Genomic DNA, 144179 nt, shown 5'->3' with positions numbered 1-144179 from the left:
TCGCTCTCTGTTGGGTCATGAGGCAGATTCTCATATTGATATGTCTTTCATTTCATTCACATATAACAAAGTGAATGTTTCACCAGCTTTACACAGAAAAACACATTCAGGGGTCTGTTCTGTCCGCTTTGGCCTCGGATTCGAAACACATTTAGACACTAGTGTGCCACGATCAGTCTGCTCCTGTTTTGTAATTCTAGTTTTACATTTGAAAAGCAATATTTTCAGGTCTCATATCTTGACAAATGTTGCACGTGGTTACGTTTTTAAAATAAAGGTGTGATGCTTTAAAAGTAGTAACATATGAGCTAAAATGCCACTCTTGTTTTACTGTTAATACAAAAATCAACGTGTATAAATAAAAATGAATAGTCTTTTGTGTTATTTTCTAATAAATCAACCATATGGAAAGACCGAAACAAGAAATTGGGGTTTTTAATTTACCCGCCGCACCGCTGGAGCCTCTTAAAATAACGCTAATAATAATAATGTCTTCTTGAAAAACTTCTTTTAGTTCAAGATAAAAATTACCCTCAAATGCAGAAATATTCAAATGCACGTAATATTTCAAATACAATTGTTTATTTCATATAGCAGTTCTCAATAATGTCTGTTTGTCACACAACTTGAGAAATCGTGATTTTTTTTTTCTTTTTCATTTTGGACAGGTAATTTACTTTACGTTAAATTCTATAATACTGGGGATTTTCTTTCGGTGAAAATGTGTCCGAAGCCGAAATTGCCGCAGTTAAAACCCACTGTGGAAAACTTTTACCGCAGATCTAAGACTAAACACGAAACGTTCCGTCTTCCAAATTCTTATCATTTTTTTCGAACATTTTAACTATTTTAAAAAACTTAACACACCCCTCAGTCAGCATTTTACTTAATATCTGATTTTCCTAATTACACCTGCCAATGGATTACATCTTCCGATCCAGTATCACAGTTTTTTTCTTCATATTTCATAATCACGCTTTTTTGTTAACAAGATCTGTATCGATATATTCTTTTTGGCCCGCAGACCCGAACCCTTTTCCAATTTCCAGTCATTACAGTGCAAAAAAAAAAAAAAAAAAAAAACCGAAAATGTTCCCACGCGGGTGCAGCGCTCGCACTTCTATATTTACTGTATGATCCGTCCATATGATGCGGAAAGCATCATTTAAAACACCTGCGCATGAAATATTTTCAGGCGTTGAATCTCACCTCAGTCACATCATCCTACCATCACCACTGTACAGATTGAAACGGAGTCAAAACTTCCAGCTCAGAAAGAACACGTATTGTAAACAGCAGAGTGAGTGGGTGACCCAACTTGTGAAAGAGTGAGTCACAAGTGCCTGCTGTGATGCGCCCGTGGGTATTCCCCCAAAAACTGCATCATTTCAGCGTGCAGCGTGCATGCATTTCACTTACCGACCCCACGAACACAATAAAAAACCAACAACAACCGTCAGAACCACAAGAGCCAAGGACTCACAAAGTGCACTTGCTGATGCTCAATTTCATTTATTACACTGAGGCGTCACAAACAGTATATTATAGTTATGCTGCCATGCCCGTCCACCGTTAGTACGTTTTTTTCTCTTTTTTTTTTTTTTTTTTTCTCTAAATACATTGTTTCCAGTATTTTAAACATTCACTGCGGACAACCATCACGTGCCAAATGAGCAATAAACTATTTACATTCTTATTTTTATTAGACTACAAACGCCAACACTTTGTGGAAGGAGACGAAAGGACGCTTACAAAAATATATCATTCTAAAAAAATCGATATTAATTCATTGAACATTATTTATTATACATTGCAACTGGCAAACGTCATTGGAAATACATATAAAACAGGCGACAACTGGCCAAAAAAGCCACGGGGGGGGGGACGGGGACGGACGGACTTCGACAAGCGTGTTAACACCGACATGTTTTACTTTTTAAATAACTTTGACAAACATTTTCTTTATGAATTATTGCAAGTCTACGGCGGTTACCCTTTTTCCAACAACAGTCCTTTGAAATGAGTGCAGATGTCGGATTCTCATCACAGTGCAAACTGTTTCAACATTATTATATACCAGTGTGGAAATATCATAAAATACCATCATGTTCTGCATCTTCGCTTCATCCTCAAAGAGCTGGAGTGAAATCCATGCCTTTTGGGTAAATTAAAATGACCACTGAGTCCATACAGACCTGGTAAAGGTTGGGGGGAGGGGGGGCACATGGGCATCTGGAAGTAAGACGTGCATGTGTCAACCAGAGGTCCCTATGATACAAGGTGATGCGGACTTGGCATAAGTGACAGAGCCTGATCGAGTCCTCGTGTAGCGTCGGCCCTCCGCAGTCGTCACTCAAGAGGACACACACACACGCGAACGCACACACACGCGCGCGCGCGCGCCCGTCTCGAACCTACACCCCCCTGGACGGACACTGCCCTAGCTGGGCCGAGCCCGAGGAGCACACCCCACTGGGCGTGTTTATGCCGCCGGCGGACCTCTCGGAGTTCGTGCTGGCAGAAGAAGGGGTGCTCGAGGACTTCCTCTCCTTCTGCCTCAGGTGGATTTTGGTGTGCCGCTTTCGCTCGTCGCTCCTCGCGAACTTTCTGCCGCAAAAGTCGCACGCGAACGGCTTCTCGCCCGTGTGCGTGCGGATGTGCGTGGTCAGGTGGTCGCTGCGGCTGAAGTTGCGCATGCAGATGCGGCACTGGAACGGCTTGTGGCCCGTGTGAATGCGGATGTGGCGCGTGAGCTCGTCGGAGCGCGAGAAGCGCCGGTCGCAGCCCTCCGCCGGGCACGGGTACGGCCGCTCGTGCACGGGCGTCTTGCTCGGCCTGTTCGGGTACTTCCTCGGCCGGAGAATGGGCCTCAGGGGTAAATTCTGGGGGCTGTACGCCGTGGGCAGCCGGGGTCCTTCTGACGCTGGTCCACCTAAGGTAAAGTTCCTGATAGTGTTGAGGGGAGTCAGGGGCGGAGGTACCCTGAAGGACTCCAGGGGGCAGGAGAAGGGCTTTCGGTCGGGTATGGTGGGCATGTCTCGTTGGCAAGGAGACTGGAAGAAGCCTGCGTAGTCGGGGATGATGGGGAACAGACCGCTCTCCGTTGAAGCTTTTGGCGATGAGTAGGATGGCGGAGGGTACGAGATGGGACAGGTGGACGTGGACAAGAAGGCGGACGAGTCTTGGTAGACCTCCCCGCAGCCCGAGTAAGGCGGGGGAGGGGAGTAGATGGGGTCCATGTCGGAGGGGTTCTGCGCCATGGTGCAGCTCACGGTGCTGGAGAAGTGGTTTGGAGACACTGAAGAAGCTGGCGAGGAGGACGCCGAAGAGGGCTGGGTCATGCCGAGGATGCCGGCGCTCACAATGTTGATGACGCCCTCGGGGTTCCAGTTACCTGGATACTGGGAGTCGATGGAGAACTTTCCCATGTAGGTGAAGGTCTGGTTGCGGGGAGCGGCGGGCTGCGAGAAGCTGCTGGGGTAAGAGAGGTCGAGAGACCGCTTCTCTATGCTCATGTCCCCATTGATGAGGCCATCTGCGAAGGCGAACACAACGAGAAGCGCGTTTATATCGACGGGCTCGCCGTGCCGTGTGCTGCGTCCCCGTGCGCGCGCGACACACATCTCCACTCGCAACTGACTGGCGCGCGAGTTTTAATTGGCGCGCCTCGTGAATCAGACGGGGATGCACCTGACCCCCGCTGTCTGGGTCGTTAATTGGTGCATTAAGTTCATCGTCATACAGGAGTTCACATTGCTAGACACGACAAGACATCAGTCTGCAGTAATACACTTTTGCAATGTAAATACACAGTAGCAATGGCATAGCCTACACACAATACAGAGTGGCAATGCAAAACAGTGACACGGAGCAATGAATTCGAACGCACATGCCGTCGTCAACATAATTAATGCTTACCTCCCGAAGTTCCGCTAATGTGGTCGTAATGCGCTCCTAAGTCGGCATTTGGGAAAATGGTGAGCGAAGATGGCAATGTCGTGGAGATCTCATCCACCGAATAGATGCTCTCAGAATGAGGGTGTAAAATACCGAGAGTTTTCTCTAGCGTTTTGGCTGTCATCATTTAAGCTAAAAAGAGTCTTTAGTGTGCGCGCACTTACAGATGAGCTGACTCTCTGTGATTGCACAAACTTACTCTTCTCTTAATAATTCCCTTCCTCAAAGAGTAACGCTAGCCCGCAGTAGCTGTCATCGAATCTGCAAGCAGCTCTCGCGCGCGTGTAGTGTATAAACACACCTTTCGGAGATCTATACGGCTGGTCTGTTTAGTCAATGACAGACCTCGGTGGCTCTCGCTGGCGGCACTATGTATTTATGAGGAGTCTTTGAATTCGCCGTTACGTCACTGACCATAAAAGGACTGTGTGGCGAAAAAGCACGCAGCGATTGGCTCCGTGTTTCGTTGCGTCACCGAGGAACACTTCTCAATGGAGAATCCTCAAGTGACAGCTGCCAGTAACACAGGTTGTAGTTATCAGTTTAAAACTACTCTAAAGTTCCGTACCGGTATCGGAAAAATTTTATACGCTTCGGACGAAAGACAAATGTCATTTATTAGTTTGCTGCCTTCTCAGGCATCGCGCGCGTTTATACAGGTTTACTACCTACAGCGTGTCGTTCGCCACGAGGAATTCCGGTGAATCTCTCACTCCATAAAAGGGCTTTTCCGGTGAGCAAAACCACGCCCATTCGACCAAATATGGCGCGCGTTCCGGAATATGAGCGTCGGAAACTATCGAGTCCTACCGACCATAGAAACGGCGCTGAAGTGCCATCAGAAAACCACAATCAAATTAAAAGGCACAATCACGGAATTTTCACCTTTTCTGTATTAGTGGCGGAAAGTGTGAAGGCTGATTTGAATATGTTTGTGGAAAGTAGGCTACGTGTGCTATTTATACAGTAGGAAGTGGAAATTATGTACTGCTCTCCGCAATGTGTTTTCTGAAGGTTTGGTTTGTCAAAACCAAGACGGGCATCACCGTTCACCTCTTACACAGACCACCTACACAGGCTACCCTTTAACCCCTGAAAAACCCACAGGTTCTGAACGAAGCGATGTACTTTATTTTGAAAAATAAAGTTGAAGTACAATAGGTTTTAAGATTATTAATGTAATTAGTGTTGTGCGTTTGTTTTATCATTTTATCATTAGTATTGCCAACGTACACATTATTATTATTATTATTATTATTATTATTATTATTATTATTATTATTATTATTATTATTTCCCGTGGACGCCATCCAGTGGTGGATAGCGGAACTGCCAGCGCAAAGTGTGGATTCACTGGGATACTTTTATAGGAAGTTTACGCGGATTTTCCTGAAGTTACTGTACCTCGGTGTGTACATACAGTATTGGAATATCATCAGTACTTTTTCTGTGAATCATTGCATCTTTCTTTCGACAGATAATCCTGAAACAAAGTGAGTATTTGCCGTTTTAATGTACACCTCTCTTTAAAGAGAACAATAATATTTTTCAAATTATAATTTTTTTCAAAAATTCTACCATCGCGCAGCTAAATTTAGTCAAACGTTTCCATTGCGAGAGGTGATAGAAACGGTGCCTAAAATAATGCTGTGCTGAGGGCTTGGGCAGTTATAAGTAAAATTCCCCCGTGGGATGAGAAACTTGAGTGTTAATAAAAGAGTTCGGGGGATGGGGGAGCCTGGAGGTGGGGGGGGGGATGATCATTTCCACACCACACTGAATAAATGGCCTAGAAGTATGACTAAATACTGATGCTGTACATCTATTTTCAAAAACAAATCTTCCTCTCATTTGTTGATTTATACGTAGGCCTGTAAAATCAACAAGATGAAACCAGAAAATAAGAAGCTTCGTCAAAGTGAAATCTGCGCAGTTAATGTAATAAAAAACGGTCCGCTGGAAAGTGACACTTGACCGCAATATATCAGAAGCAAATGCAGATGGCAGAAAACACCATTTAAAGTCAAAACAATAAATAATATTGCTGATGAAATAATATTGTTCTCGGAGCACCACATTTCACAGACTCAGCAAAGGGCTTTTTTTCTTATGAGGTAACTTTCAGTCTGTAAATGAATAATTTACTGCAGAAAGTGTGCAAAGGTTGACGAAGTACTTGTTTGTTATTAGTCACGAATAATAATAATAATAATAATAATAATAATTATTATTATTATTATTATTATTATTATTATTATTATTGCAGTGCCCAAAATTGAACACAGATTTGGTGAACTGTTCACAAACACCAACGCTTTTCCTTTCTTCTCCTGCGCATTCCGTCTCCTCGCGCGCACCGCTACTTCCTCGATTCTGCGAAAAGGAGCGCGAGACGCGCACTTGCGCGCTCCCCGGACAGCACGGAGAGAAACAGGGGACGGAAACAAGGTAACGCACAGAGGAGAGGAGCGAGGAAGCGCACAGAAGCATGTCCGTGCGCTCAGAAATTGACCAGGGCGCTGGAAAAGGCGCTGAGAGCGCGCAGGCGGCGCGCGGCACACACCGCTGCCATAAATCAGCCAGCAGTCATTGACCGCCGTCGGCGCGCGCGCCCCATTCATCCAGCGCGAGGCGAGGTGATGCACGTGTGTCCCGGGACCTGTCCGCTTGAAGTATATCTTTTGCCTTTTGGGACATGAGCGTGAATAAAATTAATTGCACCAGAACAGAGTTTATATATATATATATATATATAATCCATTATTTATAAATATATATCTGTGCTGTCCATCTCAGCACATACTCGAGCACATTTCACACACTAGTATACATGACATGCGTGTGTTTGGACTGTGGGAGGAACCCGGAGCACCCAGAGCAAACCCAAAAATGCATGTGCGGAACATGTGAACGCTCGCCAGCTGTGTCGATTTCGAACCTACATCCGACAGCCCTGGCACTGTGAGGGGCCAACGCAACGGCGGCCCACCAGTTAGCAAGGTGTCTCACAGCGCTTGGGCTGTGGCTTCTGACACGGGTGCGAATCCGGTTCCGTCTGCGCGGACTGTGCGTGTGTCGCCCGTGTTTGCGGGAGCGTCAGTATGTGTGACAGTGCGGCGTGTGGCTAGCCTCACATGGACTGGCCTGTGCTTCCAGGATAGGGTCCAGGCCACCATGAGCCAGGGACAAGCGGCTATATAGACAATGAATGAATACTCACGGGACAAACGTTTTCTTACAGAGCAAAGAGCTTAAGCAGGTTAGCTGGATTTGTGGCTAATAATAAACTATTAATGTCATACATAATAAGCCAGGCACAGAAGGCATTCTTTTTAGACGCACACACACAATGCAGAGCAATTTTTTTTACATTATTACTGCCTCGTTTCTTCGCTGACACATTTTTGACAATTTAAACCATTTAATCCATTTATACAGCAAGATATTCTTACTGTATTAATTCAGAGTAAATACTTTGATCAAGGATACAACAGCAGAAGCAAGAAGTGAGATGTGAACCAACAGCGTTCGGGTTATTTGTACCTCACCACTACCACTGCCTGTTGCTGTCTCATGTATTATGAACAATTTCATCTATACTAACTTCAGTTTGGTATTGCTGTGTGTAATGGTTTCATTTCAAGACATATGTCAGTGTTGTGCAATTTATTAGTAAATAAGGAAGTCATTTTTTATATACAGCAGACTACACAGGTACCCTGGAGCAGTCATTAAAATATTGCTAAACAAAGCAGACCTATAGACATAAAAGAAGCAACTGAAAAATTTGGCATAGGTCAATTTTAGGCCATGTATATACTGAGGTGGATCTGTGTGCAGCTGCTGAATCTGATAAGGACTAATTTTTTACAATAAAATGATCTCATAGGGCTGTAGGTGGCATAGTGGTTAGTGCGTCCACCTTGAAGTTGAGAGACCCTGGTTTGAAACGCACCTCCTGTGGCTTTATTCTTGATCAAAGTATCTACCATGACCTGCTCCTGTAAAAATGGCCCAACTGTCCGAATGGCTGAGGCATTGTTAGTAGCTTAGTGCACAAGCCTAACATTGTGAGCTGCTTTTGAGAAAAGCATCAGCTGAATGGTAAGAAAAATTTTTGAAGTTTCACCAAAGGTGTAAACGCTTCCAAGAAGGTCCTGGTTCAGAACCGCCTGGTCCACAGAGCTTCCTGATGTTCCGATTTCCACAAACCGATCGCAGCTCGTCACATTTTCCGCCGTAATTTACGCTTCATCTGAGTAATAATGCGGTAACTATTTAAGGTGTCGTGATGTGCGTGAAACACCATGAGATACGTGGCCCACCTTTTGATTTAGATTGAAGCACAGGAAGGACTATTTGTGGGGTGTAAACACGTAACCTGGAGAAAGTGCCCCCTTCCCACAAATAGGAGGTATTTGCTTGCGACAGTGGAGGTGGTGGACCTATCTCACACCATTCATAGTCATCCTCAGCACAGCTGAATCATAAGGGCCACTTTAGCACAGGTTCTGGGTTGCTGCCTTTCACTGCGACCAAGTTGGCTGTTTCAGGTCTTCTCAGGATCCTTTCTTTGGGTGGATTAGTTTGTTGTGGACTTCATCCTCTTAGTACCTTTATCAGAGAGGCTTCCTTCCATAATGTTACATAATAAATCCATCCTAAATTTTAGCACTAAGTAGGAAGGCTTTTTTTTCCCCATAAAATAAAGGAGGTACATATAACATGATTCATCATGACAAATGCTTGACTGATTACATCAGTATTGACAGAATAGCCTAATACGGGCAGCCCGGTGTCACAGCGAGTAGCACTGCTGTCTCACAGCACCGGGGTGGTGTGAGAGGATGTGGGTTTGATCCCCACTCAGTCTGTGTGGAGTTTGCATGTTCTCCCTGTATCCGTGTGGGTTTTCTCCGGGTGCTCTGGTTTCCTCCCACAGTCCAAACACATGCTGTTCAGGTTCACCCATACTGTGTGAGTGACAGAGAGGGTGTGTTCTACTGATGTATGGATGAGTGACCCATTGTAAGTAGTGTATCCAGCAGTGTAAGTCACCGCAGTGAATAAGGTGTGTGGGCTGATAACACTACACAGAGTTCATTGGAAGTTGCCTTGGAGAAAAGCATCTGCTAAATAAACAAATGTACTGCTCGAAACCATTCTGAAAACTTAATTGTGTAACATATTTCATACTCAGTATGAATGTAACTAAGCCCAACTACCTGAAATACATTTATTTATTTACATAATGTAATATCCTGTCTCAAGAAAATCCAGATATTGTATGTTGGAAGAATTCTCTAATACGTTTTATTTGGCAGTTTTTGTTTGCACCATATGTTTCTTCATAACAGTCGGTGACATCTCATCTGCTCATGTCATCATTTCCTATGGGATTATATACAGTGAGATGGGGAATCCCCTGAGAAAATGCAGTCGAGTGGATAATAAATTCAGAAATGTAGACATAATTATGCAGATGTGCATTAAGTTTTTAGCTGAATATTTTCGTGTTGAAGCAGGAGGGAGCAATTGGCAAAGCTTAAGACGAGAAATGGATGGAGCCATGTGGTTCTGCAGACAGATATAGGCAGATGTCATAACCGAACATGTTATGGATGTGTAAGAGCTGAACGTGTTTACTCTCTTTACCGCGATTAAGAAAGCAATAGGACTGAAGCTTTATGTACAACAGGAAGCCGGCTCTCGTAACTGGGTGCTTATGCTGCTTTAACTCTTTTTTAAAACATTGTGGTATAATGAGCTATTTGGCCTAGGTTTACATGCCCAGTGGTTTAATGTCATTGTCTCTCTGTGTGTGTGTGAGCGCGCGCACGAGCATATGAGTGAGTTTAGAATGCACGCCTACATTTGCTGTGCGAAGGTCTCTGTGAGCCTCTATTTTCCAAACTACAGCTATTAATACACAACATGGGCCTTTTGGTCCAGGCTGACAACAGACACTTGTTCATGTCATCGCTTTCACAATCACTTTGGTTCTTTCGCAGTATGAATGCTAGCCCCTGTACTGGGTAACTGGAAATTTCTCTTTCAGTGGCGCATTGCGCTAATGTTAACGGCGTGGCGAACTGGAAAGCACAAATATTAAAATCAGAAAGGTCTGCGTGAAAAAAGAAAAAAAAGAAAAAAACCATTCCAGGACGCCGGACGCGATTGAAATGAAGATAATATATCTATCGAAGTAAATGATGCTCTTCCTTTTATGAACGATCGAGCTGAAAGAGATGGGATTTGTGGCGCAGCGCTTCTTTAGGACGCCGAGGAGGGGGGATTAATATGAGCGCCCTGCCGATACATTTAATTATTAGTATTATTTTTGGGCAAGTGTACATATAATTACAGCTTTTGTAAAGAGGGACACCTGCAAATAACGGAGAACAAGGCAGCCAAGAGGAGGCGTGACTTTTTAGTTTTAACAAAGCTCGTTTCCTCTTTAGCACGTACGTTCGGTTAGCGGCTAAGCTGGCGCCGGGCCGTTTTCCAGGGGACGATGGAGGGGTTCTCTCTGCCGCAGAGCCGGTGGGAGGCTGCAAGCGCTAGTGTGAGCGGCAAGACCTTATATGACAGCGTTCGCTGGAAACTACACGGTTCTCCCCCACATCTCCCACCCTCTCTCCTCAAAAACGCCGAAGCATCTGGTGACCCAGACAGCACTTCCTGTGTCGTGCGACCACATCTATTTTCATCGCCACCTCTACTAACAGGGCTAACTTTCTCGTAGGTATCGTTGTCATCTTCACAGGCAGCGCTCGTGACCTTTTCGTCCGTGCATGCGTCTCACCGCAGCGTACCTTAAGGGACTTCACAGTCAGTGATGCTGTACATTCTGCACGATCGAGGCAGCGGTACAGAACATTCCAGAATCTATTATGGTTAATTTAGGCCCCGTTCAAACACGGTCTCTTCGATCGCTATGCCTGTAGAGTCCTGAGTGGAAAAACTCCGCTGCGGGTTGGAAAGCGACAGAAATTCGGTCATACCTCTGCTAACCACAGAAAGCCGTAACCAAAAAAGTTTAAACCGAATTGGAAACCAGTGATCTTAAGTGCCACGGGTCCAACTACAAAACCAAGCAGTGAGCCCTTCATTAGGGAATTGATCGTTACGTTACATTTATCAAATAACTGTGCCGCCACTTTGACAATTGGCCTGTATCTTGGGTCACTGTTTAACACTGTTTTCATTCATCACAGTGTCTCTCTTTCATAAATACACTCGTCTAGGTTATACACCTTTGTAGGCCTTTCCCAAGGGGGACAACAGCAGGACGTGTTCTCCGACTAAGTAAGACCAACCGTCATCAGCTTATAGGTCTGTGTTTGTTTGGAGAAATTGTTTTATAGAAGATCATGCATGGCAACATGCAATAATAACAACTGCACCGATTGGAGACGGGTCTTAGGAATTAGCCAGCTGACCAATTGGCCGTTATGGATTGAGAGGACGCCACCGTTCCGTCTCGCTGAGCCGTTTGTGGAAAGAACCTCCATGCCTGTCAATAACCCGAGCATTTTTTCGCCTGCAGTGGCGCAAGTGTGAATAAGCACAGCCAGTGTTTATGTGACAAGCCGGTGACAGAGCGATGTTAGCCATGTTGATTAGAGGGACGTGTCCCGGACCGGTAATGGGGAAAACCCTTTAAACGTCGTCTCGGAGCCTGAACGCCCATAATGAGGCCAAGGTAATGAACCCTGCCCAGTTACAAGCTGTATTAATTGTGCTCCTGTCTCACAAGACGCCCGCCACAGATAATTTGCCCATTCCGAAAGGCCATCTGATTATCTCAAAATTCCTTTTTTTAAAATCTAAATTGTCCTGCTCTATGAGGTATAGCAAACGTATTTCCCATTTGCCACCTCAGTAAATCAAAGTACATTTATTTTTGGCATTTTGCAGAAAAATCCGCATATGCATATGACAAATTTTTAGTTTTTATTAAATAAAATAAAAAAATCGTGCATACGGGCATATTCTTCCGATATAGAGCATGCGCAAGTAATTAAATATTGAGGCATCTTACTAAGATTTATGCTGAAGTACAAACAAATCTGTTGAGTATTTTTACATTTATATGTTTGGAAACGGCATTTACATCATGGATTTGTGTATTTGGTTAATGAGTAAGGTTAGTTAGGACAGTTACAGTTTCCATCTGGGTTCACCCGAAGACTGCGAAGACACCTTCGGAGACTATAGGTCATTTATGAGGCTGGGATTCACACCTCAGAAGCGCTTCGAAGGAGCCTTTACGTAAAGGCTGAATTATTTGTAAGTATCTTCTAATTGAGCAAGTTTGCACAGTTTCAGCTCCGGGGGTGCGAAAGCGCTGAGGTAAGTCCGTAACACTGCCGCTTATGTTGCACGGAACACCATGAAGGAATTGCATCGTCGAATGCTTCACATTTCACATTTCCAGAAATGTGTGCGTCCTCCCCTGCAAATGAAATAAGGAAGCCATTGGAAATCCTCTTGTCTTTTGTTGTACGCCCACGGGCCCAAAAATGTTTGCACGCTGCGCAAAAGCGGATCCCTTGGCAGATGGGCTCGCTTCGGCGAACGTCCATTGGCCGCGGCATGCCGGCTGTCCCCGCCGAGACCCGCCAGCCCCCCTTGCGTGCGCGCCCACGCGCGGGCAGCCGCTGAATCCAGGCACTTTTTGTCCGCGTGCGCTCGGTGTCACCCGGGGCCAAACAGTTCCTGCACATGACGATTAATCAAGCGACCTTTTCCCATATCGCTGCCCATTGTTTGCTTTTTGCACGGGGCTCCGGTTGCAGCTCGAGGAGCCCGATCTTCTGAGCAGACACTTAAAAACTATGTAACTGGACATTGCGCCCACCCTTCCCATCAAGATTCCGGTGGAAACTGATGTTGGAAATTAATGCATTTTCGTTCATTTTTTCACAGCTCGATACGTCCTCGGAAGATTTAATTATTTAGTCAACTTGATTGCAAATTAACATTACGGAAAGTAACATTTCACCGATTGTTATATTTTTTAAAATGTCAAACACTTCGGGGAAGCAGTTCCCAGAGCTGTCAGAGAGACAACCTTTTATTGTGATTTTCTTTTTTTTTTTTTAAGGTGCTGAACAATTCTGACGCGAACAAAAGGGAGAGAAATACAATGCTAATGGAACACTTGGCATATTCTTTCAATATCCTGCTCAGACCAATGGCACGGCCGCATAAAGCAAACCTGTCAAGTTCCGCCCACAAAATTCAGATGAGGATGCCACAGGGCCGCGGATGGACACCGACCTGCTCTTGGTGGGCGAGGTCACAAAAACAGCCAGTGGGAGGCTCTATACAGCTGGCCGAGCTTTGTCGTGGTTTTGTCTTCGGATGCTTGTTCGGTGACTTCAGAAAGTTAGGATGGATAAAGGCATGCGTTGCCCTGACATCTACGAGCAGTTAAAAAGCATACACATTAAAGGAATGTTTGATTTCAGCAGATTAATAAAAAGTTCTTAAATTCTGTATTTAATGCACTTTTGGGTGTCGGCTATAAATTTAATATCTGAATTGGAAAACTAAGCTTGCGGTCAATATGGTCAAATAAAAAAAAGGAAATGTCTCGAAATAATAATAACATCATAATTATGTGTTATTTAATTGTCGCTATTACTATCACACATTTTTTAAAATAAAGAAGGGAATGTTTGGGCATAGTTTATTTTAAAAGTATTAGTGGTTATTATGCATCAGCAAACAAAAAAGTGAATTCAGGATCATTTCTGTTGTATGACATTAAACTGAAATTGTATTTATACAGGGAAACAGATAACAGTATATTTTTTTTATTTAATACAGTAAAACTGTAGACTTATAAACTCCGAGGTTAATATTTTCTTTGTTAATCCACCTCTTTAAGATTTTTTTTTTTTTCCCTCCCCAGGAACTTTCTTGCAGCAGTAATATGTGACAGAAATATGTGTTAATTGTGTTTGCTTGGATGCTGATTGCAATTTTGCAGTTTAACAAAGTGCACATTTGACAGATTGCAGAGGACAGTATTTTGGCTTACTGAAATTACACTCAAGAGAACTGGATATAAAATAACTGCACACTGTAATCTGATACACTGTCACGATTCTGGAAAGAAGTTGCCCACAGTCCGGTAATATATTTCAATTATGACACATTAGGCTTCCCTTGAAGAGGCTCTCGGGGGGGGTGGGGGGGGGGGAGAGCGCGCGCCGCTCCGAGCAAAAAGCACTTCCAACACTGACCGGGAGTTTTGCATGACTAGATGTGCATGAAGAACCCAAAAGATGAAGGGTGCGAGACGCAGGCGCGCGTATGCGTGTGGTGTTACTCACGCTGAGGGAGCGGCGGAAGGGGCGCCTGGGTCCTGGTGGGTGGTGGGTTTCTGTGGTGCCAGCGAACTGCCGGGAAGCTCCTCCAGGGAAGGCCGACGCTGCCACATCTGATAGCCTCCCAGCACAGTGATAATCTACATTCTGGAGCTCCTCAAAGCTGGGCTATATGAGGATGTTTTCCCCCCCTGGAGGGGTGACTCGGAGAAAAACAACAACACGCTCCAAAACAATGGATCCACCTCACTCCACCCCCAAGGAAAAGCCCCAGCCCCTCACTCCAGGGGTAGTGCATCTTGACATTGAAATTGTCATGGTAATCGAGCAGATTGAGAGGCTGAGGAGCGCATGATATAAAGGAGCTCCTTACAAATGGAGGAGGGGGGCCGGCAGCGTAGGTGTCGGTGCTGGTCACCCCGAGTACAGACCCCTCCGCTCTGCCCTTCTGTTGGGGGTTGGGGGGGGGGAGGTATCACCAGGGTCCTGTTGCATAGAGGCCCACTTCATTCTCAGAGGGCATCTCATAAACTACAAAGGTGTCCTTACTTATGTCTCTCTTTTTTTAACGTAATCAATGTATTCCATAACCCATTTTATTGCACAGTAATTCTCGCTTCACCAAGAGCCAAATTACATCTCGCTAATTGTAACATTATTGTTACAGTTATTGCTCCGTCCTGCATAGAGGGTGGGATCGATGTGCAGCCTTGTGCGAGTGATTTATGAACGTTGCCCCCTCTAGCCGGCGCTGTCTCGGGTCTAGCTGTGGCCTCTTTAAATGACATGATCGGGGCTGTTAATTGTACTGACGGTTGAGGCACGGAGCGTCTACATTTCCACGGAAAGAACAAGAGACCCGCCTGCTTGTTCCCCTGACGAGCGACACGCTGCGCGTACGTGCTGTATGCCCGCGGAATAATTTACTGACTGCAGCCTTCTTACCAGAGTATACGTCTGTCGCCGCATGTCTGATTTTGCAGTTTTACTCTGACGGCTTCTGCGTCCATAATTAGTAGTGGCGGTACCTTTCTAGGACCTGCAGAAACATTGAAGACTTTGTATTCGATTCAAACTCATCCTAATGTGGAGAAGAATAACAGAGCAGGTGTTTATGATAATAAGAACATGAAATGACAAAGTGCAGAAGTCAATTTTGTTTGTTTATATTTAAATATCAATTACCGCCAATTCCTCTGTGTGCGTATTATCATCAAAAATATTTCGCATATTAGGTATTTTATGCATACCGCGGCGCCACTAATACCTCGAGGCTGAAAGCATTTTATTCCTCTCAGAATTCCAAAACCACTATCGCGGTTCCACATTTCCGCCGCGTCCCGGAGAAACCTCGACCTGCTCGGACGTCGCGTTGCAAGGCTGAATATTGAGATGGTAACATGCACGTGGACGTATAAAACGGGGTTACGCAGACCGCTCGTCAAGACTCGTACCGCCAGACTGGTCCGGGCCCCGAGGCCAACCGTAGAGGGCGTGGACAAGATGCCGCTGGAACGGCCGGTGTTGTGTCAAATTATCCGGCGGCGCTTCCCTCATCAGAGCGTGCCCAGTTCCACCATTGACATTTGGCTTCTCTATTACGATGGAAAAGCCATTAACGCTAATGTTGTGTTACACAATGAAGACACAAAACGTGATTCTTTCGTGTACTTGAGTAATAGTCAGCGTGTCATCAATAACCATTTAGCGGAAGTAATGCCTTTCTGGACGGCCACGGGCTTGGGCTGGGGAAGGGAAATGAAACCGCCGTGGCGTGAACTATCAGAAACAACCCGGCAGTTTTGGCTGCAGGTTATGGCTCTGAATTGCCGCTGATTTCGGTGACGACTGTTCACCGGCGCGACAGCGCTAAGGAGCAACCGCTCACTTCACCTTAGGTGACCACTGCCTTTCGTCGTTTTTGGGGAGCTTCAATCCCGATCAGTGTGCAATAAGGGATAATACGTAGATGAACGGCCCAATGGCGTCACCTTTCCACGCAAACATTGGATTAATGGGTTCGCTGTCTCTCATCAGACTTTCTTCATATACCATCTGGTCATGAGGCTTGAACCAAAACTTGCCAGAACTAACAGTTACGTGGAAGTGCCAAATGTGATCTGTATGAAAAAAGGCAGATATCATATATTCAAGAGTTCATTCATTCACTCCTTGATTCTTGATAAGCGTTGGTCCTAATCGGGGTCATGGTGGTCCAGAACCTATCCAGGAAGCAAGTAGATCCAGTGCTCAAGTTATAAACATCCTTCCACTGTCCTGTGTGAAAAGAGTAAATAACACACACATTCCATGTGACATTCTAGTAGTGATAGATACTGTTTCTGCAATCGTGTTAAACAAGGAAACTTCCTGAAAATGGAAGTGGAGAAGGTGGAAACCCTTCTGGAAGGCACAGCGGCAACAGTCCCTTAAGCATTATGTCACCGCCAGCCTCCATGTTTGGAGTTCTCGTTCGAAGCGCCGCATTTCGTTTCGACACTAACGTACGATTCTCTGCAATTCGATTATACCGGATCGTTTAAAATGCAACGGCTTCCGAGATGCGGGTGGGATCGTACAACGGGAGCCTAAGGGTAAGAGCAAATGTACCGCGTTAAATTTTTCTGTTGGAGTGCCCCTTTAAACGGAGAAAAATTAGACAACATGCATGTCATGTTCTTCGCAAACAAATTTATGCGCAAGAACATTAAGCAAATGGTATCATTAAAGTCTTTAATCTTCACCTGAAGAGAGATCAGAGTTATTGTGTATGAAAGCCTGGTGGGGCCTCAACAGAGAGTCTGCATGTCAAACCAGAGCAACAAATGACTGCTCTAAATTGTTCTTTAATTTAACGGTAGCCTTTTGGAAACATGGGACCTTGTTAAAGTCTTCGCCTTGCCCAGCCTAAGTCAAAGTTTATTCCTTAACTGCCAAATCAATCATCTTTGACATGGTCAGAAACAAATTGTGTGTGTCGAGGCCATTAGGTTTTATGAACCGAGAGCTTTTGAAAATTAAAAAAAAAAAAAAAAAAAAAAAGAAAGTTGTCATTAAGATGCCCTCTCCATCTTAATGTTTACTGTCTATTTAATGATGCCTGCTCAACGACTTAAAGTAACTGTATTTAAACAACATGTACTCACACACACGCACATTGACTGAAACCGCTTGTCCCACGTGGGGTCGCGGGGAGCCGGAGCCAAACCCGGCAACATAGGCGAAAGGCCGGAGGGGGAGGGGACGCACCCAGGACGGGACTCGAACCCCAGACCCACCGGAGAGCAGGACCCGGTCCGACCCGCTGTTATGTACAACTTGGAAGAGCGGAATAGCAGGAACTCGTCGTTCTGCGTTTAACCGCAGAAGGCGATGCTCAAATAGGAACGAAGAGCACGTTACGTTTTTCATTTTTAACGTTTTCGCTTTTCGTTCCACTTCTTTGCGTTCGCTGGGATTATCAGCGTCCCGCACACACATTCGTATATTCCTACGGCATCGGCCCAAGGAACCATTAGGTGCACCCGGAAGTAAACCGGTGATGCGTCAAAAAAAAAGATTTTTTGATGAATTTCTAAGAAAATTACTGGCAGTCACTATATGTAAACACCAAACACCAAAACTGACAGTCACATGAACTCTGCGGGGTGTCAGTTTGGACGCGCTGGGACTCTAGAGTCTTCCAGTGGATGGGCCGGAGAGGGGGGAGCGTGGAGAACTGACCCGTCCCACCCAACACCCCCCCCTGCACACACATCCTCAATCCACTGGGTCTTTACTCACCGTCTGGTTGCTGATCCCAACATCACCCCATCTCAAACACAAATCAATAACATTGACACAAACTGCAAATCAACAGAAACAGGTATCAATAAATTGACTCTGCATTTATTATTATAAGAACAGATGCATTACAGTGCATTCGTTCATCATCTAGGGTTATTTTTATTGGTTTTCTCATTTACATTTACCCTATTAACTCAGGGTAAGAGCCTTACTCAAGGGTGCTACGGGAGCAGGTTGGGTTCGAACCTGGGATCTTCCGATCACAAAGCCAGCATCTCTTGTCATGCCCTGTTACCGCAGCGTCTCCTGTATTTGTAAGTATAAGCACACCGTTTTTTTTTTTGGTGCTTTGGTGAAAATGTCATCTTTTACAGTAGCGTTACTCTACAATGAGGTATTTTTGGCTCCCAAGCTGCACCGTGTACGGTCCTACGGGTCGGCCGATCCTTACGGGGCCGTGGCCCAGGGCTCAGGGTCTGTGCTGCTCAAGGGGGGAGTGAACAAAGGCCCAGCTGCAGGCCACTTCTCCCCTGGTCTTAGAGGAGGCAGAGCCACCTGCCGGGAGCGATCTCTGGAGCCTCTTTCCAAATGATGATTAATCACCAGTGTGTGTGTGCGTGCGTGTGTGTGTGTGTGTGCGTGCGCGCGCAACGCAGGGATAATCAGTGCAGGGCACTGGGAGCAATGGGTGCATTCGCTCCAGCTCTCGTGGGTGGGTGTCCAAGGAAGATGGATGACCCCAGTGAGGGTCTGATGGTGTGGAGTCCTGTCATTAACAAGAGAAAAAGACAGCGAAAAGGAGGGAGGACGGCGCGGTGCTGCCGGTGCTGCCGGTGCTGCCGGTGCCGATGGCGACGGTAGGAGGGTGGCTGCGGAAGGGGGCTTTCCAGTGGGGGTGGAGCCAAAGCGACGCTACTTCCGACATACAACGACAGGGTTACTCTTTCCTCCGACACGCTAACTCTGAGCAGCAAGCGCGATGCGAAAGCAGACGCTGCCTAAGGAGCCCTGCTTCACACAGAGTCGACTCCTCCCAAGGCCCCGAGGGCTGCTTTTTTTTTATTTTTCATTTTTCCTCCCGTTTTCTCCCTCTACGGCAAGGAGAGAATGAACGGGGCGAATCTGACAGTTACAAATGAAGCCGCAATTTATTATTTTCCAGGGAATTCGATGGAGTTTACGGATTACGACAGAAATGAAACCCAGTGGTGTCTCGACTAATTTTGGAGGAGATGAATCACGGCGCCCAAACCAAGAGTCATAGCCAACAATTATATCAGACGCTCCCGTATCGAACGCTCCCGTTTTCCACGCGGAGGGGATCCGGTGCGTTCTGGGCAACAGGGCCCGAACTGAGCCCCATTAAAACAATTCTCAGATGAGCGGCTCATTAGCGGGGAAGAATATTCCTCCCGTTTTGTGTAATTTTATAAGATGTTATTGCTTTGACAATTGCGTTCTTTAATGGGGCCTAATAACACTCAAAGTTTATTGTTAAATGAGTAAGTTTCAGAGTTTTCCAGCTTGTGTTCTTTTTAATCCGGAGTACGGTTACCTAATTTCACAAACCTCTAATGACCCCAACCCTTTAATTAAACATGGGAGGGAAAAACTCATGTTTACGGAGCCTCCGTTTCCCCTGTTCACGAGCTGCGCGAAGCTTCGTGTTTCATACTGTACGTCCGCAGAGGTAAGGTTTCGCTGAGAATAATGATGACTTGCCACCGAAGAATCCCTCCTTGGCGCAAAGATGTATTATAATATGACTCACATTCCGCACGGAGGACGAATCCTGCCATTTCTGTAGCGCAATCTCATCTATTGGAGGTGATGCGGTACGAATGACGAGATTCATCTCTTGTATCGCTTGTTGTCACACAAGTTCACTCATTTCCCTTTCGAAATTTTGTTTAAAAGCACTTCTCTGCCTTGATGCTTCTGATGCGTCTTTTGTTGCGCCGTTTCAGCTGTTGCGTGCAGTTTGGTATGACTGGTACTATGGTAACTCGTCAGTCGTCACAGTCGTTCGCCATCATTAATCGCTATTCGTACATATGTACACGAAGGCGGGTTTTGTGTTGCAGAATAAAAAAAAAAATTAAATGTTTAACGTTTAGCGTAATTGGAATGAAATTGGGCTTTTATTCGGAAAATGTGTCTTCTGTTCTGCGGAGCATTTACACCGCGCTCCGAGGACTCGGGTTCAAATCCCCGTTCCTGCTCTCGTGTCCCTGGTCAAGGTACTAATCCAGACCAGATACATTAAGAATGTCCTGCTGCATGAATGAGTAGGTAATTTTATGAGCTACACACTGTAAATGATTCTGAATTTTGAACTTAAGAATAATAATAATAATAATAATAATAATAAACAAACGGCTGTCTTTAATGATAATTGTAATTATTTCGAAATGTTTGAAAACAACAATCCATCACTTCTAAGTCCACGTCCCTCTCAGCCCGTGTCTTTGCCACAGCAGTCAGCGGTCTATTTGCGGTCTCGGCCTTCGTGTCAGCGGACGCAGACCACCGGTGACCAACGTCGTCTTCCAAACAGCTCTAATCAGACGTTCCATTTGCACGTGTATCTCACGGGTGACGCTCGTCTCGTTTTTTTTTTCCTTCTCTCTGGGAGAGTTAATTAAAGCGGGGCATTGTGCACCGGGTTCGGGCGGAGGGGAATTAAACCTCCTTGTACTTTTGTGTTCATGTCGCCAAACATGGACCCCACCACTCAGAGGAGCATTAATGCAGCCATGAGTGTGTCATTTTGGATGGGGAGTCACTTAGCATATCGTAGCAACTCGGTGAACCGGCGAGCAGGCATTATCACACACATTATCTAATGCCATCAAGGAAATGAAGAGCACGGGAGAAACAGGTGGATCCGACTCCGAACGCAAGGCCTCGAATTACAGCGCTTCGGTGACCGGCGGAACCAGACAAAGTTCATATTGTCATAGCTTTTAGGTAATTTTGCGGCGGCCTGCTTTTATGTACCGATTTGACTGGAAGTGACACGAGCGGCGGGGGGTCGGGTCCTGGCTGGTCCCGGCGGGTATTCCTCCGATGGATCTTTAATCCTGGCCGTATTCCTCTGCTATCAATAAACTTCGGCCCGTATGGATAGCGTAGAAATTAAAAGACCCCTTCAGTTCGTGCACTTCTTGCCACCGAATTGGTTTAATCGCTGCAGCAGGACATGATTGTACTGCACCGCGTGACTGTGTGTCTCAATCTAGACTCTAGGATGTGTCATTATGTAAAACAGCTGAAGTCTGCGTCTCAGGCGCTGCTTCAGCAGTATGGGATAGATAATGATCGATTGATTGGATGATCAATTTGTTCATTTGTCTCCTGTCTCTACACTATCCCAGTATTTTTTATGTAGCCTCTACAATTCAATTTCTGGATGTAAAATAATTTTAAAGGAAAATAATAATGTGAAGTCATAATCACATTTCTACCTAATTAAAATATATGTACTTAAATAACATAATAACCGTAGCAGAACCTCAGACAAAGCTATAGAATTATGCCATGTGATCATAATGCGCACAGTTAAAACTTCCTGTGCACCACGGTACATAAAAGTATCGATTCTTCTAATCTTTTGAGCTAAAAAAAAAAAAAAAAAACAAAAAGTCAATATATGAAGTCTGCAGACTGTGTCGCTGATAAAGCGTCACGGAACTTTAATTGTCCCGAAAATCGTGGGTGATTCGAGCGCATTCTTGTCTCACTTCCTGGCACTTTCGCTTCCTCCCTCTTCTCGCTGTTCTTCAGAATAGCCTCTTGCAATGAGAAGTACAGACCGGGCAATTTTCTCTTGACGCCTTTGCCATCTCGCTGTGTTGGGCAAAACAAAGAGCTTGCAGATTGACGGCTGGGGAGCCACACGCTGGCCCGAGCCCCAAAGCGTCCGCTTCCTGTTCGGCCAGTCTCGGCGCTCCTGGCGGCGCGGCGACGGCCCCGCAGTGTCCGCGTGTTAATGTTCAACTTGCTTACAGTAGGGCACGGTGAACGGTTCCCCTGACCCACCTCCCCAATTCATCACCCGAGAGACAGCGCTCTACTTTGCCACGCATGTACTTAGCTTGTACTGCGTCTTGCCCAATTAGCTCCGCGGGTCTTCCGTCTTCCTCCCTGAGGCGGCGGCGCAGCAGGGGTTGGCGCTGTGCCGGCCCCGCTGACATGACGGAGGAGGCCTTGAGGGGACTAGAAAGAGTCCCGCAGGCCAGGCCCAGACCAGGGAGCGGCTAATAATCAACCCCGCGGCTGCTCGCGCCGTGTAAGCCTGGCCTGCCCCTCCGCGTCCCAGACAGGAAGTGTCAAACCGGGCCCCGGTGTCGAGACGCGCCTTCCCGTCGTCGTGCCATCATCGCGGAGTCGCGGGGCAGCGGGGAGGAAAGTTGCTGACAGAGATCGTTTCCTTATCCTGGAGGATTGCTGTGCTTTCTCAAAGGAAAGGGGCTGGGAAGTGTCCATTGAAAGGCACGGCTTTCACCCTATTGTTACTCGGTGCGAGGTTACGGAAACCAGGTAACGCTCACCCAAAAGAGTTCCCGCTGATATAGACGTTAAGCGAGTCAGACCGAATAATTGAACATCTTCAGCGCAGATATCCGAGTCCTCGCCCGCCACGATGAACGCCACGTGTCCATTTGACACGGAACATTTTAGGGCGATGAGCTGCACGCATTGAGATCTGCTCACAGGGCTGTTAAGTTTAATGCACTGCCTTGGAGCGAAATGTCTTTTACGTACAATAGGATCACGAGCGATGTTCCAGCGGCCAAAATGCACCGATAATGGTATCCACTGAAAGGCAAGAGGGGAAACCTGGCTTCGGAAATGGAATGCAAGTACCAACAAGTAGGCCGTAGAAAATAGCCCCTAATTTACCCGTCAGAGCCTGACATCTCTCTGCGACTCTCTGTGCTGAGATAACAACTTCGGCCCTCGTCCTGTTCCAATAGCGCATGGCAAGGAAAGCACTTTTGTTTTTTAAAATGTCACCTTTCCTGTCCAGCGGAGAGCTCGGCAATTAGCCTGCTCCAGAGCAGCCGGTTTGCATGTTGGCTCATTACCGCAAAGTGCCCAGTGAGGATGGATCAGACCTTTTTTCCTCACGATATGCCAACAGTCAGATTAATCCTGAAGTCCTTCCCGGTTTTAGCAGTCTGAAACGTTCGGTGGCAAACCACTTGTTAAGTGCTAAACAAGATGTATGCGGAGTGCAGATCTGAGTAGAGTCGAAGCGACCCGACCGCGGCCGCGGCGATGGGAGCCGTAGATAGCGTAGCATAGGCACCCCGTAGATGCAGCTCATCCGAGTGTGTTCGGAGTGGCAAACGGGCAAAGAAAAATGGTTGATCGGGTTATGACGGGGGTGACTAGGTGACTACTCATTACTAAGCGGGAGAAACAGCGAGCGGCGATGTGTCACGCGATCCTCGGTAGCGATATTGATTTTGTTTGCCCGGCACTGCCGCGGGAGGCAAGACAAAGGGTTCCCCCCGAAATCGACCAATCTTCCTGGCTGCTGGTTTCAAGACAGGGGAAAAACAGATTGAAGGACATAAGTCAGCCGGAAATTAATCGGGCAGGTTGCATGCGGGCGAAATCGTACATCACGAACGCGCTAAACGCAAAGTTTAGAACGTGTCGCTGGGTTAATGGCATCCGGTGTCGCACGGACCGAGACAAATTAGCCTGCGATCGGCGAGTTCGTTTGGCAGGGCGTATCGTATTGCAGTTCGCAGGCAACTTTTTCGCTATTTGTTTTGTTCGTGCGCTCGGTAAAGCTGCGCTGCTAATGACGCGTTGATCTCGCAGGAGAAGCGCAACACCTCCCGAAAGATAGGCCGGTGCAAATGATGTCTTTTGTATTTCTCTTGAGTTAAGACATTCTGGGGCCCATTTACACCGAGCATTTATTCATTTACATAAAGTTGCACGTTTATTTCCTCTACATCTCATCCACTATATGTAACCTATTTATTTACATTTATTTGTTTATTTTATTTTTTATAGAGCGCTCTTCTCACGCAGGGACACAGAGCGCTTTAACACAGACATAAGGGCAAGAAAAACAGATCCAAACGAAGAAGACGGTCAACTAATGGCTACCATAATGAAGAACTTATTATAGAGCTAGAAGTATACCTCCTGGCCTTTTTACCTGTGCTTTTAAAGGGTGTCATAATGCAATAATAAGCACATAACATTATTTATCTGACACTTTTCTCTAAAGCCGGGTACAATTATTTAACCATTTATACAGCCTGGTAATTTTACTGGAATTACTGTGCTGCAAGGTACTATAGCCAAAAGTGGGCATTGAACCGATGACCTGGGGAGCCAAAGGAAGGAACTCTAACCATTACAGTACCAACCCTCCCATAGCGGAGGACAATATAAAGTGTAGTATAATAAAGTAATAAGGAAGTTTTGCTGTGACTTTGCAGTAGCAGAGTAAGTTTAATTCTAATTTAATTGTGCATTTGTTCTATATACTGCATAGGTATTAAGTTTTGTGCAAAAGTTTTGTACCTTACCATGCGATCCAACGCACACGACACGAGTAGCTGCGTAAAGGTTTGTCCGTTATTCAACAGTTATGATCACAAAATTATTGAACAGAAACATTTAGACCTTTGTAATGCACTTCAGAGATCGGAGGAGAAGAGAGTCCGAAAGAGGTGAGTTTTAAAACCTTTCTTAAGAGCATTTCGGGCGCCAAGTCGAATTTTCCTAAAATTGCCGTTTCTTCCTACAGTTCCGCTGCACGAGTCTGTAGTTTATGCCTTTTTTGTGCCTTAACACCCAGTCAGGCCTGTTCTCTACAAAACGAGAGCAAGAAACAGCAGGAAAAGTGGCCCTGTAACCATTCGAAGACGACGCATCGCCGCGATATTTCAATACATCTCTCGATACACCTTTTTGCCACAGCTGGCGGCTGGAAAAGGAGAAGAGTGGCGAACGCGCTCGTATAATGGCATCCGAGAAATCGAACGCATTTAGTAAAGCCAAACCATTAGAAGAGGGAAATATTGTCAGTGTGGATTAATGCTGAACAGACATAATTGAATTGAGCTGAAATGAGATCACTATCTTCCCTGCTATTGCAACATCAATAAGGATTGTCATCCTCGGAAGTGGTGGAAAGTCCTTAAACTGCCAGCAACAAATATGAAAATATATGAGCGTCCACATGATACCCAGAATCATTACGTCAGATGAATAATCCAAGCCCGCTTCATTTCTGAAACACATTGATAATATCTTTCTTAGGCTGTTGCGAACGTATTTACTCTTTTTTGCCAGGCCGGTCGTCATCATCACAGCTCATAATGAAAAACTGTGGAAGGCGTCGTATCAATAAAGTTCACCCTGGGTAAGGTTTCCGACTTAGTGGAATTTCAAGTGCTCTTGAATAAAACGGATGAGAGATTCTGCCAGATAACTTGGCGTCCAGTTATCCACGGGGGTGGAACTAATATTACTTTGCGACTCCAAAGCATTTTGCTCCTTCTTTTCACAAATGAAAGCAGATAAAAGGGGCAGCGTCTGCCATTTATTCCAGCTCCAAGCCACCGAATGAGAGAAACACTTAAAATGCTCCTGAACTCTTATAAAGCTCAACTATCTGAAGTGCATAGCTGGCTAGAAACCCAATAGTTTCCCCAAATTCAACAAGGAAAACAAAAGAGTAACATGCGTAATCGAATAATAACCTCCCCCTTTGGTGGGATTTCATTCCATAATGATGTTTTACTTTTCCGCAATCCCATTTCTCACCAATTAAAACTAGCTGTGAAGAACACAGCCAACCGTATCGTGTTTCTTGTTATCTCCGCGCAAATAGTTTAAATCTCTTTCTCCTCTCCGATGACTGAACATGTAATAAATACCACGACTCCTCTCTCCTAATTGTTGGGGCGCAGGTGCAGGGTAATTTGCATATTTATTTATGACGCTGTGATTTGTTAAGGAAAAGGAGGTTAAGCAGTTTTATGGCTCCGGAAGACACAAAGAAGCAATGCCTTTGGGTACCTGTAAAATGCCCGTACATGCAATTAGAAATAAGTTTAATTCGGAGTCCGTTGAGAGACCTTCCTTCTTATGAACGTTTCCATCTAAAAGCTGAGGAAGAGCTAGACATAATTACCTAACATAAACTGTTGTTTCCCCACGAATATATTGATCGAATATGCTCGGACATATAATATTTTTTCAGACGTACCGGTAAACATAATTCGGTATTCATGGTATTGGCTTCTTTTCACTCGGTGCATAATACACGTTTTTAAACAATGAGGTTCTAAAAGGTTTCTTTCTCCTGGAAAGCAGTTTATTTCTAAGAAACGCAACGTTCTGCTTTTCGCGGAACCTCGAGGTGCCACACGTACTGTAGGTGTTGTAAATCTGTCCTCGAGAGACAGGCACCGGGCCTCTTCGACACCTCCACGCCGCGGATAGGCCGATTGTCTGAAAATTTGCCTTTCCTGCGCTGAGCTAACGTCTCAGGAAACCTCACGAGCCCTTTCGGAAGAAGAACATTTCCCATAATCCACCTCTCCAGTGCGTGCGCTGGCGTAGCGGATGGCAAGTCAAGTTACGTGGCGTGCACTCGATTCGTTTATTTTCATCGCCGGGAAGCGCAGTTTCGCGGGGCCTCCGAAGCGTCTCGCGTAAACGGCGGTGTTACAGAAACACGACGGAACGCTCGCTGAGCGCTCACCGCGGTACGCTGCTCTGTTCTACATAACAAACAGGGCAGCGGGTCGCAATGCAAATGCCAGGGATCGTGAGCGTTGAATTATAAATGGGCTGCGATCGACTATAACCGACCAAATCGACCGTAAATCGAATCATAACTCTCCCGTGAGGGCCGCGGACAGATAAAAGAGGTCTGGAGCGTCCTTTCAGTCGCTCGCAATCTCAGCCTCGCACACCGACCACAGTTTTGCGCCCCTGAAACACTCTTCCTCCCAGCACCCAGTTGTTAGCCAGCGCTCGACCAAGTGAATGGCATTCAATTAAACTGATATTAGCAGCCCAAGGTTGACTCTGTCTAATTTACTCCTACTCTGATGTAAAAACATTAGTGACTTTCTTTTTTTAATTGGACCTCGTAATGTCTTTTCCTCCCACTCATCTGCAACTAAATGAAAGACTTTGGTGGCTAAATTCCCCCTCATTTACTCCTACCCGTCTGTAACACCATTAGACGTACTTTAGGGCAGATATTGTTTCCAATCAATTTTATTCAGGAGAAATCTGAGCTCACAAGCATCATTATGAGGGAGATAATGAAATCATACAAGATATTTGTGTGCGCTTGTGCTGCGGATACAATAATCTGGGGTATTATTAAAAGTGAACTTGCTTTTATTCTCGACTGATCTTTTTTGGGAGGATCCTTCCGCTTATATTTTAAAACAAGTGTAATTGCGGGTCAAAAGGTCAGAATGTAATTGCCACGAAGCTGCGTGATTTCAGGGGTTTGTTACGAGCTCTACAGAATGTAAGGTGCGCGATCCGGAAAACTTGCACGTTTTTGCTGCCGCTAATTTAGCCGCCGAGTCTGTTGCTTGCGTGACTATCGTGTCGATGGTAAAATACTAAAATACACTTCCCCGGCCATTCAAAGCAAAAGCGCTCCTGAGAAACCCTTCTTAATGTGAATTCAAAGCCCTCGTTAACTTTAGTGTCAGTGGTAAAACTTTTCAAGCCTTCCTGGGCCCATAATTCCCATTTATCCCACAATATCGCCAGTCCAAAGACATGCTGTTCAGGTTCCCCCCCCTATCGTGTGTGTGTGAGTGACAGAGAGAGTGTGTTCCGCTGATGTATGGATGAGTGACCCAGTGTAAGTAGTGTGTCTAGCAGTGTAAGGCTTCCAGTGCTCTGGTTTCCTCCCACAGTCCAAAGACATGCTGTTCAGGTTCTCCTGTAAGGTGCAAGTGACAGAGAGAGTGTGTTCCACTGATGTATGGATGAGTGACCCAGTGTAAGTAGTGTATCTAGCAGTGTAGGTCTTTGGGTGCTCTGGTTTCCTCCCACACTCCAGAGATATGCTGGTCACCCATAGTGTGTGAGTGACAGTGTGTGTGTGTTCCACTGATGTATGGATGAGTGACTGAGTGTAAGTAGTGTGTCTAGCAGCGTAAGTCACCGCAGTGAATAAGGTGCGTGGGCTGATAACACTACATAGAGTTCACTGGAAGTCGCTTTGGAGAAAAGTGTCTGATAAATAAATAAATGTAAATGCAAATCACTTCAATAATTAATATTAGCAATCATGACACAACAGCCAGGCAGTTCCCCTTCACTAATTGCTCTGCAATATTGTATTACTGTCTCCCTGTACTCATTCGGCAGTTTCACAGCCACTACATAAGTAAAGTGTGGTTTTTCTCCAGATTTTACCCCACAGTCCAAAGACATCCATTTGAAGTGGACTGGTGATTCTAAGTTGCATCTGTGTGTGTGTGTGTGTGTGTGTGTGTGTGTGTGTTACATTGCTGTTCTGTAAAAGTGTGTGATTGCCTGTAAGTGGATAAAGGTGTCAGCTACATACTAGTTAATAATCACTGTAATTTACATTTATATTTACATTTATTCATTTATCAGACACTTTTCTCCAAAGCGACAAACATCTCGGAGAAAATACAATGTGTCCATTACATTAGGAGAAAGAGACATATTTGCAAACATGCGATTCTTAAATGCAGTTTGATTTTTTCCACCATATGAACCGATCGATGTTCATCACACGAGTAGCTGCATAAAACTTTACCAGAATATTGACAATTTCTTCTCACATTCCTGTTTTTTTCTTATTATTATTATTATTATTAAACATTTACATTACACGAGCAGCTGCGTGAAGGTTTATCCGTTATTCAACAGGTATGAATTACAGAGCGTGAACATTTACACGTTGCATGAACTTAAGACTCCACACGTGTGTGTGTGTGTGTGTGTGTGTGTGTGTGTGTGTGTGTGTGTGACTTCCATGTGAAGGACTAGGGCTCCATCCAGGGTTTACCAACACTGAAGAAAAAGAAGCTGAGAAAGAGGAGGCCGGACTTGGCGGGTGAAGCAGGAGAAGGAACGTGACGAGTTCGGGGAAGAGAGTAATTCAGGGTCACGCCAAGGTCCTTGCCGCCGAGCGAAGGCGAGAGGGCGTCGTTTTCAAGAGCAATATTCAAAGTAGCGTCTAAGGGGGGGAGGAACGGAAGACCGGCGATTTCTTTAAGAACGCGTACGCACACGTGTTGAGAGAGAGATAAGCGAAAAAGCGCCGTTCCCATCACGTAGCGCGCAAGGCTGCGCGCGCAACCGGATCGAGAGAAGAGCCCAAACGGCCGTGGGTGCGAGAGGAAAATCCCCTCTCTAGGCCCCGTTCCCGCTATGAGTGGTTTACTTGTTTGCCATTCACTCTAAGTGCTTTTCACAAATGGGATTTTTTTTTTTTTTTTATTTTAAAAACACACGTCGTGCGCAGCGAGGTTTCCAGCCAAGGGACGATTTTCCTTTCTTTGATGTTTAATACTCGTTTTATGGCCTTCGAGACACTTCCTCTTGTTGCCTTGCGTCCTCTTATGAAAAATACAAACGGGCTTTTATTTCTCACGCTGCAACGGGACGTCGTGTCTTTGTGATTTATTTCCGTGCAAAAAATACACTTATGCGAGAAGGACCTCCTTGTGCCTTTTGTATAACTAATAGAAGCAAAACCACAAATTAAAACTGAAAATGTTTCATAATACCTACGTTACTCATCAGCCTTCACCCAGGACAGGACGCCCGTCCATCACAAAGCGCCCCAAGCGGGACTCGAACCCCAGATCCATGAGAAAGCAGGACCGAGTCAAACCCGCTGCACCCCCCTCAGAATACCAAGGACAAATATTTAAATACGTGATTATTTAAGAATGAAGTAGAGCGCTGACTGGACTGAGTGCGGACGCGGTGGCAGAGTGAGACGGCACAGTGGCGCAGCGGGGAGCACTGAAGCTTTACGGCACTGGGATGGAGAGACCGGTCATGGACTCGCTCTCCGCGGAGTTTGCATGTTCTCCTCATTTCTTCTCGGTGCTCTCGTTCCCGCCCACACTCCGAAGAAGCAAGGTTCAAGTAAACCGGTGACTCTACATTGGCCACGTTTGCATTTCTGTGCCGTGTAAATGTGTTAGCGCGGTGCGTCTAACGCTGTCGGTCACCTCGGCTACAGGTGTCGGCTACATACCGCAGAGCAGCCTTTGGGACGCCCCTTTGGAGAAAAGTGTCTGCTACTTGAATAAATGTCAGGATGTTGCAAACAAAAGCTCTTTTTTCCTCTTTGAGCCCATTTTTGCTGCAGTTGCTTTTAAGTTTTAACAAAATCCCCGAGTTGGCCCCGTCCCGCTTCACCTCTGGTCGCTCCTCGAACCCGGCACCCTTCGGCCTCCGCAAACCGCGCGAACGGGGCCGCTCCGCACCGTTCTCGTCAATCTCGGTCCCCGAAAGGCCGAGCTGTTAATGAGAATATACTGGACGTTGACGAAATTTCACGCGTCCTCAACGGTCTCATCAGATTTTACTGTGTCACAGAAGAACTGAGAATCCAGCCACAACAAGTCACAGCTCAAGCGACGCTTGCGGAGCAGTTTACGTTCTTTTCGAATATTCTGCTTGTCCTCATTACGTGGGAAAATCGGCATTAAAGGACACGGAACGAGGGCTGCTGAACTACCGTGCTGTAAAATTACCTGAAGAGGTAAGAGTCCTTTCTGGGGCCTAAATGTGTGACTCACGTGGGAAGCTTTGTTTTCCGAGCAGCTGTATTGAATATAACCTTCGAGTGAGGAGCGCTCGGCCGCCGGCTCTAGGCGCCGGGCGCTCTCCGCTTTCATCTAGGGTTAGGGTGAGACAAAGGAACGGCGGGGATGACGAGGCAGGAAACGAATGCGAAAAGGAGCGGCCGCTCGTGACGCAGCGCCAAGGACGGAACACCAAATTGGCGCGCGGACGGGCCGGTCGAACCCGGGAAAACAATCCTCTCGAGCCGAGCTGGAAGAGGAAGGCGAGCGGGCCGGAAACGGCACGCCGGACCGCGCGCTCCGACCCCTCGGCCGCTCACCTAGCGCGTAAAGGCCCCGGCGCGCGACACACACGAGCGTGAGAGCGGATGAACGTCCGTTAAGAGGATCCTGGCGTTTCGTTAATACTGGACAGAAGTGGACAGAAACTGACGCTGGACGGCGCACGCAAGTAACCCGACCGGTGTCCCGTTCACACCGGTAAAAGGCGGTGAACACAATAGTCTGCTTTCTCATTCATGTCACGATGGCTGAGAGTCGGTGTGTGTGACTCTGTGCCGCATCTTTTGTACCTTAGGGGGCTGCGAGCTCATCTCCTGCATATCGTCCAGACCCGCAGTATCGCTTTTTATAGGTTCAGGACCCCCTCCTGCACTTTGACTAAGCAAAAACACCCAGCGTGAGCATCCTTGAAAATCTGTGCAGAACGGAAAAGGGGGTAAAGCACTGCTGACAAGCGGGTACACGTGGACAAGCTGGGCGAGACCTGTGCGGGACAAATTGGACAGAAGTGCGAAAGGCGAAAAAGCAAAGTGTCCAACATCTCCGCTGTAGAGGAGTCGAGGGTGTGGGGGAGGGGGGGGGGGGGGTGCGCACCTGATCAGCCTCATTTGACTTGTGGAAAAAAAAAAAATTAGTTCGCACCACGAGTGCTCAAACTTTGCCCTGGACCTGGACATTAATATTAGTTAATTATATTTACATGTATATTTATTCATTTATCTGACACTTCTCTCCAAAGCAACTTACAATGTTGATCTAATTACAATTATTTACCCATTTACACAGCTGGGTAATTTTACCAGAGCAATTGAGGGTAAGTACTTTCTTCAAGGGTACTACAGCTGGAAATGAGATTCAAACCTACAACCTTTGGGTCTAAAGGCAGTAATTGCAACCACTACGCCAACAGCTATTCATTAAACTGACATTTAAAATTTTCCATCATATTCTCACATGAACTGGCTAAACCACATCCCCGTTCGAACAGAATTTTCCCAACCCGAACAAGAGATATTTAAAAAACAGAAAACTCCGCTCGACCACAGATCATATGCAAAGCGTCTCCCTTCCACTTCCATTTTAGCACACATGGTGGTACGCAGCCCCCCCCCCAAGAGTTCCGACGAGGTCGGGGCCGATCGCATCACGAGGCGACCTCGCTGCTTGGGCGGAGGCTGAAAAAATATTTGAAGGTAAAGAACGCCAAGTGCATTTTTTTATTCACACAATGAGTGGCGCTACGATTTTATTTAACGTTAGGCGCTCTGGTTCGACTGCCTTGTATTTTATGCTGCGATGGACCTTTGGCTGAGATGAGCCCCCCCGCCGGCATGGAGAAGCCTGGGACAAATGGCCCCGATTGCCCCCCACCCCACAGGGCCTGGCCATACAGGTTTGTCGCTGACATGAAACACCAAGCAATGTCACACACATCCAGAGCTCGAGTGAAGCAGTAAAAAGAAAAGAGGCACAAAATAACTACTGTACTGTGTTCTGTACTGTGTTCTGTACTGGGTTCCTCTTTGTAGGACCGGGCATCAAAGGAAGCCCCGGTGCTCACAATGTTGTGTTTCATGGCGGGATAAAAGGTGGAGGGGGGTGCATAGTTTCGAACCCTTGTACCGTATTTCACTTTCATAAAGGGGTTTATAGCTCCCATCACATATCAAAGGTGTCTGTCTTTTTAAAAGTGCTACTGTAACATCAGGAAGGCATGAAATATTTAAACTGGTGCCTGACATTAATCTAGTTGGTAGTGCAGTGCTTCAAGTTACTGCCTTTGAATCAGAATCAGAATCAGAATCAGAATCAGAACAAGCTTTATTGCCAAGTATGTTCACACATACAAGGAATTTGTCTTGGTGACAGAAACTTCCACAGCACAGACAGAATGACAGTGACAAGACAGATGAGAAGGTAGAGTATGTGAATAAGGGATAAAAAATATATAAAAATACAAAGTACCCAATATACAAGAATAGTCACTAGATACAAATGCAAGGGAGTGTGAGTAAGAGATATGATGTGATAAATAGATATAAATATAAATATAAATAGCGTTGTGTATTGCACTGGTTTACTCCCTAGGGGGGATTTAGCTGTTCATGAGGTAGATGGCCTGAGGAAAGAAACTTTTCTTGTGCCTGGCTGTCCTGGTGCTCAGTGCTCTGTAGCGCCGGCCAGATGGCAAAGGTTCGAAGAGGAAGCGGCCTGGATGTGAGGGGTCTAGAATGATTTTGCTAGCCCTTTTACTGACTCTGGACGAGTGCAGTTCCTGGAGAGCTGGCGGGGATGTGCCGATGATTCTTCCAGCAGTCCGAACTATCCGCTGCAGTCTTCTGATGTCTGACTTCGTAGCTGAGCCGAACCAGACAGTTATAGAGGTGCAGAGGACAGACTCGATGACTGTGGAGTAGAATTGCATCAGTAGCTCCTGTGGCAGGTTGAACTTCCTCAGCTGGCGAAGGAAATACAACCTCTGCTGTGCCTTCTTCACAATGGAGTCTATGTGGGGCTCCCACTTCAGGTCCTGTGAGATGGTGGTGCCCAGGAACCTGAATGACTCCACTGTTGCCACAGTGCTGTTCATGATGGTGAGTGGGGATAATGCTGAGGTGTTTCTCCTAAAGTCTACGATCATCTCCACCGTTTTGGGCGTGTTCAGCTCCAGGTTGTTATGACTGCACCAGACAGCCAGCTCTTGGACCTCCTGTCTGTAAGCAGACTCGTCACCATCTGGGATGAGACCGATGAGTGTGGTGTCGTCTGCGAACTTCAGGAGTTTGACAGAGGGGTCTTTAGCGGTGCAGTCGTTGATGTACAGGGAGAAGAGCAGTGGGGAGAGCACACATCCCTGGGGGGCGCCAGTACTGATGGTGCGAGTATTGGATGAGAATTTTCCCAGCCTCACGAGCTGCTGCCTGTCTGTCAGAAAGTTGGTGATCCACCGACAGGTGGAGGCGGGCACAGAGAGTTGGGTTAATTTGGACAAGAGGAGGTGTGGGATGATGGTGTTGAAGGCTGAGCTGAAGTCCACGAACAGGATTCTCGCATAAGTCCCTGGTTTGTCCAGATGTTGCAGGATGTAGTGCAGTCCCATGTTGATTGCATCATCCGCAGACCTGTTTGCTCGGTAAACAAACTGCAGGGGGTCCAGCAAGGGTCCAGTGATGTCCAGTGATGTCCTTTGGACCCAAAGGTTGCAGGTTTGAATCCCACGTCCAGCTGTAGTACCCTTGAACAAGGTACTTACCCTAAATTGCTGCAGTAAAAATGACCCAGCTGTATAAATGGGTGGATAATTGTAACGTTACACTGCATGTTGCTTTGGAGAGAAGTGTGAGCTAAATGAATAAATTTAATTTAGTTGCACATGAAACGAGTTTTCTCCGCAGAGTGCTGGGACTCACTCTCCGTGACAGGGTGAGCAGCCCGGCCATCCGGGAGGAAACTCAGAGTAGAGCCGCTACTCCTCCGCATTGAGAGGAGCCAGTTGAGGTGTTTCGAGCATCTGGTAAGGATGCCCCCTGGGCGCCCCCTTTTGGAGGCATGCCAGGCACGGCCAACTGGGACGAGACCCCAAAGTCAGCTCAGGACCCGCTGGAGAGATTGTATCTCCCAGTTGGCCTGGGAGTGGCTGGGGATGCCCCGGGCTGACCTGGAGGAAGTTGTGAGGGACAAGGGCATCTGGGCTTCTCTGCTCTCCCTATTTCCACCGTGATCCTAGAAGGACAAGCAGGCAAGAAGATGGATGGATGGATGGATAGTTGTACATGAGGGTGGCTTCATATCTCCAAGTTTTCGGCGCTTCTCTTTATTTCGCCCTGTACAAAGCAGGTTCACGGTAAAAGTGCCCACAGGTACCGCGGTCGTTCTTCCGTTCACCTGAGCGCCGACCGCGCGGCCACAGGCCTCCTCCGCTGCGCTCTCTGCCAAACGGACAGGCTCCTCGGCAAGAGACTCGCACACTGCACACCAGGCAAGAGAGAACAAAAAAAAAAAAAAAAAAACAAATGACTGATGGAATTTAAAGAAAACCACATTTCCGCCAAAACCTAAGAGATACAAGTGAGATGGATGGAGATTCTCAATTCTAGATCCTACGTGAAGCTTTATAATTCTTCATTCTATTATTATTGTTCCGGGCAGGAGAGTAATGAGAGCAATAATACCTCTAGCTTTATATGATATGTTTCTATTACAACTGCAATAAAGAACGGCCATTTATAAAGACATTAACTTCATCTGAATGATGTTTAATACATGCGGTTTATTTTATTGACTAATAAAAAGGTGGAATTCGAGAATCCAATGAAACAGTTTGACCGGCTTTCAATTGTAGTTTAATGCAGTTTGAAGTTTTGGTTCAGTTCAGGAATCACTCATTTTAAATGACACCCGTGACACCTGGGCTCCGGCGCCGCAAACGGGGGACGAATGACCGACGATGATGCGATAAATCCGTCGTCGAACGTCTCTCGCGCAAACCTCGCGGCGTCTCCGCCGCAGGAAGCGCAGAAACGGTACGACCCCGAGCGTCTTTTATTTTCTTTTTTTTTATCGTGCCAAAGTGTGCGTCGACTCTGCTGCGGACATGTCCAAAAGTGTCGAAGAATCGGCCCATGAAACCGGACCGCATCGAACGCCAAGCGCCGATTATCGGGGCCCCCTTGGTGCGGAGCTTATACCGGAAGCGCAGGCCAGGAGGCGGGGTGCACGGCGGGCAGGGCAGCAGTCCGTCGCAGATATTTACCACAAATGTACGGAAATCGTCGTGATTCAGGACAAACTGAAACTGCAGTGATTCGGGGAAGAAAGGGAGGGAAGGAGCGCAGCGGGGCGGAAACGGGGCGGGAACCGGGCCGACCGAGAGGGGCTGCGCCTTCCCGAGGTGCTGTCGTTTGCATGTCAATTTATCGCGTATGGGGGGCTCCGGGAGATCGGCAGCTGATCAGAATTCAAGCTCACATCTTTCCCCCAAAGCAACTATCGGGAGCGATTTAACGCCGATCGATCGTTATTTAACGAACGTGGATAAATGGCTTAACTCGTGCAAAGGAAACGCACGGGAGGTGCGCTACAAGTGAGCCGGGCCAAGAACTTTAAAACGCTGTTTAACAGCATTTGCGGATGTAAAGACGGATAATACTTTTTTTTTTTCTTTCATTTAAAAGTTTTAAACGCATTGTTAGAAGCTTCCGAAGAGATCTCGGTTTTTTTTGTGGGTCGTGTGGTGGCGCTACGGTTCGAAAAGGCGTAACGGTGCAAAATGCGCACGTGACGTATGTCGTATGAGAGCGATGGCGTGAATGTGGTCTGGAGACGCGAGTCCCTCTCCCCACAATATTACCACGTCTGTGCGCGTGATCACACCACGTTATGAGGTGTGACTCGGTAAAATGTGTAAGCCTGTCACTAGAAAGGAGCCTTGCGAATGTGGCTCGGAGACTCGTGCCCCCCTCGGCACCGGCCCACCCGTGGCCTGTTAGGACGGCGATCCGGTGGCCCGGTCGGCCTCCTCTCGCTCCCCCCGTTCGCCTTAGCCCGACCGAAGAACGTTCCGGCGAAAAGGAGAAGTCTCGACACCGGCCTTTAGGAATACCGCCTTTTTCACACTGTTATGTAGCGCTTTGTTACCTCTGCCCTACCGGCAAAACAAAGTTCACACAAGTCATTAATAACTGTCTGCGCCAACGCCAACACTGACATGATGCACCCCGCACTGTCCCCGAATACCGGCGCCAGCAGCAAGCGGGAGAATCGAAACCGTCAAAAATATGTGCTTGGACATGAGTTCATACATGTCTTTATTTCAGTGTTTTCAAACAAATCGAATACAATGGAACAACGGGAAAACTGTATCTGGCCTTTGCTGTGGGAGCCAGCGGTCAAAATTTCTCTCTTTTTTTGGTTAACGTTTTGAAGCTGTCATCCGGGAGGCGTCTATCGATGAGCGTTTAAATATTTTAATTGGGATTGAGAAATTTCTGGAATAAATAAATAAATGAATACATAAATGTGCTTGGTTCTGAAGGATCTGCTGGATATGCTGGAGACCCGGCAGAGAAAGGACTTTGGAGGTCTTTGAATTATTTCTAAGATGCTTTCCAAGGCCCTCAACATATGGCGTCATTTAAAACGACCGAACGTCCTGCACGAGGTGCGTCGGAACTCGGGATTCACGCGGAAAAACTCGCGCCCTCCAGAGCGGACCTTTCAAATGAACGGCGGGGTCTCGGGAGGATGTGCGCCCGTGAACAATAGACGGTCGATGAAAGGAGAAGTCATTTGCTCCGCCGGCGCGAGCGCACGGGACGGGGAAAGCGCAGCTCCCTCGGGCCGAGGCAACGGTGGAAACGCCTTCCGGCAGGAATGTCCTCGAGTGGGTGGGACGCCCGAGAGCTGCCGACGCGCAGGGACTGCTCCGATAGCTGTACATGTGTAACGTAAAGAAAGAAATATTTGTCAAGCACGGTAGCCCTTCGAGGGGTGCCCTTTGTGCCGGAGCGCCGCTTCAAAAGTGCTGCCATTCTCCGCGCTTGGCCCCTTTAGGGAGCCCCCGAGTGGGAGGCGATGTGGGCTTCCCTATACACGCGACTAAAAGGAGGTCTCGCCCGCCTCAAAATGCACGGCCTAAGCGCAATCCTGGCGGGCCGGGACAAAGGCGAGAGGCGAGCAAAGGCAGGGCGCTCCCTGTCGGAGCGTGGGCAGCGGATCCTGACCTCCCGAGGAGCCGCGGACCCCAGAGCAGAGCTGGCTCATCACTACTTTTGAGGCAGGTAAAAGGACGTATGAAAACCTCCCTCCTACTCGAAAAATTCCGCTTCCCCCCCCATTCTCTTTCCTGTCACTGTCTTCCACACACACACACACACACACACACACACACACACACTGCCAGCCCAGGAGCGAACATCCTGCCAGCTGGGGATAAAGTGGGGATAAAGGGAGACCTCTGACACCGCGGGCGGCTTGAAAGGCAGCGCGGGGTACGAAATCCTCACGGTCCGCGCTTGTCTCCCGCCGTGTTCCGAAACGCGAAACAAAACACGGAATGAGAAAAGGAGGAGGACATCGGCAGACAGGACAAAGCGTTTCCCGAGCGGAACTTGCGGCGTCGTACGAGGCGAGTCAGTTATTGTCCTGCCCTGTGCTCAGGCTTACACTTTTATCCTATCCTTATCCTGCGTTTCTGCGGTTGTGCTCAACGGAAAATACAGCGTTACAAGCGTCGGTCTCAGGACAACCGGGCGAGGCGCCTCCGTTCAGGCCGGTGTGATAATCGCCATTATTTTGGCGACCGGCTCCATTCGCAGGTTCACGGGAGGTGTGGTTTTCAGATTAATTTTTCAAGATGTCACGAGCACGCAGGACCACCGTAGACCAAGTTGAAAGGGGGCTCGCGAGGCTCGCCGCTTTGGTCCCCTTCGAGGACGGAGACAAGCGCCTCTGTTCACATGTGCCAGGACCGAACTTCTGAAGCGGGAACAAGGGCCGCACTATTTCAAAGCCCCGGCGCACACGAACGACAAACGTCGTTTTCAATGAGTTACGGCACAATTCACATTTGTCCGTTGTTTCCAAGGACACCCACTGAGTTCCACCGAGAAGCATGCATTCAGTTTTTACTGTTTCCATCCAGCACGTCGGCACGTACTGTACGTGAGGGTGGCCGTCGTGCGGCCCCAACGCAAGAATATTCTACTACATGATAATCAAACGTAATTCTAAAATCTCTGAGATACACTGCACTTACCACAAATAGTGCAATAAATTCTATTGAATCACGTGACAGAGTGTGACACAACTTGGACACCGCAACGAAACAAATTACCATAAACTCATTATTCCGAATCTATTCGGAATCCAGAAATCGCCAGAATCTAATCTATTATGAATATTCAAATTCAGTAGGTTAGTTACTGTGACTTTTACACATGCAGCCCTTGGATGCTCACAGTAAGGGCTCTGGCCCTTGGCAAAAAAAGGTCGATCAGCACTGCTGTAAAAGATCATGCTGATTTTCTGTTCTATACCTGTGGTGAAAAAGGACAAGCTATCCTAAAAATAAAAATTTCTTTGAGAAAATGGACAGAAATTAAAATTATGGATTTTTTTTTTTAACGGACACAAATGTAACAAAGTTAATTTCTTGGCTATTCAGAAATGCAGCCAATTAATTTACCAAGAGGCTCAATTCTATTTTGTAAATTAAAGTATTTAAAAGGTTTCACATGTGATTGATATAAATAATAATTGTGTTGTCTATTATAACAGATGGGGGAAAATGTGGTAATTTGCGAAGAACAAAAACATGAACATTCCAGTATTTTAGATATAAAAAGGACTTTATAGGATGAATGGGACACGTTTTGACAGCACACATGTGCACTCATCGTTGCTGAATTATGATTTAGGGATCTGGGTTATGATTTATAATCTCTCCCATAAATACAGTGCATTTAAACGTCACAATTTGAAGGTGAAACGCGCCCTCTAGTGGTATTAAGAGGAACTGTGCAATAGGGGCAAACAAACCATTTAAAATCGCAAGCGTTCCGCCCACTTGTGTCTGGAAGTGCAACATATCGTGCCAATAGCGAAACAAAAATATATTTAACGCAGGAAATGTGTATTTATTTAATATAAACCCAACCCTCATGTTCGGGCAGCGGAACGCAGCGGCTAGCGTGGCAAGGACTCCCCCTCGTGGCCTACATGTTCAAAACAGGTTTTGCGCAAGAAATGCATTTTAAAAAAAAATGTCTTTTCGCTCGTTCGATTTGCTAGTATAATAAAACTCGGCAGATTTTTCTCTCTAGCGCTTTAAAAGTAAGATTAAATGTATCTGTAGAGAACCTCAGCATACAGTACAGTCAATTGCACGAGGAGATGCCGCTGCCGGGTCGTCAATTTTATTATACGCTGTATCCAGCAGACGGCGGTCGACCAACTATCGCGAGAACATCTTCACCGTGAACGAGGTCTGCGTACGAACATGCGTGTGACGTGTGACGCCGGGTACGTCACTTGTACATGCACTTAACGTACTGACGTGACAACCGAGTTTTGCTCTGTCGTACTCGGTACGGAGAAGTTGAACGTTTTCGAACGCGCGGCAGCAGTACTGAAAAGCAGTTCGTTCGAACCCCAAGAGCGGGTCCCGGAATCAAGAAGGAGCATCCATGAGCGCTGTGGAGGAGCAGCCAGGCTTCTCGGCTAGCTGCTTATGTTGATGGTGAAGAAGAGCGTCCAGATGGAGGTGGTGGACAGCCCGCTGAACCTGGTGAGTTGGTTGGTGTTGTAGCCGCGGGTAGTTACTGTGTGTTAGCTCGTTCGCTAGCCGCCGGTGAGTCTGACCGAAACCCTCGGCTGTCCTGCCTGGCTGTACCTAACCGTCCCGTCGGTCCTGTCCCGTCCCCGCGCCGCTGGACTGGACACGACGACTTTTCCGTTTGTCGCTTCACAGCCTGCTGCTGTCGTGGAGACACGACGAGCCAAGCCCAGTTAGCTTACGCTTGAGCCGGGCTGCTTCCGTTCGCCGAGCCCTGCGCCGGCGCTGTTAACTTCCAGCGCGCTGTGTCTGGACCGAGCCGGCGGTGACCCGGAAGTGAAACGCGCCGTGTCCCCTAAAAGGGCACGATCGTCTGCGTTCGAACTTCGACCAGCTGAGCTACACAGCTGTGTCAAGTGTGTCTGACCTTTTGGCTTTAGTTTAAACGTTGACCTGAACTTCTCGCTCTCGCTGTGTTTCCTGCTGTCTTAATGTTTGCTCTGCTAGTATTGCAGCTCACATGATGATGTAAGAATGCCGCGTGGTGGTGTCGCGCGCGCTCTTGCACTCAGATGACCGCGCGAGCAGCACAGACTCAGACTGAGTGACTTTTTTTTTTTTCCTCGGGGCCCAGAAATGACTTTAACTAAAGCACTTTAAATAGCTCCGAGCTTCTGTTTCAGTGAAAACAGCACTGACTGAGGGATACGAGCTGTAAACACTGACTGTGGAGGCCAGTTCAGTTGAACTAAGGCGGTCCTGCAGCGTTTTACTCCCATCTGGTGTAAATCCAGGTAAATGTGGTCGATTCCCTTTCACTCACTGCAGATACAAATTTTAGGAAGTCGGTAAGCAGGAGGGGGGAGAAAGTGTTTTTAAAGAAATGAACTGGAAATTAGATACCGTCTAGATATAGTCGGGCTCACTTCCACTCACAGCTTGGGTTCTGGAACCACTCTTCTCGATCGAGGGTGGACTCTCCACTATTCTGGCGTTGCCCAAGGTGAGAGGCGGCGGGCGGGTGTGGGCTTATTAATAGCCCCCCAGTTCAGCCGCCATGTGTTGGAGTCTACCCCGGTGAATGAGAGGGTCGTCTCCCTACGCCTTCGGGTCAGGGAACGGTCTCTCACTGTCGTTTGTGCTTATGCGCCTAGCGGCAGTGTAGAGTACCCGGCCTTTTTAGAGTCCCTGGGGGGTGTGCTGGAAAGCGCTCCCACTGGGGACTCTGTCGTTCTACTGGGGGACTTTAACGCCCACGTGGGCAGCGACAGTGATACCTGGAGGGGCGTGATTGGGAGGAACGGCCTCCCTGATCTGAACCCGAGCGGTGAGTTGTTATTGGATTTCTGTGCTAGTCGCGGTTTATCCATAACGAACACCATGTTCATGCATAAGGGTGTCCATCAGTGCACTTGGCACCAGGACATCCTAGGTCGGAGGTCGATGATCGACTTTGTAGTCGTTTCTTCTGACCTTCGGCCATATGTCTTGGACACTCGGGTGAAGAGAGGGGCTGAGCTGTCAACTGATCACCACCTGGTGGTGAGTTGGATTCGATGGCGGGGGAAAAAGCTGGACAGACCTGGCAGGCCCAAACGCATAGTGAGGGTCTGTTGGGAACGTTTGGCGAAGGCCCCTGTCAGAGAGGTCTTCAACTCCCACCTCTGACAGAGCTTCAACCAGGTCCCGAGGGAGGTGGGGGACATCGAGTCCAAATGGACTATGTTCCGCACCTCCATTGTCGGGGCGGCGGTTCGGAGCTGCGGCCATAAGGTCTCCGGTGCCTGTCGCGGCGGCAATCCCCGAACACGGTGGTGGACACCGGAAGTAAGGGATGCCGTCAAGCTGAAGAAGGAGTTCTATCGGGCCTGGCTGGCTCATGAGACTCCTGAAGCAGCTGACAGGTACCGACGGGCCAAACGGAGCGCGGCTCTGGCAGTCGCCGCGGCAAAAACTCGGGCTTGGGAGGAGTTCGGTGAGGCCATGGAGGAAGACTTTCGGTCGGCCTCAAAGAGATTCTGGCAAACCGTCCGGCGACTCAGAGGGGGGAAACGGTGTTCCACGAACACTGTTTACAGTGGAAGTGGTGCGCTGCTGACCTCAGCTGAGGATGTCCTCGGGCGGTGGAAGGAGTACTTTGAGGATCTCCTCAATCCCTCCGACACGCCTTCCGTAGAGGAAGCTGAGGCTGGGGACTCGGAGGGGGACTCGTCCATTACCCTGGCTGAAGTTGCTGAGGTAGTCAAAAAACTCCTCGGTGGCAAGGCTCCGGGGGTGGATGAGATCCGCCCCGAGTTTCTCAAGTCTCTGGATGTTGTGGGGCTGTCTTGGCTGACACGCCTCTGCAGCATCGCGTGGAGTTCGGGAACGGTGCCTCTGGACTGGCAGACCGGGGTGGTGGTCCCTCTTTTTAAGAAGGGGGACCGGAGATTGTGTTCCAACTACAGGGGGATCACACTCCTTAGCCTCCCTGGGAAAGTCTATGCCAGGGTACTGGAAAGGAGAATCCGACCGATAGTCGAACCTCGGATTCAGGAGGAGCAATGCGGTTTTCGCCCTGGCCGTGGAACACTGGACCAGCTCTATACCCTCACTAGGGTGCTGGAGGGTTCGTGGGAGTTTGCCCAACCAGTCCATATGTGTTTTGTGGACTTGGAGAAGGCATTCGACCGTGTCCCTCGTGGCATCCTATGGGGGTACTTCGGGATTATGGGGTTCGGGGCTCGTTGCTACGGGTTGTTCGTTCCCTGTATGACCGGAGCAGGAGCTTGGTTCGCATTGCCGGCAGTAAGTCAGACCTGTTCCCGGTGCATGTTGCACTCCGCCAGGGCTGCCCTTTGTCACCGATTCTGTTCATTATCTTTATGGACAGAATTTCTAGGCGCAGTCAGGGAACGGAGGGTGTCTGTTTTGGTGGCCGCGAGATCTCGTCTCTGCTTTTTGCGGACGATGTGGTCCTGTTGGCTTCATCAAGTCAAGACTTGCAGCGTGCACTGGAGAGGTTTGCAGCCGAGTGCGAAGCGGCGGGGATGAGAATCAGCACCTCCAAATCCGAGGCCATGGTTCTCAGTCGGAAAAAGGTGGATTGCCCCCTCCGGGTTAGGGGGGAGTTGCTCCCTCAAGTGGAGGAGTTTAAGTATCTCGGGGTCTTGTTCACGAGTGAGGGAAAAATGGAGCGGCAGGTTGACAGACGGATCGGTGCGGCGTCCGCAGTAATGCGGTCATTGTACCGGTCTGTTGTGGTGAAGAGGGAGCTGAGTCGTAAGGCGAAGCTCTCAATTTACCGGTCGATCTACGTTCCTACCCTCACCTATGGTCATGAACTCTGGATCATGACCGAAAGAATGAGATCGCGGATACAAGCGGCAGAAATGAGTTTCCTCCGCAGAGTGGCTGGGCGCACCCTTAGGGATAGGGTGAGGAGCTCGGTCACCCGGGAGGAGCTCGGAGTAGAGCCGCTGCTCCTCCGCATCGAGAGGAGCCAGTTGAGGTGGCTCGGGCATCTGTTCCGGATGCCTCCTGGACGCCTCCCTGGGGAGGTGCTCCGGGCTTGTCCCACTGGGAGGAGGCCTCGGGGCAGACCCAGGACACGTTGGAGAGACTATGTCTCCCGGCTGGCCTGGGAACGCCTTGGGGTTCCCCCAGAGGAACTGGAGGAGGTGTGCGGGGAGAGGGAAGTCTGGAGGACTCTGCTCGGACTGCTGCCCCCGCGACCCGGCCCCGGATAAAAGTGGAGGAAGATGGATGGATGGATGAACTGGAAATTGTTCCCATCTAGTAGTGCAGTGGTTAGAGTTACTGTCTTTGGATCCAAAGGTTGCAGGTTCGAATCCCACCTCAGGCTGTAGTGCCCTTGAGCAAGGTACTTAACCTGAGTTACTCCAGAATAAACAGGTAAATAATTGTAAGTATCTTGTAAGTCACTTTGGAGAAAAGCGTCAACTAAATGAATATGTATAACTCAAGTGTAGCCCATGTGCTGATGATCAGCCCTGTACCGTGTTGTACACCATAGTTTACTTTACTTATTCGTCAGACACTTTTCTCTAAAGTGACTTCCAGTGAACTCTATGTAGTGTTATCAGCCCACACACCTTATTCACCGCGGGGACTTACACTGCGTCACTCATCCATACATCAGTGGAATGCACACTATGGGGGAACCTGAACATTATGTTTTTGCACTGTGGGAGGAAACCAGAGCACCCGGAGAAAACCCACGCAGACACGTGGAGAACGTGCAGACTCCACACAGACTGAGCGGAGGTCGAACCCACGTCCTCTAACACCACCCAGGTGCTGCGAGACAGCAGCGTTACTCGCTGTACCACCACGCCACCATAGCTGCGCTCCCTCTCGCTTACACTGCAGGTAACTTGGTGCTCAGGCTTACGAGCTGAAGGCCAGAGGTTCAAATGGAAAATAACCCAGCAGTATACATTTTTACAGCACCTCAGATGAAAGTTCAGTTTAGAAGTTGTTAATAAAATCTGGTGCGTCACTGGCTAGTCGTGTGTGTGTGCGTGTGAGGTTGGTGAGCTTTGCCGAAGCTGGAATTCACAGTATCGCCGATCACCAGATTCCCCTTTGAAGGATATATGATTGCACTCATGGCCTTGTTTTGTACTCCGTTTGTGACGATAACCCTACACTGCACCACGTTTGTGTTCGCATTCATCATCCGATGCTCCTCCTCCTTCTTTCCCTAACAGGCCCATCAGCAGAGCAGGAAAGCCGACCGCTTGTTGGTGGCAGGCAAATATGAAGAAGCCATTGCATGTCATGGGAAAGCTGCAGGTCTGCTGTTTGCGTCGCCGTCATTTTTCTTTTGTCTCTGTACAAAGTAGCTCGTTCTCTCGTTCCTGTAGCCGCTCCTGCCTCTGTGTCGTTGTTATGAAGTCCCCTTCCAGCCGTCACAAGTGAGAAGTGTTCTGCTTTCCTAGCCCACCTCTCCAGAAAGTACCTTGAAAACATGTTGTGAAGTTTTTGACTCGCTGTTGGCACTTCTGGCTTAATGCTACAGTGATTTGGCAACATCAGTTTATTATTACTATTACTATTATTTATTCACATACAGTACTATGCAAAAGTTTTAGGCACTTGGGTAAAAAGCTATAAAGTGAGAATGAGTCCAAAAATAATGCTCTTAATATATAAACTTCCTACAAAGCTCAGCAACCATCCATTGTCAACAAGCGCTTGTCCCGAGGACGAGCACTTTGTGTCTTGTCGCCGTACTCACTCTTACCATGGTGTAAGATCTGAAAGTTAAAACCTCACATTTTCAGTACGTTTGTCCGTCGCTCTGTTTTACTACCTCTATACAGCTGTTCCTGCTTCACTTAATTGCTGTGCCATTCAAAGACCTCAGATTCTCTATTTAGAAAGTGGTTTATTATTATTTTACTTTTTCTTTAGCGACATACAAAACCCGTACTGTAATACTGCAACTTTTTGCAGAAGGAATGCTTGGAAATCTAAAATTTGCTCTTTCCCATTGACACTAATGCAGAAGACATTAAATAACCGTGTAAAACAAACATTTTTGTGAAACATCTAAGTGCCTAAGACTTGTGCACAATGCTGTATGTGAAGCTCTTCTTCAAAGTGGCTTACAGTGTTGGCGTTTTCATACTAAGCTTTTTACAACGATTTCCTCCTTCATGCAGCAGTGTCATTTTTCTTGTATCAATTCCGAGTGAGTGCTCTTAAGGGACCTGCCCCAGGAGGCAGGGCTCGAACCACTGCGCCACCTTTGAAACCCACGAGTGGTACTGGCAGTGGGCTCCACTCATCCCGTGTAAACGCTTGGCAGATGTGTAAATATCCATCAGCCAACCAGAGTAACAGCGTTTAAAAAGTGTAGGTTATCGAGTAAAACTTGTTTAATAGACTAGTTCAAGGAATGGCACAGAACACATACTAATTTTATTCAGTATATTTTTTTTTACTTTTGGACTGTGTTCATATTGTAGACTCTTTATGCTATACATTTATTCATATTTGTGTATCTTATAATATTTAAAAAAAAAAAAAAAAAAAAATTGGTGGGAGGGCATCGGGATTTGTCTATCCTGCGTCTTATGCACCTACCAGAACGATGAACCTCGGTGCAGCAAGTGGTAGGGAACAAACTAGGTTTGCTTGAGACTTTCATGTCTGCAGCTTTGTCTCCTTCTCAATGTAATGCGTAAATTGTACTCTTGCTGAGATGTGCGTCGCTTTGGACGAAAGCATCTGTTAAATGAATAAATGTAAATGTATTAGCACATTTCTTTGCTGCTATTTTTTTCTCCCCTTTCAGTGTCATTATCTTCCGTTCATTCTTTCATTGTTGTGATTTAATGTAGTTTTTATATTTATTGTAATTTTTTGCTCTTGCTGAATGGTGTTTTTTTTTCTTTTTCAAGTGCTTTGTGAAGCTAGTGTTAAAGCTATTGTACAAAATAGGGATTATTCAAGAAGATAAATGTAAAAACTAGATTATTTTACAGTTAGTGCTGTTGCATTGAGTTGTGTGAAATGCAGATGTACATGACAGCGGAAGTAGGGCTGCGGACACCACCTGAAACACTGAGTTTTGCCAGATGTTGGCAGGGAAAGTATGACCATATTTGAGAAGTGTGTGAAGCTCTGACAAAGTAAGTAGAACGTCTCGGTCGCAGGCTTTGTACGTAAGGAGAATTAGTTGATAAAACGGTCCTCTTTGAGAGGTGTCCTTTAACCACTTATAAAGTGGGTGATTGATACTTTCACACCTTCAGAAATTGCTCTAAAGTAAGATGTGCATTTTTTGTGCTGTTTTTAGGCCTCCTGGAGGAAGCCATAACGCTCACGCAGTGTGAACAGGTACGATGTCAGATTCTGTTACTTCCAAGTTGTTTCTGTAAAATAGAATTTCTAGGCTTTGATCAAGAAAACTACAGTAAAATTGAATGTTATGCTTAAGGGGTGACATGTTGTTTGTCAGTCCCTGTACGTTGTGTGTAAATTGTGGATTTGGCTGACGTGAGATTTGAAGAAGCTGGTGTAGAAACATTTAGCAAATGTGATGAGTGAAGCAGACGGAACCCCGCTTCCTCTGACAGAACTGCATTGTATTCTCACTCCACTGAGCCACTGAGCCTTTGTCTCTGCGACAGCATGGCACAGCTGTGCAGCGTGATGCGCTCTGAACGTTTTTGTCTGTTCTCTGGGTATCAGGCTCAGCTGTCGCTGGTGCTCCAGAGGGACAGCCACATCAAGCAGCAGCGGCTGATTGAGGAGAAGTGGAAGCGGGCCAGGCGGGAGGGCAAGCCTCGGGTCCTCAAGGCCAGCTCGGTCCCTTCAACGGAGCAGGTTCCGCCCTCCCGACCGCAGCCATCTGCCTCGGGCGCCGTTGCAGACAACCCTGAGCGCGAGTACGACACCTGGCTGTACCTGCTGCAGAACAAGGGCCCGTCGCAGGAGCACTGTCCCGGCAGCAAGGCTTTGAAGGACGACAAAACCCGGCTGGAGGAGCAAGAGACTGCGATCGCAGAGCTCCGCAAGCTGGTGGACGACCTGCTGGCCAAGAACGAGCGGCTGATGCAGGAGAACCTGCGGCTGCAGGCGGAGAACGCTCGGCTGAAGAGGGAGCCGTATGCAGACGCAGACCTGGTGGAGGGCTCGGAGCTCTGGGTCCTGCCAGAGGAGCGCAAGAGCAGGGATATTCCCATCCCGCACCTCCCGCCACTGGAAATGCCAACTCAGGACATCTCCATGGAGCTGCCCGAGGACATCCGGAATGAGCTGCAGGAGCTGCTGGACAGAGACATGCTGTAGGATCTGGCCACTTGCGCGTGATGAAGGGACGCTGCGGCTCATGGGGATAAGGAAGCATCTCCCTGGAGGTGTTCTGTGGTAGCCTAGCGTATGGCGGCCACGTGGTGGTGCAAGTGCTGCTTCTCCAAGTCCCCTTGCGTTTTTTTCCTCTCCCCTTCGGCCAGCAACTCCCAGGTTCTGCAGCTCATTCGCTCGATAATCTTTTGCAGGATTTGTGCCTTTGAATACTTCAGCAAAACTGTACGAAGGCCAAGGCAACAAGTGAAACAAGAAAAGGGACTGATGAAGGAGCCTTTGGCTCCTTGTCGGGAAGCTCTGACGGCCAGAGGTGATTCTCGCTTAATTTTCTCATTGTTTCCATGGAAAAAACAAGGAATCTGTGACATTGTTTCCAGGGCTCGAGCCAGCACTCATAGATGGCGGCTGAGGCTTTGGCAAAAAAAAACAAGTGGGTTTACGGCAAAGCGTCCCAGTGGAGGGACCGCGGGGCTGTTGTGTAGAAGGAAACAAACACTGTGATTTACATCCGTGATTTGTTGACGTTTGTTGTCTGCTTGGCTTCTGGCCCAAGTGCCCCTCCCCTAGTCGTCCCCTTTTTTAAACATGCACATACGAAGATGTGGAATCATAGCAGCTGTAGAATATGTTGTTTTCAAGACCGTGAACGTGTGTGTGTGTGTGTGTGTGTGTGTGTGTGAATGAGAGCGAGCGAGCGAGCGAGCGAGAAATGTCTCCCTTCTGTGTTCTGGCAGTTTCATGGTAATCCTGTGAAAGCAGAACGTAGGCTTTAATCCACGGTCACAGTGGGGCAGTGTGACCCTGTCGTCCAGTAGTGCTCGGCGGTTTTTTTTTTTTTTTTTTTTTTAAAAAAAACATTTATCATGCAACTTTTTTTTGTTCATTTGTCTCTTGGAGAAGGTGGTCTTTTGGCGCTAGCAGCTTATCGGGCCGCCCACAGGGGATGGACAGCATGCATGTGGTCATCGCCACCGCTGCACAAACGCAGGAAAACGGCTTCAGCACCAAACATTTTCATAAGCCATGAGTCACAACATGTGGATGAAAGGAGCAGCCATTGAAAGCCTGCCGTGAGGTACCTCATCTTTTTTTTTTTTTTTGTCTTGATTTTACTGTAATCAGGCAACTGATGGAATATTCAACATTTTCAGGTAATTGAATAGAGTGGTTAAATGTAACTGATAGTGTGTGTGTGTGTGTGTGTGTGTGTGTGTGTGTGTGTATAATATATATACACACACACACACACACACACACACACAGAGAGAGAGGATGTATATCAGCGTGTGTAGCCTGTTTGACACAAACGTGCCAGAAGCTCCAGAAATAAGTTAAGCAATGCAACTCATAAAACAAGTTTTCTTTCAGATTGAGGGAACCAAATCCAGTGTTGTGTGTGTGTGTGTGTGTGTGTGTGTGTGTGTGTGTGTGTGTGTGTGTGTAAATCAGTTTACAAACAGTAATCAGGGTGCATTTATTTTGTTTTGTACTTTTGCTTGATGTACATCTAAAACAAAGTTGTGCTATCAATTCTCAGTAACCATGAATGTTAACTTTTTGGTGATGCATGAATGATACTTCTAGTTCTAAGTATACAATCTCTAAAATATTAAATAAGATTTTGTTTAGTGCTTTGTGGTTGCTGCTTTATTTGACATATCTGCCATTCCATGTAGTCTCGTACAGAGGTTGCGTAGCTCTGGTCCACAACTGAAGATTTTTGGTACATTTGTGCCGCGAGGACATGACGTGCGTAACAAGTTGTTCTAATTGAAATTGAAATCAAGCAGCCTGAACAGTTAAGGAGACGTTCCTGAAAACCTCTGCAAGTTTTTAGCTGATTTGAGGCACCAAACTCCAGAAGTGGCACGAAGAGTGAGGAGAACCGACTAGACTGTTGTTACTGTTGTAAAGTGTGCAGTTTTTGTTTTCCTTATCGTGTCATTTAGAGAATGCAGTTGAACCCCAACTTACAAGTGTACTCATTTTGTAAGTGAAACGACAGTGCGGCCCAGGGGCTTGTTTTCACTTCTGTATGCAGGTACCAGTGTAATATGCACCAGAAATTACCGTGGTATTGGACTCAGACAGAGGGTCAGTAGAGGTTGTTCATCTACTATTTCTGTACCTTCTCCAATTTTTTGAAAAACTTGGGGCACATGTTGAATTGCTGTTTGAGAAATATTGCTCAAAAGTTTGACGTGAAAGGTTGCCGGGGAGCATCTGTACCGGACCCTCTTGAATTGAAGTGGTACAAACCACAGAACTGCATCAATTGAGTCACTTAAACGGTGTGCCACTAGATGGCAGTAGAATGACTTTAGACCATAAACATGTCTGGAGTATTTTTTTTAGTATTAGTAGCAGACATCCAAAGAAGTACTTCCGGTTCTGATCAGTGGGGTAACAACCAAATTAGTGAGAGGGTGGAAAAAATTGCTGTGAACAATTGTGTATATACAAATATTTTGCAGTAGCTGTGTAAATAGCTGTAAGTAGCTTGACTTTTGCTCTGGAGAAAAGCATGAGCTGAATGAATAAATGCAAATACCTGAAGGAAACCGAAAAGTGCCCAAGCCTGAGCAGCGCCGCTCGAGGCCTTCTGGGCCCGCAGGAGAGCGAGCCAAGGCACTGGTCATGTGCGATGGTGGCGGTGGCAGCAGAATATTAATTTAGGAGTAGCAGCATTTGACGTGCATAGACTGTTAAGCAGTGGTTCAGACAGCTGGGCGGAGACAGGAAAGCACCTCCCCTCCCCTCCCCCCTCTGTGGATTTTCACAGTGTAATTAGTGCATCAGCTTACTGGGGTGTGTCGCCTCTGTGGCTTGGACTAAAGCTGTAAATGTGTGTGTGTCATTACAGGTTATGCTATCTGGAGTGTTAGTGTGCACTCCTGCTCTGTAAATAGCCAGTTCATATTTATTTATACCAAGTTTGATTGGGGCACAGAGGACACAGGACCACCACCACCACCCCCCCATCCCCCACTAGAAGCAAACATCACGGCCGTAAGACATTACAGGTGAGCAAAGGAGATGTCTGGGACAGACTTTGATAAATCCATTTTAATGGACAATGTAAAAGCCCTTTGAACTTCAATGTACAAAGCCCATAACACTTGCACTTTTAAAATTTGAAATTGAAGCAAGCCATGTTTTAAAAAAATACATCATTGAATGTATATATGTATATATTTACACAGCATACTAAGTTATTTAACTTTAAAAGTTCACCATATTAAATTTAACAAAATGAGATTTTTCAATAAATTACAACTTCTGTAAATGTCTCCATTTTACAATGAATACTTTTTTTTTAATAAAATGCAGAAAGTTTTTCTTAGCCTTTTTTTTTTTTTTTTTTTTTTTTACAGCTAACTTTACATTGTTTACAACAGTTTGGCAGTTAATTGTCAAAAAGATATGGCATGAGGACTGCAATTCAGCAAAAATTCCCAAGAACAGGCAATAGCTGGTGTCTGTATCCTCTCTCACAGTAACTGTCTCAATGTAGTGAACGGTATCGCAATTGACTTAGCAAACTGTACAGGTCACATTTACATTTGATCTATAACATAGCATAGAACTCTTAAAAAATAAATACATTGTTAATTTCACCAAAACAATATACATTATGAAATAAAACAAAAACACCAGAGGGAACAGCAAAGCTGCTGACTTGCGGATTATCTTCAGACTTGCATTGAATCACAGTTACCTGATGCTCTGGACTATACTGCTATGGTGTCAGTAACAAATAAATACCTTTAACTCTGCTTGGCACTGGAGGTTCGTGATGCAAAGGTTAGTGTGCATATTTCATGTTACATGATGAACGTGTGAGCGGCAGCGGCGAAAGGACAGTGTCATGAGTTCTCTTCATCCAGCTCCTCGGCACAGCACCTCTTCAGTGTTCCCACCGCATTCTTCACACAGTGATAGAAGATGTTCTTGACCTAGAAAAGATGGCAGGCTGTTCAATAACCACTCATCCCTGACTCATACAGGAAGAGACTAAATAAACCCAAAAAGAAAAACAGTGGTGGTGGTGGGTGGGGGGATGACATAGACACTTAGTTGTGGGAGGACTTGCATTACAACTGAAGAAAAGACAATGTTCTGTGTGTTCAACAGAGAAGGATTTCATCAAATTGTACAAGGAGCCATTAAGTTATGCCACCATTTGCAGAACAGTACGCACTGGCGGCGGGGGGGAGGTTGGAGACAGGCTGTCGTTCCAATAATTTCAGCAATGAAGGCTCACAAAAGCAAAGCCTGCTCTGGACGTAATTAGGAAAGACTTCATACTGACACCACAAAACATTTCCTGTATCAAGTCATCAGGAAAAATTCACAAAGTGATGGGAAAGAATGACTGTCAAGGAAGATGTGCATCTGATAGATGACTCAGGGGGTTGACTCAAGTCAGACTGAGCAGAGGGGCAGTAACAAAGGGCTGGGTGATGAACAATGAGGAACAGGTCTGTCTCATTCTCACCTGTAGCTTATCTTCATAGTTAATATCTTCTTTGGATGACCTCAGTTCCTGCGTTAGATGAAATGAGTGCACCACGTGTTCCGGAGAGACAAAGTCATTGATCACCTGGACACAGCTGTGGAGGTTCTGCACCTGAGAAATGATAGAGAAGCACATTACCTCAGGAGCTCAGCGGACACAGGAAGCGAATGACACATGGATATTTGAGCTCTTTAAAGGAAACACCAACTGGTGGGTGGGACACAGGGGCTAACAGTTCAACAGGGAGAGAATCATCTGCTGATCAGACCTGATGCAGCGCCCCTGCAGGGATGAGAATGGAATCGCCTAGGAACTGAACCACCGTCCAGCCCTGGACACCCTGCTCCTCCAGCAGCCGCTGACGCAGCTTCCGGTTCAGGTACCATCCAGGCTCGCGTATTGGGTCCTGCTCAGGTGGCACCTCAACGCCCTGCTCCTTGGCAACCTGCCATAACAGCACACAGTCTGCGGTCGTGCCAACATCTATGTTTTTCTCCTTTGTGTTCTGCATGTCCACACCTTTGCATTAAACTTGAGACAAACTGATTCGTAACTCACTTCCTCGATACCTTTAACTTATGAAATTCACATCATCTTATGTATATCCTCAACCCAAAGCCTAATCCAAATATTCCTCATGTCAGACAAAAAGGACAAAAGTTCATGTGTAAAGAAGTAATTAAAAAGTGTCCCCTATAAAGCTTTCTCTGGAGACAGTGATGCATTTTATAAGCAAATTTGTGGAAAAAGAACCCAAGTCACCACAGAACATTCAGTTTCAGTGAATCACCAAATCATTACAAGAAGAATGGGGGGGGAAAAAACTGAAAATAACCTTGTAGAGGAACTCTTTAATTTTCTCCACATCTTTGCTCCCATAGATGTGCCACAAGGCTCCCGGAGTTTCACTGGAGTCTTTCAATCTCTTCTTCAGATTTTCATCCAGATCCTCTTCCTCCAGCCTCTTCAATACACCTATGAAGACACAAACACCACTGATGCACGCTCCACTTTCTGCCGCTGAAAGTTAGCATACTATAAAGAGGCAGGAGACAGGACTGAGGCAGAGGGGGAAAGCGGAGTTCCGTGTCTAGGAAGGCCTTTTCCTTTGACAGATGCCAGAACACAGGTAAGCAGGGAAGGAAGCTTGTGAGCAGCACATCCAGCCATGACAAGTGCAAACATCTGCAGAATGGCAGGTCAGTTTGTGACAACCCCAAGTGGTACTGCTTTGTTGACTTCTACTGTAAATTTAATTTAATTGTTTTGTTTGGCTTTCAAGATCAAAGCAAATAGATTTCAGAGGTGTTTGCATCATTTCTCCAGAGTCACTCAAATGAGAAATTTTTATTTTTGTTTGTTGCAGTTTTCTCAGGCATGTTAGAACTCAGGGGCGGAGCACATAACTTATTCCAGATGTCTCTGCTTGGGCGCCTGTCCACATTCCATTGTTAAAAGAATTCTTTAATGTCTGCAGCATGCTATTTTTGCACCCCCCACTAAAAAAGTTCTGACCATTACATTCCCACCACAAAAAAAAGGGAGGGAAATCGGTGTAGTTTTTTGCTCTCTAAGGAACTGCCCAACTGCAGCAAATGGCTGAGACCGTCTTCATTTTTAACTAATCCTAATGTAGTTGGAAGTGAAATGTGCAGAAATCAATGACAGCCCAACCTGTTTTTGAGAGGACTCCATTTCCTTTGGCTACACCCACATAGACCAGGACACTCATGATGTCAGACACCTCCAGGTGAAGATTGGCTGTTCCAAAATCTTGCTCTTGGGAGGCAGCAACACCTGGGCAAGAACAGGCAAAAAGGAAATTAAGGAGAACGCAAAGATTATTCACCACAAAGAAGGATTAAAGGTCAGAGAACAAAGTGTTTGTAAAGAGTAATTTCTTCATCAGCTTTAAGGTCTCAAAACGGACATGTTCCACATGGCATAATTACAGAACCCAACCTATAGCAGTTCAAATTATTTTCACCTTGGTGAAAAGTGCAAGTAATATTGATAGTAGCTCCTAAACTTCAAGGACACTTGCGTATGACCATAATAAGTAGCGGCCACTTTCTTGGGGGTTTTAGCTTTTGGGATTAATGCGTTTATCCAGACAGCTGGAGACAAGCTCCACAGTTTGTGCATTGAGTATATGTAGCCATGTCTGCTGTACAAGTGAATAAAGTGTGACAACCCTTTTGGAGGAATGCCAAGGCTGAGATCCAGTACCGTATGCACAGCACAGACGTGGGCCTAGGTCTGGCCGCACGAAAAAGGTGGGCAGATGGGAGGCCAGGTTGAGGTTCCCCTCAGGGTCCGAGTACTCAGGAAGGGGGAGATTTTTCATGAGGTCGTCATACCTGCAGTAAGAAGCTATTAGAGCAAGCAGAGGAAAAACAGAGTGCATAATGTCAGCTGAGAGCCCACCGGATCCCTGTAGGCACATACCGTGAAGGCATGAGGGCCATGAACTCCTCTCCCGATGGCCAATCCTTGAGCCTATAGACCACGGTGTCCCCATCTTTGGACTTTGGCCGTTCTGCAGGCAGAAGGCAGCAGCATTTTATGACATCAAGTACAGGGTTAGCGATACCGAGGGCTTAACTAAGGCTGTCACGAGGGGGCAATTCACTCACTGGTCAAGTCCTCAAAGCCATCCCAGAATTCCTTGATGCCAGAGTTGGAAACCACACCATCCTTGCAGTTTAAAAGGTCTCCTTGATGGTCTGCAAATTCCTGGTTAAAGGATTCTGCCTTCCATAAATTGCTGTTCAACTTCTTGTGTACCCCTGACACCAAAACAGGCTGAAAAAACATTTTGAAAAAAAAAAAAAAAGAGTGCAATTAAATTTTTTGTGGCAAAAATGTTGACAATGTAGCATGAAACCCCCCCGCAACATTTTTCCAGCCATATTTCAACTTGGTATGAGTGTAATAAATCAATGGAGGAAATAAAAATTACATCACTACTTGTGATTATGTTCATATGGCAGCAGTTCTGGAACCAACATTTTCTGGCTATGCCTTCTAGAGTTCTTATGGTACGGGGGAAAAAAAAAAAATGTTGACGACTCCATTCTGGCAGCTTTAGTAATCCTACCCTTAGAAAGAGCTGTGTGAAAGCTTGTGTCTGAAAAATGAGGAAAAGTAAGTGTGATGCCATCTGAAAGACACTAAAGGAGACCTCAAACAACTTTCAATCATATTTACCAGATGTTTTCACAAGTTGCCTCCGCACTATGTTAAAGCTGCTTCCATGATGCCATTTTCATCTTTTTTTTTTTTTTTTAAAACAAGACTGACAAAAAGCAATCTTCAGTTTTACACACAGCAGATTTTAACTTTTAAAAAAACTACAAAATGCAGTATAAAGAAAACTATACGTTATAGTTACAAACTGTATGCTGTGGAACATATGGTCCAAGGATGTAAGCAAGTTTTGTACGAATAAGAAATGACTACCCAAGTTATTTAACAAGGCTTATTCCTGAATATACTAAGAAATGACTGAGAAATAAATGTTTTTTTTTTTCCCCATTTAGGTGATTGCTTTCTCCAAAGCAACTGCATTAAGGTACTTACAAGGACTTACTGATTTATGCAGCTGGGTCATTTTTACTAGAGCATTTCAGGGTAACTGCCTTTATCAAGAGTTCTACAGCAGGATGTGGAACTGAAATCTGGGTCCATCAAGTGCAAGATGACTTCTAAAATACTGCCCTACCTGCTGTCTCATATTTACACTCATCAAAAAATTGCCAAACCTTTCATTTTAAGCAGTTTTAAAACCCTCTGCATCAAAATCAAACAAACAGGTATTATCCGAATCACCCTGCAGGAAAGAAAACAAAATATGGAGAAGCTATACAACAGCACAATAACCTGTCCCCAATGCAAAACAAGAGCTGCAAGAAGTACAAAAAGTACACAGAGCAGGAGTATAAATCCATTCATATCCACCCTATCTTCTGCTGTTCTACCCCACCTAAGGGGGCAGTCCCACGGCTTCATCGCTCACCTGCCCCTGTCTCCAGCACTCTCTGAAGAGCTTCCAGTTGTTGGCATTGCGGTGGTCCTTGAGCCAGAGCAGCCGGCGCTCATATAACCAAGTGTGGGGTATGTCAGCATGAGACCGGGTAGGTTCTCCAGCACCAGGCTTCTTGCGATCTCCCCGGGCCTCTTCACCCACCTCCTCCTTCAGGCCCTGCTTGGCTGAGCGGCTAGCTGGGATCTTGTTCTCCACCACAGAGGCAATGATGTCATCTAGGATGTTGGGCATGCTACGGCCACTTTTGCCAGTCTGTCAAAACAGCAACAAGCTCAGAACAGCAGGTGATGCATCAGTTACTGACAGACTTGTAGCCTGAGAGATGCTGGCTACACTCTAGGAGAAACTAAAACAAAAGGGTAAGTTAATAAAATGTATGGGTACAGAAGCAAGCATTCTCCAAAAAAAGGCCTCATTTGTCTACAACCCTCCATAAGCAATCCAACTCTACAAATTACAGTACCAGTGAAAAGTGCAAGTACATGTGGGCAACATCATTACTGGACAAACTGGACCAACGAGTCAAATCAACGCAACATACAAGTGTCTTACATCTGTAGGAACTGTAGCAGACGAGCAGGGAAAACATCTCTCATTTTTTAATGAAATTTGTTCACCAAATACTAAATGTGGGGGGAAAAACTGATTTCCAGCAAAGTGGACTTTGACTTTTAACTCTAAATGGACATAATAAACAGGCCGGCACCTGCGAGGCAGTTGAGTAGACGGGAGCGAAGGCAATGCCGGCATCGGTAGAGCCCAGACGAAGCTTTCCCGCCGTGGTAGTGAGCAGGTCACGCAGAGTAGAGCCCTGTTCCGTACAGTTGGAAACCATGGTAGAGGATCGGCAGTGCAGACTCTCAAGGCTTTCACTGTGTTCCTTCTCCTCCTTCAGCGCCTTGCCTAGGGGAGACTCCTTGTTTTCTGAAAGGAAAACAGGGCCACCCCTCCATTAGACTGCCACATGCAGCAACACCACAACTGACATAGATCTCTTATCTTCCAGTTCTGAAGAGGCTAAAGCAGTGTCAGATTTAGGGGAAATCTGGCTGTCTGGCAGCTATTAATCTAGACCCACTCCCCACAACCCAAACCACAACCTGTTATTGTGCGCCACAGATCCCCAGAACCCTGGTGCTCCCACCTTTCTTCTCCTCTCGGGACTTCTGCTCAGCAAGGTCAGCCAGGAAGTGCAGCGGGGACTGAGATTCGGGCGGACTGGGCTTGCCGTCTGCGCTTGTGTTGCTGGAAGGGCTGTCGCCACCATTGGCCTCCACTTTCTGGGATGGATTTTGAAAGGTATCTGGCTTGCACAGGGAGATCTTGTTGCTATGGTTGAGGACATTCTGCAGTACCTGTAACCATGATCATCCATAATATGATTGTCAAGGCTATGACACACCAGTACATCGCAAAAACAAGCTACAAGTTGGGTCATAATTTTGTACCGATAACACTGTTTCCCCTGGAAATGTTTTCTTGTCTAAACAGTGAAGATGTTTGTAATGTAATGGAGCACTTGATAAATAGTTAAGATGACTGTTAAACTAGAGGGGCGTGGTGCACAGGGGGTTTGGCTGGGTACTGCTCTCTGGTGGGTCTGGGGTTCAAGTTCTGCTTGGGGTGCTTTGCAACAGACTGGCATCCCATCTGGGTTGTATCCCCTCCCCCTCCAGCCTTGCGCCGTGTTGCTGGGTTAGGCTTGCCGCGATCCCGCTTGGGACAAGCGGTTTCAGACAGCGTGTGTGTATGTGTGTGTGTGTGTGTGTGTGTGTGTGTGTGTGTGTGTGTGAGTGAGAGAGATTGTTAAACTGTTCATTCCTGAGAACAATTTTTTAGGTTATTCAAACTGCGGTCATTGTTAGCGTAGGGAATCACTGGCTGAGTTCCCACCCTGTCTGAGATGTAAGGCACTGGGTCTAACTGAAGAGTATAACTGTATGAGATAAGCGATAGGGAGCTGAACACATGTGAAGCTGTCTTCTCTCCACACCTGTGACACTCCATTGGTGGACGGCAACTTGGTGAGGAGCGAGTTGTGCTTCCCAACACACGTGCAGTGCGCCTTGATGCCGTATTTCTCCCTGAGCACGTGCATGGTGTTCACCAGGTCAGTCAGAACTGGGAGCAAAGCAACGAGTGGGTCACAGGTCAGGGTAAAAAGAAGGATGGGTGACCTTTCCTCTAAAAATGCTCAATACATAGTTTATGCTCTTTAAAGCATATCAAGTCATGCCACCACATATATGGGTTTTTAATAATACTAAAAGTTTTTAAAAAAATGTCTATTGGGGGAAGTAAACATCTTGAATCTTAACCACTGAATAAATGAATCTCTGTATCATTATGTTTGGGTTGCCATGATTTTTTTCAGCTTCTCCCACATCTAACAGTCTTTACACAATGCCTATGTTCTCACAAAGTTATTCATTAACATGTCAGGGATAAATCACAGGTTACACTCGGCACAACAACCACTGAAATCTGCATTTATGCTCAGAAGACAAAGTTGATTGGCTTTTTTTTTTTTTTTTGCTTTTATTATTTGCAGCAGAAGCAATGTATTTTTTGGCATCCATTCACAGTGAAACAACTGAGTCCTACCAGTTCCAGGAATAATCTGTGTTGGCATCAGGTGCTTGTGATCATGCGGCTGTCCCTTGACACACTTCAGCCAGGCATACAGCTCTTTGTCTGAAAGACAATAAAACCCATGTTACTGGGGGGTCAAAAGCTTCCCGGGCCTCCACATACACAGCTCAACATGAATAGGACAGCACAAAGGCTGTTCTCTGATCTCAGTCACTTTAACAAACACATCTTTACAGCTGATGTGTTTTGTGCATTGTAGGACAGTGACAAACTACAACTGTACCGTGATATTTTTCTATTGCCATTTATTCTACCACAAATACTCTTGTACATTTCTTCCGGGGACAATAATCAAGATTATTAGTATGAGGATTATTTAACCACTGATGGCAGTGATACAATGTCTCGATGCTCTGTACTGACACACAATACCTGCATCAAATGTTTTTCCATGATAGTCCAGTTCCAGAAGGAAAGAGCACACAAACTACAGCTCCAGCAGGGGGCGAAAAAGCCTAGTTTCCTTCCATGACAGGACGGAACTGAACAGGTTATTGCCACCTTGTCCGTGTGTATACCCCTGAATTCCAGAGGCAGCAGGCAAGGCACCTACCTTTAGAGCTTTTCCTTTCCTTGGCTTTGTAGCAGTCCAGGCAGACAACGAAGCCACACTTCTGACACACCCAGTGAATGTTGAAAAGAGTGGCCTCGCATGCGTCACACATCTCCCGCACACCTCGCACTGCCCTCTTCCACGCCATCTTGGCTGCAATGCAAAGCAATGAAAAAAAAGGAGAGGGGCAGGAAGACAAATTAAGTCAGCATTCAGATTCATGGGTAGTGGCCACCAGCTTTCCAATGACAGATGAAGATGGGGAGGCTTTTTTCTTTAAAAAAAAAAAAAAAAAGGGGGGGGCAAAGGCATTTCCAACAAGGGTAAAAAGAGCATTTCCCCACACAGGGCCCAGTACATTCTGTTGTTATATGTCATTTTCTCAAGACAAACATGGTTCAAACAGCTTTGCTGAAATCATTACCATGCGCTGCCTTTTTCAGTTGATAAAGGGCATTTCTTTTTCTGTCTTTTAAAAACTGAGGCTATAATAACACCATCAACAGCTATTGTAATTCAAAAGAGAACCAACCATCTTTTTTTATCCAGGAGGCAGCATTATTTTCAGTCTTGACGAGCTGACAGAACTTGTCCCCAATGTAGCTCAGAATGTACTTTGAGGTCTCCAGATCAAGCTCACTGTCCTCATACATGTCCGGTACCCAGAGGCTGATCGCTTCGTCATCATACTGATCTGGGGACGAGAAGCCATCTATCCGGATCACTCCATTTTTGCTGTAGGAGAGACTAAGGAAAGAATGACCAGGTTAATTTGGTCGTATTCACAGTTCTTCCCTAAGAAAAATTTCAGTAATGTTCTCACTAATACAGTCAATCACTCTACAGGCTCACAACAAAACTGAGAATTCCCAGACAACACTGCCTAACATGTTATGTTGATCAGTAGAAAGTCTGTTCTCCCTTCATAAGTCATCTGGAAATTCAGCAAATCCAGGGAAATTTGTTAGGAAATATTACACAAAGTTAATATTTTCAACCAAAATGTGAGTAATGGTTCTAACAGCACTGCAAGCCACTGAGAATATTATGTACAGTTAAAGTGAAAATAGTACTTGAAATATATACTTAAGACTTTGAACACAGAACTGAACATTTCTATTTGTAAACAAAAAATTGTCAAAAAGCCAGTGACTGTAAACCCCTGTGGAAAAACAAGATTTGGAAAAAACAAAAGCTTTCTCTCCAGCACATCCAGTACAAAAAAAGTGACCTGGCACTTCACTATCTTGATGCATGCACTCACCGACGGAAATGGTAGAAGCGGCAGAAGACAGGCGAGTGGGCGGGCTCCTCGCCTTTCCTGCTGCGAACCACCCTGCACTCCCGGCATTTCTGCAGGTTTGGACCGATCTCCGAGCATGAGTCGTCCTGCAGGAAGGACTCGCCTGTTTGCTTCAGTTTCTTCACCTTGCGCCAGTCCTTCAGCACAGAGCGGGGGATCCCATCTAGGAGTAAACACAGAGCATCTAGTGTCACATCCAGCACCCACGGCGCTGCTCCAAATGTCACTGCATGAATGTCACATGTGGGGCAAAAAGGCCAGTTCACAGCAGTGCCTCATGCGCAGCCTTCCTGAACCACTGTTCACGGTGTTCACCCAGCCTCTTATTCTCACAAAAAAGGATCAAATTCACGCAAAATATGTTGCTAAAGCAAAAAGACCAACACACTACTTTATATACAAACAGTGAAAACATTTTAAAAAGTTAAATACAAACAGGCAACAACACTGATTTTGAATCTAAACTCTAAACATGAACATTGTCGATCCTGAAATACAAAATGTCTTCCCATAGCTAGCAACAGTGTGCCCTTTGACTGTACAAAATACATCAGGTTATAAGAGGGCATATTAATAAATTTTCAAATGGAAAAACAAAAACACTGCGAGGAACTCAGAACTTTCCAGTTAAGAAACTGGAAACACTTAATGTGTTCTGGCAAGAGGTATTTCATATGACCATGAAAGTTCCAAGCACTCCTCTCACTCACCCTGCTGCACTCCACATGTGAGACACTTAATACACAATCTTCTGACTTAATGACAACATTAGCTGTATAATATGAGCGGTGTTGAGTACAAACATGAGGAAAAACTGAAATTTATAATTTAGCTTATAACTTTCTGCAAAGCAATTTACAGTGTTAAGCTACTTGCAATTATTTACCCATTTATACAGCTAGACAATTCTACCAGAGCAATTTAGGGTAAGTACCTTGCTCAAGAGTACTACACCTGGAGGTGGGAGCTGAACCTACAACCTGTGGGGCTAAAGACAGTACTACGCTGCCAGCTGATTGCTTTCGTGACCAGACAAAAGACTCATCTGACAACAGATCGTGAAGTGAACAGACTTACTGCTGCTTGCCAGCTTGAGCTTGGTCTTCTCCCTGGCGCTTCTAAAAATGCCGTTGGGCTTCACTTCGTCCTCATCCCTTTCACTGTCACCCTTCTTCTTCTGCATGTCGTTCTGCTTTTTCTTATATGTTGGCTTGGGCTGCCGCTTGGACCTCTGTTCAGATTTGCTCTCACTTCCATCTGAGTCGTCGCCACTCTCTGAGCCCGATTCGTATGATCGTTTGGTCCCCCTTCGTGTCTTCCGGTCTTCCTGTGACGTGCGGTCCTCCAGCTGCCCTCTGTTATCTTTCCCGATATCCACCTCAGTGGATGTGGATGCAACCAGGCTCACAGTGCAGGGCTTGATGATTTCAGCCATGGTAGCACCAGGCTTCTCAGCCTCATTAGTGTTCCGGTCTTCCTCTGAGTGCCTGTAGAGCCAGGCCTTCTTCAGCTTGTGGTAGTTGGGCTGGCTCAACTGTGCAGGCTGCCCATTCACCAGGGAGCTCGTTTTGTTTAGTGTGTTGCCGGGCACGGTGCTGTCTTGTGGGGCAGCTGTCGGGCATGGTGTAGCCTCCAGGCCACCACTGCTGTTGTTGCTGCTCCTGGATCTGGCTGCAGCCAGTGCTGCTTTGTGCTTTTTCAGGTGGACAAAGTTGCCAGAGAAGGCCTGGCACCCATCGGCTAGAGGAGCACTGCCTGTGGTCCGAGAGCCATCGTTCGGTGCTGAATTGGGTGAAGTGGTCTTCGACCTGCCATCCTGCAGCTCTGCAGGCTCATGTATTCTACCCTTGGGACCCACATTCTCTGTCCTGGGTGTTGGAGCTTGGCTATCTGCTCTGGGGCTAAAGATGCTGGCAGCAGCTGGGGGCGCAGCAGCAGCGTCGGCCTTGGTGGTGTTGGATCCTGCCACGCAGCTGGGAAAGCTTCCCTGGGATGGCCTCACAAAGTTCTTCTTGTACTCAGAGCAAACGTCCTCTAGGTTGTTTGGCAGGATCACCCGCCCAGGCTCCCTGGCCTCAGCCAGTTTGAGGCAGTCTGTCTGGTTCTTGCCTGCAAACGATCGCTCCGTGACCATTTCCTTGGCTGCCGTTTTAGGACCTGGCACACAGTCATATTTTATGCACGTAGATGGGCGTACAATAACAGACGCCATAGCTGCCTGTGGCTTCCCACTGCCTTTCACCAAGGACCAGCCAGTCTTCTCCTTGCCTTGAGAATCCCCAGTCTTCCAGGCCTCTGCTGGAGTCATCTCTGAGGTGCTCTTGCAGACAGCACCAACATCCCGCATCTCAGGAAGCAACGTTGGGGGCTTCTGCTGCTCGGACACCTTCCCGGCAGAGCTGACGGGCTGAATTGGTGTGAGCGTGGGCGGAGAAAGCCGTCCACAGCTGCCATCCTTGCGGTCCAGAGTCTGCTGGGTTGGAGGGTGGAAGACAGGTGCCCGGTGAAGTGCTGGCATGCAGCGAAGTGGGTTCGAGGGGGAGATAGCAGGGCTCCTCCGATCAGTGGTGGATACGCTCAAGGGGTGCATAGCAACCTGCTGAGAGAGCTGCTCTGTGATCTTGCCTGCCAGGCCCTCCCCCTCAGGCTGGTGCTTGATCAGCGGAGGGGGCTTGGACAGGGACTTGCTGTTGAATGGTGCCATGGTCAGAGGGCTGCTGCTGCTGCTGGCCTTCTCGAAGTACGAGTTGAGGTCCTTGGAGGGATACAGCCGCGGGGGCTCATTGACCACGCTGTTGAACAGCGTAGTGAAGTAGTTGCTCTGGGGTGCGCTCTGTGGCACAGAGTGTTTGAACTTGTACAGCTCCGCCTCCTTGTCTGTCTGAAGGGCATGGCTCTTGGGTGCTGGCACAGGCATGGACTGGATTCGGGAGTAGTGGTCGCGCTCCGCCTCACCAGACCGAATCTTGGCTGTGAAGGGTGCCACTTCGATGCTCTCCTGCAGGATACGTCGGTTCTCCTCTTTGTACTTGCTGGAGCGGTCGCCAGCATCTGTGGCCATTCGCTGCGGCTTACTGGATAGAGGGTCCACAAATAGACGATGCAGGGGGCCATCTTTGCTCGTTGGGGTTCTGTTGCACTCCTGCTCCTGCTTCAAATGCGTTGTGATTGTTCGTATTGGATCAATAAACACTTTTTTCTCCAACTCCCTACAAGAAAGAGACTTTTTTGAAATGCTACTAAAGGGAAAAAAGAAAACAGCTAAAAAATGGACTCCCTGTCAATGAAAATAGTTGAAATTCATTATACTCTTGTAACAGATGACACCATTCTACAAAGCTGCACCTGTCTGGCTCAGTTCAGTGGCATGATCAACTCTGCATAACTGCAAGGACTGTTGCACACAACAAGACCCTATTTAAAAAAAAAAAAAAAAAGCTTGAGAGGGCTAATAAAAATGGCTTTCAATGAATGAGATGTTTCGGCAAAGATGCTAGGAACTGCTGCTCTGTGCTCTCATATGTGTTAGGTAGAGACATCAAGAGCCTATCGGCATTCAGATATTCAGATGCGAGAGAACAGCATCTTTATTAAGACAGAGATGAATGGGAGCACAGTGCTCTTGTCACATGGCATTCTTTCCACAGAGGGTCACAAGCCGTTTGTGTATGCACATGTGCAGAAACACTCACTCCTTGTGGAGCTCCCCGGCAGCTTTGGACAGGGGTGGGCTAGCATGGGTGTTGACCTTGATGGGCCGATGAGGATCGGCACTGGCCGGCCGCACCGGGACGTGGCTTAGCAGGCCCAGGCTGTCCGTGGAGGTCACCGGGGTGTGTTGAAGCCAGGGGCTTGGAGTGTTCTGTCCAAAACACAAGAGGTCAAAGTCAGTCCATGCCATATTTACATAGTACCCTTCCATCCTCTAACACTGCCTTCTGTATTTAGCACAACACACCCTGTGACATATTTAAAAATGTTCAGTACAGCATAAAGCCTTAGAAAGCAACCTGAACAGAGTTCTCTGCGAGGCAGGAGCACTACAATGTCTGCGGTTACTGGTGTGCTACTAACTTAGGAGAGCCTTCTGACTGACAAGGTGCAGCGCATCATGGGCTGAGCCTCATTGAAACCCTGCTGCCCTGACAGTCCAGTGTGCTACAATCTAAAGTGACTAGCTGCAGCTAAAGTACTAGGGTTAGAGCACTCAGCCACTGAGGAAGGCAAGCATCAGCTATGATCTGTACCTCCCCCTTCTACTCGTCAGGTTAAAATTTCAAAATGGACTACGGTACAATGGTACAGTAGTGGGTATAACCAAAAAATCTGATTGCCAGAAGAAAATAATTGATGCAAAGAACTGCACATTCCTAAAAGTTCTCTAGAAACTGTGCTTAACATGAAACATGTAACAACAACCTTCAGAGCCAAGATTTGCCCTGCAGGAGAGACTTACCCTCCTCAAGCTGGCCTCTGAGCTCACAGCATTGTCTGGGTGCACCCACTTGGAGGAAGGCAGGCCCAGTCCAGGGTACGAATGAGTGCCATTGGGGTACTGCCAGATGATGGGGTAGAGGCCCAGCTGGTTGTAGGAGGCACTGGCATGTGTCTGCGCTAGCAACGGTGGTGGAGGCTGCTGCGGCAGATGTGGGTGATGATGCGCCATGGCCAAGGGGTGGCCAGAGTCCAGTCTGGGGTGACTCCCCAGCAGTGAAGCCGGGGAGAGCCCAGGGAGTACACCAGAGAGCAAGTGGGGGTGGTGCACAGCATTCATCGGGGATCCAGGAAGCAGGTGTGGGGGATGATGGGTGCTGGCTGTCAGACAGGAGCCGTGGGAGGAACTATGGAGTGGGTGGAGGTGCTGGTGCAGATAGGCAAGGTGGTTGGCCTCTGCCTCCGGGCGGACAAGGGCCGGATCCCTATAAATGGTGAAATGCTCATTTTTGTCAATGATCAGGGGGCTTTTGGTGGGTTCGGCAGGGGCCCCTCTAGCAGGGACAGGCTTGAAGCTGGAACGTGGTGCATCCAAGTCTGCTTTGGATGCAGAACGGCTAGCACCAGAAGATGGACCTTCTTGGTACCTCACTTTGTGCTTAGACACCTCGGGAGATGCATTTGGTTTAGGTTTTGTCGTCTCAGGCACGCACTGAATTTTCGACTTGGCGACATCAGGGGAAGGATTGCACTTGGGCTTCAATGTTTCTGGGGAAGAGTTTGCTCTGAGTTTCAGGACATCTGGAGAGGGGCTCAGCTTATGGGACTTCCTTGCATCTTCAGCAGCAGAGGCATTCTTCATGCACGGCACGATAGACAAGTACTGCTGGACCTTCTCCCGCTCGGCTACCGCTGCAGACTCACTGACAGATGTGATCGGCTTTATGACTTCTGAATGGGCAAACTCAATTTTGCTGCCAAGGCTGCGAGCCATCTGCTGCTCGCTCTCTGGCTTCCTGCATTCCGAGGCTGGCGGGTTCAGGGCTAAATGCCTGGTCTCAGGTTTCTGTGACCCCAGCAAGGCAGAGTGCGCCTCCGGCCGAACACCACCCGCCTCTGTGATGTCAATCATGCACTTGGGCGTCTCAGTCCTGGGTGAAGTGGTGCCATAGTGCTCCTTAGGTAGTGTTTTCACAGTGCTTTTCACCTCCACAATGCAGCCCTGTGCCTCTGGAGCACAGGGGCTGGGAGGCTTGGCAGGATCCCCTGGAGGAGCTACATCAGCATTGCTGGTTTTTTCATTCCCCTGTGTTTCCTCCCAGGGAGACAGCCGATCCATCAGAGTCGGTTCATCGCTGCATCCTTTGGCCCGCAGAGGTTTCTCATCCTCACTGGCCTTTGATGGACCCTTGGCTTTCAGCTCATTCTCTGAACTCTGCTCTGAGCAAGAGTCAATGGCTCTCTTATTAGAGTTTTCAGAGTCACTGCTCTCGGAAAAGTCAGAGATGTTGTCTGCCTTCAGTCTTTTTGAACCCGATTTCTTCTCCTCGTCCTCAGGTTTCCTTCTTTTATTCACCATGGGCTTGCCTTTACTCTTGGAGTAGTCTACAGATTTAATGAAGTGGAGAATAACAACTGACACTGCATCTTAGAAAGTACAAAGCAAGTCACTTTAAACAGTTTTTCAGAAACCCATAACTACAAAAACAAAGCACTTAAGATGTACGCAATGCCCGGAATTTCACTGGTCATTTAAAAAAAAAAAAAAGTCTTTCAGCAACACAGTCCTAAATGTATCTGATGTTAACATGATGTCATCCATTCCTAACATTAAAAATGCAAATTGCAGTGTAAGTGCTACATTAGGCGGGTGATTCACGACTTTCCTCTGTAATTTATGCTCACTTAAAATGTCTATCTCGTCAGCCTTGGCACTCACTTCTCCTTCGGCCAGCAAAGATACGTAAAGAGCCCTGATCATTTTAGTTGCTTTGTTGTGGCCAGTTAACGTCGGGGGGCAGTTATACAGACTATCACAGTTGCAGGAAAACCTCAGAAGAACACTAGAACAAGATGGAACACAAATGCAAATCCAAATAATACAACATGTGGGGCAAATAACAGAAGCTAGCAACCAAGTGCAATGAATCATCATAATAACTCATGCTAATCTCTACCCCAGTAAGATGTATTTTTTTTTTTTTTTTTTTTAAATAGGCACATACCTCCCTTTGTGCCATTGTCCAGCTTGTCCTCCTTGGGCTTTTCATCGTCTGGTACACTGCTGTCAGAGCCCTTCCGGCGGCCTGAACGGGAGCCACGCTGCTGGCTGGGGGACTGCTGGTGCTGTAGGGGCTGCTGGTGCTGCTGGTGGGCCGGGGGCTGCTGCTGAGCCAGGGGCTGCTGTAGCTGTGTGGCCTGCTTGGGTGCTGGGCCCGATGAGTTCATCACGGGGCGGGGACTGTTGGCCTGGGCACGTGTGTAGTGACCCTGGGGGAGGTCAGCATAAGCAGTCGGTTCAAACATGTCTGCTTCCTCACTGCTACTGGTTTTAGAGTCCACCGTGTTAATTCACAATGGAAGGGGGACACAAACACTGGGGAGGGGAAAACTGCAGTTGTGATTTCCCCTCCCCTTATCATTTCAGCCTCATGAGTTATAGGTCTGCTTATAGCAGTCTTGAATGAAACATAAAAATTTGCTTAAAAGGAGAGTTCCTATGGCTCTTAACATTATTTCTCCTGTAGCCAAAATGAACATTATCACAAGTCCTCTTATCTCTGCTACATGGGGCACCAAGTGGCATACGTAGGGGCTAATCGTATTGAATCTACTGGTTCTACAGAGGCCGCGGCCCGGTACCTGAGAGCTTCCTGTGGTGCCGGTTGGTCTCCCTCCCGCGGTCTGCTTGCATTACCCCAATTAATGTTTAAAAGGGGGAACAAAACACAACAGAAGAGGGTAGAACAAAAGAGGGTGGAACAGAGAAATCTTGTTAATGATAAAGGGACCGTGATATGTTGGAGCTACAAGACTGTGGAGCTTCTTTCAAAGTGTAACTAAGCACATAGGAACTTTACTTTAAAGCTAGCTACAGAAAGGAAGAGAAGATCTAGGGGCCAGTGTTGTGGGCACATACACACAGACAGACAAAGACCCAAACACATACTGGCACGAATGAGTAAACACAAACACATATAAAAATCCTGTTTCCCAAAGACAAGTTTAATTTCTCACCATACCCATACAAGTTTCTTAAATAATATTCAGCAAGGCTACAGGTGAAGTGTATTGTAAATAAAATTAATTTTCTGAAAAAGAAAGGAAAAAAATAGAACAGAAAGAACTTTTCTATGCCTTGCTGCACCCATTTTCTTCCAGTACTCACATGGGCAGTGTTGCTGTTCTGGCTGGAGCGAGACCTGCGTCTGGACGTAATGCCAATGTTTTCACCTTTCAGCAAAGAGTGGACGACATCATCTAAAAAGGTCATCTGTACCATAGATGGATCAACATTCTGAGGCTCTAGTACCTTCAGGAAGAGACAGAGGGGACAGAAACGAGAACACCGACTTTTAGGGTCAAGGGTCCCCTCTCTCAAGAATGTGTAGTCGTCTCCGTTACATGGATGAAATTGTCATCACTCTTACCTGGTCATTCATGACAATCATAGTGCGGCTGAAGAGGTCGTGATGGGTGATGATGCCCGTGAACCACTGAGTCGCAGAGTCTTGCCTATAAACTCGTACTCTATAGCCATTTAATGAATAGGGACCTGTGAAACAGGAAGAGAAAGTACCTTATTTATTAGTGGGGAGGTGCTCTGAAAATTCTACTTTTTCTGAAATTCCTGGAATTTTTTTTTTTAAATGTTTGCACAGACAAGACCATATACACTGTACTTTAGAAAGAAAAAAAAAAATCTAAATTAAGAACACACAGGTTGCCCCGTGGAGGGCGTCTGTCTAACCCATTGGCATGTTTTTACTAACTCTCCACAGCAACGAAGCCCCAGATGTAATTATGTCTGATCGAACAGTAGGGGGGGAGCAGTGACACAGCGGGTTTGGCCAGGGCCTGCTGTGTGGTGGGTCTGGGGTTCGAGTACTGCTTGGGGTGCCTTGCGGTGGACTGGCACCCCGTTTGGGGTGTGTTCCCTCCCCCCTCAGCCTTGTGTTGCTGGGTTAGGTTCCAGTTTGCCGCGACCCTGCTCAGGACAAAGAGTGAGTGAGTGAGTGAGTGAGTGAGACAGTGGCATGATAACCCAGGCTAAGCTGACCATAGCACTGTATCAGAGTCACATGTTCAAGTCCATGCTGAGGAAGAATGATTTGATTATTTTCAGGTATGAAACCAGACAATGATTTCTGTTCCCCAACACCCACCCTAGCTTTTGGCTCCAGATTCGGTCCACTCTGTCTTTTTTTTTTTTTTCGCTAGCTGCCAAGTTCAACAATTAACTCTAATTGTGGAGCTGGAATTTTGTCGTGGACCTTGTAAACAAACCATCTGCCAAGACCACTACAGCTCCCTCCCTTTGAAGCTTCAGGTAACTGATAGAAAAGAGCCCATTTAAAATCATCGTGTCAGCAGTACACAGATGCAAAAGTGTCATGTATGCATTTTATTTATTTTTCTTTTTTTAAACTTGGCGGTTCTCACATTCATTTTTGAAAAAAAATTATGTACAGAACTAAATGATGAAGCAGAACTGTTCAAAAAATAAAATTTGCAATCATACCTTGCATAAAAATTTCCTGAACCTTTTGATCTTTAACCCAGGCTTTCACTTCTTCATGAAGCTGTGGATTGTCCCTGAGAACTGGATTTAAGCTGTCCACTTCATCCTTTAAGAGAGTTAAATATGAGTTCAGTTTAAAAACTTTGACAACCTTAAGAGAGCTCCCACAGACAACATTTTTTTGTCCACCAAAAAATAACTGATCACAGGGGATGAGTGAATATTTTTAAAAAAAAAAAAAAAAACACCATGACAGGTCTGCTGCAGTGAAAACTGGGCCCACTGCCAGGGTGCCGAGCTGGAAGCTGACAGGCCTGTTTAGAAACCACACCTCACCTGGTGCAACCGTGCACACAGCAACAATCAGTAAACAAACCCTGCCAATGCGCGACACCGGGAAACGGCAGACAAAGGCCATCTGCTCGTCTCCACTCCAGATAAAGGAGACGGGAACATGCTGGAATGACCTCCTCCTGAACCTCCGGAGACTTCTCCTTTGGCGCACTTGCATTTGACAAGCCAAGGAGGAAAACAAAAACAATCCCAGCAAATACCAATAGAACCCATGGTAAAACATTCATAAGCCTACATCTTTTTATGTAAATTAGTAACAATACATATACATTCCACACATTATATCCATACTGTATATAACATGGCAGAACTTACAGCATGTACTTGATAATCACATTTACAAAATTCTGAAATGAATCAGAGCTTTGTAATGTAACTCATCTCAAACGTGTATTATAATACCAATTAAAAAGGTAAAACAATGCAATGCTAAATATCTCAAAGCAGCAATAAAGCATTATCTGGTTTAGTACAACAAGGCAAAAATACTAGTATACCACTCTGTGCTGAAAGGAATTCATTTGTAAGTATTACTTTTCATACAACCTCACAAAGCAATGGCTTTCAGATGCCTAGACACCACCATGGGAATTCAGTTCTCCAGTGACACAACAAGCTGAAAACAAACACAGAAAACTATGTTCCAGCAAATCAGATGTCATACCATTTTTATTTCTTTACTTGCGTTAAACATTAAGTGGAGGCTGATGAAACGCAAATAAAATTACGCAAGTGTCTGTTACCAAACAACACTAAAAACAAACCATCTCTGCTCTACCTGAGCTTTGCCAACTGTTTTAAAGGAAGGTAAACAACTGAAGACATCTTCAGATACCCAAAAAAAGTATACTGACACAGCAGGTAGCACTGGTGCCTCACGGGCGGCTCCTTGGCTTTATGTTCGGAAATGGGTTCAAATTTCAGCTGTCTTTGTAGCCTGCACAAGTTCTGCTCCTGCTCACACAGGTGTTTACCCACAGTCCAGAGATGTGCGTTTCAGGTGAAAAGGTAAATATAATTTTGCCTGTACTGTGTGAATGCGAGTGTGTTATATTGAACTGTGTGGACTTGTTGACACTTAAGTACGACGTATCAATTCACAAAAGTCAGTTAAATACAAATGATTAGTAATAATTAAAATCTTAAATACAAGAACAAAGTAAAGCTGAAGTACCTAATGTTCGTCTCGGGTAAATGAGTCCTTTAAGAGAGAAAAGACGACTCAATGGCAGCTGCTCCCTGTGGCTTCTGTCACATGTTCTCCAGGCACAGCTCAGAGAGTTCAGCCTGGGTCAAGGGGAAATCCACCCACCACTTCCATTAATTGTGCTAGTGGTGAGTGGAAATGCAGCAATGGGAGACGGCCTTGCCAGCAGCAGGTATTTACACAGGCGCTCAGCAGGGCCAGGCCGATAAACAGATGAGCAGGGCTATGGAAAACGGACGGCCCGTTCTCCTCCGTGCCTGTGGCCTTCCTCTCTGACACAGAGTCCTTATCACAGAGACACCATGAGGCCTGTCTGCAGTACAGCGAGCCACCCCCAGCGCTTCTGGTGCTACTGCAAAAGTACACCTCCACTGAAAAACCTAAACCTCTTGCACAATGCACAGCTGCCACTGGCTGTTTCCTCTCATTTGTTATCGTTTTCCCCATAGCATCAATCATTAAGACGACCATCTTCAAACAGTAAGTGGTGAGATCAGCTGATCTTTAGAGGACAACAGCCCTACAGATGGTCTATGGGCTGAATTTAATTTCTGTTACATTATGGAGCCAATAAGAAGTGACACAGTGGTGACATGAGGGAACGTTTCAGCAAGAGACAGAAAAAATAAAAAATTTCCCTTTCTTTTTCAGATCGCTTTCATGTTTGTTCAAAGTGAACCACTTTCCACAAACTGTATCTCTGCTTCTATTTTGGGGATGAAGGTGGAAGAGATGATTTATTTATCCAAGGGTAGGTTGAATTCTGCACCTTCCTCCAGCTAATCCCCCATGCTGCATCCATGCAGCTGTCACAGCGCGGAATTCCAAATGGTGGCTGATTTCAAAAGGGTCTTGTACACACCAGTGTATAATAGACAAGAGAATAATTTGTCCCAACTTACATTAGAAAAATTAAAAGCTACAATGTAGAAGTGCTGCACACTGAAAAACCATGTACAGTTTGTATAACAGGCAAGCCACACAAAAAAGAACAGCAATTTGCACAATCTTGCCTGATAGGTAGTCATCAGGTAGCTCTCTGCTCAGCACCTCTTCACAACACATACACTTCCCAGTGAAGGGCAGAGCAGATGCACCAGCCCCCTTGTTGCAACAGGATGTCATTCAGTGCTTTCCCAGAAGCACGTTGAAGGGTTTTCCACAAGGCGGTACAATGTAGAGCACTTCAATATGGGTGTTGTAGCTTGTGGAATTTAAAACGCTTCCAGATTCAACTGTGACCCAGATAAACAAGGAAATAAAATAATTTATACATTGGGACAGATTGGCCTTTGACACCCAGAACAAACCAAGGCCACCTATGGGTCCAGAGGGTCCCTACATGTCATAGGGCCATCCCTGTTACCCTTTCTGCATGTACCCTGATCAGCTGAGGGCGATATTTAAGGAGCCTGTTGTGATTGCTGCAATATGTTTCTCCTGCAGAAATCCCAGTCCAGCAGTCCCACCCATGATTTCATCATCTCCCCAGCTGCCAAGCAGAGGAGCAGCAACACAAATACCGTGAAAAACAAGTGACCCTGGAAGATTACGCCCTTGGATCACTATGGCACAAAATTGCTAAAGCTACAGAACATGCTAATGCACACTCATATGCAGCAGAAACCAGAGATGATTCATAAAGAACCCAGAATAAAAACACTAATTTAACAAATGGGGAAACTGTCAATATCAACAAACTAATGCATTTCTGAAAATGTTTCTTTAAAAAAAAAATTGTATGCCTCCATTTTTGGAAAATCTAGAAGAAGATAGAGGAGAAGCAGTCTCTGCAGAGTGCAGACAGAGCACATAACTGAAATTAACAATGTGTTTATTAAGGATAAATGGGGTCTGGGAAAGACAATTCCTATTACCAAGTGGTCACACATGACTGGCTGCTCTGATTAGTGGAGTACTGGCCCCCACAACAAGGTCAAGAGAAACTGACATGAAGTCAGCAGGAAGGGTAAAAGCAAAGGCCAGGCAGAACCCACAGCACCATATTAGCACCCTGCAACCTAAAGACCCCACACACGTCAAGGTGAGGGGACAAAGCATAAGCACCATTGCATTCAGATGGTGCAGCTGCAGAGTCTCAGGGGCCAATGTTAAATTCTTTGCTGCAGGAAACCTGATATCTGCCACAAGGATGCTGCATCAACAATCATGCGAACTAATATAAAATTATGCTAACAGTGCAATAAACTCAAGGTCAAACTGCAGAACAAAAAAAATTAAAATTAATCAACAATTCCTCACTAAATTTAAAGCTGTGAAGTAACATCAGCACAACTGCAGCAAAATACTTTTGAGTCCATCTTTAAAATGTGCCAAAATGACTTCTAAGCAAAACAGCAGAGTTCAATGACACTGCAAGAGGAGTAAATGCCAAACCCTCCAAAAGGCTTAAAAAAAATTAAAGCATGTTTTATATAATATATATATATATTACACACACACACACACACACACACAAAAAAAATGGATAGACCAATCAAAAATCCACAGAGCTCAGTCAAAACTGAAATGCTACCATGGAAGTATTAACTGGGGTGTGCTGATTCAACACTTGCGTCAGACAGCTAAGTAAACAAATGGAGAAGGATAAAAGTTACTCCTCTAATCAGTTGTTAGGTCTCTTACAAAATTCTCAGTCTAAAGTGTTTTGCTTTTCCTCCCGTATGTTAATAAAAATTGCCAGGCATAGTGATAAATGTCAAACAAAAAAATTTTAAAAAGTGGAAAGTATGTGGAACTTTCATTGTTGGAATAATGTAAAACACAGAGTGCGTGCTGTACAGGAACACCAGCAGAGTCCTTGCTGCCAGAGTAATGATGGGCGTTGCACAGGGCCAGGGTTTCCCACTGGGAAGATGTAATAAACAGGCATTGTGTGTGCTGTGTGAAAATACAGGCCGTTACTAGGGTAATGTAACATGTAGGCAGCACGTCTGTAATCCAGAAATACAGTTTGTTGCTAGGTATGCTAACATTCAAAAGGCATGTGCACCAAGCAGGGGACAGCTTGTTGCTACAGTAATGTAATATGCATGTACTGTGTGTGCATGTGGAGGAACAAAGCTTGTTGCTGAAGAAATTTGATACCACCATGGTGTGTGTGTGTGTGTGTGTGTGTGTTTGTGTTTTCACAATCACTGCCAGGCCCTGACAGACAGGGCTGGGTTTACATTATGAGAACCAGGCCAGTTTGTTCAACTCCCTCAATGTTGGTGAGCAGGGTACAGATCAGCCCAGCCCCCTCTCGCCAGGCACACTGAACTTGCCCAAAACAAACGCTGTTTGTCTGATGGAAACTGGTAAGGCATGCTCGCTCATGTGTTCATTAGCAAGGCTAGGCATTAAGGAAATGCATCTGGCCAGAACTTTAGCAAGTATTGAATTTTTTGCACAGTTCCATGCAAAAACAGCTACTATTCTCTCAGACCTGGCAACTGTAACCACTGAAGGCCACATGTTCACCAAGATAACTGACAACACGGGGAGTGAACAGATGAAATGTGTCCAAGCAACTGCAAATACAGATATGCAGGTCCACACAGAAATCTGTGTATCCAGAGCTCAAGAAATAAACAAGATAGAGCCTGTATAAAATAACCTCATTAAAATGGCATACAACAGAAACTATTTTGCAAGAATGAGTGTTTCCTGTGTCACAGTTATGTTGGCTAAAGGTCCATCCGTGCCAAGGAGAAGAGGCCGCCTTTGTACTACACAAAAAGTCCGAACTGCTACTTGAAATGGTATATGAATTCTGCTCCCATCCGAACTCCCTGTATCTCAACATAAAGCATCTCAGCCCAACTGGCCTGAAGTACAAAAACTAAATTGTCAAGCCTGGACTAAGCCATTTGTCCACTGTCCCAACCTATACACCCCACAATACAGTATAAAATAGACATGAGCAGAATAAAACCATTCCTTCACAACCATGGCTGTGAGGCGCATGAATCCAAAAGTGTAAAGTGTTTTCAGATTCATAAAAAGAGGGGAGAGGCTATTCATTCTACACTGAATCACATTTCCGAGTAAACCAATATGTGTGGCAATAAAGAATCAAATTTCTTTACATTACCTCCAGCATAAGCCCTTGAAACCTTTTCCCTGCTTGGCCACACTACAGCACGGAAGAAACTGTGGGCCAGGTTCTTTGGGGACCAAAAAGAAGGCCCGGACCAGATAAACATCTCATTAACAAATGCATGCGAAAAGGGCACATTTCCAAATGTACTGTAATAACAGTGAATGTATAATAATTATGAGGAGGAGTTGGGTGACCCCATGATCACACTGGCAGTCTGACTTGGGAAAAGCCGGACACACTGATACACTCCAAGCCTTTTTGTATGCTTAAACCTTAAGCTAAAAGAGGCATAGCACGCGTACGAAGCAGGGCTAAAACACCTCCATACATTCACAAGCCAAAAACTACATGGACGATAGGCTTCTGATGGAGTTAGGGTTCAATATCTCATTGAAAGAGAACTGAGAATCTTCCCTTTATCTAGGGCAGAAAAGAGCTCTGGCTAAACTTACTTTCTGTGCTGCAGGAAGAGCAAGACATTACTGTCTCTAACCTTCCTTTTGGGATCACCTGTTCAGGGTTAGCACGAGATTTTGACTTTTTTTTTTTTTTCTATCCACAGAACCTGAAGAGAACAGTGTTCAGAACCAGCACCCTAGAAAATGACATTTTGGAAGTGCTTGCAGAACACACTGCAGTGGACATCGCATCAATTAATGCAACCATGTCACCCTTTCAGCCTCTCAAAACTCTGCTTCCTGGGTTTCCTTGTTTCTTCCCAGGAGAAATCAATAGCTATCTGCAATGTTTCAGACTGATTAGAGAAAAATAAATGAGACCCATCTACAAAACTGTAATTACTCAAGAGTGCATATCATCTGAACAAAAAGAGAAGGGAAATGGAGCCGCAATAATTATACATGTCAGAAGGAGCCAGAAAATTCTATTATTTTGTAATATATCACTGATGAAGAAGTGCCTAAAGTGTACACTTCACCCTATGGGAAGGGGAAAATTATGTATAGAGTAGAAATGGAGAATGTTTTCATTTAAAAACAGACTGCTGTTCATTATATGTGAAGTGAAAAAAACTGCTGCTCTGGAAACAGGGGTCAAATAAACATGGCACAAGCAAGGTAAAAACAGGAAGAGATCACTATGTCAAACACAAGAGTTATAAAAACCTCCAGGGCTCATTCAGCTTTTCTGTTGACCCATATGTAGTTCACACAGAGCTGAAAAACAGGTTTAACATGAAGAGTGCAAACCTGCACTACTGTTATATTTTTCCCCCTTCACTGTGCTATACATTTAGCTACATTTGCATGTTGCTTCACTGTGTGTCTTTAAGCCTAAATTTCAATGCAAGGACATGCTTAGTGTATTAAATATTGAAAGTCAACATTTTATTTCCAGCTGAAACAGAACTTGTTTCTGCCCGTTGGCTACACTTGGTACAGTATTCGTGATACCTGCAGCATAGTATGGACAACCAGATTCAAAGAGTTTATCATCCTGAACTATCTCAAACACCTGGGAGAAAACAAAGGAAGGTGAAGAAGGGATGACTGAAAATTTCCAGAGTTTAAAATTAACTGTTCAATCAATCAATATTTTTAAAAATCAAAAAGCTTTGCTGAAATACACCCTAAAGTCAGAGTTTCACATGATGCAACTTTGTCACCACACCAAATAAAAAGAAATAATTTAAAATAAATAATAAGAGCACTAAGGATAAAACAACATTTTCTGGCATATTAAGGACACAAGATCTTGAAGTCAGTGTGATATCCAAGCCAGTGTGCCAGGCTCAGTTAGGGAATGCCCTTAGTCTGCCAACCCCAAACCACCCACCTGATACGCCTGATACGCGCCATCATCTGTCAGGAAATCCAGCTGCCTGTTAGAGAAGAACTCCACAGCCACGATGGAGCCCAGGACCGCCTTTCCCACCAGGGGCTTGAACGCCTGCAAAATTAAAACAGCTACGTTAGGAATAACAAGGAAATCATTAAAAGAGAAGCTTGGTGGTTCAAAGGCAGCCAGTCGTGCTTTGATGTGCTTCCCTTCCCAGTTCCCCCGCAGATGTACAATCTCTGATGTCACCATCCATCAGTTTGCACTGCAGTGCTCATCCCCTGTCCTCTCCTCTCCACTCAGCTGCCATCAGAGCAACACAGTGCCTGGCATGAGAACACAGGAGCACGTGGGCCTTTCAGGGTGCTTACATTATACACTTTCCCTTTTCCCCTTCAGGACCAACTAGCATGCTCTCTTCAACCTCAACAGCAACTCAATATAACTTTTCAGTAATGTGAACATCACTTTCGAATTCTGGGCAGGAACAGTAACTCCAAATAATTTATCAATGGTACATTGAAGTGCAGAGCAGTTGAGGAATCTGGTCAAGCCTGAGATTCAAACAGCAGTTAGTCATGAGTGAGGCTCAGATAAAAACTATTAAATTGCAATGGTCGTTATCTGCACTGTGTGAAATAAGGACTAACAACAATTCTGATATTTTACATATAAAGCCAACATGCTGCACCAGCAATAAATACATTAACTGCAACTATATAAACTCTGAAGTGGATGGAATAGCATGCCATGATAGCACCCCTTCTCCTCCCAGCTTAATTCAAGCTGCTGCTGTGACAGATTTCTGCACAGATATAATCCCAGCTCCTCTGCACCATTTATATTTATATCACCGCCAGGCCAGTCAGAATCGTCCGTGTCTGGATAGCTGGAAGGGTTACGTAATGCACCAGTACAGTGTGAGAAGGAATTCAAAAGTGATACTCAACCAAGGAAGCCACCAGAAATACTGTTTCCATCAGCACTCGCCATTTATAACACTGTAACCATGGTGTTGGAGGGACAGGGACGGGTGCCAGGGTGCAAGCTACTAGGTTTTCTTCTGCACACGTGGTGGGTTTTGGGCTGACAGCTGCCTTACTGTCTCCACAGATCTGAAGAGCAATAAAGTCAAGTCGCAAGAAGGGATTCTAGTAGCACCTCTGCCATGATGTCTTTCAGACTCTGGTGATTGCATCTTCCTCAAAATGCTTTACTTTGAAGCAGCTGTCAGTCTATCACTGGGACACTTCACTACACTGCAACCACAAGTAAACAAGCAAGAACCTCTAGTAGTCAAGAACTCTACTATTTAGTAATCAGACAGACAGTTTAAGCCAACCATGTCTATATCTAAACTTGTTCCTCTATTTACTTATTCATTCAGCTCTCGTTGACTGGGGGGGGTCATAACCTTCAGCACCACCTTATCATTAGTCATGCCATTTTTCCCAGCCTGCCTATAACCAACACCAGCTATTTCTTGTGAGCGGTTGTTCTGCTGAAACAAGGCTGCAGCTGCTTTCAAACGCCTCAGTAACACTACACTTTTCTAGGGCAGACAAATATAGCAGCACGAGATTGGATCTGCCTTTCATAAAAGAAAACAGGTGTTTCCTTCTGGTGATAAAAGCATGTACACAGAACCAAAAATCACACAAGAATACGACAGTGAAGACTGAAAAACGGAGACCACCAAACAACAAAGCGCAAACAAATGGGACGGAGAGGCACAATATTTCTGCATCAGACTTTGCATAATCTGTTTCTTCAAACGACATCTGATCCCAGGGGAATGAACTCTGCAAGCAGTTGTAGCTGGAAACCACAGATCTGCAGTTATAAATAGAACCCCAGTGACCTCCACCACCTAACAGGGAAGCTGGATTGCAAAGGCTGCTTTACTGACGCCTCTGCAATATATCGCCGCCGATAAAAGGTCTCTTTGTCTGAAACTGAGAATGAAGAATTCCCAGTTAGAGGAAATCAGACGTCAAACCCGTGGCTCTGTGGCTGTGGTGGCAAGGTATGCAATTAGGTCACATCTGCCACTTGCCAAAAGGAGAATCAAGTCAGCACACAACACTGGCAGGCACACAATGCAATAATTGTTGTGCACCTTCGGAAGACAAGTCACCCGAGGAACAGGGAGCCCACTAACTGCACACAAATAATCCCTCTTTCTTTGACTGCATTTGCAGTTTTTCCTCTTTCCCCTAAAAAGAACATTCTGCCCTTTAGACAAAAGGATCTCCAACATGTTGTCCTTCCCTTATGTTGCTGGGCTGTGCCACAACTCAACAGTAAATATTTTATAAGGCTGAGAGCACTGGAATGTTAAGTAATGCTGCTGGAGATCATGCATATCGAAGTAATCTGAAGGCCAGGGCGGCTTCCTAGTCCTCTGAAATGCTTCAACAGCCCAAGGGCAAGCGGGAGGCAGCTCACTGTGGAAGGTCACGGTGGAACACGGCTACAGGTTCTCACACATACGCTTGTGCGCTTGCACCAAAAAAAAAATACTCTCGCACAGGCAAAAAACTAATATCTACCCTAACTATCACTTACACCTAAATACAGATCCCTGCAAAATCATTCATTATGCACATAAGCAATTAGAAGCGCAAGAAGAGCCAACTGTGACTTTCTGTGGGACATCACTGCTAACTACACAGAGCTTTACCTTGAAGTAATGGAAAACCACCCACAACTATGTTACGCATCTCATGTAAACCACAATACACCGTTCTACACTTTGCATTTTCATCTCCAACAACCAGATTTGCTTCTGTAAATCCACTCCCTACTTGGAAATGACAGTTAAGGCCAAACTGCTCTGAATAATGACTGCTTACGTATCCTTTTTTTTGAGTCTGCATTCTGGCTAGTCAGGGCACAAAATTCCATACTCTGAAGGGTATGTTTAAAAAAGGAAAAAGAGGAAGGAAGCACGAGAGAGCGAGACAGTAAAACTTGACATGAGAAAAACCTTTCACATGCAACTTCTGAGCTTCTCTTTCAGTATGAATTTGCTTTGCCTTTTTTTTCCCCCACATTTGCCCCCCCCCCCGCTGCACCACCGCACTCCCCCTTTCACATTTGCCTTGTTTCAAATTGATGGGCTCAGAGTTCACATTGACAAGACCCCTCTGTTAACAAAAACAATCAATAAATGACATTTACATACTTCAGATTTCAGAACAGGATGATTCCTATCTCCCTGAAGGTGTGTGTTAGCAGCCATTCAGCTTCTTTGAGGACCTGTGCGGTTTTACTTTTGCTGTTATCGCAATCCAAGAGTCATCCCATAGTGAGCCCTGGAGATAAAGCACCAGGTGGTCCTATGTATGGAATGTAACCTTGAGGACAGAGAGAGAGCTCTTCAGGAGATTTTTAGCTTCCTGGTGCACAGCAAAATGTTGTCTCTGTGTGCGGGCGAGGGAGATGTCCGACGCACCACACTGCTCTGCATTCTTCCGACATGAAGAAGAGCAGAGTCAAGTTAGGCGGGGCTCCCTGCAGGGCCCTTTATTTGGGATGTCTGTTCATGCTGCGATTACAAACGACATCGAACAAACACCAAAGCCTACATTTCGAAGTCTGCAGGACCTCTATTTGGGAAGCCTGTTCATGCTGTGTTTACAAATGACATCAAACTAAACCAAAGCAGACAGTCCACAGTACGGACGACCTCTATTCAGGATGTCTGTTCACAATACAATTGCAAACAACACAAACACCAAAGTTCACAATCTGCAAGAAGTATATTTGCCTGATATGAAGTAATGTGACGACACCGTAAGACTCATCAGCCTGAGGGTGGAGGTTGGGGGAGGGATTTAAAAAAGAAAAAAGAAAAAAGAAAAAAAAAAAAAAAAAGCACAGCTGATTTTGTCTCAGAGCTGTTTTTACAGCAGGCATGGAAGGAGCCTCTGTTCAAAGTGCACTTTGTGCGGAGTACAAGCATAATTAGAAACAGCCTGGTTCTGCGTAACATTGCTCTGGAGCACTGTTGTGCTAAATGGGTCAGAGTGCAAGCCTGCCCCACCTCCTAACTGAAACTGCGGCACACACATGCATAGCAGAGCAAGTAACGATGGCCTGTTGAGATTACAGACAGCCCTCAACACCATGAGTCTAGACTTCCTCCATGAAGCAGATCTCTGAGAAGAGCAGCACCGTAGTCCTTAATCAGCTTAGCCGGCCATAATAAACGAACGGCCCTGCCAAAATAGAGCAGTGGAATGCTTGATGTTACCTCTGATCACAACACTGAGAGAACAGTAGTGTGAATTGAGCCAAAACCACCACACAGCACAAACTCCAGCTACCACATCACTATAGGGGTACAACCATGTGAAACTAGTCTGTCCCAAAAACATTTACCTGTGCCCTCTCCAGAGAAAATAATTTATTTTTTTTTCCCCTTTTAAAGCAGGACAGCTTCTTTGATGAAGATGACATTCTTTCCCCCAAAGGCAAAGCATTATACAATCAAAGAGAACACGGGAAAGGAGGAGGCCACAAAAAAACAGATGAGATTAACCACAGTATGTACAGACACTGACTCGAATAAGCTCTAAAATAAACTGTTCCAAGTACTTCAGACAGAAGGTGCGTCATCACAGCCACAGCATAATTAATGACTAGATCATCATAAAGTAGCCGAGTACACAATGTCTAGTCAAACCTTACCTTTCAGGCATTAAAAGGTGTTCCTTGAGCAAGCTAAGCTAATTTGATGATACTCAGGCAGATTACTAACGTTGTAGATTGACCCTTTTAGCCTTAACAACATTAGAACGTTACATTTGCTGCACAAAGTTAAACTCGGGAAAGGATTTCAGTAAAAGAAATCAGTCTTATTTACCTTTCGGGTGTCTCTCTATTCCTGGGTAAAAATGAAGAACAAATGCAGGCTGCTCACTCGTAAACTCCCCCCAGGGCTGGGCGGCGGCTCTACAGTCGGCGGAATGGCGGTTAGGAGGCTTGCCCAGCTCCAGGGAACACGCGGGCTGGCCCTGCCCCTGGCAGCATGGCTGACGGAAGGAGAAGCTGACGCAGAGTGAGCGCAGTGAGCGTTGTGGCCAGAGCTCACACACACACGCACTCTCTCTTTCTCTCGCTCGCTCTCTCTCTCTCTCTCTCTCTCCCCCTCCCTCCCCCCTCTCCCTCCTGCTCACCCAGTGCCCTGGCCCCGGACCTGGTCCCCAGCCCCCACTGAGGCAGACTACCGCAGCTCCTTTGTCATGGACAGTGCAGTGCTAGCAGCTGGGGAGGGTCCTCTGACCACAGCTCAGTTCTCCCTGGATGTGGATCTGGGTCACAGCGGTCTCTCCGGAGGGGCTGGTTACACAAGCACTCGGCTCATCCAAACATACGGCTCCAGCCACCGGGCAGCCAGTCAAACCCAGGAGGAGTCTTTCACTAAGGCCGATCTGGTTTTTCCCTGTTCTTGCTGCTGCTGCTGTCACCACCGGTCCTCTATTTTGTTTTTTTCGTTCCTCCTCTTCCTCCAACGTCTTGTTTTTCAGAGCTCTCACGACAGCTTACTGCAGTTCCGCCAGCCACTGCAGACACCCAGACAAGAGTGAAGCTCTGAGCTAGTAGGCGTGCTTGAACCAGGAAAAGGGCGGTGCCCGTTAAAGTGTAACTAATCCCCAATCACAGGTGGCAATGCGGTCGCTTCCAGCATGAGTCACTCTGCTGATTAGTCACTTGGCAGAGCACAAGCAGGGTGGGCTGTAAATTCAAGAACAGACAAAGAGCAGAGCTCTGGCCAAACCGACATCTGAGCCCTCCTGCCCGGACAACTTTCCCCAACAGTCGTGCTTTAAGAACAGCCATATTTCCCTGAGCTACAGTGAAACTCGAGCTCTCGTAAAATTGAAAAAGTACCTTAAACACAGGACATGGTGAGGTTATTAAGGGAGACCCGGCTTCAAGTAAATCTCTGAAATAGAGCTACCTTCAAGAGTTTGGTATTTAGTGTGGGAATATGTACACAACAAATGGTTTTCTCCCACCCACTTCCCGTTATGTGCTGGGAGGACTGACCTCAGGCAAAACCAGAAAGGCTCTCTGAAATTAAAATGTCTTTCTGTGTCCAAGATTCCCAGCTCGCAGTTCCATCCAGCCAGGGATAAGGTTCCTATGCAGAAACCCCCAAGGCAGTCAAATTGTACAGCTGAACCCTCCCCCTCGGACACACGCATGCACAGGAGAAGGGATTGAGAGCCCTTGCAGATTATCCCATGCCAACCCACGCCTACTGAGCTGGAACATGTCCTGGCAGGACGTTCTGAGGAGGCAGTCTCCCTCCCACACCACCCCTAGCACAAGCGCCATCGTCATCACAGCACCATATCCGTGCTCTCCAACACCTTGAGAGCAGACACACCATGCAGCTAAAATATGCAATATATATGGGATTTTAAGTGCCTTACAAACTGAAAATATAAAACACCCATTTAACAACCAGATCTGGAGTCTCACTTCTTGAAGGCAGAAGTTGACCGATGCCATTTGCACATTTTATCAGTTACAACAGGACCCTTCCTGTGGCAGGTTCCTCCAGAGCACACCCTTCAGGGTTCAGTCTTGGTTGCTCTGTGTCCTTCCTATCACTCTGACGGTTCCTGTCCCGCCATGTTGTAAGAGCAGTGTGTAGCAAATATGAAAAGAATAAAGACCTCTAAACTCAACAAGACAAGCTTGTTTGACCACGAGGTTATGATGTTGAGGTACTTATGGCATTTTGACATTATAACATTCTTGGTAACTATCACAGACTACAAGGAATGCCACATTTCCGACCACAGGAAGTATTTAATATTGCAGGGACAATGAACATAACTGTTTTGTCCAACTTTTAAAAAAAAAAAAAACACAACTTAGGTCAAAATCTGGCAGCAAGTGGCAAAAGGTGCTTGTAACACATTTGGTGGGTATAGAGCCAATAACATAATTTATGCGCAGGGAATTCAGAGAAACAGATACTATACGTATACATTTATCTGACACTTTTTTCAAAGTGATTTACAATGTTAGGTTTGCATACTAAGATAGTTAAAATAATCTCCCCATTTTTAAAGCTGGATAATTTTTGCCATTTCAGTTCAGACAAAGTACTTTGGTCAAGTGTACGACGCCAGGAGCAGGGATTTGAACCTGAGATCTTTGGACTGCAAGGCAACTGGACTAAAAGCTGCTTTACCTGCTGTACATTACAGAACAGCACAAGACTAGAGCGTAGGAAGCAGATCTCTGTGTCATAGGACAATTTTAATCTTAGGACTGTGATTACATATAATCAATAATAGTATGTAATCTTTAACCAATCGAGAAAAAGAAAGAACTCCCATGGATTACACTTAATAAGCAACAGGGTGAGTGATCTGAGAATATCTTCCTTTTACTGTGGGGGCTGGAATCCTAATCTGTCTGGCAGCTGCTCACTATATTACACAACAGGTCTGTCCTGAGATGTCACTGTGCAGATCTGCCTATTCCCAATCACTGTGTAATTGGCTGAAGGCATTTTGCATGTCCAATTCCCCTTTGTCTTTCCACACAGTTGGGTGTCACCATTTTTAATGAATTGCGCAGTGCTACTATCAGATGAGGACGAGACACACAAATCTATACGCTGCCAAATATACCTTGGAATAACACCAAAGGGAGCGGTCAAAAGCTAATTTCTTCTTCTTCACTGTACACTTTGTGCACATGTGGAAAAGCCAGCTGAGGAATTCCCTACCAAAGTTACGCTGTCTACTTGCCTCCATGTCTAAGAGTAAGAAATTTTATATACAGTATTAAAAAGCAGTTACTGTGGGCACCACAAAACCACATCAAGCCAGTCTGAAACTGGAGCATCTGAGTGGCAGCCTCTCTGTCAGCGGCTGTTGACAAAATCACACCAGACACACATGAAATGGCGGACAGAAGCAAGGAGGCACAGCTGCAGATACTCACCACACATGCAAAATTAAAAGCAAACTCATTTTGCAGAGGAATAATACTGCATTCTTCCTACTGTGGTATTTGAGCATGAGTGAAGACATATCCCCTGCTTAACAGGCTTGGCACGCAGGTATCCAACAATACGGCCACAGGAGAGTGAAGATAATTCTCTCATCCCCATCTGCACTCCGAAAGGCTACAGTCAGATGTTTACTGCCCTCATTTCCGTTGCAATTCCATTTCATTTCAGAGCTCACCAGATTGGAGAGAAGAATGATCTGAATGTAAAATCCCTGCTCCACCCCACACAGAGACACATGCAGCATTTATACAGGCTGAGAAGACGACATGTTGGCCCATCATGACCACAGGAAGATGGCAAAAATTCAGAGTTAACTTGCAGTTTGCAAATTACCCATTTGCTTTCATTTTTACAGTAACACAGAGGTTTTTTAAAAAAATTAGATTAAAAGATCAATCAATCAATCTTAAATTTAATTTTCATTTCTTCACACACAGACATTTTATTCTGTTCAACTTCTAAAACAAAACTTAACTGTGCATCCAACAAGAATCATTCAGACACTGGCTGGAAGCAACTGAAGGTCTGAAAAGGAATGAAGCTCAGAAATTAAAAAGAGCCCACTGCTGTTGTCACAGTGCACATTACATAATGCTGCTTGAATAGAATAGCCTGAATTCCTGCAGGAGGGCTTTTGTCTCCCTGTCAGACCTTCACAGCTCAGCTGTGATTCTGTGAGTGGCAGGTGCAGGCACCGAGTTAATAAAGTCAGCAAGCACAAAGATGGGGGATATTCACATGCACTCATGTGGTACCTTCGGCAGGCAGATAGAAAATACACATACAAATACTAACATGCAAACATGCACCATGCCACCTAAGCGTTAAGGTGCTGCTAAAACAGGAACGAGACTATTGCCAAACAGCAGAATAAACAGACAAGCTGTGATCTGCCTGCTTCTTCATTGTACAGGCCACAGGTTTCATCAAGTGATGTAACACACCTGGAAGAGAATACCATTTGCTCCTAGTCATGAAGGAGCCTTGTCAGCCATAGATGTCACTGTGAGAAACCAGAGAGGAAAAAACCATTCATCTCACCCACCCAAAAAAAAACACAAGCCAATTTTCCTCCCTGGAACCTCCTTGCCAGAGAGAGCTGGTGTGACATGCCAGGGATCAGGGTTCAATGGCACAGCAATTTACCAACATGCCACCAGAGACACAAGAATACATCGACATCTTTTATGTGTTCAGAAAACAAAACAAAGTCAAGCGGGATTTACTTTATACCAAAGATCACAATTTCTAATGTAATAACACAAACCAATGTATAGGAACTCCTCAAAGACTGATGTACGAAGCTGCAGACAGTTCATGTAGGCAGAGCTCCTCGAGAACACAGAAGGTCACTTGAGCCAAGACAGTCGTCCTTTTGATTCCATTAAACACAGCCAGTACTTGCCCTTAAGGAATGGGCAGAATGACAGCAGATTGTACCCTTGCTGTCTTGAGTCTTTCATACTTATCCAATGAAAATGCATTGTTACTAAAAGAACATAGTACAAGACCTCAGATGTAGTTCACTCTGGACTGAATTTATTTTGGAAGTTTTGCTAACTGCAGAAGGAGTGTTAAGGATGCAGCATCTCAGACTATTTCATTCAGCAGGGATATGTCTGCTTTAGCTGAGGAACATGATATGTATACAAACAAGGGACTTCTATCGAGCTACCCAGTTATCCACAGGTCTCATTAGTGCTGGAGTAAACCAGAACAGCAACAGTGCTGTAGGACATTTTCCCCAGACAACAATCAAGTAGACAAAGCATATAACTAAAACATCTAAAACCCACAACAAAAATAATCTATTAAGTAATTCCTGAAAGGAAATTTTCAACACTCACCCAGAAAAAAGGGGGGATTCGTAAACCCAGTATGGAGGAAGGGGGGAAAAGGGGGGAGGAAAAAAAAAAAAATTGATGGATCTTTTGCACTTTACTGAACTAGACAGTAAGCTTCTATATTTTAATATAGCACCTCTGTGGGCACATCAACTCTATATGCGCAGCATACAAAAAAGCATGTGAAAGGAATTTCCAGTTACCTGAACATTTACTTACAGTAGTTGTCAACATGCAGCATATCCTCCACACAACATCCAAGAAGGAAGCTCAATTCTGCAGACATTTTATGCAATGTAAGTCTTTTGAATTCTCTCTGTCATTAGTCAATACCAAAAACACTACATTTGGGTAACTTTTAATGGCCATCCTGCCAAGGCTTTCTGCAATGTAACATTGACATTAAGGTTCATTCATGTATTAAAGAAATGTGGACCCCCTTCACACACCCTTGTATACTTGGTAGTGCACCAAATCTCCCAAACATCCATCCACAAAAGAAAACAAAATGCTTTGTTCCAACATATACTCCATTTCTTTCCACTGTGCTTTCAAATTTATAAAATAACTTCCTGAGGGAAATGTTTCCCACACTAGATTTCCCTTGGAAAATATGTAATTTATCTGCTCTCACTGTGCTTACTACGCATTAACAATTGAGAGGCTTATTGTTAATTTCTGGCAGAGAGATCTGTTACATTTCTAACACCTCAAAGGCCAGCAGTAAAATAAACTAGGATTTTGAATGTTGGGTTTAATATGTTCAGGTGACAACTGATAGACAAACGACAATGGTCTGTGTTAATAGTGCATGTTTTATCCTGCTCTGAGACCACATACATTTTTATTCACTCCAGGATGGCTTGTTGTAGCCTTTGCAGTAACATACACGTTTCTAGACCTCACAAACCAAATATCTACTTCACAAAGAAATAAAGCATGAAAAATATAAATGACACCTTTGAACAACACACAATGACTCTCAAAGAACTCAAACGGATTTAGTCAAAAAAAAAAAAAAAAAAAAAGTGTCCCTGAGGATCCCCCCCAATTTTCAAAACATACAAGATGTTTCAGGAAGGAGGCAGCCCATGACAAGAGTATGGAAGAATGGAAGAATTCTTTAAATGACAATAAAGGCTTACAACTGAATAACAAAATTTTCCTTGTTATGCAGATGGGACAAAAATATCTTAATTGTCAAAATTTAAGAAAGATTCAATAAAAAAAAAGATATTTCTGTCAGTCAGAAGAGCAAACAAACACTCACACAAGTCTAATATTCTTCTCTAAAACATCAGAAATCTTCGTTTTTTCCTCTTCAGGAACACAAAAACTATAAAATTAAGACAGACATGCCTGTCCAACGGAGTTCTCTTCCTGAAATACAAGGCAACCAGCCACAAAGAAATGTGTGGAGCAGGTGAAAGGGCAACCATCCATCCATTAGTTTTAATGTGAGCACTGCAGTGTTGAACAAGTCGGCCGAGAGTCCAATGACCCTTTGGATTAATTCCTCCGTGCTTTTAAAGAGGCACAGAAGCACTTCACCCTGAGAAGGGCCTGCAGTCTGATCAAATTAATGGCAACTTGACCTTGCTTCAGTCATGCGCTGTACGGATCTACCCAGTAGGATTGAGTTATGTCATATCTGGCTTTAAAAATGGAACCGACAAACATCAGCAGACCCAAAAGAATCTGTTTGGAGTCACACGGAGTGAAAATCAGGTCTGCAAGCCTCAAGAGTTTTAATCAGGCCACAAATTTTGAAGCACAAGGGCATGCAGACCAATTTCAGACGAAACCTATCAAAAGGAGCACACCTCTTCTCTCTCCAGATGTCTCAACACCTCTGATATGTTCAAAATGACAGTCCACATACAAATCTATACATTTCAGAAAAGGCAACAAAAAGTTCTGAATGGTCTGCTTTACACAACATAGGACGTTTATAATTACCATAGCAACACACTTCGGCATGGAGTTATGAAAAACCTACATCTGAAATACACCCAATTTATGGTGCCTCTATCAGCTGATTTGCAAAGCTTCGCCTCATAGCAGGACTTTCAAAATGTGATACCATCACAATTAAACTAATACACTCCATTAAAAACAGTTGCTACAAAGAGAAGAATCATTCCAAGTATGTCACTGTCCAGTCCAAATGGCATGGATGCAATTTATACAAAAAAAAAAAAAAAGGTGCAAATGAGACCCCTTTCATCACATGCTATGCTCTAGAGTGGCACCCCACAGACTTTGCGCATGTAATGTGTCTGTGTGTATGAGAGAGCGAGAGAGAGCGTAACACCCTTGGAATCATCAGGCTGCCAGCATACCAGTGTAAGGCTGCTTTTTCAGCTTTCCAGCAGAGCTGCATAACTCTTTCATCTAACTGACTGCGCCTTAGTCTGTGTGACCCATAATCCCCCTAGCTTCCCCCCTGTGGCTGCTGCTCTGGACTGCTTTGAGAATTGCTTCTTTAATAAGAACTTGCTGTCAGACAATGGATCCCGGCAGAGATGTGTTTGCACAGTAGGGCAAGGCATTTCAGTGTGCACTGATTCCAGCCACTGTACCTCTTTCCTCTACCCTGACAACCGCACCTGTATGATGAAAGAGTTGCTGAAGGAGGGAGTGGCTGCAGATGACTTCTCCCTGGATGCCCCACGCCATCTTGCCCTTTGCTATACTCAAGTCCCCATTCCTCTTGCAGTCTCATATACATATATATTAAATTAAACAAATTTAAGTATTGCTCTGTCATGAATTTAAATAAGTCCCCAGAATAACTGGCATATGAATGTGGCTTCAATATGGGGATGACATATTGGGTCTCACAGTGTGATAGAGTGCACATCCACATAAATGTTTGGAGTGCAGTTTCATGACCACCTCCCTCTCTGCAACACACGGACAGTATGCCTTTGGTTGCAGCTCACAATGGAGAATAGTCCTGGAGCCTAACGTGTCACCGCAAGCCTTTGGAACAATAAAGACTTGTGTGTGTGTGTGTGTGTATGTGTGTGTGTGTGTGTGTTAGGGTATGTCAATATGTAATGGGCATACGTTGCCTTGGAAATACACCTCTGCTGGAGTAATCAGATCAATTCATCAAGACATACACTGCATTATTCCTAACATCCACTTCCTGTGTTCTGCTGTGCAAGAAGGATATTTGACTCCTAAAAAACCCTACACTTTAAACTTTTACTAGATTCAATATTAAAATATTTAAAATCGACTATAGTACAGATGAAAAGTTTTTCAGCATTACAGTGAGACTAAATTCATTCCAGTCCATATAGCTGTAACAGCCACTTTATACCTACACTTGGGATTAAGGACACTTAAGGATAAAATGTCTTTAGCAATGCTTAAATTCATACAACAGAGCATATCGGTATTGTACTACTGCACAAAAATCAGGTTCAGTTTTAAATGGAAATATTTTTAGAACTGACTAGTTCCCAAAAATCCATACCCACAAATATTTCATTCTCTGATTTTTTCGGATATAATACTTTCTTAAAAATAAAGCAGCACATTTGATCACTAAAAAGTATAACAGCAATGCTATCGTGCAATGTTTGGTACTTATTTGGGACATGAAGGTATACAGACTACCATTTGAAATTATCTTTAAATAATTTTGTAGATGCATTATTAATAAGTGTACATTATACATTTCTAACCGAAATTTTTATGTTTCATATAATATGAATAATACATTTTTCATATAAAAATAATTCCATATAAGCAATTCCTCATCAAAATATACCACTTGTTGGAGTCAGTCTTGTAAGAAGCCAAGAAATGTATTGCTTAATTAACTTTAGACTACAGTATTCCCCCTAAACAGTTCTAACCAGCCACAAGTTTTCAGACCGGACGATTTCAAGAAAAGAAGTGCAGCATGGCCAAGTCCTTGGGCCACCAAGGCTGTGGTCCAGCTTTACACAGCTGTCCCATAGTAGAGAAAATATTCAGCCTGGAAATTAACGAGAGTGGGGATACAAGGGGGAAAAATAAATCTTGTCACTGCAGGCAGCACTCATCTGCAGGCGCTGCCAGAGAGATAATGTACAGGAAACCCACAGAAATTTCACTTCCTGTCTTTGGTGCATAAGGTTAAACAGAATGGGTGTGAACACTTATATTTGCGGGGGTGCAGACACAGAAGCTTCAAGCACCAACAAGTACACTGATGGCATACCAGGCCATGCGCTGTAAAAGGTGTTTGTAATCTGGGCTATGCAAGGATGCCACCCAGCCTTATACGGCCTGAGTCAAAGGTCATGCTAAACATCGCCTATGCTCTCAACTGTTCTTTTGCTGACACCATGCAAACAGAACTGGGCACTCTGGGACAGCTTTGAAAAGCATTTGGAAAGGATGGTGCTGTCGCCTGTGAGGAAACATGAAACATTTTTACTACATGTGACGTTGACTGCTTTGTTCATAAGAAACAAAAGTTGAGCAACAATACAATTGGGTACATGTTGTATAATCATTACATTATCCCCAACCAGTGAGTGAAATGGTGCAATGGAATCTACTTAAATTCTCTCTGTTGAAAGCACAAAGCCATAGTTTAAACTGACTACATTCTCAATTTTCCCCTATTTTACAATTTACAAAGCAATTGTATTCTTTAGGACAAGATGGTTTAAAAAAAATAAATAAATAAAAAAACCCTTAAAATATTGAAGTATGCATTTTAAGAAACACTACAGCAATAATATGTGGGTTTTCACTCATTATCAATCATCTGCCTAAGTCAGTGTCTCTGTAGTCAGGAGGTTATGCAGGGAACACAGGGCACAAGGATAGTTATGGTGTAAACTTGCCCACCGTTGGCCATTATGAACATTAATTCAGCAGTATGTACAGTATATTTAACATGTGTAGGGTTAGTAAATAAATGTGGCTGAAAATATGAAAAATTGTGTGCTGCAAACCTTCAAATGATCATCTGCTTGGGGGACCATGTACCAGCTCGATGGAGTTATGGTACACCCGTAAGAAGAGTAATGAAAGCAGCTTGCTGCAAAGAAATGGAAGCTATTCAAAAACACCCCTAACTGAAATAACTTAAACGTCACAATTTGATTAGAAAACCTCCATTCCATGTAATACATTATATTCAAATGCCTATTAATCTGATTTTGTTTTCCCCACACTGTCATTTAAAACCCTCTCTTCCACTACACCTTCTTCAATAACTTAAACCACAGTCACACACAAACACATTGCTGCTCCAGAAGGACAAGTATACGAGAATATTTGAATCTGAATAAAGGTTTGCTTTAAATTAGAGCAAACATATACAAAAAGCAAAACCCCATCAAGCACAGGGTGGGGGGGGGTAGTCCTGAATGACATGCTCCAGGTCTCAAGCATTATAAAGTCCTGAAAGTGATGAGAACAAAGGGCTGGAATGCTGGAGGGGATCCAAAGGGCTGACAGAGATGACTGATGAGCAGGAGCAATCACAGCAAGGCCTGCTTCCGTGCTCCACTTACTCATGTGGGAAAACCATTTCACAACATAGGAAAGACTTCCATCACCAAGCATTATGAAGTCTGGAGGGCCAGCCTCAGACCGGGTTTATTAAATATTATGTTTAACACACATACACACAAACAGTACCCTCAAAACTCTCATCAAAATGAAATGCATAAGCCAGTAGAGAGCTATAAGAACACATTAAAATGGAAGAAAAAAGGGCATTGAATTCATGGGATTAAACAGTATGCTGCTACTCTACAACGTACACAGCCTTCCACAGTCCAGACAGCAGCAAGCAAAGGGTGACATGTGAGTTAACCAAGCCTTTAGGAGCACAGAAATTCTAACAAAATGCTGCTGTGAGAGAAGGTAATGTCATCTTTAGCAGAATGTTCTGAAGCAAAGGGGGTGCTTGTGTCCTTCCTTCTCTGACCACCTCAATAACTCAGCAAGACAGTCCCCCTCACCCCTTCAAAGGCAGGCAGGCTAGAATACCCCCAGGGTCCCCCTGAAAATGCTGCCTGTCTATGATTGCTACCATTAAGCAGCCAGCTGTGCAGTTGGCAGTGAAGGATGATCTGTATATCCCCTGTCTGTGTATGTATTCTCCTCCCCCTTAGCAGTCTTTCTCACCTTCTGTCAACACAACATATGGATGCACTAACAAATACACACACGCAGACTCACACTTGAAAGCCAGACACTGACCTGCACAAAAACAGTGTTACAAGCAGAAGGCACATGGACACTAGCCAATAAATGCTATTTCACATGGTAACAGGTACCCAGTCCAGCCAGACTGGACAATCACTACCACACTAAAAGATGGGGTAGCATTTAGCATGGTGGTTAATGTCACTCCCTTACACTCGAAGACGCACAGGTTCGAACCCCTGCTCTGACTGCAGCAACCTTGAGCAAAATACTTATGCTGAACAACTCCAGCTAAAAAAACTGCCCAGGTGTTCAAATGGATGGATAATTGTAAGCAGTTGCTGAAAAATAACTTGCTTTGAAGAAAAGAATCAACTGAAAGAATAAATAGTAAAACTCCAGCTCTACTGCTAACATTGAGCTTCAGAGATGCAACAAACTGTGCTTTAGATCCTAAAAAGGTCAACAACTTCCTCTGAAATTTAAGGACTAAAACTAAGGCCTTTCCTGTTTACAACAGAGGTGTACCAGGAGAGGATAATGAAATCCTTGGTGAGCAGCAGAATCAGGCCATGTGAGAGTGACAAACAATACGTCCTAGGTCTCAGCGACGGTTGACACAGCAATGTCAAGGAGAGAGGAGGGTACTGGTCCTGCAGCATAAATCACTCCAACAGCCTGGATGTACTCAACCTGTCCTGGGTTTACTAGAGCTGTCCTGGTAAACCATTACACTGCCTTTTTACTGTCCTCATTGTTCCTCCAAGCAAGCACTGCAAGAAAGCTTTACAAAGTATGTTCAAACAAACTGTAAAACTGAGAACTATGTGGCTGTGTATGTCCACTGGGAGGAAAAAATTAAATCTTTTATTATAAAAAAAAAAAAAAAAAAAAAAAAGTCATTGCATTCTGAGGTTTGCCAATTAATCCATAGGTTTTAGTCACATTCCATGCCTTTCAAATGAGCAATTAAGTTTCTGTTGCACAATAAAAATTAAACTAAACATGTAAATGAAGTGTTCAGTACAAGTCATTAATCTCAGCTGATGCCAATTACAGGTTTTCATGCAACTGATTCAAAGATCACAGTGTTGGGATTATATTTCTAAAGAAGCAAGATTTTGTGAAAAACTCCCAACACCAAGAGCTCCATTCACTGAACACACTGACAGTGCTCACAAAACAATGGAGGCATGCCCATACAAAAGGCCCCTTTGTGTGCGTTGGAGCCCGGAAAGTTCCACCTCCCCCACAGCCCCCGCCTTACAGGACAGGGCGGGCTGGTCTCAATTAACCTACCGGACGCTGCAGCCAAGCAGAAAGTGAATCTAATAAAATGGACGCATCAAGTTGATTTCTTGGTTTGCAAAACTGCACAACATGCCCGCAGTACGGGCCTGAGACAGGCAGGAACTGTAAGCCAACATCCCATCTGACAGACACAAAACAGGAAACGGAGGAGACTGAAGGTCCAAGTGTCATGCTCAAGAGCAAAAACTAAGCTTGACGCTATTATTTCTTGTCCACTGCATGGAAGATAAAAGGGATATAACTAACAACCCAACAACATTTACAGCTATATACATATTCTTTGTAATTCTAATAATGCTGCCTTTCTAAAACTCGGCCTTTCAAAAAATAATCAGCTGTAAATTTCTGAATGCATCAGCACACTAAGAAAAATGGTCCAAACTGGACTTCTAGGGTTTTAAAAGCAGCAAATGTCTCAACATTCCAAATATGTAGAAGATATGCTTACATTTACATTTAATCACTTAGCAGACACTTTTCTCCAAAGCGACTTCCAATGAACTCTATGTAGTGTTATCAGCCTACACGCCTTATTCACCGTGGTGACTTACACTGGATCACTCATCCATACATCAGTGAAACACTCTCTATGACGAGAGCACAGAGCACACAAAGCAGATCAGTCCAAATGTTCCTCCGTTCTTCTGAGACTGATCTTCATACCCCTGAGGTAAACTACACAAGAGGTAAAGAGGCCGTTCTGGTTATATACAGAACAAAGAAAATGATGTGGCTCAAATGAAGAAATTTTTGAGAATCCACATATAATATATTTGAAAATATTGAGTTAGGACTTTTTTTTTTTTTTTAAATTTTGCATACTATATTGAAATATAAGTTCTTTGGAATACATCTTTTATTATTATGTATGCCTTATTTCACTGTTAAGTGAGCAGCAGGTTTTGTAGCAAAAAAATTACCCAGCTGTGTGTAAATAAGTAGTTTAGTAAACAATGATGCAACTTGCTTTGGAGAGAAAAGGATGAGCCAAATGAACTGATTCAGCCTTTATTAATTACATTAACATACTGTTATACATATACTAGAGTCATATACTGTTTCCATATCATTTATTGAAAAGCTTTTCAGCCCTCAAATCATTGCAAAAAGGGTGTTTTATAAATAGATGTTTTCATAATTTTTCCGTATTTTAGCACTGAGTATTTTTATATAGCATTTTTGTAGATATTTGTCTTGGGGAAACATTTTACATGGAAAAAATGAGCCATATTTGAAACAACAACTCTGGCTGTTAATATTTACAGAAAAAAAAAATGCTTTGAACTGCATGACAGATTGGGCTGAGTGACATGGTACAAGAGACAGCAGCCTTGACATGCTAAGACACTTCACGGACATGAGTGATTCACACAATTCTTGGATGTCCCCCAGAAACAGAATCTAAGAGTAGTATCATGAGACAACTAGGACTGGGGAGAGGGGGGAGGGGAAAAAAAAAAGAAAAAAAAAAAAAAAAACCCAACACATAGCTTTATAAATGTTAAATAACCTGGGCACAACTCCAAAACAAACTCCCAGATAGGCCAGCTACCAGCAGCTGCTGAAAACTGTTGATGGGTGTCGATTCCCAGGTCGCATTCTGTCAATAGTTACTGCAAGTTCAGTGAGAGGGGCCCAGGGGGACACCGTTTGGTGCCACACATATCAAAGGGCGTCAGACAAAGGCCAGCAGCCGGCGCGAGACAGACACAGCCCCATGCTGCTGACTAAGGGGATCCTGCAGCAGTAAAAGTCTACATCTCCCTGAAATAGCAGCCATAAATAATGAAGTGCTCAATGCAAATGTGCACCAGAGGAGATAGAGGAGGGGGGCAGAAAGACAATGCCTTTCAAAAAGAGAAAATGCACTTTGTACAAATGCACACTGAAACCACTTGGACACTGGCCGATAATTAGGCCTTTGCAGTGTAATGATTTAATAAAAAAAAAATTTAAATGAGACCTGTCTAGACTAACAAATGCCTTGCTGTTGAAATCCATACTCTGGCTGAAGTGCAGTGAATTGATGGCTGATATCTGGTGATATTACCAGAGTATAAATGATTGGGTAGGAACCAGCTGAGACTTCTTGTTTTGACACTTTTGTACTGTAGCTCAGACTGAAAAACACAATTACTCAAACAAAAACCACTACAGCAAAATCTCCCCTGTTGCACAAACTGAGGCTCATCTCTAAGAATATTTTAACTTGTGGCATGAGACCTGACTCATGCAAGTGTGAGGAAAGAATAGAGAATATGCATGCATACTCACACAAAGAAACGCCCCTCGAAAACTCAAACTCCTTATACCCAAAACATTTAAGTATCGTTTCTAAGCAGGTTGTGAAGCATTAAGAAACAAATGAAACAAAACATACACGAAACAGATTTAGAGCGAAGAGGAGGAAAACACAAGCAGACGCTCTCCCCACACAGAGTAGGACGTTCTTGGCTTTTTGTGGACTAAACACTCCTGTCACAAAAGGACTTTCTTTGAACTCTTATCTTTAATCCTGGTGCCAGATGGCGCTGTGCTGCATGTTACGTAATGAGAACATAGACTAGAGCTCTTCATCTACACACTCTACATCGGATAACCTAAAAAACAGTACATTGCTAAAAAGTATGGCCTTTTATGGACAAACGGGCTACTGGAAACACACTAATCAAACCTTCACCACTGTAACATTCTCCAACTAAATACACCCCCAACTTTCCAAACAAGTTTACTTCCCAACATGCAGTTATAGGTAGGAAATCCCAATTAAATTACTCCCAGCTATTTAAAAAGTATGAGTTTAATTTAAAGGCAGAAAGAAGAAGAGGGAAAAAGAATATCAGGTGCATGCTGACATTAACTTCTCTCAAAATGAGTGATAGTTATTCATTTTACCTTCTTTTACTGCCATTTATTTGACTAAAGCCACCTAGGATAAATGCATTGCTGAAAGATTCAACATTAGGTTCAGTTACCAAAGCAGCATGCAAATAGCTCTCCACAAGCTGTAGTAGTTAGAGAAGGTGTGCTCACCAGGGCCGGCCACTGGATTGGCTTGCTCTTTGTTCCCTGAGGCTGAGCACTGTCCTTCCGCTTGGCCCAAACGAGCTGGTGCTCCAACAGGAAGATCTGGAAATCCTCGTACACCTTAACCCACTCACGCTTATCCCACTCCAGGTCATCAAACTCCACGTACACCTGCAGGAGAAGGAGGAAACAAAAAAAAAAAAAAAAAAAAAAAAAAAAAAAAAAAAAAAAAAAAGAGACCATTGAGTGAGCGGACATGCAGCACGCGCGCGCGCGCGCACACACACACACACACACACACACACACACACACACACACACACACACACACAAGCATGTCACATCTATCAACTGAGGTTTACCCCAGGAAAAAAATGGCTCCTCCTTTCTGCACATCAAACATGGTATATAATTAGGGCTGCCCCAAAACTTAAAGAAAAAAAAAATATTTATACAGGCCACATTTGTGCCAAGATTAGAAATCAGCTGAAGAGATTTACAGTTTTACAGCGCAGCTCTGTGATAGATCCTTTTGGGAATTCCCAAAAATCCTGCTCAGGAACTGTAAGAAAGCAGAGTGTCTGTATTTAAATTCAAAAACACAAAGAATGTCTTTTGAACACTTCAACACTATTATGAATCTTATTCATTCAGTTGATGCTGCTCTGCAAAGCAAATTACAGTGTAAAGCTACAATTTATAACTACAGTATTAATCCATTTATACCACTTGGTGATTTCTACTGTATCAATTCATGCTAAGTATTTCAATCAAGGGTGCCAGTGCAAGGCAATGGCTCTACCCAGTATGCAATCTGGTGGCTCACGGATGCTGTATGATCTCCTATAAGTTTGTGTAGGATTTCAAACAAAAGCTATTGCATGAACATGTTTACTGTTCAAGAAAGGCTTAGAAATGGTTCAAGTCCCCTGTAGTGAGAGACCTATTAATGACAGATGAAATGGTTCATTTCAGTGGGGAATTTCAAGCATGCATACGTTGAATCAGAGCATCACTAAACTATGGTAACCTGAAGCTCAGTAGACTCATTACATTTATTTGTTTAGCTGATGCTTTTGTGCAGAGCAACTTACAATGTGAACTGACATTTATTTACCCATTTACAGAACTGGGTAACTTTACTAGAGCAATTTTTAGAGCAAAAACCCTTGTTTAAGGGTACTACAGCTGGAGGTTGGAATTTAACCTGTGACCTTTGGGTACAAAGGCACTAGCTCTAACCACTGTACTATCGGCTGTTTTTATACTTTTAACTTACAAAATGTCAAAGTATTACAATAGGTAATCTAAATCAAACATCTCCTTCAAAGAAAAATTACTTGGTACCAATTTTATGGACATTTTTGGCTAACTAACATGAAGCAATGAATTAAACCCATAGACAAAAAGACTTTTCAGCTGAATTAAAATGCAATCACACCTTTAAACTAATCATGAATGTACTTTGATCTCCAGTGATAAAGTAAATGTCAGCATGCTATTGACACCATCGACCACAATGCGAAAGGAATACACTTACTTACACAACAAAACAGCAATTGGTTCCTAGTGTTATCAAATCCTTAAACATGCAAGTTTCCAAGGGTGTGTGACCTGATAAATATGAGAACAACAGATCTGGGGGGAAAAAATTACCAACCACTATAGAAAACTTGAGGGCACAAAGTGCCAGAAAGACATCTTCTTCTGAACCGTTTGTCCCATACGGGGTCGCAGGGAACCGGAGCCTACCCGGCAACACAGGGCGTAAGGCCGGAGTGGGAGGGGACACACCCAGGACGGGACGCCAGTCCATCGCAGGGCACCCCAAGCGGGACTCGAACCCCAAACCCACTGGAGAGCAGGACCCGGTCCAACCCACTGCGCCACCATGCCCCCTGCCAGAAAGAAAATTTATCTACTTAGGTCACACTTTTAACCCCGAAGCAACTTAGGGTATTAAGGGACTATTTTACTCATTCATACAGTTGGGGGTTTTTGTATGCATTAGTACAAGACAAGCACCTTGCTATAAAGTACTACAGCAGGGTCATTCAAGCCAAAAGGGAATCACCCTAACCACCACATCACCTGTCAGCATTGTTCTCCCCAACACACCAAACTTAATTTACTCTTACATTTATTCAATTACCAGTCACTTTTCTCAAAAGCAACTTCCAGCAAATTGTATGCAGTGTTATCAGCCCACACACCTTATTCACCAAGGCGACTTACACTGCTAAATACACTACTTACAATGGGTCACTCATCCATACATCAGTGGAACACACTGTCATTCACACACTATGGGTGAAGCTGAACAGCACATCTTTGGAGTGTGGGAGGAAACCAGAGTACCCAGAGGTAACCCATGCAGACATAGGGAGAACATGCAAACTCCATACAGACTGAGCGGGGATGGAACCCACATCTTCTCACACCACCCAGGCACTGCGAGACAGCAGCGCTACTCACTGTGCCACCATGCCGCCCCAGTAACACTAATCTCCAGTAGTGTTTCATCAAGAGCCAAAGGTGAATTGCAGTGTATTTTTAAGTCTGTGTCCTTTAGGCTTTGAAGGCTTTTGACATGGCAAAATGACATCCATTTTCATAGTCAGCCTTAAAACAGTAATATATACTGTACACACACACACACACACACACACACACACACACACACATTTTCGGAACCGCTTGTCCCATACGGGGTCACGGGGAACCGGAGCCTACCCGGCAACACATTTTTCTTAAATGTTTATTTTGCAACAGTGATTCAGCATGTGATCTGGGAATGAGAAGTTCAGATGCAACCAATTAGAAACAACATGCATTGAAAGAATTGCATAACGCGGACTTGAACCAGGAATGATTCACAAGGCCTGTGGTGTCTTTGTGTCTACAGCCGTTGCACGTTCTTCCCTGTGTAGCGATCTGCTGCCTCCCCTGTTAGAGCACACGTGTTTTTGGAAAATAGGTCTTTTGCTTTCAGAAAGCCTAGTGCTCCTGGAAGGGGGCGGAGGAACGGCAGGCTGAGAGAAGAGAGAGCAGGTGAGGAGCCTGGAAATAAGGCTCCCAGGCAGGCAAGCTCACCCCCACACCCCACTCAGGAGAGCTGCCAATCTCGTCACAGCAGGCCCGGTATGTCAGCCAGCTCGATTCCTTGCGGAGCACACGTGACCCCTCAATACACACACACACACACACACACACGACCTTGGAGTAGTGTCAGTTCCCATTGCTTGCAATTAAACATTTACAATGAGATATTCTGTTTCGGGGAGGGGGGGAGGGTTTAGAGGGGTGGTATGGCCTCTGTTCTCTCATGAGGCACTAATGCAGTGTAAAAAATTCAGTCTCATTAAAAATTTACATGCGAGACAGAGGCAGCAACGGGAATGTTTGCACTCAGTACCCAAGCAGTGACCTGTGGGGCCACGAAACTGGTGCCAGCACATGGGATTAGCCAGTATAGAGGAGAGCAGGGCTGGCGCACACACTGGGGAGCACGTGGAAACTCGCTCCTGATAATAGGCTGGACCAGCTCAGGGGAATGTACATTTTACACTAGAAACCCTCTGCCGCTTTAACACTTTATGTTGCTAGTAAAAACAGCAAGCGAGTTAAACGATTTCATAATATTACCACCCTAACCTATATGACAATTAATATGACAACTAAAAGGGGGAAATGTAAGGACATCATTTCAATAAAAATTAAATACATCTGACATTTTTGTTTTATTCCTTTACATTTCAGTTATTATAGTGAGACATAACAGGCCTTGTGAGCTACATTCTAACCAATAAGAGTTCCTTCCACCTCAAACTGATTATTAACCCATTTTTTAAACATTGTTAAAACACAACAAACAGCATGAAATGTACCCCTGTCTATTAACAAGGTAAACAGAGGGGATCAAAGACATATGGACCCTGCAGGACAGCTGAAGGATGGTTAAAACACTCCCTAAACAGCTCATATTTCTCCAACAATATACTGCTTCTCATGTAACACCAACTGGAAACCCATAATCTATTTGTAGTGATCACCTGCATAAAATACTAAAAGAACAACTTCGAGTCTCATCTAAGCCACAATAATTTCATTGTCCGATTGTGTTATCTGGGAAATAGAAAAGGCTCGCACACCATCCCCCCAACAAAAAAAAAAAAAAAAAAAAAAAAAAATATTGCTGCACCAATTTCACAACTTCTACACTGCAACACATGGCCCATGACGGCATGTTCACCAATTACAGTAACAACTGAAAGGCCTGCTCGTGACACTACACTTTGCATACAGAACTTTCATGCAGCTGTGTACCAGTTCACAACCATAACAATTTAATTTTTTTTTTTTTTATTAAAAAAAAAAAAAAAAAAAAAAAAAAAAAAAAAAAAAAAAAAAAAAACAACAGCAAACTTTTAGATTTTCAAAATGGACTGCTTGGAAACATTGAGCAAAGTAAGAACAGCAACTAGACACAAACAATAATTCTGATCTGATCCTGTGATACGCAGGAGTAACTAGTCCCCACCATGAGGAAAAGGAGACTCATTTTCATCAACAGGCTCTCACCTCTAAAATAAAGTCTATTTAGCATCAGAGCCACAGTCGAATGAATCAATCAAAAAACAACATTTAAGTAGATGAGGACCAAGCACAGAACCAACAGACAAGAGGAGATTATGAGACACACAAGGGATAATACAGGCTTTACCACTCTTATGACAGCATCTCTCAATTATCTGAATCAAGAAGTTTTGAAGGTGCGGGCCAATGTCATTTTGAGAACACAAAGAATGAACAAAACCAAAAATGACAAGTGTAACAAAATGCTGCCAGAGCAAGTGGTCACCCCATTTTAGTACTAATTCCACATGATATCAAACTCAAATAAAAAGCATAGAAGGCAAGCTATTAAAGACAGAAATAAGAAGAAAGGGGATGACTGCAAAACCATGCATGGTATTAGCCATTGCCTGCTCGTGCATGCGTGTTTGTCCTACTGAATGGAGTTATATAACACTTCTGCTCATCTTCAGACAGAGAACTGCTTGTTCATGTGATCCCACACGTTATCAATTTCAAGAATTACTTGTCATTCTCAACACTAACCTAATGACAGAATTTGGTGTAATGCTATAATAAAGAGATTCACTGTACAGATATTAACATGAAAGCAAAATAGCTACATATAAAAACTGCAAGTGGTTTTAAAAAATAAAAAACACCCAAAATGTAACAAAAAAATTTAATGAAACATCACAACATTCAACTGTCATTTACTTGGACTTCAGACAGGGTTCAGCTTGATAATACCCATTCACAAACAATATTTTAAGCAAACCATAGCCACTTCATAGTCTAAACACACCTCGAAGAAACCAGCTCTCTTCAACAAATTGTGCATGTAAGACTGCCTAAGCTGAACAACCACATGTAATTGCAAGGAGATAATATTCAAAAGCCAAACCCTAAGAAAGCAATACAAAATATGAAGACATTACATGTTTGAAGACCTGGTTGCTATGCAACCAACAGCACTGTCCCCTTTCAAAGCATATCTCTACAACAGATGCCTGCAGAGAACAGCGCAGTGATTTTGGACATGCGCTGGCAACGGCGAGTTGAGCCGGAGAAGCTGTCGCTTCTTCACAACCCACGACTGAAGACTAAGGGAGGGGGTGTTGTGAATAATGGTGAATCACACCTCCAGCTGCTGTTATCATTTATCATCAAAAAAGGTTCTGTAGGCTCAGCCGGACAGAAGCTCTTCAACTGTGCCAAAATAGACTGAACACAGGAAAAGTGATTTCCAGACATTGATTACATTGCTACTGTCATTTGCTTAAAAGCCACTGACATACAGATAAAATGTCAGACTTTCACCATCTGCAAGCAACACTAAAGGTGCAAGTATGTTTATCATTTCATTGACAACAAAGAACGGCATTTTTAAATAATTTTAATTATCCATGATCATAACAGCTTGTAGGTTCAGGAGTACAATTAAAGCTTTAAGAGTGCCTTTTTAACTCTTCAGTCCTAACATCATCTACAGCATTGCATTCCATAATTTGCATGTGCTCTTAAAGACTAGCCACCCTGTAAAATCTGCCCATCACTAAAGGCAGCCAGACTCTCCTGACTGGCTGGGACTGGACCGCTGCAGTCCAATCCCTGAGACCCACGCAGAGCATCTCCCGCACACACACAAAAAAAAAAAAAAAAAAGAAAAAAAAAAAATCTGCCTTTCAAATCACTGAAGCTATAAAAGATGGTGATTTTTTTTTTTTTAAAAAAGAAAATAAGAAAGAGAAACAGATTAGATGGAAAGAAAAGGCTTGAAATTCTACTCTCTAGTCATAGACCTGAAGGAATTCTCTCATCTGCCACTGCCAAAGCTGCAGTAAGACATGAATGATACTAAAGCACTGCAGTTTACTTCAGTATCTAGTCAGTCCTCCATACAAAAATAAATTGGTGCAGTGACCCATCTGACCTGCATTCCCCTCTTTCACCTCTTTCCTGAGCAGATCCAGCTCTGTGCCTGCTAGATGGAAATCTGCATGCTATTAAGGATACTGATTTTTTTAAAAAGATGGATACCTTTCCTTCTATTGATTACCCACACCCCATCTTTTCTAAGTCAAATTGACAATGTGAACCTTCATGTAAAATTCATCAAATATTTTCCAACATATGTATGGGAAGCAGGGGAGCAGAGCAGGTTTAGCCAGGGCCTGCTCTGTGGTGGGTCTGGGGTTAAAATCCTACTTGGGGTGTCTTACAGCAGACTGGCGTCCCGTCCGGGGTGTGCCCCCTTCCCCCTCAGCCTCACGCCCTGTGTTGTCAGGTTAGGCACCAGCAGTTGGGACAAGCGGTTGTAGACGTGTGTATGTAGCTCTTAATAAAAATTTCTATATGATCATATAAAGACTATATTACAGTACATTTAGGGGTGCAGTGGCACAGCAGGTTTGACCGGGTCCTGCTCTCCGGTGGGTCTGGGGTTCGAATCCTACTTGGGGTGCCCTGTGACGGACTGGCATCCCGTCCTGGGTGTGTCCCCTCGCCCTCCAGCCTTACATCCTGTGTTGCCAGGTTAGGCTCCAGCTCCCCACCACCCCGCATAGGACAAGCAGTTTCAGACAATATGTGTATGTGTACAGTACATTTATGTAGACTTTTTCCCCATTTAGCAGACTTTTCTCCAAAGCTCTTCACAGGAAAACAGATTACTGATACAACGATACAGAATAACACTGCTGTAAACCTCTGCATGTAAAAATTCAAAGGATATTGAATAATTTCAACAAAACAGTTCAACATTGACATTGTGAACTAAAAACATTAAGCATATAATTTACAATTGTGTCTTACATTTAAAAACACACTTGAAGATTAACTGACAATTTTCCTAAATGGCCTTGTTGCTTAAACATTTGCAAAAAAACTGCAAATATACACATAACTACAAAGTCTGCAATATATAGTGCATGAAAGCTTCACACCCCAGTTTACTTCAAGGTACGAAAGCAACAAAAGATGTTCTCTATACAATGTACACTAGCACTGAAAACTGATTGGACATGGAATGTTCATGTTTTTGAAAAAATTGATGCTTCGTCAAGGTACCACATACTGATTTAAAATAAATAAATAAATAAAATATATATATATATATATATAGAGCCAAGACATCATTACTAATGTTGCAAATGGTTATTACTGCTTGAAATGACTGATTAATAATTTATTATTCACATATGACTGCAAAGCCCCATTTCCACCAGCCATTACTCCCATGTTCAAATGGTAAACTCTTAGCTCATCCTTAATTAATCATGATTAAATACTAACTGGTTATTAGAGAAACCTTTGCAATTACGTTAGCATAACCGAAACCTGCTATTCTGCTCAATAAAGAAAGCCAACTGCTGTTCCTTGGGTTAAAAGATACTGGTGTTCCTGAAGTTCATTTCAGGGTTCAAAACTAGCCTAAACAAAATAACTTTCTCAAGAAACATGTTAGTCTATTGTTGTTTTGTAAACGAGCTCCGTGCGTCACGTAGCCAAGAAACTGACAATTTCTTACAAAGGTGTCCACTGCTGTCTTGAAAGAAAAGGGCAAACTGGATCCAACCAGGAGAAAAAAAATAAGTGGAAGGCCCAGATGCAGAACTGCACAAAAGCACATCAGAGTGTGTAGCTTGAGAAATGGACGCCTTACAGGTCCTCACTTGGCTGCTTACTTAAATAATACATGTCGAATGCCAGTGTCATCTGCGAGAGTGAAAGAAAAGACTACTCTGGGATGCTGGCCTTAGAGGCAGAGTTTCACAGAAAAAGTCATATATGAAAATGGCAAATAAAAAGAAAAATGGGCAAAAAAAACAGACATTGGATGGTGGATGACTGGAAAAAGAGGATTATGGACGGATGAATAAGTTTGAGGTGTTTGAATCAAGGAGGAGAACACATGGGAGATGTAGAACAAATGAGCAGATGCTGCAGAAATGCTTGATGCACTCTGTAAAGCATAGTGGAGGAAATGTAATGGTATGGGGCTGTTTCGCTGCTGGTAAGGTGGGAGATTTTCACATACTTTATGCAGTTGTACACTAAGAAAATTTGTATAGTGATATTAAACCAATTTCAAAAATCTTTTAAAAAGATATGCCAGAAAAGATGCTATTTACAACAACCAAAACAAACATCAAGTGTTGCTTTAAGTAAACAAAAAATTATTAGGAGAGTAAGATATACCAGAAGAAGAAATAGAAGGCTGCATGACCTGAGGCAACATCTGTTTCTGCACTCAGCTCCTTCTGACATAGGATTAGAAGCACGTCTTTGTTTACCCTGTCTCTAATGGAGCCCCGTCTGCAAACAAGGCCTGATCAGTCAATGATGGCACATTGCTGATCTCAGCTAAGAAAAGAGTAGTAAGGGGCAGCCTGGAGATGGAAAAAAGAGATGATCTGCAGACTAACAGACATACATAGAAATATGCGGAAACACTGTGGCATCTCTAGATTTATACTGGCAATTTAAATACAAACATGACACATTTACTGGACTTTTACACAGCGTGATACACGAGTTCTTCAGACGCATTATTCACACCTTACTGTCCATACTGAAAATTTACTTTTTTTTAAAAAAAAAAAAAAGGGAGAAAAACCAAGTAGACTTTCAGATATCTAACAGTTCTCTGTACACATGCTCTACAGTCACAATTAGAGAGCAAGACTCTGGATATTCTTAGACACAAAGAGGTATCGGTCCTGAGAGACCAATCCATTGCACCACTCAAAGAAACAATTTTCCACATTTTAATGAGCTGCTCCATCAGTGCCGAGACCGGAATGTGTGTGGTTTTCTTCAACCATGAAGCTGATGGCTATCAACACTGCTCATGTTGTGTTGAATAAACCTTTAAACTATTAAACTGTAAGACTTTAAAATACTATTATGTAACTCTTTTCTTACTGTTGACAGAAGCTGTATTCCCAGGTGAAGAAGTGTTTTGAAATAAACCCTAATATGATGTCCCGAGGAAAAAAAGGGGGAGAGGAGGAGGAGGAAAAAAAAAAAAAAAAAAAAAAAAAAAAAAAAATCAATCAGAAGAGCAGCGCACAGTGGGTTCTCGTACAAATAGTACATAACATCTTAGAATGAAGATAGTTATCAAAAAGAAGACCTGGATAAGCTATGCAGTTACCAGGTGGTACATGTGGCTTGTAGCTCAGGGCATTCACTTTCCTAAGAACACGAGATCCAGATTGCTATCAGAAACAAGGTGTAAGAGCTCAAACTGAGCAAGCTCGGGTTCCTACAAGGCATTTCCTGCAAGCATCTTACACAAGTTCCTGCATAATGCAACTCACATGTCCAGCAATGAGGGGGCCAACCTTATAAGTGAGATTCATGAGATCCACTGAAATCTCAGGCAGGGAATTTCCCAGCTGAATGGATACTAATAAAGCTATCAATACCTCTGCAGGGCAGAATGACCTCTGGGCTGCCTCAAGTGGACTCCCCAGCATATACTTTCACCCCATACATATTTCACATGCAATACAGAGCTCCTCACATGAATAACACTGTAAACAACTTCAATTATCTGTTCTCGTTGCTGTAAGCTTTCGCCTCGTCTCCAAATTTAAGCTGATTTATTGGGCTTGACTGAACTGCCAGCAACATCCAGGGCACAGCAATCTAAGTGTTTCTTTATCTGCAGAAGACAGAGGAAGGAAGTGGTGATAAGGGATACAGGAAAGACACAGGTTTTCTGGCTCAACAAGGAGTAGGAAGTAAGGAAATCTTGCAAAAATCTTGCCACAAAAGAAAGTCAATAAGTCAGCGCTATTAAGTTGACTAGTGTTATTAGGTCCGGCTAAAGATTAAATAAATTTCCCTGTTGTGATGTGTGATCACATGAATGTGTGGAGACACTAGTCTGCAGAGAGAACAGTGGGTTCTTGTACAAATAGTACATAAGAGCAGAGCACAGTGGGTTGGTGTGGTCAAATGTCCGATAAATCAGGAACTAAACAACTACATTTACACATTTTACAAATGCTTTTCTCCAAAGCAGCCTTTACTTTAAACTTCATATCAAACAGCTTCTTTCACCAGCATATTTCTCTTACAACACAGCATATATTTAACAACATTAAAACAAATCTGCATCACCGGTATTGAATGTTTTGCCCTATAACAAAACCACCCTATAATAGTAACATACATCGAGGACCACTACCACAAGGTACAAGGATCACTGGTGTCAGGAGATCATTTACCACTCTTTCCTGTAGCATTCTTCTTCTATATGTGCATACCACAGTAAACACAAACAGCAGTCACTCTACAGTAAACCAATGGGGTAGGAGGGCATTGGGATTTACAGATTCATGTGGAAAAAGGACAGTAGCTGGGGAGAGGAGCAAAAAGTAGCTGCTATGCGGGAATTTGCTCTGAGGGTCGGTCAGGAAGTTCACAAACACATCTAGCTCAAATAAATGAGGAGACGCCGTGCACACAGCTTCCTGTACACAAGATCTGCCATTTCATGCCACAAGCAACATCCTTTAATAATTCTATTTCAGCCCAAGACTAAATTGTGGCACTCCCCAACAACCTCACAAGAAAGAAGCAAAAACTCACTTAGAAAAAAAATAAAATTATCTTCTCATCCAACTAATGCAAATCAACTGTCCATTCTTCCTGGCATCAATGAAAGGGGGAAAAACACTGCAGTTTCTTCTTTTACCCTGCAGCACTAATGGATTTCTTAGCTTTATAGTACTTGCAATTTGGAGTGTGGATGGATTGTACAAGTTCCTGAGATTTTATTGCTCCAAATAGGCCAAATAAATAAACCCTGTGACATAGAGAAGGTCTGCCAGACCAATTAGAAATCTGGCAGTGGATAGGAAATTAACGTCACCAGTGGTGAATGTGTTAAGAAAAATATTTCAGTTGTAACAGGATTCATGTAACACAACAAATTCAAATCCTGAGAAGCAAAATATCAGAACGACTTATGTCAACATTGCTTATTTCTCTACAACTGAGCCTTGCTGAAATTATTCCATAAAAATTAATGAATAAGTTAGACTGGACTCATTAATGCAGAAATAGCTGATGGCTCCTACCCTGCAACTGATACATGGACACATTTCATACAGCACAAATAAACGATTGACTCTGATAAGATTTTGCTGCACATCACAAATAAGGAAAAGGTATGTAGCATTTCATTTGCTAAAAATAACCGTGAAAGGCCACAATGTCCAGTGATCAATGGCAAAAGCTTTAGAAAATTAAAAACATGGCCCACTGCCACCCTAAGACCAGAACTTGGGATAAAAATGACAGAACTAAAATGTACAATTTCAAAATGAATGCCAAAATATGGGTCTTTATTTTTAAGGCTAGCCTTAAAAATATTTTAATTGAAAAACAATGGCACTGAATGGTGAGCCTGAGCCTAAAATTCAACACTCAAAACAGAATTGAGGAGGGAATAAAATATAAAACCTTGCACATCCAATTAAATAGTTTTTGTTCCACCTCTGAAGTCGTGTCATTCCCAAAAGGCAGAGTTCCTTGCCAAGCGAAGAGGCACACCAATTAACTCACACACATATTGACGATGTGGCTGCAGCTGGCAGAGGCCTCCCAGTGAAAAAAGGGGAGAAAAATGAAATAATTGAGCGCTTCTTGCTATGGCTCTCGGCAGCATCTCCAGCAAGCCAATTGGTCTGTGGAAGACGACATTCTTTGTCTCTCTTTATACTGTACCTTTCATGAAAAGCACACATGCAGACACATACGCTTCATTTCATTTCCACCCCCAATCCTCATCCTTTTGACAAGCTGGTATTGAAACATTTGAACGGTGACCACCATTTCCATCCTTTGTGAGTACGGTTACTATGTTGGAAACGTGGTAACTAGGCTCTGATGCAGGTTTCTGGCAGACATGTATGGAATACAAATCACCAAAACACCACCCCAGAGGAATCACAGAGCAGTTCCTCAGTCTCCAAAAAGTAGACATCACCTCTCAATTAAGGCAGAGAGAAACCTTATAATCTATCAGCAATTCAAATAAATCAGGTGCAAAACAGACTGATACATCACAACATGTTAGCTATGAGATATAAATCCATATGTACGTATACAAATGGAATCCATACATTCATCTGTGTGTGCGCGCATGTGTCCATAATCCACCTGAAATATTCAGAACTAATCTTACGCATGCCTACCCCACTCTGCCTAGCCATGTACCTTGCATCAAACACACCACGTTCTTTGTACTTCCAGACAGCATCAAATAAAAACTACACAGGTACAACCGTGAAAGCTAGAAGGACATAGACATGAGTTATCAAGGGCAGGACAGAGGATGCTGCACACAACGGTTGCTTCAGGAGAATAATATTCTCAGCTCAATCCCCAGAGCAATCTGACCACATTCTTCACAAGAGAAAATAAAGTACGAGTTTCAACTGCCATCTGTAGAGTAAATCTGAACTTAAACATATTTGGTCCATGATCAGATTCTGTCCGTAAAATCAGAACAAGCAGAACCTGTAACTGTTCAACAAAATTATTTATTTATTTAGCTGATGCTTTTCTCCAAATCAAGTTACAATGTTAAGTTACTTACAATTATTTAACCTTTTATACAGCTTGGTAATTCTACTGGAGCAGTTTTTACACTGAGTACCTTCCCCAAAGGTAGTACAACTGGAGGTGGGATTCAAACCTGCAACCTTGAGTCCAAAGGCAGCAATTCTAACCATTATACTACCAGCTACTCTCATAAATACCAAAACTGAGCAGCATCAGTGTTTTGTCACAATTTTTTCCCCCCCCCCACTCCTCTAGATAAATACTGTATGTCTAGCAATAGTCAGATCCTAAGTGCAATTTGGGGAAAGGGGAGAGAAAAAAAAAATTAAACAAAGCTCTCCTTGCTACAAATGCTCTCTTTTCCCTCCCCTCTTTAAAAAAAAAAAAAAAAAAAACCACAAAGCATGCACTGAGTTTCCAAATGGCTTCTAATCCAGGAAGGGTTTGGACTGTTTTCATGATATGCTGCTTAGTTGCAATTAACGGGATGCATTTCCTTCGTACCTGGGAAGCCAATGGCTTACCAGTACACCCCCGAGAAATAACCATTGTATGGGCATGGTTATGGTGAGAAATTAAAAGAGTACATCAAAGACAATACTGAGCACGTGTTTTTAATTCACCATTAACTGAAACATTTCAGATAAGAATGCAAAACATTCATCCAGACACAGAAATCAATTGAACTCTTCTTTCAAAATAAATGGCTTGACTACCTGGAAATAATTAAACTACATCATTAACATGACAAAAAAAGTCTTTCACGATTATTTTTTTTTAAACCACCAGGGAAGTTCCAGGAGCAGATTTAGCAATTGCAAATGAATGCAACAAAGAGCAGGTAAGACAAGGTAAATCCTTTTCTGTGTGATCAAGTAAAACTTCTCTGTGTTTGGTCCAAACAGCCACAAAAGGCATAATTTTTCATACCCTCACGATGTGAAATAAATACCTCAATCAAGAATTTAAGATTTTTAGATTCATTGGCTTCTGCAAAAAAAAAAAAAAAAAAAAAACTTAAAATACAGTATACTAGAATGCATTACAGCCACACATACCTTCAGAACAACTTAGACCGAAAAAAGAAAAATGGATTTAAATTACTTCATCATAAAATGTGCTTACTGCATTGGGGGTGGACATTGCTAGAATCTTTGGACTAGGTGAAATGGAAGCATTGTGAACTGGAAAAAGAACACAAGCTGAAGTAATCTGAAATGACAGTTTCAAGAAGCATCTGTTTCCACTGAAGCTCGCCAGGTGCTCTCAAGGCATTCAGCAGTACATGCCGAGACCCTAAAGCGCACTGTCCCCTTACCTCGAATGGACATTTAAGTTCTCCTTCTGAGGGGGATCAAATGGAAGCCTTGTCTGTCAGTTATTGCTGATATTAAGTTGTATTTTCATCTCAGTCATCCCTGAGATGCTCCCTTTCAGGTTCGAAAATGACTTTACGAGGAGTATCGTTTAATACCCGCCTTAAGTCTGTGAGGCATTCCCCGCCTTGTACAAGACCTGAAATTTGAATTTGTAAGCCTTCCAACAGGTGTGCTGCAAAATCTTTGCGGTTGATTGGCTCATGCTGCTTTAGACTTTCAAACCTCCATAACCCCTCATTTGCTATTTTTACCTGTTATTATCCTGCTTCAGTGACCATGTATTCACTTGCTTTATTTCCTAAAATTTCCTGTATTCACTGTGCTATATTAAAGATTGAACTGAAATTAACAAGCATTTTGAATCACCTTCCTGTGGTATTAAAGCAGGTTGTATCCTGACACAAAGATTTTTGGTTATTTTTATTAATACTGCTTGTGTTAACATTGTTATGCATTTCCCAAGCCTCAAAACTAACCACCATTTATGCTAAAGTATCACTAAATTCCATTCAAATTGACACAAATTACTTTATTACTTAATATTAGTGATTACAACATGAGGCAGTTTCCTTTCATTAATTACTTTATAAGACTGGCTGTGTACCTGCTCTCCTCCAAGCTCTCTCTCATAGCAATTATGTAGCGTACACTTAATGCATGGGTTGTCTCCAGGTGCTCCAATTTCCCACCCACAGCCCAAAGACGTGTTTCAGGACTGTTGACTAAGCTCCCCAGCAGTATGGGAACATGTATGTGTTACATTGCTCTGCTGTGGACACTGTATATGAAACCAAATATCATGCACAACCCTATCACCACATGAATGAAATATGTTACAATGAATTCACGCTCACACAAAAAAACATGTTTAAGAATTGGTAACCATCAAAAACAGGAATATATTATATAAAAGATACACAGTACAAAGACATGTATTTCAGGTGAATTAGTAAGTGTAAATAGCCCATAATATGCATGTGTTAAATGGCTCTGCTGTATGAATGGGTGAAATACTGCAGTAAACACCCTACAATCGATCTAAGGACTGAAAAAGTTACCTTGGACATAGATATCAGCTAAATGCTACTTAATCATTTCAACTCACTTTGGAGAAGAGCTTCTGCAAAATGAATAAATGTAAATAATATTACTCCAGCATTTTTTTGGCAACCTGCACTTATTCAGCTGTTTTATAAATACTTTACATTTGAACTCATGGCATTAGATGTTGGAGCTATGAATTCACCTTATGAAGAGTTTTTCAAGAATGAATTAGTTTCCTAAGACAACGGAGGACTGTACAGAACATAGCTCATCATATTCAAAATCTTCAAGGTAACCAGGATTTTAGCAAAGTTAATCTGTCCTTTCTATGTTAATCCTGCAAAACTGAAATGTGGGGAAAAGTTTAGTTGTCAAATTTACATATTCTCTCACATTAAAAAAGAAAACAGTAAAATACTACAGTTTACAACAGAAGACACTCCCCCTCCATTTGCTTTCTCTTGCCATCCTATGTTCTAAAAACAGTAAGCACTGAAAGAATGTTTATTTAACTTGAGGTCAATCAGGACTGGTAGAATATCCTTTCTGCTGTCGCAGCTTTAGGTTTGTTTCTGGCATCAGCTACAATAACTTAAATGGTTACAGTATGATAAAAGGAGTAATGAGCTTCAGGTGATATCGTCTCTTTAATAAGATCAAAAGGAAAGCTTAAACACCTCTAAAGAGGATGGAAATTTTTACTCTGAGTGCCTAAGCTTCTACAGTAAATAGAGGTTCCGAAGACATACCAAAGTAATGTATAAATAAGCCTAAGCAATTCAGAGCAATGCATAAAATGTTACATAATTTTGTTCTGTGCATTTAACACACACTGGAATTACACTACCACTGTTCTCATGCTACATCAGACAAACTGAGGGCACATATCCAAGGATGGTCCATTTAAATGGGCAACGTTCTTCCTCAGAGTAGGAGTGGGAGAATTAATGTGACCTCTGGGGCCTGCAAAAATTATAGCATCCTTAATCCCAACTGTGAAGTAAGACTTCTCAAGCAAAACATGGGAATTATTTACTGGCGTGTTGTCAAGCCCTTTACAGCACTAGCAGCTGCATTATTCATGGCATACACACACACACACACACACACACACACACACACACACACACACGTCCTGCCTAGAGGGGTATCCTGGGAAGGGCAGGGGTCATTTCAGAGAAGAAAGCTGCATATTGCACAAGCCTGACAAGGGGGTGGCAGCTATATAAGGAAGCAATATAACAATGGAAATCACTCCCTTACATCCTGAAATACTCCATCCCGCATTTAAAAAAAAATCTTCCCAGCACATTTAATTATTCCAGTGTTATAGAATAGCACTTGGTTAAATCTGCAAAGTTTAACACACTTCCTCCAATAGCTCCCAGGGTATGAAAGGAACCCAGTATCACCCTAAACATCACTCCATATTTATAACCAAATACTATACAAATAAAATGAGTAGTGCTTCCAACAGAAACTCAAAGAATTCAGATGGAAAGCAGCCTCCCCCCTTTAAAAAAAAAAAAAATCGAATCACTTTATTAGCCATGAACAGTAAATGCTCCAGGAATTTGCCTTGGTGATTTGACATGCATTCACTATATGCAAACATACAATGTGTGCCCACCCCCCAAAAAAAAATTACATATAGAGTATATAATTTCTATTAAAAAATAAAAATTATATCAATGTATAATTCTATTACAGAGAAATTTCATTAACTGAATACATATATTTAAAATTGTAGAACAATGTTAAAATATTTATAGCTTAAAAATTATACATATATACCAGATTCCAGCAACTTTATTTTTTTGAATGCGAGGTATTACAACATGCAAATGCTGAACGGGGGGTGGGGGGTGGGGGGGGAGAAAAGAAAAAAAAGCAGCTGAACTCTGTTCAACCCTAGGTACAGTACACGGGGAGATGAATGCAATGCTTGTTTGAAATGGTGCGAATATAGCAGGCTGACAAACAGAATTTCTCCTGGAGATCCATGGTTTCAGTTATTTTACATTTTCACAATCTGTGTACTACAGCATCAAAGTAGAACACACTGAGCTATGAACAATTTTCCAAAAGGAAAACATAATAGCCATTTGAATAAAGGCCTACCACTGGTTTACCACCATTTATGTTAACCAAATGAAGGGAATAGCAAGTGGTGTAAAACACTGCCCATCAGTCCATCTTTCAAAACATTTGCAGAATTAAAAAACTGTTTCTTTAACAGCATCCAGTCATGTTAACCTCCCACATGACCTTGACCTTGTCTTATGGCACTTGCCCAGGGAATTTATGACAGGTTGCTTCGCCCTACATTACTGCCTGAAATGAGCCAAAACAAACCAGACCACGTAGCAGAGTGACAGGGAAACGATTCCCAGCTCCAATGCACAAAATCCTCTTTTAAAAAAAGTTTGCAGCCACCATACAGAGCCATCAGGTTTGAAAAGACACCAGCCCAAGACTTAAAGCAGGTAGGACAGAGGAAGTAAGCAACAGATTAACACTTGAAAAATTAAGCAATGCTCAAAAGCTTTTAATATAACCCCAAACATACAAGGAGAAATTACATTTTAATCACCATAGAAAAATTCAGGTTTACTCAAGTTAAAAGCACAGTGAAGGGAATGACTTCATGTTCCTCACATTAGAACAAAGCTTGCTTCCATTTCTGTTTCTCACACACAAAACACATGCTTCAGCAATCTCTTGTAATGGTTAGTGTCCCTTTAAGTCCAAAGCCCATTTTCCAGTTGCTGTGTTTGACTTTTAAGCACAGAGAAGACAGATGATTCCCTGACAAGAGCTACTCATTATGGAACAGGCTAGTACAAGTGGAGGGAGAAGCCTTGGAAACCACACCCTGAACTCAGCCCATGCCCAGCATAGGCAGCAACACCAGGCTCTTCACAACATCACAGAAGGGAGAAAAATAAAATAAAGATGCAATGTTAATTAACATTGAGGAATACTACAGCAGCCTGTTTGCAGAGATGCAAGTTAGCACCAATTACACCTGACTTAAGCTTAAACGTCTCACCTCTTTCACTGAAGAAAAGAAATAAACAGGTATGAGTGACTGAAATTAAAATATTTTGTTGCACTGATATTCAAGTGTTCATATGAACTAGTAGGACACACTGACTTACAGTGGCATGAAAAAGTATATGAACCCTTTGGAAATGGTTGTTTTCTGCATTAATTGGTCATAAAATTCATCTCATCTCCATTAAAAAGTCACATATATAGACAATGTGCTTAAGCTAACAACACACAATTATCTTTCATGGCTTTACTGAACACATCCCATTAAACATTCACATTGTTGTGAGAAAAAGTAAGTGAACACTTGTATTCAGTAGCTAGTTGATCCTCTTTTGGCAGCAATGACCTCAACCAAGCGTTTCCGGTAGCTGCGGATTAGACCAACATTCAGGAGGAGTTTTGGACCGCTTTTCCTTACAGAACTGCTTCAGCTCAGCCATATTCTTAGGATGTCTGGTGTGAACAGCTCTCTTGAGGTCATTCCACAGCATCTTTATGGGGTTAAGGTCTGGGCTCTGACTGGGCAACTCCAAAAGGCAGATTTTCTTTTTTTGAAGCCATTCTGTAGTGGATTTACTTCAGTATTTAGGATCATTGTCCTGCTGCATCACCCAACTTCTACTGAGCTTCTGCTGGCACATGGTCACCCATATTATCCTGTAGGATATGTTGATAAACTTGGGAATTCATTTTCCCCCTCAATAATGGCAGGTGGTCCGGGCCTCGAAGCAACAAAGCAGCCCCAAACATGATGCTCCCTCCATCGTACTTAACCATTGGGATAATGTTTTCATGTTGGTATGTGGTGTCCTTTTAATGCCATATATAGTGCTGCATGTTTTCCCCAAACAACTCAGCCTTAGTTTCATCAGTCCACACAACATTTTCCCAGTAGCGTTGTGGAGTGCCAAGGTGATCTTTGGCAAACGTCAGGCACACAGCAATGTTTTTTTTTTTTTTTTTTAAAAGCAGCGGTTTTCTTCGTGGTGTCCTGCCATGGACACCATGCCTGTTCAATGTTTTCCATATAGAAGAACCACGAAAGGAGATGTTAACCAGATCCTATCATTTCTTAACATCTTTAACTGTCACTCTAGGGTTCTTTTTTTCTCCCCCTCATTGAGAATTGTGCGGTGTGTCTTTTGAGTCATCTTGGCTGGGTGGCCACTTTTAGGGAAAGTAGCCTAAAGACTCCATTTATAGACAATTTGTCTCACGGTGGACACATGAATATCTACACTCTTTGAGATAACTTTGTAACCCTTTCCACCTTTATGCAATGCAACAATTCTTGATCGCAGTCTGAGAGCTCTTTTTCACAAGGCATAGTTCACATCAACAGATGCATTTTGTGAATAGCAAACTCAAAGTGCTTCTTAGAAGTAGCTCTAAACTGCACCTCCAAACTCATTTCATTAATTGGACACCAGGCTTGTCAATTTCCAGCTCTAATTAGCTTTTGTTGAAGTCATTAGCCTAGGGTTTCACATTCTTTTTCTAACCTACATTGTGAATATTTGAATGATATCTTCAATATTTACAACAATACAATAACTTGTGTTAGTTAAAACAGATTGTGTTTGTTGATTACTGTAACTTAGATGAACAAACCAAATTAAGACCAACTTATACATGAATGCAGTAATTTTCAAAGGTTCATATACTTTCTTGCCTCTGTACTGGTACATGTTGCAGACAAGACTATGAAGCAAAATACTGATACCAACTTTGTCATTTTTAGAACAAATATAAATGCACTGTTAACTTTATGAACAAACCACCATTTGCACGTGACAGTACAATGCATTATTATTGTCCAATCCCATTCTGAGTTACAATATCATACACAGATAAGTCAAAGCTGCAGGTACTGCTGTTACAGCATTGTTGGTATGGGGTCTGCAGTGTATATTTGCATTTTGCCTTGCTGTCATATTTTAAGCAGACAAAATTAGCTTTATGTAGTTTAGCAGATATTTGGAAGTTGTGTGTGTGAGCATATTGATTGATACAAAGCATTAGTTAAGAGCGACTCCCCTCATAACATTAAACCAACTGTACCAATTTTTTTTTTAATTTTTGCAACACAAAGCAGTTAAGTCAGTTTACACATCAGTCCCATTAATTCATTTCTACTCATTTAGAGAACACTTTTCTCCAGAGCAACTTACAATTTCAAGATACTTAAAATTATTTACCCATTTAGACAGCTGGGTTACTTTACTGGAACAATTTAGGGTAAGGACCTTGCTGAAGGGTACTACTGCCGGAGGTGGGATTTGAACCTGCGACCTTTGTGTTCAAAGGCAGCAGCTCTAACCACTACCAAGCTGATGCTTTCATTCAAAACTACTTGCTGTATTTGGCACATTGAGACAGCTCTGCACTTCATTGTAACAAATCACAGCAAGTACCTACAAAGACACAAACATCTTATTTTTTTCCAATGGTAGGCTAGCTATTCCCCTATCAGTATTTATGGTAGCAAGTTCTCAGCACATTCAGTTTAACATGATTTGAGTCATAAAAACACATTCAAAGTCCCAAAAAGGCTGAGTAATTATGAGTTCAACTAATTAAAACCAGCACATTCTGCAGTGTGAGTACCAACACTGTCAGCCCCTGGTTTCTGCTGATCCTCAGCAACATTCTGTACCATCAGAAATAGATGTTTTTAAATTATTAACCACTTCATTCTCACATTGATGGCACCAGTAAAACTACTCAGACATTTGAAACCTTTCATTCAAGAAGGGTCTCAAAACCTCTCTTTCAGACTCACTTCTTCCTTAATCTGTGTGCTCAAACATATAGTATATTATTCATTTAATAACTTTAAAAAAAGTATAATCAAAAAAATATATGTACAAATGTATATATGTATACACACATGTGCATGTGTGACATTACACACACACACACAGGTGGTCCTCCGATTTACGATGGTCCGACTTCCCATTTTTTTCAACTTTACAATGATGAGCTGGCAATAGACCTTCAGTAGGAACCATACTTTGAATTTTTAATTTTTTCCCAGGCAAGCGATATGCAGTGCAATACTCTCTCGTGATGTTGGGCAGCAGCAGCAGCGATCCACATCTCCCAGTCTGTCACGCAGAAGTGTATATTAGGTGTATTAAATGCATTTTTGACTTACAATGGGTTTCGTGGAACGTAACCCCATCATAAGACCACCTGTGTGTGTGAGAGAGAGAGATTGAGTACAGTGAATTTGTCACACCACCATATAAACCAGTATACACTTCGCAAGTACACACACAGAGCTGAATCATTGTCTGTGCTTTTGTATTCTTTCCTGACATTTATATCATTTTGAAGAAAAACACGTGCTAAATGAGCTAATGTAAATCAAGCTTTGTTCAAAATTCAACTAACCTTTCAAAATTCAACTCTGTCCACTATTTTCATGTTCTTCTGGATTTTCTCTGGTTGTTCCAGTTTTGTCCCATAGTGCAGAGATGCGACTCAGGTAAATTGGTTACTTGAAATTGCCCTTAAAGTCTGACTACATGTTACATCGTTCTGTGTTTGGATAGGTAGATAAATTGCTCGGCATTTACTTAATCCTTACTTCTAAGACTGTTAGTAACCTTTGACAAAGGTGTCAGCTAAATATAACTTTAAAAAAAAACAAGACAAAAAAAAACCCACACTCATCTGCACTGAAGCAAAATGTTTTGAACCCTTGCAGGTTTGTGGCAAGTCAAAGAGACTGAACTATAGCACCATAAAGTCACTAAGAACATTCCAGTAGCTTCCCAACAACCTTTCTGACATAAAAGATCATGAAGAAACCCACACACCGTTGTTAGCGCTGCAAAATATTTTGCACCCCAGACAATAAGGAATGCACTGAATAGATACTGAACAGCAGAATCTTTGAGAGTTAACACAAATGTGCTTTACGATGTGGACCACAGAATGCAAGCAGAAAGCAAGGCACATGGTAGAGTTACAGTCCACTGATGCTGACACACTGCCCATTTCCCATTTGACAGGTTAGGGGAGGGTAGCACAGCTGGAAACCCCACCCCCCACCATCTTGCACACACACAAAATAACCCTACCCCCTTCAGACTCTTCAGCTGGGGCCTACAGTTCACGCAAGGCAGCAGCAGACTAGTATTTTCCCATAGGTTCCAAGTTCTTTTTACCCACCAAATATTTTAGCCAACCTAATAAGGGCAAACTTATTCCAGAGAAATATTGTAAGTCTTGAATGAAATGTGAAAATGTGCTGGTCTGCTAGATTTAAAAAAGTTCTCACTCTAAGCCACACTCAACATTTGTTTTGCATTTAAACAAGCTCAAACAAACCAGTGTGACTGCTAAATTGTTTATTTGAAATAAAAAGCAGACAAAAATCTCTCATTGAGTTGGAGGTGCAGATGGACTTTTTCCACATTAAATCACGTAACAGTCAGAATTAATCAGCATGTTCAAGTTTCCCTTTTACGTAGAGCAGGCGACAGAAAAAGATACTTTTCATCTAAATGTGTAACTGTCACAAATACAGTACAGAACATGTGCCCAAGCTGCAAACTCCTGGGAGGTAAGAGTTTAACGCCTGTTAATCAGCCAACTCAGACACTGAGCATAGTGCTATATAGCAAAGTGAAAATGCAATAAAAGAGTTGAGAAAACTTTGTTACCACCAATGGATTCAATGTAACAAGAACTTGAGTCAGGAAGGCTACCTTACCTAGGCCGTGTGAATCAGTGTTTCTCTTACACAAGGCCTGTTGGTTTGAGCAACCATTGGCTCTAACAGGACTCTGTTGTTCAGGCATCTCCTGTTCTAGAGCTTTCCAAGTCTCCTGGGTCCCCCCACAACCCTTGCACAACTTTGGCAAGCAGCAGTTATAGGGAGGTTGGGGGGGGGGTTGTTCTTGGAGACAATTATCATTCCTACTTGAGCACACAGTAGAAGCACAACAATTTTAATACATACACAGGGAACACAGACAGGAAAAAAAAAGTTTCTTCTCTATCCCATGTTACCTTATTGTCTTTAAACATACAGCAGCAGATCACCATATAGCTCAGGGGTAGGTATTACCTAAAACCTTAACTTTCAGGTCACAGAACACCACACACACACACACACACACACACACACACACACACACACACACGTTATACATGGCAAATGGATCAGCTGTTAATTTGATAGTTGGTACACCTGTAGATGGAGCAGTCAGGGTCTTTTTCTTTCTCAAGGTTATCTCACTACTTATGATCAATAATTCAAAATCCAATGAAAGCTCAAGATCATATTTCAGCATGTCTGGCTGCTGACACTCAACTAATCAGTTATCTTAACACCCATAGTGTGGGCATGCAACAGACTAACTGAAGACATGGTGGGTGCATGAATGGTTATTCAAAACTAAAAGTAATGGTATTTGTATTTAAACAACAACAAATGGCAACAAATGACTCCAAAATACACAGTTTCATACTTTAGTAAGGACAGTGGCTATGTTTTTGATCTACACTTGTCCTCCCTTCTATCTACACAGGCTTTAGAATAAAACAGCTAAAATAGCTATATCTTTCCAGGTGAACATACTATTCATTACCCAAAATAAAACTGCATTTGCAGAGGTAATTTTATCACTGATACATTTTAAAACCTGACCACATTTAACTTCCTTCTAAAATTGCCATTAAAGGTTTTATGCATACTATTATAGTTGGCAACATCAGTATCACTTCAATCATTAATTCAGAATATGTGAAAATGCAGTGGGATTAAGACATCTGTAGCAGTATAAATGCAGTACTGGAGACATTTGTCAATGTGTATCCTGCTGTAGTGCATATCTACATCCCCCTCAAACAGACATTCGTATGGTTAACAGGATTCTGGCATCTGTTTTCTTGCGAAACGCTGATTCAGAGGCACCAGGCATTGTCTGTGTTGTCACTTCAGCACAGTCTCCAAGCACAACAGCAACACATGCCTTATCATGACTTCTAAAATGGACCATCATTGTAAACTAACAGTAAAAGGATAAAAACTGATTATTGTTAAAGTTATTTTTAAAAAAAAAAAAAAACTAAGTCAAATTCACTGGAATTCCAAAGAGGCTTACATTTTACCTGAGGAAAGGAAACATCTTACAGACTCTCCCAACCAAAGCTAAACAGAGGCAAAAACAGGTCAGCTACATTCCTGGGTAATTGTCTATTCAAACATTCATCTAACCAGGCTTTAAGTTAACCATGAAAATATGCACAGGAAAAACACCTATCAGAAAATCAAGTCTCTGCAAAAACTGGAAAACCTGAATTCTTAATTTTAGGAATTAACATGTTATTAGTGCCTTAACATCATCAGCTATGATTTTTTTTCCCCACCTAAGAAGAAATGTGCTTTTCAAAGATGCAAACAAGCAGTCTTGTAGCCATCTGTCCAAAAGCAGATCTAAATAGCACAACCATTTAACCAAGCATTAATGCCACATGTGCTCTCCCCACAGGAGATTTATTAACCAACCCCTCCTCCATTGCTACTGTTGCTACCCTAAATGCAATACAGTACTACAATATACCTCACTAACAAGACCAACCTCATTACTACTATACAAATCAGTTACTGCCAAGTTATTTGTTTTATCAGACAGCAAAATGTATAATGTACAACATAAAATATTAAAATATATAATGTGGCCCAAGATTATTCTAACAATTCAAGTGATACATGGTATTTTTATAGGATAATCTTTTAAGGGGGGGGGGGGGGGGGGGGGGGTTTACTTAAAATTTTCAGCAAATTACCAAACAAATATTCTTTCTTTCAAAAGAGACAACTCCGTGGGAAATAAGCCATTCCCAATTGACTGATGTCATATTTGTGCATGATCCAGATACAAATATGTAGTGGAACAAATGATGAGTGAATCTGCAATATATACTTATTGACCTACTATAAAGTTTGGCTGTGCAACTTCAAAGAGCACATCCAATATGATGGAGAAAATATGGTAATTCCAAAAGGAATAAATTGAGCAAAAATTAAAACAAGCCCAGTATCAGAAACCAAGCACTGTCATAACTACTCCCCCATTTGCCTACACAATCACTGTAAGCCAGACACTTAAACTGCCTCCCAAAGCCTCTACTGCCCAGGATAACCCAGTTCACTCAGAGCTAGGCCTGGTCCAGCAGGCAACAGGACAGCCAGAGCCGTCCATAGGGACAAGTCAGTCCACCCACGGAAAATGGCAGCCCTGCAGATGGGCCCTGTCTCATATCACATCGAGAAGGACTGCCACGCTCCATCGCTCCACTCCTGAATTTTGTGAAATTGCAAGGCAGTCATTGCCCACAGCACTTTTGAGGCCACATTTCTGCTGCCTATTCAAGACCACATGACATGACATTTAATGACCTTTAGCTGGAGCCCAGAGAGGCTTGCCTTACCGTTTCCTTTCTGCTGAAATACCACTTGCAGCTCTGTGAACTTAATGTCTTGCAGCTGTGTTGAAAAATACAAATTCTTGCCGCAACCACACACATCTTTCCTTGAACCAGGTCTGCTCATTTCACTTTTCTAGCCAACATAAACGCACCGTCATGTTTACCGAACAGGCAGAGTCACATTGCCGAAGAAGGGGGATTCTTCTGTTTGATCCCACGCATCCGGGCCTACAAGTTCTGTGACAAACACAGAGAGCCCGAGGCACGTGGGCAGGGCACCTTCATTTGCCTGAAATATCTTTGGATGGGAAATTTGATTGTCGAAACCCTACACACTTTACAATCAGTACCTAAAATGTCATTCATAAACAAGCAGATTTTCAAAAATATTCATTAAAAGAACATATCTTCTAAATTCAGCATCAAACCTAAAAAGTAATGACATAACAAATGTACATTCCTTTTCCCTTAACTCTTAGTCACACTGATCCCTCCCCAGTTAGTGCAGACAGGTTCTATATTTTTTCATAATAAAAAGACAAAAACCAGAGGGGGAGGCATCCAAGTAGGTCTACTCAGGATTCCATAACTCGTGCTCTTGCCCAACAGAGCCTGCCTACATTAAGCCAGCCGGGGCAAGCCCTACAGAGGCAAAGCACTGTCTCACATTGTAGACATATAGAATTAGAAAGAGAGCTTTCTTTTTTTTAAAAAAAAAAAAAAAAAAAAAAAAAAAAAAAACCCCACAGGGTATGTTTTGTTTTTAAAAACCAGAATTTCACAACACCATCCACGTTCTGTAGTTTTGTCCGTGAAGCAAAAAAAAAAAAAGAATTGATAAAAAGGTCAAAGCACTGAAATATAGCACCTAGTAAGCATTAAAAGTTACATAACTGTATTATTTCTTTAAATTAATTAGCAAGCCATGTCTTCCCATTGAAGAATTCCTTGCCAGGCACTTATTTTCAGTGCAACCAAACCAGTAAAAACCAATCACAATTTTCTAAGCACTTAGTACACCTCATGAGTACATTCCTATGGCAGAGATGTCTCGCAGAATTTAAAGAAGCAAACCACTGAATGAACAAAGTACTAATAAAAATCTGCCCACTAATAATAGGAAGCAGGTGATAATTTACATCACATTTACATGTAAATGACAAACGAATAAAATGGACAAAAAAGTGAAGCCTGAACTATTAAATAATAAGCACAGCAATAATCCAGCACGATGAAAACCTAGAAGAAAAAAAAAAAAAAAAAAAAAACCCTCAATACCAAATCACTGTTACACATAAAGCCTTGCCTTTTTTAATCTGAATTTCACACACTGCTCGAGACGTTATATAGCACGGGTAATTTCAAGCTAAGATGCTTCAAAAATGTTGATATTTATCTCAATACTACATTTTAAAGAGTAAAGTTTCTGCCTCTTCATAGGAGACAGACTTCCACCAAGTCACCATGGGCCAAATTACACTAAAGACAACAAGCTTGGAATTAATGGAAACTGATTTTAGAAAGTGGAAATTAAATCTAGTGACATAACACTCCCTCTCAGAAAACCCCAGTCTATTGTAACAATAATGTAAAACATGTCTGATCAGCTTTATGTTTCTTCACATGTAGATGTCCATTGCAACCTCTAAAATAAGAGCAAGATTTTATTTTTGAGATGTGAGCACTCCCAATAACTCCATGGCACAATAGTCCAGCTGGTTGTGGTAAAGCACCTCTCAGTCTGCTAACCACCACTGCAACTTGTATGTATGCATGTTTGTCATCTTTTTTGTTGTTGCTGTCACCTTCTTGGGCATTGTTTTTCCCCCTCTTAAAAATGTCAAAAAGCCTTTATTGTTCATTGAAACCACATGCACCTATAAAGCTTACATTATTTTTAAAATGTATTTAAATTTATATTGCACTACTTTACACACCAATTAGAATGACTAAATATGCAAAACAAAGTTGATTTATTTCAGTCTTATGCCTTAGCTTTTGGTTCTACCTCAAAAAGTCAATATTTTTGGTTATTTAACAGATTTCAGTAAATATCTTTCTTTGCATTTTACATTTATTCATTTAGCTGACTTTTCCTCCAAAGCAGCTTACAATGTAAAGCTACTTACAACTACTTACCCATTCAATGCATCATAAATTGTACTTTTGCTGAGATGTACGTCGCTTTGGACAAAAGCGTCTGCTAAATGAATAAAGTAAATGTAACTTTATATAGCTTTATATATTTTTTCACTGGAGTAATTTTAATGTAAAAACTTTGCTAAAGGGTATTACAGCAATAGATGACATTCAAACAGGCAACCTTTGGATCCAAAGGCAGCAGCTCTAACCACTACACCAACTTCCCTTACCACTTTGAAACAGGAAGCATAATTAATATGGCCATCAATAGTTGAACATGTTTAGTTTGTACTTCAGATTACATTTGTTTCATTTACTTATGGCAGTTTAACAATACAAATGTTGACTTTTTTAAAATTAAAGTGTTCAGTTGAGACTTGCCATAACTTTTCCCTCTCATTTACATTTTCTATGGCTGAAAGTATTTCTCTTATCCGATCATTTGATTAATCACCAGGATAATTAGAGTAATCGGTTTCACAATAATCAAGTTATAGCACTAACTGTAAACAGCAAAACATTGTTAACACTGACTACCTTAAAAAAAACCCTTAACATTAAAATTTGCTTGGAACTTCTCTAAGCTCAGGTGTAAATACAGAGCCTAGATTAGGCAAGTAAAGGCCACAGTGGTTGAACAACAATCGACAAAGTCTTGTTACAAAAGCGGTACAAAAATCTTGTTAGAGCACAAAGTAATAAGAAAATATGCAACTCTCTGACTCCTGCAGTTATGGGATAACCTCTTTTATTTAGTCAAAGGAAAAAGAGTAAAACGTGGGAAAAATGTATGAGGAAGGAGAGGTCCCTGTGGGCCCGTTGGCCCTCAGTGCGCACCGCTAAATTACCCCACAGCACTGCAGTACTGCCAAGCCCAGCTGGCCACGCCACAGTGATGTGGCGCAGGCACCTTACCTTGGCGGGAAGTGCCAATGTACCCGATCACGTGAAAGTGCCCTTTGGAGAACCAGGGCCTCAGGGGAGCTGCTGACAAAGGAGGAGACAAGGAATTGCAGAAGCAAACAGAACGTCAGATGAATTGCCCAGAAAGGACGTTAGATTCAGCCGAGAGCAATTCCCATCCTACTGCTGCAACAAGAAAGGGCAAAAGCAAGATATTTTGTCCTTTTACAAAACGTAATATGTATACCAAAAACATCTAGAGCAAAAAACCCTCATGAAAATACACAGAAGCCTTAAGGGGAGAAGAAAAAAAAAGGGCACTTTTTTTTTTTTTTTAGATTGCGAGTTTCCCTGAACACAGGACCTCAACTGCAAATGCCTGAACTTCTTAGACATCTCCAATTTTGTAATAACTGAAATGTGCCAATTTTTCCCTCCTTACTAAATGCCACGCAAAATAAAATCTCCAAAATACATGCTTACCTTCTTTGCAATTTACATCTTCACATTAAAATTCAGTTCATTCACATACTTCCTTAAGAGGCCTTAGTACACTTAAAATTTGATCACAAAACACAGGATGAGATATTCCCTGTTCAAACTTTTAGGGTAAATTCAAGCATTACTTCTCTTCTGATATCTGTGTGTAGCAGACATGAAAACAGAAGCAGCCCTTGGGCTTTTATTGCAACACTGATTCCTTTATCCACCACCTCAAAACTCCTTGAGCATTTACCATATCAGCAAAACCCACAAGAAAACACTACCCACATTATCACGTAATCTGTAATTGTATCCAACTGAGTGCATCGTTGAATTAAGAAGCTTTCTCATAAGCATATATATGCACAAAAAATGACCGAGTGAGACATCTCTTACCACACCATAAGCAGTACTGTAATTTAAAGTAGGGGAGAGAAATAAAACCTGAAGCACCAACCTTAAGTCAATCATTGTTGAAAAATCAATAATCCTATTTATGCACCACATACACTACAGTGTAAAATGATGCATTAGAATATGTATAGAGAATCAGTGTTACAATTCCATAAATATAATTTCCATCCCCTGGAAAAATTCTTAAAGCTAATTACTGTAAAGCATGAGTGCAAGACACTAACCACAACAGCTACATCTTGATTGGCCGGTTCTTAGCGCACCGCCTATCAGATTATTTCACCTTGCTTATCTCCCCATGGTAGGTAGTTTATTATTGTCACACTAATGCTCATTAGTTCCCAGAAAGACAGCTCTCCAAGAGGGAAAATGTAGGTCTACTTTTTAAAATTAAATACGCTTAACACTATTAATCAGACAGAATGTCTTATTTTCCTAACATGTTAATGAACTTTAATGACAGAATGCATTAGGCGACAATCCACTGAAGGATGAACGGGCAGATCCATGGATACCATTTTACAGCTAACAAAACAATGACACCATTTTTAACCCCCTACTGGGCAGCCCCACTACTAGCTAATATATCGGCAAGAGTAGTTCCAGACCAGAATGCCTGTACCCTTACAGGCACAAAGCCAACACCTTTACTTCTAACACTCTGGTCGAGCCCGGAGGAGTCCAAGGGTCACAAAGATTGTACTGTTCCCTCGCAAAACCACCAGCAGCCAGCCATGACTGCTCCATCCTATTAAGATGGCCTTCGGGGACCTCCCTTCACACAAACACAGACAACATCCTGTGCCACAGTTCAAAGCATCAGCTGCAAAGCTTCCAAACATCACATTGTATTGAGCTCTTCGATCACCATGTATCCTCAGATTGTACCAGCACTGCTGAGATTTTTATTTAAAAAAAAAAAAAAAAAAAAGATTATTAACAACAACAACAACAACAACAACAATATCCTGGTTGCACTTAATATAGTCTGCCAAAGGAGAATATAATCTCAGGACAATTATTTGGCAACAGGCAACATCAAACCTGAATACAGAGCTGTCGACTGCAGCTCAGTCAAGGTCTATAGAAGGGTCTTATAGCAGCAACCACCAAGCACGGATTCAACAACAGTACCCTCAGCACTGTACAGGGCTGCATACAAAGAAGAACCATAAAATGGAATTTGATCAGAGAAGCATAAGCCAGTCATGGTTTCACTCAGCCAATACATCTCACATCTGAAAGCCCATTTAAAATCAGAACAAAGCAACCTTTCTCTCAACCATGCAAAAACACACATTTCTTGCCAAAGCATCATATCAAAAGAAGAAACTCAAAATCACCAAAACTATCAACAAAGTTATGTGGAAACACAATTATATTCATCATTAAAATCATTGCTCAGTTCTGGACTGAAAATCCTTTATTGGCTCAAAACAAGTCTGTGGATAAAACCTTCATGCCTTCTTGACATATTGCCATGAAAAGTGTGACATTCAGCAGCCTGGTGTAACACTGTGCAGCTACACATTACTCTCACAGTGCAAACATCCTCTCAGCTTTACTTTCATTATAAGCAGATGAGAAAATTACAGTCTCCCCACCCATGTTTCTGTTGTCATCATATTGACAACATGCAATAAATTAATCAGACTGGTAACTACATCAGGTTGTTTGGCTTTGTGGTTCAATTTCACCTACGTGGGGTAAATGCTGGAAAATCACTGTTACCACTGAGGGCAGAAAAACCTTGAGCTCCTCTTTTAAAATAAATAAATAAATAAATAAATAAATAAATAAAGAAAGAAATAAAATAAACCCTTAAAAGCATGTTTAAGGGCTGAATTATAACTTAGTGTGAAACCTTAATTCACAATCACTAGTGCAAAATGTTATACCTTTCAATAGCAGAAAAAAAACATTATTTGGCTACAAAAAAGAGGTTATGGAGAATTATTTCAATTATTTTATGCACACAAATCTTATAATTGTCTGCTTTTTTCTTCATGCCTCTTCCTAACGAGCCTTTAATCACTTGCTATGCATTTGTTATGTCCTCAGTTGAGGACAGAAGCATTGCATTCCCCTTGGGAGGCTACATGGGCATTAAAAGAAACCTTTATACCCAAAGAAATTTCCTAGAACCATCAATTGTAGCACATTGTCATGCAAACCCTGCTGTGCTGTTTTCAAACCATTTAAACATAGATATTTGCATGAGAATATCAATATGTTCCCTAATAATCATGTTTTTATACTGAGAGCTCCCCCCTGCTCTGTGATGATTAAGTGCTTTGCTCATTTGAATACGTCAATGATTTAATTTTTCGCATCTCGCTTCAGATACGGAGATCTCCATTGACACAACAAGGAAAAGGCAGTCTGGTCTGCAGATCACGCTGCGCCTTGGCAGAGCCTCAAACATCTGCTAAAGGTCAAGTTTCCACTGTATGGATCCAATCAGCAGAGCCCATAGAACACTCCCAGTGCTGCAAGAAGTTCTAAACAAAGAATACTGTTTCACATAAGAAAGGAACCTTGCCCCACATTTAAAGAGAACTCATGTTACAGAGAGACTGACCCTGAGGCAGATAACCTTCAGGACACCACATGTTTCTAGACACTGAGAACCGGAAAAAAAACTTCAACATGAATTTAAGCTCTGTTAAGTATCTGAATCAAACGCCTATGCTCAGACTTGAACCAAATTATGTCCTGAATGGAGTGTTGTGTATTTCACACAGCCGTCTGCAGTCATCAAAAAAGGGGGAGAAAAAAAAAATTCTGAAAACTTGAGAAATGTCTGGAGAGACCTTTCTGAACTATACAACTAAGAGCTGAAAAGACTTTAAAAAGGTAAGCAGCGAATTAAATGGTTCCCAACAATGAAACTATCGTAACAGTAAAGTTAAAAGTACCAAGTAAATATCAAAACAGTCCAAATTTCAATGCAAAATTTAAACAAAACAATCCACAGTAGAGGCTCAGATTCCAATTCCAGAATCAAAACCGATGTGCCAAACCAGAAAAGTAAAGCCATTCACTTATTACTGGAAGAAATTTGTACTGTGATGCAACTAACATGTATATAAAAAAAAATTAAGACTGAAAATGCATAGTACTCATAAGGTACATAAACAGCCATTTAAAAAAAATCTAATAGGAACAAATTTTTTTTAAAAAAAGTGAACATTTAAGACATGAACTGAACTGACACTAGGAGGGAACGATGAACCTAACTGCCACACCTCCAGTTAGTAACAAAAATAAAGAGCTGTCATGTCATAAAACATATTTCCACTCACACACTTTCTACCACTAAGTCACAAAACTACTACTATTTTGAGCAGGACTACTTAAGTCAAGGTGTCTTCCTTTCTAGAAACCAGTTTGAGTTTGAAGGCATCCAGACATCTCCTACTGGGCTACTCTTTCAAGGTGTGTCAGCATCAGAAAGCACAGTCTCACTTGTGGGTGTTGCCTTCTCATGCCTGAGGCGCAACAAACCAAATAAATGCACCAGTCGACAGCGTCTGTCAGATCCTGCCAAAGTGCCTGACAACCAAGACAAGTTAAAAGGCAACAACCCGTGCACTCATTTGTTTTTCAGATGTGCTTTTCACATGTCCTGCTTTAACTCTGCCACTGACACGGGACAAAAGCAGGAGAGTTATAGCACTTATTGGGAATGAAGAAAATTCCACTTTCCACAACATCAAACACTGGAATTTTAATTAAGAGCTCTTCGATGATTCAAACAGGGGAGAAAAAAAAATGTAAAAATGACATAAAACTGAACAGTCCATAATTACTTTTGACTTCTTTATCCCACTAAGTTTCACTTTAGTCCTCACCTAACTACTGCCCTGAGGTGACGGGACTTAACTTGCCTCTGACCCAGTTTCTTCTCAAGTGTAAGTCTGCAGCCTTCCCATGTCGACGTAAATAAGCTGTTAATGCCAGCACTGCTGGCGCTGAGGAGAGTACACAAGCCCTGCTTCTCCACGTCACTACTTAACCACAATGCATGCTCTGCTTCAGAATACAAGTCCATTTATTTTATTTGCTAAAGTATGCACTAAAAACGAAGATACAGTTCAGTCTAAACAAAAGACATCTGGTTCTACTTGGAGCCATATTTAACAAAAAGCATCAGAGAATCATACAAAGAGATAGCACTGGAAGTCTGGAGCATCTCAAATGTCAATTTCATCTCCAGAAATGATGACTAACAGCATTTGTGTTATGCAGCTGACCGCTTGTACTCCTGGACAAAGAGGAAATGGCTCTCCAGCAGCATTTAGCAGAACTGTTGCCAGTGTAGGTGTGTTAGAGTTTTTCAAAAAAATTGGGTTCCATTTGAAGGAACTTCTTTGAGGCAAAGAAAGGCAGAAGGGAAAATTTAGTATTTGCATTATGTCAAAGTATACTGCTTTATTAGAATTTGAGAACTGAAAAACATACAGCCATACTGTATCAGTACAAATATTATATTTCTCACTTTCAAATTTCAGCACCTATATCCAAAAGCAACTCAGTTACATCACAGAGATTGTCTATGAGTGAGACAAACAGAATTATGTATTCTCACTCAGGTCTAAATCTGTGTAGAAATGCAAGCATACGTACACTCAGATACATAGTCTGTCAAAGGGCCAGTTTCCTGAAACTTGAGTTTATCTGTCTTTGTAACCAAATGTTGCATACCTAAAGAGCTTGAGGTAATCCCCAGCAAAATGGCAAATATGGCACAAAAATAACAAAAGAGCAAAAATAATATCTATGGTGTTGATATGAACAGGAGCTGTTATTTACATGGCTAAACTGCTGTTGCTATGGGATGCTGCTCAGCCATTGGTGTGCAGAATACACTTCTGCTGCTGTCAGTCACCGCTAAAGGGTTAAAGTAAGCTTGCTTGCTTCAATTTTGTTGTCTCTTAATTGTGCTACATTTAACTGCACTCCTCCCTGCACACTACCATCATATCCACACTTGTCAAAAGAACAGTTGTATATTATTTGCACTACTGCTTGAGAATGCAATCCTGTTTATTATTTGCACATGGTGACAGTTTTGTATATTACTGTCATGTCTTTCACTGTCTTGTATATAGTCATATTAGGTTTCATGTTTAGGGCTGAACCACAACCAATCTGAGTATGATATGCAAGATGTATTAAATAGCCCTGAGTATATGTAAGAGAAACACTATAAGTTACCTTAGCAAAATGCATAGTTAACTACAGTTATGAAGGTACAAAACCAAAGTAGAACAGATCAATGCTTCAAATTTAAGGCAACCATTTCCAACTATTAACCACTGCAGCGTAACACTAAATAAAATGCAGATGCTATACTGAAGAGGATATATACTACAGCATTTCAACAGCCGATTTCATTAGGGTTATTATATAAACAAAGCCTGAAACAATAAGTAAAACTGACTGCAACAATCAGGCAACAAAACTCCTTCCTGACAGAACATTTCAAAATGAAAATGCTCCCACAAAATCGTTGCAGCAGAATGATTACAAAACGCAGCACATGACCTTATTGATGTACTTCCTATTACCTTACATTATTTAAACGACATGTAAAATCATGGAAATATATACACTATACCACAACTGTGAATCATAGTACCATGTCACTGGTGAAGGGAATTTCTTCACAGTCATGCAATCACTGTTAAATCTCCACATAGAATTTCTTTCACTAACCATTTATAAACAAGAGCTACAATTACTAATGGGTAATCCTAAGTGTCTGGTTGGTAGTTTCACCCAATTTCATTCGGGGCTAATAAAGTTTTTTCTTTCCAAAACACTTGGACTCCAAAGAGTCATGCTCAGCAGGGGAATAGAAAGGTCTTCTTCTGACCCAGGTTCCATATTTTTAAATATGGTTTTCCAGAATCTAAACTACAACATTCCTCTTCACCTCTAAATTATAAGAAAATTTTTAATAGAGATTTGGCCCAGAATATTCTGAAAAACACATATAAAAAAATTATATGTATATGCTTTTCTATTGGACCAGCAAGCCATTCAATACAAGGTATGAAGTTAATAACTGCAAACAATTGTGCACATCCAGACACCACCTTGAAGACACACTCACATTAACACTGAACTTATATATGGTACAGTCAATAAGTTGACTGTACCACACATTAAAATATGCTTAAAAGTAGTAAAAGGAAGTCTACTTAAAAATGAAAGAAAGCAAAAGAAAGTCTACTGAAACTGAATTGCAAAACCTTTTTATTGAATTTTGGATTTGTCTAGAAACCAACTGTGATAAACATAGCATCTGTTACAAAACAGGAATAAAAATGAACAGTGTGTTGCTATAATGTGAATGAGCAGAATCTTAATGCCTTTGGACTCATCATTCCAGTTTCCAAACTGGAAAATTGTGAAGATGTCGACATTAATGGGGTGGGGGTAACAACTCAAACACAAACAGCTGAGCACATCTTGTGAGCCAGGGGTCTGACCCAGCCACCCACTGTTAACCTCAGCCTACCAGCACAGAATGAAACGCTCTAATACTAAAAACACCTATCAGATTAAAAGGTGAACCAGTGTAGCAGAAGAAAACAACCAGGTATGTGTATTGTCACATGAAAACACAGATATTAGTCTTGCATTATGTTTATAATATTTATATGTTCAACTATTTTCTCAACTGATTTATGGTTTGTGCAGAGAACTGTACTTTAATCAAGGAATACATACCAAAAACTTCAGTGGATGCACAGTAAATAATATTGTAAAATCAGAATGCATCTTTCATACTTTGCTGTTGCAATAATACATATTTTATTTAAAATATATAATAGTAGCAAAGACTTTGTGGACAAAATATACTGCAGCTCCACAGGCTTACTGCTTCAAAGCTGGAGGAAAACAGTTGCTGCACTATCCTGAAAATAATGGCAATTTAGCTATTTTTATGTAATCATAAAATAATTTCAATAATTCCACATAAAAACTTTGAACATCTTCAACGGTTTCCCCTAACACTATGTTGTAGTGGGACAGATAGTAGTGTAGTGGTTAGAGCTGCTGCCATTGATTACCACCTTCAGCTGTAGTACCCTTGAACAAGGTACTTACCCTAAAATTGCTCTGGTTAAAATAACCCAGTTGTATAAATGAGCAAATAATTGTAAGAAGCTTCACATTGTAAATCGCTTTGGAGAAATTGTCAGCTAACTTAATAAAATGTAAATTTAGTAGGGGAGGGGAGACCAAAAGACCATCTAAGTCTCAGGCTACCCATTTATTTTTCAATCTACAAGGTATTAATTCATCCACAGTGTCTTGAAATCTTGTTTTAAAAAAATTAAGTGATTACAGCTAGGGCATTATATTTACTATACATTAAAAATTCTGAATGTACTGCTATCTGAAGTTTGACAAAAGCCTTCAAAAATTTAAATTTTACCTTAAGATTTAATTACACAACCACAAGTTCATTTGATTAATTTTAACCGTTGAGTATGAGTTTACAATAAATATATTAGTCATCACAAGATAAAAAAAAAAAGTAATTGAAAGTACAGATTTTTTTTCCTTCAAACATACCATCTCATCTACATAACTGATTCCACAGCCCAGCGACAACATAGACTTTAAATACAGAAAATTCTCCGTGTTGATTTCTGCTGATTACCTCTGCTTCAGTGGTTGAGCTCAGACCACATGCCAAAACAAACCAGAAACACTACACAGTACACATACATTGTGACAATAGGACAGCCAATTGCATTAATAAGAGTCCACAAAAACGTTGCAGTTTTACCCGGTTCTGAACCAGCGGAAAGAAAATGTACTTAAAACTTTTCTGTTCCTTGCGGTTGGATAGCAAAACCAACCAAAAATATAGTCCCCAAAAACTATTTGTTTACTTGTTTTTAGGAATCGTTGACAGTTAAGATTGAAAATACTTGGCTATGTATATATGAGGAAATGCGTTTTTGAAAATACACACGAACATATAAACAACGTGACATTGTTTTTTTAAGCGGAAAATCGCAGAAACTAAGCATTATTGGTTAACTGTACTTACTGTACTGCTGTCTAAATACGCATAATTTTGTATTTACAAAAGATGTAAGTACAATCAGGTATAATTAGTGGCACCCGAAAGTGCTGAGGAGTGTGTTGTACTGTGACAAATTCGCACCTTTGTTTTGAGCCCAAACTGCACAGGTGACAAGTTCACAATACTGTTCCATGACGGGAAAAAAAAAAGAAAAGAAAATCATCTTCTTTGAAATGTTACACTCGCTAAATTAAACATAAAAGTGTTCTACATGGTTTACAACTCAGGAGTGGCAGTGCAACGAGCGAGGAATGTCGAGGGATTGGGAGGTCGAGTCTATATGCAAGAGATATTAAAAACTGTAAAAATACAGTTTTTTTCCAACAAATACATGGTTAACACTTTTACCTCACATGAAGCTTCGTGTTTGCTTTGCTAAAGTGAACCAGCACTCAATACTGTTGGTCTATTTAATAATAATAATAATAATAATAATAGTATTTATGTTCACAACTGAAATTTTCCTGACGGGATAATAAATCATGTTTCTGAAACAAACACAACGACGACTGTCAAAACTCTCTCCGCTCGTTGCTTTCGTCATTTCTATTAATAATTCTTGTATTTTCTTTCACAAAAAAGTCTCTCAGCTGCTGCGTTTAAATAACGTTCAAAAGACGATCGCAACCCGGCCGGCCAGCCAGCCGTGTTCAGCTGCCTCAGAAAAGACATTTTCTGCTTTAATAACAGCAACCAGCCGGCTCTTCGCTAAAATAGCACATGCGGTGATGTAAAGAAAATTATATTTTTTGTATGAAGCAAAACTGCATTGTTATTAGCCTGGTAAAAGGCTACATTTGTCAGACTGAAGGGAACCGTCGTCTTACCGTAAGGTCCCTGTCCTCGTTGCTGCGGTGGGAGACCGCGCGGATGACGCCGGCGCGCCACCGCCAGCGCCCGATCTCCGCGAGCTCCGGCGGCTCCTCTCCGCTCACGCAGAGGAAGCGCTTCCCGACCATCTCCGGGCGCGCTTCCACCGCCATGGCCTCTCACTGCTGGCAGTGGAGAAAAACAACCCCCCTTGCAAACTTTAAAAAAAAAAAAAGAAAAAAAAAAAAAAAAAAAAAAAAAAAAAAAGAAAAAAAACACCAACGCCCTACCGAGCTGACATTTACTAACACGGAACGGCGTTTAAGAACCGAAGAAAGGGAAAACAAAAAAAATGAGGGATTTCACCCTTTTGCGTGTCGAGCGCAACCCGGGGGATTTAAATTTCTTTCAATCACCACCCGCGGACGGTCACTGCTTTACCTCCGTGAAACTGAACGCCGAGGCGCAGCACTGCAAAGCGCACGGCTCGTATCCCTCCGCCCCCGCTGAAGCACGCCGCCGTGCAAAACCGCAGCGGGCAGACTTTCTGCGTCCGCCAGACACACATTCATTCTCTACTTTTTTTCCCAGTACCAGACTATTAAGAAATAGCACCCTGTCCTCATCGCCAGTGATCACAAGCTGCTTAAAGGAGAATTATACCAACGCTAAATGTCAAATTTCATTTGAATTCTGAAATTCAGGAAGAGTGTATTTTTTTTTCCCTTGTATTTTGCTGTTAGGAATATGCTTTGAAAGCACCTAGAAAGTGAAAAAAATCCTGAATGCATTTGTATGTCTCTATGATCTCTGTATTGTCCTTTTTTATTGCCCAGGCTCCCTTATTAATGCTGCTGCACTGTTGGGGAATCAATTATGTTTTGTGCGCTATTGTGTGTTCTCCTCAGTGGTTTATTGCTACCCCTGAGGGTGACCTTATGGAGTGCTCTGTGATGAGGATAAAGGGTGGGATGTTGTATGTAAAACATGTCCACTGAAGGCAATCAGCCTTGTGTCACCTTCAGGTCACCACAGTAGATGGAGAAAGAAATCCTCTGGGTGACAGAACCACAAATCACTTTGTTCCACCGATGGTTGCTAAGATGTGCCCGGGCACACACACTCTCCTCTACACTGGAAAACAAAGTAATGTGAGTGATCCAGAAATTCATCCGCTAGAACACAACCAATTTCAATCAGTCATAGCAGCAGCAGTCTTATAAAGCAATGCCTTTAGAATGTACGCACAGAAGTTGCCTACTGAGATTTGCATATCGGAAATGATTTCAGTATACTAAGCGAATTATGCAAGTGTCAGTAATTACTGCAGAGTTATTGAATAAATTCATTGGACACCGAACATTTTTTTACATTTCTTTGTACTAAATTAAACGGAACTTTAAGATGAAGAATTATACATGATCAAATGGGATGTGTTGAATCTCACAGCGAAAGCTACAGAATGCACGTCAGTGTATTCTGGAATACCATTGAGGTGTTTTATTACTTATCATCTTCATTAATCCTTAAATCTATTTGGCAGATCCATATTTCTGTTGTGCACTGCTGTGGTCTGTCTCTGCTGCTGTGACAATGGAAGCGAGGGAATTTCCCTGGGCTGCAGACATGTTCATGAATAACAACAAGATTAGCAAGAGTCCACAACTCGCAGACGTCATCTGTTGCCAAGTGCATTCCACTACATGTGGGAAAAAGGCTTTTGCCTGGTGGAGACACGCATCAAAACAACACAGATCGAGAGCTTAACTCAATCTCCATTTTATCCGCCCGTGTTACGGACAACAGGACAACCTACATCACGTTAAAAGGATGCTTTCTAAGATTCTCAGAGCTCAGGTAATTAACGCAAAAAAGATTGTTAGGTTCCGCTTCCGTTTTTCCAAAATTTTGTTTGTGCTCATGAATACATGAACTGCATCTACACCTGACAGCATCAAATAGTACAATGTACGCACTGATGGTTCTGTCATTATGCCTTTTTATATAGTCTTAATAGACTCAAACAGTTAATCTTATGTTTACATGTTCATGCTATTAATGTATTTGTCGTTCTGTAATTGAGTCACAATCTGAACATAAAGAAAATGTAAAAATATGAAATATGGACTGCTCTGTTGTACAGTCTGTCGTTGGAGTACAGCAAGCCCTGTGACCGAGGCTCACGTCTAGATTAGGTCATGTGAAATTGGATGCTGTGGCTCTGATCCAAGGGTGGACATTAATCTCCCTCTGAAAATCCCTTGCCCTTATATTATTTGACACAAGGCCCCACACTCCCCACTCCCTATAACTGTCCCATGTCTTTCAGAAGGAGTTCAGTGAACAGAACACTCTCATTTTCAATATTTGAACAGATCACCCTTGGGACACGATATTTATTTATACTGATGTGATATCTGAGTGGACGCTACGACTAGTAGTAATCTGTAAGAAGAAAATATAAAGCAAACAGAAGTCTGGCAAACAATGGCTAAAAATAACCTGTAGTTGTATACTGAACTATTTTAGTAAACACAGATACACATAGATATATACTGATATACTGTAAATTCAGAGGACCAGTAATGGCTAAACATCAAGATCTGAAATAATGTCTTATAAACTAAGGCTTTTTAAAAAGTACATGTAAATTAAAATCATAATGAGACTTTGTTGGCAGTATTTTTTGCAAATAATTGAAAGGTAAATATTCTTGCAAGAGCTGAAACGCCTAGGTTCGTGTCACAGCACAAATCTCGTACCAATCATTTGTTGCTATGGCAACTGGATGAGAAGCCCAGTTTTCATTGGAGGAGGCTGTAACATTATTATTATTATTATAACTTTATAATAATACAGTTAGGGCTGTTATCTGTATTACTAATGGTACTTTACTGTAGCAACAACAATCATAGCTGTCTGGAAGTATTTTTAATGATCGCATTTCATTCTGAATTGCTAGGCTGAAGAGATATGCATGCCATTTTTATATTCAATTTTTCTTGAACATTTTTCTAAAAGACGAATTAAACAAATCAAATGTGTCTCATCTGTATCTGAAATGCAAATGGCAAGGAAGGATATCGAATTTGCTAGAAAATGACAAGACCAACCCAAACACAGCAAAACTCTAAATGTTTACATCTTTTGTCGTGAACGCAAAGGGGACGTCAAAATAATACCAGTAAATTGCATTTTTTGACAAAATTTCTCTTGGGTGGAGCCCTCGTACTTATTTATTAAATGATTCACAGTAATGTAATTCAGATCAGATGTATCCATTAGTTCACCGATGCAGTCAATGTGGTATACCTGATGAAGACATGAAGATAAAGTGACTTTGGTACTATTTTTATCTGGAGGCTGACCTTATTTTCATAAACAACTTTCTCTTTCATGGCAGGGGCCACGGTTTGTGCTCAAATTTTCATCATTACCATTCCTTCGGTCAACGTCAACCGCGCTGCAGTACCATGGCATACGTTTCCACCAATCAGGACTCGGGATCGCGTCGTAAACACAAAATCCACCCAATCAGACGAAGCAAGGGGCAGCGCTTCCTGGCTGACGGATCTGTGACGTCACATTGAGCAGACGTTACGGAGAGCGCGCAGGAGGGGTGAGGGAGCGCTGAAGTAGAAAAGTGCCGCACGCCCAGTTCACTCGATCGGGTGAAACCGGTTGGTATATAACAACGGCGAAGTAACACGGCGGTTAATCAAATGTCTGGTTAACGTTGGCTGCTATTCCGTAATTCTCATTAACCGCCGTCGGTGAAGTTTTCCGTGAAGTTTTGCCAAGGCCGGCGTCGGGACCGCGTCCTCAGGACAGACACACTGACTGACTCACAGAGACAGAGAAGATGGTGTCGTGGATGATTTCCAGAGCCGTTGTGTAAGTTAAATCGATGTACTCTACTGCATTGAAATGCTCTCTGGGTCTTTCTTTGTGTTTTTTTTTTCTTTTTAAAAAAACAGATTCTGAAACTGGAGGGATTGATTGGACTCACTTTCTCTGATCGTCATGATTTGCTTACTCTGAACATCAGATCTCTTGAGGATTCTGAGGCACACCACGCGCTCCGTGTTTGTGTCCTAAACATATCACCTATCCCACTTTTACAAGTTTTCCCTCTACTTAGTTTTTTAGGCTAGTGTGATTACTCGCTTTCGTTTCGACTACTAAGGACTTTTTTAATTATCATGTACTACTAGCCACCTCCACCTGTCCTGAGGCGTATGTTTCCTTTTTTTTATTTTTAATAAAAAAAAAAAAAAAAGGCATACGCATGTACTGAACACAGAGTAGTGTGGCGATGGGGAGGCTCCGGTAGGCCCAGGGTGCGTAAATGCGTACGGCCTCCAATCCCCTGCCTGCCATGTAAATAACGCGCTGCGCGTTCACAGCCCGAAATCAGAGGAGGGAGAAACTGCGCATGCGTGAAATCAGAGGCGCCGCTGAAGGCTATTGGTGGATCAACATGTTGGATTTCCCTGCAGGGCAGTGCAGCCTGAGCCTGGAAAAAGCCACAAGAATTTCTCCTGTTCAGTGTAAGAACAATCTGTGTTGAGGGGGCACTCAGACTCACCTGCTAGTATTGACCCTGAGAAGGTCATCAGAAATGACCTTGACAACTGTCGTTATAATGAAGTTTATCATTTAGTTATGCCTGTAAACAGACATGTATTTTTTTGGGACTGGCTTGACCTGAATTACAGGAAAAGTATTTATTTCCCATTGTTGATATAATGCACTCTTTCTCTCTGAGATGTAAGTCACTTTGGAAAAGTGTCTGCAAAATTAATAAAAATGTGTTGAATGGAGAGTAGAGCCTCCCTGTTCCCCCAGGACACAAGAACATGTGCACTTAGTTTTTACATTTATTCGTTTAGTTGCTGCTTTTCTCCCAATCAACTTACACTGTTAAAGTATTTACGATTATTCATCCATTTATACAGCTGGGTAATTTTACGGGAGCAATTCAGGGTAAGTACCTTGCTCAAGGGTACTACAGCTGAAGGTGGGGATTGAACCTATGACCTTTGGGTCCAAAGGCAGTAGCTCTAACCACTATGCTGCCAGCTGTTTTTTCTAATGTAATATTGGAAATATAAATGATGACAAGATACATCAGCAACGAAAACTTCGCAGCAATTTTCTGTGGGCCTCTAGTGGTACTACAGTAAATTATACTCTGTACATGCAAGGTTCCAGGTTGCAGTCCAGTTGAACCACAACTAGTGTCTGTGGTTAAGGGCCCCACTGAAGATAAAATCTTAAAATGCACAAAAATAAGTTTTGCAGAGACATCACAGTTGTACTGCAGTACATAGTTCTTTTTGTGTTTTGTGGGTGGAACCATTGCTTTTCTCTGGTAATATCTTGGGTTTCACATCAGTCGCTGAATTTGCTGTTATCTATCGTCTATATTGTTGATGTGGCCAAAACAAATTAGTAAATTAACTTAAAAGCCTGGTGAACTGGGTAACTATGTGTATCTGTGTAAATAGATTTGATACAGATCATTATAGGAAAAAAATTGTTCTCTTCACAATAATAAAATGTACTCTAAAAAGCTAATTTATTCATTGTTATCCAATAATAAAAAATTTAGCCACGGCAAGTTAATGATCGTTTACCCACTGACGATTTTTTTCCAATTAAATGTTACAAGTTTTAGTCTCTGCTACTGCTGTGTGTTACTCTTCAACAATGTATTTACCCCAGTTCATGCCAGTAAAAAATTGCCCAGCTGTATAAATGGGTACATATCAGTAGCTAGGTTACGATTCAAAGTTAACGTTGTAAGTTGCTTTGTACAAAGTTATCAAGAAAATAATTTTTATTGATTATATTGCCCTGCCTTATTTTTCTGCGTAGTATTTTCTTCAATAAAGGTAGAAAACTTGAGGTACCCCATGTTGTCAGATTATACCCATGTAGTGTTGCATTGTAGGGGGTGTCAATAAGCATTTCCACATATGGACAGGTTTACATTTTACATTTATTTATTTAGCAGACTCTTTTTCTCCAAATCTACTTCCAATGAACTCTATGTAGTGTTATGAGCCCACACACCTTATTCACCGCGGTGACTTACACTGCTGGATACACTACTTACAATGGGTCACTCATCCATACATCAGTGCAACACACACTCTCTGTGTCTCTCACACACAACGTTTAACAGTATGCAGTCAGTTCCGTGTGTTGCGTTCAGTAAATGGTGGCTCTCCTACTTGGAGACAGTGTGTAAAGTAACATCCAAATCTGGTAAAACTGCTTTCACACAAGTTTGGGGTAAGTGGGATGAGGACTGAGGACAACTCAGCTGGAAAATGTTTAATAAAATTGCTAAAATATTTTTGTAGTGTACTACAGGGTTAGAACCAACAGTACTTTTAGTCTCATTTAAAAAAATAAACTCACTGTAACTGCAAAGGTCTAAATTAACATTCAGTTAACACTGCAGTTTTAGTGTGAAATTAAATTTGCAGGTGGGTATGCTTAAGTTCTAAAGTGGGGAACGATTTATCCAATGTAAAGGATAAAGGTGAAAATGTAGGATACTTTTGAAGGTTATGTAATTATTGTCTATGAAATGTCTAAGCTCTGAAACAAGTGTCCATTATTTAAGGTTTTATTCACAGGTCCTTTTTTTCGAAATTCTTTGTTTCTTACACAAACATACAATTTCCCCAAAGAAATACTCTTGTTTCACATGTAACAAAAAATGCTTACTATGATTCCATAGTAATATGCATGAAAAGACATGTAGACTTTAATTTCTCAGTATATTTACTACTGAACGGTTGGTAATGAGAAGTAGCTCTCTAGTCTGATTT

General features: G+C 43.3%; 4 protein-coding genes across 7 annotated transcripts in view; 2 read left to right on the top strand and 2 right to left on the bottom strand.

Annotated features, from left to right (window-relative positions):
* Positions 1-1503: 1503 nt before the first annotated feature.
* egr2b (early growth response 2b) lies at positions 1504-4292 on the bottom strand. The gene is made up of 2 exons (XM_018761012.2): positions 3919-4292; positions 1504-3535 (listed from the first exon to the last, which is right to left on the bottom strand). The coding sequence occupies exons 1-2, from the start codon at positions 4082-4084 to the stop codon at positions 2415-2417; spliced, it is 1287 nt and encodes a 428-aa protein (XP_018616528.2). The 5' UTR covers positions 4085-4292; the 3' UTR covers positions 1504-2414.
* Positions 4293-40201: 35909 nt separating this feature from the next.
* On the top strand, positions 40202-51606 carry nrbf2b (nuclear receptor binding factor 2b). Its single transcript, XM_018761090.2, has 6 exons — positions 40202-40466; positions 45167-45251; positions 47263-47303; positions 47658-48585; positions 49176-49350; positions 51139-51606. Exons 1-4 carry the CDS (start codon positions 40410-40412, stop codon positions 48255-48257), a joined length of 783 nt encoding a protein of 260 aa, XP_018616606.1. The 5' UTR covers positions 40202-40409; the 3' UTR covers positions 48258-48585; positions 49176-49350; positions 51139-51606.
* Positions 51607-51652: 46 nt separating this feature from the next.
* jmjd1cb (jumonji domain containing 1Cb) lies at positions 51653-137779 on the bottom strand. Of its 4 annotated transcripts, none has more exons than XM_029248611.1 (27): positions 137352-137779; positions 98392-98556; positions 77986-78099; positions 70526-70631; positions 69435-69559; positions 69173-69316; positions 68647-68691; positions 68010-68274; positions 65807-67389; positions 65043-65212; positions 62428-64559; positions 61312-61513; positions 60580-60794; positions 60048-60200; positions 59447-59536; positions 58836-58963; positions 57987-58197; positions 57549-57766; positions 56813-57094; positions 55431-55599; positions 55243-55333; positions 55024-55154; positions 54469-54591; positions 53630-53769; positions 53063-53239; positions 52774-52905; positions 51653-52231 (listed from the first exon to the last, which is right to left on the bottom strand). In XM_029248611.1, the coding sequence occupies exons 1-27, from the start codon at positions 137505-137507 to the stop codon at positions 52142-52144; spliced, it is 7557 nt and encodes a 2518-aa protein (XP_029104444.1). In that variant the 5' UTR covers positions 137508-137779; the 3' UTR covers positions 51653-52141. The 4 variants fall into 4 exon arrangements, with proteins under 4 accessions (XP_029104444.1, XP_029104445.1, XP_029104446.1 ...); XM_029248612.1 differs by having other exon boundaries at positions 68647-68688; XM_029248613.1 differs by lacking the exon at positions 68647-68691.
* Positions 137780-140933: 3154 nt separating this feature from the next.
* The window catches only part of reep3b (receptor accessory protein 3b), an 18453-nt gene continuing 15207 nt past the window's right edge, over positions 140934-144179 (top strand). The window contains exon 1 of the mRNA XM_018761292.2: positions 140934-141228. Coding sequence (XP_018616808.1) covers positions 141197-141228 — 32 coding nt within the window. The 5' untranslated portion in view covers positions 140934-141196. The remainder of the gene's footprint in view (positions 141229-144179) is intronic.

Source organism: Scleropages formosus, chromosome 24 (genome assembly GCF_900964775.1).
Source record: "Scleropages formosus chromosome 24, fSclFor1.1, whole genome shotgun sequence".
NCBI lineage: Eukaryota > Metazoa > Chordata > Actinopteri > Osteoglossiformes > Osteoglossidae > Scleropages > Scleropages formosus.
Note: the sequence above shows the minus strand (reverse complement) of the source record. Positions and strands in the feature narration are given on the sequence as shown.

Bases quoted from the DNA above. Each gene is read 5' to 3' on its own strand.
- nrbf2b (XM_018761090.2), top strand. From the start codon at position 40,410: ATGTTGATGGTGAAGAAGAGCGTCCAGATGGAGGTGGTGGACAGCCCG. The intron at 40,467-45,166 runs GTGAGTTGGTTG...TTTCCCTAACAG, and splicing joins TGGACAGCCCGCTGAACCTG to GCCCATCAGCAGAGCAGGAA. The intron at 47,304-47,657 runs GTACGATGTCAG...TCTGGGTATCAG, and splicing joins CGCTCACGCAGTGTGAACAG to GCTCAGCTGTCGCTGGTGCT.
- egr2b (XM_018761012.2), bottom strand. From the start codon at position 4,084: ATGATGACAGCCAAAACGCTAGAGAAAACTCTCGGTATTTTACACCCT. The intron at 3,536-3,918 runs GTAAGCATTAAT...TCGCCTTCGCAG, and splicing joins CATTAGCGGAACTTCGGGAG to ATGGCCTCATCAATGGGGAC.
- jmjd1cb (XM_029248611.1), bottom strand. From the start codon at position 137,507: ATGGCGGTGGAAGCGCGCCCGGAGATGGTCGGGAAGCGCTTCCTCTGC. The intron at 61,514-62,427 runs GTAAGTCTGTTC...GTTTACTCCTAG, and splicing joins GCTCAAGCTGGCAAGCAGCA to ATGGGATCCCCCGCTCTGTG. The intron at 53,240-53,629 runs GTTATTTTCAGT...CTGTTATGGCAG, and splicing joins TTAAAGAGTTCCTCTACAAG to GTTGCCAAGGAGCAGGGCGT.